The sequence below is a fragment of the Rhipicephalus microplus genome, chromosome 8, assembly GCF_043290135.1.
Source record: "Rhipicephalus microplus isolate Deutch F79 chromosome 8, USDA_Rmic, whole genome shotgun sequence".
NCBI classification, from domain to species: Eukaryota; Metazoa; Arthropoda; class Arachnida; order Ixodida; family Ixodidae; genus Rhipicephalus; species Rhipicephalus microplus.
In genome coordinates, this window is record NC_134707.1 from 114,154,085 (window position 1) to 114,298,263 (window position 144,179).

Below are 144,179 nucleotides of genomic sequence, written 5' to 3' on the forward strand. Positions count from 1 at the left end.
ATGAAAGATGACGCCCAAAGTTTTGACAGTCTCTGAAAGTTCGATATTGAAATTATTTAGCATCAGTTTTTGTGTGTACGTACATGTTATTCCTTTCGCACGGAAAAGAACGGCCTTGGTTTTAGAGCTGTTGATCTGTAACGAATTTTGGCAGGACCATTTCGAAAAATTGACTAACGTTTTATTAGCTGCTTTTATCAAATCGTCTATATTTGTTCCCGTAAAGAATAAGCTTGTATCATCTGCATAAATAATGTACGTTATTGAGTGATCCACATTTACAATATCATTGATATAAAGGTTAAATAGAAGAGGTCCTAATATGCTTCCCTGTGGTACACCGCGTTTGATTTTTTTGGGCATAGATGTTTGCCTATTTATAGACACACACTGGTACCGATCGCTAAGGTAGCTTCCTATTAAATCGAGCGCGATGCCTCTAATCCCGTAATAAAACAATTTTTCTAACAAGGTTTGGTGATCAATTCTGTCGAACGCCTTCGTAAAGTCTATGAATACGCCTAATGTTAGCTTTCTTGCTTCAATGTTGCCCAGTATCAACTCTTTTTGACGCAACAGCGCTGTCTCCGTCGATACGCCAGACCTGAACCCATATTGTGCTGTTGTAATCACAGAATGCGAGTCCAAAAATTTATACAATCTAGTGAAAATGATTTTTTCTAGAGCCTTTGAAAATATAGGTAATACCGATATTGGCCGGTAATTACTCATTTCATTTTTGTCACCACCTTTAAAAAGCACTGCAACTTTGGCATTTTTCATCCGCTTAGGGAACATACCTGTGCTTAAAACAATATTATAAATATGCGTCAGGCAGGGTGATAATAAATCAATAACAAAGATAACCGGTTCCATTTTTATGCCGTCAATGTCCTCACTTTTGCTTTTTTTAAGTTTCATGAAAACGTTGTTTACCTCAGTTTGCTCCGTAGGGTCAATAAATATTGAGGGGGCTATAGGTGTTGGCATGTAACTTAATGCATTTCCGTCGTAAGTACTTTCTGACAAAGAAGTAAAGTACCCATTGAATTTATTGGCTAATGCTGTTCCTTTAAATATATGATTATCAATTGTAATTTCGTCGACACCAGGCGTCCTATTACTTGAAGATATGATTGTGTTTAGTTTTTTTCACATTTGCTTGACATCTACGATACCGTTAAAAATAGTATGGTAATAGTCGCGTTTGGCTTGTCTTAAAGTTTTTGAAAGACTGTTTCTGTAGGCCCTAAACGCTTTCAATGCATTCAAATCGCGATTTTTCAAGAACACCTGGTACAGTCTGTTTTTCGTACGTATCATTTTCAATATACTTAACGTTACCCAAGGCTTACGTGCGCGTTTTGGCTTAGTTATTTCTTTGTACGGAAAGTGTTTTTTATATACCGAAGAAAAATTTCTATGAAATGGTCATATGCGGTATCAGCCGTAGAGCACGCAAAAACTGCGTTCCAGCTTGTTCTGGCGAGTTCATCTCGGAACTGCGACAGTGTAACCGCATTGATGTCTTGATATATTATATTTACAGTGAATTCTTTTGCCGTATTGTACGTATCAGTTACTAAATAGATAGGCAAGTGGTCGCTAAGTGTCCCATTAATGGTACCAGAGAATAGGTCATTAATTGCTAGGTTAGTAATAAAAAGGTCGATAAGAGTTTCACTAGTTGCAGTGATACGTGTGGGGGTGGTTATTACATTAAACAAAAAATGGGAATCGAGAATCGCAGATAATTCGCCCTGTTTAGGAGTTTTTGTCAGCATATCTATGTTTAGGTCACCTCCTAAAATTAAAGAGTATTGGTTTATGTTTACAAACGAAAAAATAGCCTCTAGAAACGTGAAAAATTCGCTCAAGTTACCATCAGGTGGCCTATACACGACAGCAAATACAAAATTGTTGCATTTTATACAAATTATCTCAATGTCCGTTGTGGACCAAGAAAAGTCATCGAGGAGGTCATAGGTAAATCCCAGTTTTGTGAACATGCATACGCCGCCTCCCCTTTTCAATTTCCTATTCAAAGAAACGGCACTGTAGCCGTCTAAATGTATGGTATCAAGATCAGAGTACCACGTCTCAGTCAGCATAATAACCGAAAAGGAAAACCCGAACTCGTTTATTAAAATGCAAAAGTCATCATATTTTTGGCGTAACGACTGCATGTTCATATGTAAAAATGTTAATGGTGATTTACACTTTTGAACAATATCCGACTTGAGTGTGGTTGGACTAATACAAGATAAAGTCATTGCTGATTATTATGGGTCAACATAGAAGTGCTGTCAGTTTGCAGACAAGTAGTGACATACTTCCAAGTGGGAAACAGACAACGAAAAATATCACTGTGCCTACAGATTTCATCAACAAGGGCAGAAAAACGGAGCCAAGTTGTTTCCCAGCTCATGTCGCAATACAGGCATAAACGCAAACAATCCAGAAAATAGCAAAAGCGGCAACTACAAACCAGTACTTCCAAAATTAAAGCACACAAGACAAAAAAAATAAAAAAGCAGGCAACAAATATCGGAAAGAGAACAAATGTGTGGCGAACAGCGCATGCGCATATGGCCTTTGCTCCGGGTAGACTATCGCAACATATACAACTATGTGTCTCCTTAACACATATGAACGGCATGATAAGATGCGCTATAGCACCACAAAGGGCTCCTTCAAAGCTTGGAACATTGGTCTTATTTTCCAGCTTTCATAATGGGTTAACCATTTTAGCAACGTCCCCACTGCATGAAATCTTTATTTTTGGAGCGTTGTCCATGCGCCGTGCGAAAATTTTGCCATTTTGCACCCAAACGTATTTCCAACCAGTTTCGCGTTTGCGTGCAGTAGCCTGACCTAGTAGACGTTTCAGCTCTGGGCATAGGTGCTCGTTAACAAAGAACGGCTCCTCCGAGTCAAAGCCTACGTCAGAGCACTTGAGCCGGGCAGTACGCGCATTCTCGAGGAAACAGTCCCTCTTCTGCCTCCGTGCGAACTGAACTACTACGTTCTTTTTTGTTAGATTGGAGGTTGGTACTCTGTGCACCGACTCAAAATCGGCTTCCTCAAGTGGTACACCTACTTTCTCACCAATTTTGATCACTGTATCTATAAGGTTTTCAGTGGCGTTGTACGGGATACTTTTGAGCTCCACATTTGCATTACGAGAATACTGCTCAAGGTGTAGCAACCTACTCTCATGATCTTTCACCTTTTGGGCAAGATCAGCGCACGTGGCCTCTAGCATAGCGTTGGTCGCCTTGAGCTTTACATTTTCAGCCTTTACTGCTTCACAATCAGTATTTAAGGAAGCTACAGAGGACTTAATTTCCCTCAGCTCATTGCGAAAGTCTCGCTCGAGTGCTTCCTTGAAGCCTTTAAATTCAGCCCGTAATTCACGCTTAAGTTCCTCGAAAAGTGCTCTTATCTCTTTCGCCATGTCTCAATGAATCAATACAGACAACAGAACACTTGTGGCAGCACCAGCAGCAGCAAAACGAAACAGGCGAAAATTTAAGAAACAAGCAGAAATTTGGGCACAAACCTGCGTGAAAGATGTGTAGCGTTTTAGTCCTCGAGCTTCGCTGCCGCCTCTGCTGCCATGTGAAGGACGGGGGCGTTGTTCAGTCAATTTGTAGTTTTCCGTCGGTTTTGACGAACCAATGCAAGTCGATGGTCCAGGCAGCGTCACAATCACACGAGGGCTGACGTGGAAGGGCCTTTCTTGAAGTAGATGTAGATAGCTGGGCTGATATCAGCGCATCCAAACCGCCGCACGATGCCGGAACGAAATATTCCACAGCCCTGCGTGAAAGATGTGTAGCGTTTTAGTCCTCGAGCTTCGCTGCCGCCTCTGCTGCCATGTGAAGGACGGGGGCGTTGTTCAGTCAATTTGTAGTTTTCCGTCGGGGTTGACGAACCAATGCAAGTCGATGGTCCAGGCAGCGTCACAATCACACGAGGGCTGACGTGGAAGGGCCTTTCTTGAAGTAGATGTAGATAGCTGGGCTGATATCAGCGCATCCAAACCGCCGCACGATGCCGGAACGAAATATTCCACAGCCCTGCGTGAAAGATGTGTAGCGTTTTAGTCCTCGAGCTTCGCTGCCGCCTCTGCTGCCATGTGAAGGACGGGGGCGTTGTTCAGTCAATTTGTAGTTTTCCGTCGGGGTTGACGAACCAATGCAAGTCGATGGTCCAGGCAGCGTCACAATCACACGAGGGCTGACGTGGAAGGGCCTTTCTTGAAGTATATGTAGATAGCTGGGCTGATATCAGCGCATCCAAACCGCTGCACGATGCCGGAACGAAATATTCCACAGCCCTGCGTGAAAGATGTGTAGCGTTTTAGTCCTCGAGCTTCGCTGCCGCCTCTGCTGCCATGTGTCCCTAAGGAGCTTCGCCCCTTAAAAAACTGATCTTTATCGTAGTGTGTTTCTCTGTGGGTGACAAGGTGATTATGACAGACAATTATGAGACTCACATTATGATTATGAGAGACGCCTTAGTGTGGTGCTCCGGAAATTTTACCACTTTGGGTCACTTAAAACAAAGTGCATAGGCCTTGAGCATTTTCACCTACATCGAAAATTCAACAAAAGTTCGATCCTGTGACCTGCACGTCAGCAATGGTGCATCATTACCACTAGACCACCGTGGCGGGTAGTAAAAAAAGACGGCTTCGTTAAAATCACTATGCGCTACTTTTCGTGCAGCTGTAAAGATGCAAGTTCCACTGATTGAGATATATTGCTGAAAATCACTTTCACGTTGTGGCAGAGTGATTCCGTTCTCTCCCGTTGCCTACTTCTTGCTTTTCGGTGATTAAGGCACTCGGCTAGTGATATTGCTAGTGATTAAGGCACTCGGATGCTTAGCCGCAGGTCGCGGTATCGCATCCCGGCTGCGACGGCTGTATTATCGATGGAGGGGAGAATGCTGTAGGCCTGTGTGCTCAGATTTGTGTGCATGTAAAGAACCCAAGGTGGTCCAAATTTCTGGAGCCCTCCAGTGTGGCATCTCTCATAATCGTATGGTGGTTTTGGGAGGTTAAATTCTTTATATAACTCAATCAATGTACTTTTCAATTGGCAAAAACTATCTTCCCGAGACATACAAAAAATTGTCATTTTCACACTGTAACGAATGATTTAAAGGGGAAAATTTGGGAAGTTTATATCAATGCACTGTGTTAAGTGGCACAAACGATGATGTACTGGTTGAAAATAAATCCGAACAGCTGCGGAATTGCAGCTGTGTGTTTTATCAATATGAATGGAAAAAATATACAGGTGCACATAAAACATGGAAAAAGAAGAAGAGGAGACCTCGGTGCACACTACAAATAGTCATCTTTCACCCATATTCCCAAGGTACCTTCAGTATGTGCTGATTCCCCATCAGATTGCATAATCAGAGCCTGGCTGATGTATATCTAGTTTTTTTGTGCAATCTGTGCTGCCTCAAGAACTGTGTTTGTGTTTACACGGTGCAGTTATAAAAGTTCTGCTCCAAATTGCTCAAAAAAAAGAATGCGTCTCCAAATTGTGGTTTTTCTTATAAACTGCTGGGAACCTGCTCCTAAGTGGCAGTGAGAAAATGAAGGTGAGCAACTGTGTGACCAATTTTCACGCCCTAAAGAAACTGAAAAGCATGTGTGTATTGTGATTTTAGCCTTTAAATATACTTTGCTGGTTCTCATTTAATTTAAGCAACATGAACTGGCATATCGCACTTTTAGATCATTAGGCTATCTTCAATTTTACATGCAGGCTGTTTAGGTGATATGTAAAAGTGACCGAGAACGTATATTCAATATATAGCTCATATACAGGCATTGGATAAGCAACCTAATCATTTGTTACTGATTATTTATCTGGAGTTGAGGTTGTGATATATCTTTCATAATAAATAATAATATTTATGGAACACATTGGTGACGCTCAGAGTTTTAGAAACTGTCTTGCATATTTTGCTATCTGCTCCTAAAACACCTCTAGCTGCTCCAGACTAGCACTTTTCCTGCTACAAAAACACTCGTGGCTGCACCAAAGTCGTACTTTTTCTGCTCTAAGGGCTGCTCTAAATCGTAATGTGAAAAGTTTCTTCCATCACTGCACTCGTCTTGTGTACAAAATTTGTGTCATATAAGCTCTGGCCAACATTTGAAACGACGGCAGTGTACAGGTACACGTGAATAATTTTTCTTCTGTAGAGTCGGTGAACCTCAGGGATATTATCGATGCACTGTCCCATCTTTTTCATGTGCACTTAAAACGAGAGCAGTAGGTGTTTCGGCCATGGAGTGGGTGACACTGGCATTCCAAGAAGGGCCTGTTGACCGTGGCGACGATTGATCAAGGTTCCTGGGAATTTGCTGCGACCTCTTGCGGTAGTCCTGGGTGGTACAACAGTGGTTCCTCCTCTGGAGGCCAGTTGGCCACATTTCCCGGGACAGCATGCCACCGCTTGGGCAAGGCGCAGAACACATGCACCCGCTGAAGCTGTGGTTCGGCCTGACCTTCTAGTCCAATTGCCTGCATGGTAAGTAAGTCACTGGTAACATCTTTAAAAGAACCTACAGACCCTGACTGTGACATGGTTGTCTACAGGAGCTTCGTGGTCACTAGCCCTTGGCATTAGCCGACCCACATCGAACTTTGAGGCCCCTATCAAGTAACGTGAGCATGTTCCAGCTGGCACGTCTGCTTTTCAAGCACGAAGGCTCAAGGCGTCTCTGGAGTGTATGTCACACGTTTGTAATTCCAAGCAGGCATTTCGTGCTCCTTTCTAGTTTTGCTAAGGATGCCATGTTCTTTTTGTTGACTAGTCGTCACTGCATAATAAACATGGATGCGCGAAACTACGCACTAATGATGGCACCCACAAAGATGATCTTCAACATCTTAAAGTGCATCTGAACCACTCCAAGTTTAAAGAAGCATTTTCTTTCTTACCTCACTACCCTTCCTACTGGCACTACCTTCTTCTAGCCACTGATTTCTTCATAAACACATGAACGTTGTGAGTGCCAAGTGTGGACCATATTAGGATATCAAGTTTTCTTTGCTTTATACTGTTAATCAGCTCCACTTTCTTAGTCGGAAATACACAAAACTAACTGAACTCAGTTTAAGAATGGTCAATCGACTGCATGGTAGAAATGGGGTCAGAGACAGCTGACTACTATTGTCTCGTATATGGATCAAACGAAAGTTTATTTCATTATGATGTCACATGAACCGATCTCTGGCTTCACGAATTCTGCCGGAGAGACTGGAAAAGCCAGAACAGAACTACACTCTTGCTCTTTGTATTTTGAGGTTGCTTGGGGTCAATTAAAGCAGGGAAAATGCTGATGCAGCCATAAACTTGGATGCATCTAGCTGGTGCTGTACAGTGGTGTGTGCAAGATATCTTCAGAGTAGTACACCAGGAACCGTGAACTATCTAAAATAGTGACTGAACTTCAGGAGAAGATGGAAGTTTGGCGACATGAAAAATTTGTAATTGTGAGGTGTGGCTGGAGGCGACAGTTCAACAAGTGGACCTTTAATCTTGCTGCAGCCTTGAAAAAGACAAGTCTGATTGTTGAAACGCTGGCTCCCAAAGTGTTCATGAATTTCTCATCTAAAGTACAGACTGTGTGTGAAACAAAATTCAGGATGAGAATTCTTTTATCTTTTTCATGCAGTTTCTAATTGCACTTATCCATTCTGGCTGGGGAATTGGACTGGAGAGGATCAAATTACCGCCTTTAAGGGACCCCTGACACCAAATTGAGAAGTTCAAAATGCTTCTGTTGTTTGATTATCCGGCAGGCGTGGGCACTTCTGGCCAACTGTAAGGGACGAATTTTTCAAGATGTTTTCATTTGGTTTCAAAGTAAACTGTAGGACCCATGCAAGTTTTCAGCCCCTCGTGACATTGGTACTGGTATTACGGAGACCTTTCACATTCCCGTGGACATTCCACGAGTGAAACGAGTATTGTCAACTTCGAAGAAGATTTGCAGACACACACAGTACTCTGACCGGCACTTGGCGAGTACCATTGTTCATAAACCTTCTCATTGTGTTGTCAAAGCATGGCACGTTGGTCAAAGCAAGCATGACCCTGAACTTCAACAGGAGGTGTTATAATCTCTGTTACTCTTTGTTGCCCTGGAGAAACGTTCTAGGTGCACCCACAACGCCGAGTTTTTATTTTTTTTCAATGAAAGGAAGCTTTTACTGTTGATGACTACATTAGTTGAGGTCCCTTTTCTAATGGTAATTTTCCAATACCAGTGTGAGGGCAATAAGAACACTTAAATTTTTGTAGTCTCCTAATGTGCTTAAAGTTGGTTGATGCATTTCTGTTCAGCGGGTTGTGATCAGTTGTTATTCAAATAGTTCTATCTGAGTAATAAAGAATTCGTAGTTGTAATCATGTAATTTAGGAAGTAATCTAATATTTTACAGTTGTAAAATTTACTTCGACATGAATTATACATGTGAATGTATTGAAAAGAACAAATAGACCTCTTTTACCACATGTAACCTGCCTTCATCTTGGTTTCATTGCATCTTAGGGCTGCTGTGCCATAAAACGACTTCTCGAGGGAAATCCGTACTGCTGCAAAGCCGCGTCTTTGCACTTAAGTTTTTCTTCTTTCTTTTTTTACTGTCTTAAGTTTGATAAGTACTACAAGAAATTTCTATACCTAATGTATTTTTCCCTGTACAGTTTTCATCGTGGTACTGTACAAGTTCTGCCGCCATTTAAATTCACTTCATAATTTTTTGACTTTGATTGCCATTGACTTTGAACCTATAGGGCCTTAATTGCACGAGCCTGCTTTCAAAACGGAGTATTAACAAAGATTTTAGTTTGTGGTAGTTGAAGGGGGGGTCAGAGTGCTTGGTTTCTTTGTGTGTGTGTGCGTGCATGCAGTACACAGCTGTAATAAGACCATCTAGTGAGGAGCGTGGCAATCGATGAAAAACCACCCTCTTTGTCAACAGGATCTGAAGCCACAAGTTTCGGAATATGTATCTTACCGATTGAAAGGCTGCTTTTTTGTCCTCTATAATTCATTTAAATTTTAATTCACTTCAACGTCAGATAACAAAAAATTAAAGAGGTCGAGGCTTTATTTGGTCTAATGGTCTGTTGGATTGTTTGTGTAGTGCCTGATGAAAAAGTTGGGGCTAAATTCCCCATCTTTTATTCTTTTTGTAATGGCACTTCCGACTTTCTTCTTCTGGCACGCCGCAGCTCAACTATTGTTTGCTAGAAAACATAATAGGAATAGCTGTATCAGTGACATCTTGACTTAAGCATTGCCACCAGTGCAACATTTTCCAGCAGGCAGTAAAATGAAGGGGCTGCATTTGATCACATTTCTTTATAATCTTTTTGTCCAAACAGTTGAATATGCCTTATGGTATGTGTTCAAGAAAATACGTTTGCGCTTATGTGTGAGCACAAATCTGAGCTGCCGCATTCGAATTGGAATCGTTACATGTGTGGACAAGAAAACCGTGTCATGTGCAACTTCGCATAAGTGTTTTGTGGTCTATTGTATAGAAGTTGTGTGGGGCTGAAATCTTTTGTTTTCTTAGTGTTCAGAAGCTGAGCACTTTGTCCACCTTCGCAAGAACACAAGCAGGTTCATATGTGAACGCAGGTTCCTTTAGGGTTATGCATTATTGCCATTTTTTCTTTTGCTTCGGGCATTGATTTTACAACATTGAAATATAGCATAAGTTCACTCTTTTTTTCTAGTCTGTCTCATAATGGTATCGACTATAAAAGCTCTTTGGAAACTTGTGTAATGTTTGTTCATTGAGAATTTTCTTACAGCGTCCCTGGAACATTTTTTGAGCGTGGTCAAGAAATGCTGCTGATGGTAGTCGAGGCTCTCTCGAATGTATGAGACATGTGACGTGACTAGGTAGGGAACTTACAAATGAACTTTAATGTCACCTGGGAATCACTCGCTCTTCTCTCGACAAATGAAGCCAGGTATTTAAAGGCACAGCTTCTCACCCCCAAACGTCACGGCCGTTGGCCTATTTGAACATCCTGGTCTGCGTAGATGTGATGGTCTTTAAAGTGTGCCACAATCTACCTACACCTAGACATGGTGTGGTTCAGGCAAGTTAATGACGTGCAGTGTTCGTTGAAGGAAATCAAAGAAAAAAAAAGGAGTGTGAGGCAGAGCACAGAGTGCAGGGCCACTCGACCTGCCACTGGAATGCGGCACGATCTCAGAGGGCAAATGAGAGGGTGATGAGTGGAGAAACCATGTGATTGGAACATTCAAAGCCCTGGTGTATTCTTTGAGGAGCAGTAGCAAAATAGGTGTGAAATCAGTCAGCCACTTGTTCTTCATATAGCATCAGTCCTCACTCCGACTTCCCTTTTCTATTTCTTCATGTGCTATGCTGTAAATGGCGTATTACCGTCTCACCCTTTTCCCTCCTAACGCTCACATAACTTCCTCACTCTCACTTCCACTTCCCATTTGTTGCTTTGCTATGCAGTCAATAGTTATGCTATGGATTACCCTCTCACCCCTTTTTATTCTAATCCTCACATTCCTTCCTGATCCTGACTTCCATTTGAAAGCAAAGCAAAGTTCAACTGTCCTATTTTTTTTTGCTGCACTGGGTTGGTTCACACATCCAGCAAGTAAAGACGAATAGTCGCAGCATATACGCCACCACAGCTGTGACTCCTGTAACTATGAGAGTGATAATCTGTGTAATATGAAAGCTCACATTAGGATTCACACAGGTGAGCGACCGTTTCGGTGTCACTTCTGTTCGCAGAGCTTTTCACAGAAATCCAATTGGGTATGTCACCTGTGTGTCCACAAAGGCGAGAGGCCACATAAGTGCCACCTCTGCCCTCAAAGCTTCTCAGTCAAATCCAATTTGGTACGTCACCTGCGCATCCACAAAGGCGAGCAACCACACAAGTGCCATCCGTGTTCCCGGAGCTTCTCTCGAAGGTCTGCATTCAGAGAGCATCTGCGAATGCACACAGATGATCGACCGCTAAAGTGCCTGTTATGTATTCAGACGTTGATGTCAAAAAGCAACCTCAACAAGCATTTGCGTAGGCACCATCAGAAGTGAATGTTTATGTGGAATTCCTGGTGACTCCTCTTCATGAAAAACCACCTTTAATGCGTTGTCATCTTAAAATTTTTAGATTCTATAAAACCTTATGAGTCATAATATGTTGAGATGTAGTATATTCTAGTATATGGCAGGCATATAATTGTGTTCCGAGTTATATCTCTGTGATTGTCTCTCGCAGCACACTTTTGCTAGGCCCATCTCATATATGTTTCCGAGATAAGAAGTGCATTTTTTCGATGCCGTAACGCATCGTGAGTTCGCAATGATACCTGCGACACTCGCCTTCCTGCTGCCTCTCCCGGGCGGTAAAACGGGTTTCCGCGCTCACACTAGCCCTGTGAGAAATTATGGCAGAGCAGAAGGGAGTTGTAGCGAGTGTCGCGTTTCCCCCTGCTGCTTTTGTGATGCTATATTTTTTAAAATGCTAAGAGATCGCACCTTTACCTCAAGTTGTGCATCCAAACTGCGACACGCTTGTGGCTGTTGTACTGCTGTCTTTGATTACGCTCTTCCTGTGTGAATGTAGTGACCTGAGCCACAGTGCATTGCTAAGGCTGTTCAAATCTTGAAGCTTAACGTGGCATGGTTTGTTTCTGAAAGTTTCTGTAAAAACATATTCAATGAAGAAACAGTTTCTTATCGCATTAGGTTCTCTTCAGTAATTTCTTTCGCATTTCAGTACTATATGAGGTCTGTTAGAAAAGTGTACGACCTTCATTTTTGTGAGCACCCTTTGGATTTGAAACAAGCATGCTTGCATGAGCTGACCTTGAACCTTCAAACGCATGCGTGAATTTTTTGCCGCCTGTAACGTCAGCGTCTGGGACACAGAATTTGAGTTAGGTAGTGCGCAGAGCTCTCATCGGCTTGTCATTGCAAAGAAAATGATGGAGTGACTGGAGCAGTGCTGTTTCAATAAATGTTGCCAGAAATTGGGCAACAGCCAAGTGAAAATCACTGGGAAGATCAAGACTGATTTTGGTGATGATGCTATGAGCCCTACACAATTTAGGGAGAGGTACAACGAGTTTAAAGACGACCGCACATTGGTGGAGAGCGAGCCACGATCCGGTAAGCCATCAACATGTTGAAATAACCAGGTCATTGCCGAAGTGAACGCTGCGGGTATGCGGCTCCATCATGTGATTATCCTGGAAATTGCGGAAGATATGGGTATCGGTACTTTCTCTGCACATTCTATCATGACCGAAGATTTGGCCATGAAGAGAGTTGCGGCAAAATTTGTGTTGAAACTGCTCTTGGTGGAGCAAAAGCAACTTTGTGTTGAAGCCTCACAGGACGTGCTCGATTTCACAAGCAGTGACCCTAATTTCATGAACGCCATTATTACTGATGACGAGTCTTGGGTGTACGGGTATGGCCTCGAAACCAAATCCCTGTCGTCACAATGGAAGTGTTACACATCACCGAGTCCAAAAAAGGCCCGCCAAGTATGCAGCGTCAAAGTAATACTGAGTGCTTTTTTTTAACTCCTGTGGTGTGGTACTTCATGTGTACGCACCACAAGTCACACTCACCAATGAGTACAACAGGGATGTGCTCCGTCGCCCACGTGATGCTGCAAGGCACAAGAGACTGGAGTTGTGGCGAACAGGAAACTGTTGCATCCTTAATGACAATGCTTCTGCACATTCCTCACACTTGGTTCAGACTTTTTTGGCAAAAGGTCAGACTCCTATAGTTCAGTAGGCTGCTTACTCTCCTGATATGGCCCCCTGCGACTTGTGTCTGTTTCTCAAACTCAAGAGGACATTGAAAGGAGTGCGATTTCAGACAACGGAGAACGTTATGGCTGCAAGTATAGCTGAGCTGAATTTCATTCCGAAAGCGGCCTTGAAAATGCTTTCAACAATGACAACACAGCTAGGACAAGTGTGTGTAGTCCGAATGGGACTACTTTGATGGGGATTAGGTTTTAAAACAATGCTCCACCTATGCCAGTCTTTTCCTTCCAGCAAAGGTCGGACAGATTTAGGAACGACCTCGTATACGTACCTCATGTTAATAAGGGAAAAACAAAGAATGCTTGTAATTCCCAATCCACGCCTATGATAGCATAAAAAATCGTAGTGGTTGAAAAAAATTGGGGGGGGGGGAGCTCATTTCCTTGGCATAGAGAGTAAAGTTGTCACGTTTTTCTTTTTTCTTTTGGGCAGCACTGAGGTCGGCTAGTCATCCAAGAACTGAAGATGGTGAAAAGTCCCGTCTCGGACACCGCTACCGCTGCGAGTCGTGCGACTATGAGGCTCGTGTCCCGGCCTTCTGAAAATGCACGTTAGGACTCACACGGGCGAGAGGCCGTTTCAGTGCCATCTGTGCCCCAACAGCTTTGCACAGAAGACCACTCTGACAAAGCACCTACGCACCCACACGGGCGAGCGTCCATACAAGTGCTTGACATGCCCGCGGAGATTCTTCACGAGTTTCGGTCTTTCACTCACTCGGGAGAATGACCGTAGAAGTGCGGTTTTTGCCCTGAGAGTTTCTCAGCGTTGTCAACTCTGGGAAATCATCAGCGCACCCATACAGGCGAGTGTCCGTATGAATGTCACGTGTGCTTCAAGACCTTCTCAAGCTGCTCCGCATTATTAAGTCACCGACGCACGCACAGTGGTGATAGGCCGTCTAAGTGTTAAATATGTTCCCAATCATTTATAAAAAAAATTGCTTCAATAAGCATTTGCTTTGGCATGTAAGGAAGGGAACATTTCAATGTTCTCTGTAAAGATGGGTTTCACTGGTGCTTTATTAGCATCCTGACACCAGCAACGTCATATGGAACAAACAGATCATCAGTATAAGAAATATGCAGGGGATGTTATTTATAGTAATCATAATGCAAACATCAAGCAAAAAGTGAACAATGAAAAGCCACTTGGCGCAAGCAGGGCCCGAACCTGCAACCCTCAACTAGGGCGTTTATTGTTCTACCAGTTGAGCTACGGCAGCGGTTATTCTTCCTTCCACTTGGGCTTGGCGGAGCATTTCAAACTTTCAGTGACGCTTTGTGGCAACGAGCAGAACTGGCTCGTAGCAGCATTCCCAGGTTTAAGTGCACAGGTATGCCCAATAGAGGAAATGGGAGGACAACCGCTATCATAGCTCAACTGGTAAAGCATGAAACGCCCGAGTTGAGAGTTGTAGGCTCGGTTACTGTTTGTGGCAAGTTGGTTTCTTAGCCAATTTTTTCTTTGCGTTTGCATTATGAATGGCATACAGCGAGCTCACCACAAATCTGCAATGAATTCGATATAACCCATAATTCTATATAAAACTTTTGAAAAATTCGGTGTGGACGTTGGTTTGGTGGCGCAGCCACTTGATTATGCGAGGAAGGTCTGTTATGGCAGCATGGGAACATATTTATTGTTTTGTTAAGCATTTTTTTTTCATTGTTTGATGTTAGTGTTTCAGTTTAAAATTTTCTATATTTTCTATGGTAGTTGGGCATACGAGTTGTATGTTGGTGAGGAGGCGTTTTTTTATGTAAACAGTGGTTGTGCACCGGAAGCCTCTACTGTACCGTGGCCCTAATTTTCGGATTGTTTTCCAGTATCCATAGCCAGCGTGCTTCTTGGCATGCTGTATGCAACTATGTCATCTGGCTACTTTTCTCTACGTTTCACTATGTTGTTTTTTGCCATTTTTGCTGAGAACAGCTCGGTTTTTAAGTGTGGAGCAGTTTAGGGGGTCGGGCTGTCGTATTTTGTCATCGTCGTTTGGCATAACACTCCTTATGTAGTACTTTAAGCACAGGCTCATTCCGAGGTGAAATGTTCTTTTGTACTTTGAGTGCTTTCATGATTATCGTTTATCATCATCAGGAAAAAAAAGCTAGTACGCTTCGCATACAGCAAGTAACACCACGTATAAAAATTGAATAAAAAAGAGAAAGTGCAAAATGAAAAAGAGAGAGAATAAATAAGAATAAATAAAATTAGAAATGAAGAGAAATAAATCCAGAAAGACGGAAGGAAGGCCGTCGAGCTTTGCATGATACACTGAATGTGTTAGCAATGTGGTCCACAGCGCACTACACGTTACACAGCACGCTACATGATACACGGAATTTGTTAGCAGTGTAGTCGACATTGTTGAGACAAATGGGCCAATGTTCTCCGAATCATGCAAAATAGTCACTGGTGGTCGGCATGAACATGAAAGTGCACTTAGCAGGCCACTGTTAACATTGTGGTTGTGCGTCGTACCTTAGATGAACCACATTTCTTAGAGAAAGCAGCTGCTCCGATAAGATGACAATTGGGGAATTCCTAGTAAAAAGAGCAGGCAGTTATGTTAAGCCGCGACTACAGTTAAGTGACAAAAGAAGTGATTGTCCTAAAAGATAGCTTGTAGCCATGTCAAGTTTAGACTGTGCACTCTCTTTTGCTTTCACTCAGATCAATTATGTAATGAACATGTGTTATATTGTTCTAGTATGATCTCGCTACTTAGGTCAATGCCCTTTTTGCAACATGTTTGATCACAAATTCATGATGACTTCACAGTTTTTTCATGTGGCTGTATTTTTAGAAAGATTAACCTTGTTTGACAGTATGTATGAATCAGCATGGTTTCTTTCGATAAACATCTGGAAATTGGCAATGAGTTATTAAATTTGTGCCTTTACTTTGAACCAGTACTTTTGTGCCATACCTATATTTCTAATAAATTGCACCAGTTATCTCAGCAAGAAGCTCTGTTGTACTATTGGGCTGTGCACTACGGTATGACATCGCTCAACTTCTTGTGCAGTGCTTTGTCGTCAAGCTTAAATTTACCTGTTTTTCTTAGAAGTTTTCCTCTTACATTATCACACCAGGACTTCTAGAGTGCAATTATTGTCCATATTTATAAAACAATCCAAATATATTTCGATAAAATGATACATTTTCATGCCCGTTTTTTTAAAAAACCTGCCGTTCTCCACATTATGCAAGTTTCGCTCACTGATAACTTCTATATTTGACTTTTTTTTAAAGACAGATTTAGTGTTCCCCAGCTAATAGTGGTCAAAATATATCAAAATATTTTGAAATATATCAAATGTTCTTATATACTTTGACTAGTATATCAAAATGTATCAAATGTCTCTTATCAAAATATGAGGTTGCAAGACGTGCTTTGCAAACCTTACCCTTAAAGACTGTATGGTTTCAAACATATATTTTCTTTATTTTGGTTCAACATTATCGATTTTAAGAGATACATTTCCTTCAATAGCAATGCTTTCTTTCTTTAATGTCTGGAATGAGTGGTGTTTACCCCATGGCTTGTGTGGAAGGACATAACAGCGCTGCATCTCGCAGACAGATTGTTTTTCAAGTTTTCTCATTGTTTTCGTTAATAGAACAGCTTCTTGTGCTTTTTTATGATTTAGAAAGTCGCAAGATTATTCGTTAGATATTTAGTACTGAATAATTGTGTAAAATAAATCTTCTTGGTGCTTACAACATCTTTGTAATATGTGATCCCAGCATTTATCATCAACCGCTGTGCATTGTCTACGAGAATACTGAAAGAATGTCGCCAGTGGAAGCAATATGCGCTGCATTCTTCCACAGCATGGATTCAGCACACAGGGTCTCAGATTTTATCATTACTGCAAAACACTGTATTCTAACGGTTTGCTCATAAGGTGTAAATACACGAAATGGGGTCTTCTGTTATGTATTGTCACGCCTTGCATTACAAATTATGGTTCACGGAGTACAGAGACAAGAGACTAGTTCACTCGTTATAAAGGCACGAATGGGTTACGCATTGTGCGTTAATGGAAGAAGCGTTCTTATGTTACGAAAAAGTGTTTGATCACAATATATTACCAAATTTTGTAGCAAAGGAGGGCCATATTTTTCGCAGTATATTAACCAACCCAATTTAAGACGCTAATCCCTCTTTTTCTTAGGCAAGTTCTGACACATGTCGTTCCACGGTGTCTCAGTCACAATATTCGCCTATCTCCACCAGTTTCAAAAGGCTTTCACATTGAGACTTCTCATCAGAAACGGGAACAACCACTTTTACACAATCCTTGCAATGTTGTACTTGTTCCCGACTCTCAGATCGCGGGATCTTGCACATTCTTCGCCCATCTTCTGAGGTCAGAAGCAAACATTCAGTCACCAGCGAAATTTCTGCTGGACACTGTCCCATTTTAACACAAATGTTTTATTCCGGGGCCCACCAAGACTTGTTTTTTCCTCTTGGAAGTCACGTCGAAAAAATTCACACCATCTGAAGACAAAGCAAAAAGTGCCATCATCTGGAGTCGAACCCATGACCTGTGTTTCCGTGATCTCTTAAAAAAGTACTTCTTTTATGTCTACCATAGTCCCCTCAGCATTTTTGCAGTAATGCATCCTGACTCTAGCAGCCGCGATTAGTTACTTCAACTCATTATTTCGAAGCGTCGATATTATTCGGCGTGCTTCTTAGTAGAGTATGTGCAATTTTTGTCAGTGCCACATTCCCAGGTGGCGATCTTATCTCAAGCGTCGGTGTCGCTCATAGCATTCATCCATACCAAAGAATAGCTCTGCCACGTATAGAGTAACGCGCCTGCTTCGTCTGGATCTACAAACTCTGCTTTGGTGGCTCTGTGTCCGCCGCTTACGAATACTCCGCAAAAAATCGTGGCTGGCTGTCAGACAGGACACAATGCGCATTGCATTTCCCTCTGGTTGAGCCATGCCATTCAGTAACTCCAACATGCCGGAAGTAGGCGACCATAGCCCAAGTTTGGCGTCCAATCAGTCGCATTCTTCTGGCTGCCACATCAGTTCATGGTTCCACACTCACCTCTGATCACAAGGGTGTGTTCAATCATTATTGAGGGATTTTAGTCGTCGGGATAGATGTGTATGACTAAGTCTTAACGTGTATTCATTCACATTAAGCATTGCTATAAAACACCATTAGGCTCTGCGAAAGTTCTCTCATATCAATGTACAGTACACATTAAAATACTTCTCTAAGTACACGTTTTACTTTCCTGTTTTACCGATTCTTATGATGGAGCGATTAAACATGTTTTTAAACTTTTTTAGTAGCCAACTCAATAATAACCTGCATTCGCAGACGGCATTGATGTCAAAACCACTGGGTTAGTTAAAGGGACACCGAAAGGAAACAATAACTCGATTTAGTTTTATCAAGTGTATTATGAAAACTTTTATGTTGTAACTTTCACAATCACAAGTTCTGAAAAGGAGATAATCAGGGTTCCATTTTTAGTTTCGTGCCCCAATCTGTGTGTTTGATGTCGAAAGTTTAAAAATGCAGCGATGCAAGTGCTGCTTCAATTGCTCTAAACTGCTTAAAAATAGAAATGCTGCTCCCTGCTGCTACAAATTCTAATGTTTGCTAGTAATTGCTTTAATTCTGTTCTGAAATGACATTGCAGAAACAAAGAACAATGAAGTGAAATCTTGTGGTCATTCAGCGAGCCTAAATGGAAACAAAATTGACTTGTATGCTGTCAATTAGTATACAGCTTGTGTGGTAGCTGTATACTAGAAAAATAAACAGTGCTATACATACTCGCGTTTTCTATATATATATATATATATATATATATATATATATATATATATATATATATATATATATATATATATATATATATATATATATATATATATATATATATATATATATATATACATGTGTGTGTGAGCGTGTGTGTCTGTGTCCTGTATAGTTGTGTATTTGTTACTTACAAGCAGACTACTTTGGGAAAATGCGCGCAAGACTTTTTAGTCGTACCAGCCACTGCTGTGAGTGATATGTGGCTGATTACATTTAGCACTTTCATCAGCTTTAACCTCGTTTATTTCACAAGGAGAAACATTTTAAGTGTTAATTCAATTAGCATATTTGGTTTTTGAAAACTTCAACAGGACTACAGTTTCAATCAATACGAATACACTTGGTGCTCGAAGATTATCCATTTGCCTAATTATGGTTTTTGCAATTTGCAGTAATTTTTGTATATGCGATATGTTTATAACAAATAACATCTATAAAAGGCTTAATTGATGCATTAAACTGTAGGAGTTGTTTAAAATATATTGCTGCCTGCTCTAGAATCTGCTTCATCAGTGAAAATGTAACATTCATCACTGAAAAATTTTTTTTCATAATTTTGCAACTTTGGCGCGATGAAGTTTTTTGAAAATTCATGTTAGGTCTAGAGATGTCAGACCGAAGTTTTGCAGACACGCAGCGCCATCTGTCGGCGCAGTTTTGGAGAGGTAAATAAAAAATACTCAATGAAATCTAAAATATTAACTTTTGGACCCGTGTCGATCTCTCGTGAAATCACTCGGCTTTTTTTGCTCAGGGCAGGGTTCGTCATACGCCACACTTTGCACTTATCGAGTGGGATAATTCAGCAGAACAATTGGTCTCAAAGAGACATGGTTGAAAGGCCTTAAAGGTTCAGCACGCAAGGTGAGTTTCTAAATAGAGACTAGCGCGGACGTGAATGCTGAGGAGGCTGGCGCCAAGTTTAGGCAATGTGAGGTCGAGGAATAAATGAGGGAAATGATGGTTGCTCAGGGTGAACTGCTGATGAGAATCGCCGAGTTGGAAACTGCGTTGGTGACAGAGCAAGAAAAAAAGGCAAAGACAGCTGCGCCGCGCGGCGCACGAGCCATTCCCACACAGAAACGGCTGCTGCGCTGCACGGAAGTGACGTGTGCATTTTCCGGTTAGGCGCTTTGTTTGAATAGTCGGGAGTGTCTAGCGGTACGTCGAGACATAACGATAAAAGCCGTTAAAATTACGTCCATACAAAAAAGTGAACAAAAATGTTATTTAGGTTTAGCGTGAGAACAATACAAAACCGGCTTGTTTGTCATCTCAAGCCGATTGGCAGCTGTGGCGTAGTTGGTTAAAGCAACACATGAACTGGTGAGGTCGGTGGTTGAAGTCCCATTGCAGTTATCGATACTTTTCTTTTTTTTGTTGACGCATGTTTTGTTTTAACATTTGCGCCTCCTCATTAGCCCGACTTGCTGCTGGTGGTAGTGGTCCCGTCCACAATTCCTTTAATACTGGATCTTCGATGACTTTTGCAGGATTGACTATATTTATTATGATAAAGTGTTTTCTGAATTAGTGCTCTTAATCGGCGAGGTGTAAAAACACAAAAAAATTGAATGCAGCTGGCTGCATTGGTTTCTTGGGCACAGGAATGTGGATTTCCACGGTTTATCAAAGTTTTGATGACAGAAAGGTGCACTGCAACGTAGTCTCGGGCAACTTTTTTTATGTCGCTCAGTGTACCATCACCTAACGAGGTAACCGGCAGGCCGCTTTCTTTAAAAATACTGACGTGTCACCGCAATGTTCTAGGCGATCAGCACTTGATAAACTATTCCCAAGGGCAAGTGCCGACGGCGTTAGCCCATCTAACTACAGAACAGCTTGTCTGCCTTGCTCAATAACACGCGCGGCCTGTGACAGCACGGGAGCATTCACGTAGCAACGGAGGAGAACGGCCGTACGTGTTCGCACTTGACAAAACAGACAGCAATGCAGTAGCTCTGGCCTTCGGAGATCACAGGCTTCGTAAGAACATTACAATAAAGTTGTTTCCATTCATTGTATGAACACTTCGCCGACGCACTGGGGTTTCATGCATGTGCGTCCGGTCAGTCACACGTGAACCCTGCGAAAGCATTTATTTCATCGTCGACCTTGTCCTTCGTGACAAGCAAAACTCGGCAGCAAGAACACTTTCTCCTTTGACAACACCACGCTTGGCATTGCAATCTAGAAAATGCAGTATGTCCAACGACTGTAATCCGCACATCATACTGAGAAACTTTATGGCGCACACACTCAGATGAAGCTGCGGCGCGGTGGATGGCCCCGCTAGCTCCAACCACCAGGTTCAACTAAGCATCCAGCAATCACATGAAGCAGCGACGACACTCCAGTCCTCCTTGGGAGTGGCCTAGGCCATGGCCACGATTTCATCGGAGTTTTCACCATCAACACATCGCAGGCGGCTACCATCTCGCTGTGTTTACCTTTCGCAGCCGCAGTGCCCATGGCGCCCCCTGTATTCAAAATACTTGTAATATGTATTTAAATAACAAACCTAAGCTAATTGACTCGCTAAACACATGTTTAGTAAAAATTTTGTAGGTTTAACGCGTTACGCACGAATAACTTACACGTTTAACTAGCTTTAGGTAATATTTTTTTAAGTGACGTCACTTCCGTGCGGCGCAGGAGCCTTTCCCGTGTGGGGATGGCTGCTGCGCCGCGCGGCGCACGAGATGCTGCCAAAAAAAAAAAACCAAGGCTGCGGAAAAAAGGCTTAGGTCAGCCGAGGAGATATAAGTGAAGTTGAACAAAGGAGTGGCCGATGTAGAGAATGGTAGGGAACCGTCACCCAGAACGGCGGGGAAGAATAGGAAAACATGTCCGAAAAAAACAGGTTCAACTGGTTCAATGGTCACAAGACCCAGCTTCAATGAAGTAGTGTTGGGGGAGGGCGGACAAAGCAGCCGGCATCACAGGTGCAAGTAACCCCCAGTTGCAGGACGCTCCAGCTGAAAAATCAATAATTCTTTTTTAATTAACGATCGCAATAGTATGAACGCTGACTCTTGAGCAACACTGGTGGGTGCTGCAGATGGGGTCACCGTTTGGGGTATCGGCTGGCTTTTTTTGAGTACCCGGTACCGTGAAGGGTAGACAAACAGACAAATGTACAGACAGATAGACCAAAATTTTTGCGTCGAAGGTCTCCAAGAAAGACTATCGTCTTTAAAAAAGACAGTATTGCGATGGAGGTTTGGGCTTGATCTTCAGCAATTCACTCACCAGTTGAATAGTAAATATGTCAATTACGAGCAAGTGAAGTGGAAGTCAAGAGCCTACGTTTGCAGGCTATCTAAATTTTTATTCACACAGGGCTTGCCTGGCTGCTCCCCCCTCCCCCTTCTTTTCCATTTACAGTGAAAACTGTTATGAGATTTGAACACGGTTCACTTGCGCGCTGTAGTTGCGCGCCACTGCCGCTGTCGGTGTCTTGCACGAGATAAGAAAAAACGTCGGTAAATAAAAAACACCAATGACACTGCAATTCGAACCCGGGCTCACTGCGCGTCAGCTTAGCATTCTACTACTGAGCCACGCCGGTGCTTGGGACTCCTTTGCAAGCTGGTCTCAGGCAGACTTGATCAAGTGAAGTCGAGATCCTTGACGATGTGGTGCATACCACGCTGGGGGATTGACCAAGAATCGAATAGTTTTCTTGAATTTCTTCCTAATGACAGGTTAAGCTTAACTTATTTACGAGAAATAAAAGAAAGATGCAGCAAGACGAATTTGGTGGTTGCCTTGTAAAAAAATCTGTAGTGTAATGCAATAGAGCAGGGTATTTGATTTAATGCGAATTTGGAAAAGTCAAAATCTACCGAAGAATGATTTCATCACTTAAACCTCTTTGAACTTTTGATGAACTCCTGCAATGCGTCAGTAACCTTCCCGTCGCTGAGGCCAAAAGAAAAAGCCCTGAAAGAAAGAACATTTTGAGCATATAAATCTATTCCGAGAAGGTGGCAAACGGTACCTAAATGCTTCATGTCGGTAAAGACATCGCGTTGATGATGACGATGATGATGATGATCCTTGTTACTCTGGCGCACACTCAGAAAGGGGGGAACGGCCAACAACCGGGCGGCAGGGTCTTTAAGTAAATGATTTATCGTTTTACAAACAGAAAGTAATTTTGGACTGCAAAAAAAAATCGCGTTGAGTTGTAGCGCAGTCACCCTCATCTTCATTTCTTAGTCGCAGCGCTGCACCTTTCGCTGCTTGTGCTCCGAGCTCGAGGCGCGCGCTAGAACTGAATAAAGTGCCAACCACTGGCACGCGTACGCTCGCGTCTACGCGTCAAAAGCGTCAAATGCGCCTCTCGGCGTCGACGTCGGAGGGGCATACGCGAGCAGGCGCGAGGGATCAAGCCGGGCTTGATATTTCGCCTCGCGTGCGCTACGTCACCACGCGTACAGTGGCGCCAACCAACCAGAGGCCGCGCGCCAACCAACCAGAGGCCGCGATGACTCCGAATCCGGTGCCTAATGGCCGCCGCTTCGAACGCACAGCCGAGTGCTGAAAGCAAGCATGAAAACTACTCCAAACGTTCCTGAATGACCGCTTCGTAATCTAGAACGACAACGAAACGACGAACGACTGCGAGTGCTACCAGCGTGACGCGGTTTCGTGCCGAGTTCGAGCGACGCCGACAAATCCAGCGAATGCCGGCCGGCTATACTAGCGCCGGTCCCGTGTGCGATCGTCGGCCGAGCGAAAGGAGCATGTCGGTGTTCTTGTGCTTTGATCTGTGACTTTCTGTGCTAAAAACGAGTGTTAAACAGACTTCGGAGGTTCCAAGGTTTGAGCGTGAGCCCTCGCCTACCGCGGAGGCAATTCAGATTGGTGTCATCTGCATCCAGCGCAGGCCTCTACGATCTAGTTCGTATGAACCAGCACATGCGAGGCACATCGGCTGAAAAAACTCTACGGTAGTTTCCGTTGCAACATAGACACCATATACGACGCCCGAAATATCGCGTAGTTCATACGGAGGAGTTTTTATCTGCACTGTGTTTTTCAACATCGGTATTCATCATCGCTGAAAGCGAACCTCGCACTAGCCAACACATTTCCGTGATGTGAAAACGTACGTACTTATATAAGGGGATTCGCGAATTGTATGACGCGGAAACATTCGTTGGCTTCGGTGCTAATCGTTTTCGTGTGTTGCCAAGCTAATAACAAGCGTGCGCTGGTTGGTAGCAGTGAGATGTGACTTCGTGTCGGGTACCAGCGACGCTGACACATTGAGCTGTCAGCGGTCTCATTTCCATTCACGTACAAGACAGAAACTCGAGCGTGCCTTGCTGTGGTGATCGAAAAAGAAAGTTGCATGATTAAGTGCTGCTGGTATTGCCTGCTATTTCACTTCTCGCTTCTTCTGCTTCTGTGCCACGCTCAGTAGCACATACGTTGTTTGGAGGCATTCTAACACACACATTCTTAATTTATAGTTCATTCTGATACTCATAGCTATAGGCATACAATGGCGCCTCTCCGTCGTTTTACAGTTTACTATAACATAACGCGCGTTCTGTTTACAGCTGGACAGATAACTGAAAACCTTGTGAGAAGCACCTGATTTGAAATCAGCTGCACGATGACACGATTCTGGGAAGAGAAGATCACCCCATGTATGCACAGAATGAATGAAGGTGCACTAGTATGGTACTGCACTTTGTATAGAAGAAATCCAAAAAGTACCTCATGTGACTTATGAGACCTTTCAGAGCTGTGCATGTATCTATCTGTGCCTCCAGACTGTAATGAGCTGAATATATTCGATGGTTCCGAATATTGAATATTTGTATGTGTTTCCAAGGAGTCCTTCATTTCTGTTCGGTTTTTCAGTCTATGCATTAACTTGGAATATATATACGCATTCACTTAAGCATATTCTGTTTAGTTCTGTTGGAAAACTTGCCAAAACTTCAGTACGGTGCTCTGGTGCAATTCTTTGATCAGTATTTGTCCCATCAAAAATTTTTGGCATGCTTTATTGCATTATAGGGTATTTCGACAATTGATGACATGAAAGCCACAGTGCTTGGCTGTAATCTCAAAACCAATGTCTGTCTCATCAAGAAGTGTCAGATGCATTTTGTAGATGTTAAAGGATATTTAAACTAACAGCAAAGTGCTGAAGTCTTCATCACAGCACAGATCCGCAATCACCGCCCAGCTTAGAAGTCATTTGTAGAGCTCTCTAACACATTCAAATAAAGTTATCAAACACTGGATTGATCTTCTTGGTTTGATTCCTAATACCAGTGCGTCTGACTTTTTCGAGGCACTTGTATTAAAATAATGTCCTATTTCTCTCATTTATTACAGGAGTGCACTCAAGGGTAGTGATATTTGTTTACCTTGGCACACTTATTGTGATATTACTGTTTAAATCCTTTCATTTTGTATATATGTACGCCACTTTTGCAGTAGCCTCACAGTGAGCAGCCATATTTGAAAATAAATAATTATACCATCCGAAAGTGTTCCACACTGTGCTCGGTTCTAATCTGGTCACTAATATCTGTTGCATCATGATGTGTCGGGTGTGTTTTATTGCATTGGAGAACATTTTGGCTGCCTTCCATGAAGGTTTCAGTTCTAATATTTGACCGATATCTGTGACTTCATGAACAGTTGGGTGTCGTCTGTCAATTTAGAGAAAACTTTGACTGAAGACAACGTCCAGAAGTCTTGCATTAAGGTTTCAGTTCTAATATTATGACTGATATCTGTGATTTCATGAACAGTTGGGTGTCGTCTGTGGTTTTAGAGAATACCTTGACTGAAGACAACGTGCAGAAGTCTTGCATTAAGGTTTCAGTTCTACTATTATGACCGATATCTGTGACTTCATGAACAGTTGGGTGTCGTCTGTCGTTTTAGAGAATACTTTGACTGAAGACAACGTGCAGAAGTCTTTCATTAAGGTTTCAGTTCTACTATTATGACCGATATCTGTGACTTCATGAACAGTTGGGTGTCGTCTGTCGTTTTAGAGAATACACTCTAAGCCGAAAAAGACTAAAGTAGGGTATGCCATTGGTCCTTTAGGGGTCTAAATGCGCTGCCACAGATTTTGAACCAATTTTGGACTAACTGCGGGAGTAACTGCAAGGGCTCAACTGTTACCCCAAGCACTTACTCCACTTGGTTTAAATGTTGGCCCCAGTAGAATGATCCAGCGGGACTAACAGTTGAACCGTCTGGACCAATGGCAAAAAAAAAATGGCGACACTGCGTTTGTGCAGTATATTTTATGTTTATTCCAATTTAATCAGCACTGAAGATCATAGTATGTTATTCATGCAATACACACACACACACACACACACACATACATACGCACTATTATTTCAAAGTAAAACACCGCAAACACTGCCCGCGCTGTAATACAAAGAACAGCCTCTCGGGTATATATAGCACGGTATTTTGACCTCCCATCTAGTGCCAGTGGGCGACTTTTACTCGGCTTAAAAAAACAATAAACATTGATACCGTAACGCGAAAATTTACATCGGCTAATTCGTAGCACCGATGCGCACCGATCTTTTAATATGGATCCATCTAATATTCAACATGCTTCCAGCCCGAGACTACGAATTATCAGCTGGTATTCGATCATGTCGGCCGAACCAGCGTTCGCAGTGCTGGCGCACGAGTCCGCAAACGCAAACATAGCAGTGGCGCTTGTGCGGGAAAGCCGGCGAAGCAGCCGCAGGCGCCCGCCCCGCCGATGCCATACCGTGTCGGCTTGCCGACGGCGTCGCTAGGCTTACGACGAGTACGGCTAAACGACCGCCGGCGATCGCAACATGCGGCTCGCGTGAAATTTTCGTCGTCGTTATTTTATAGTCACAAATGAACAATAGGTAAGTGCCCCATGTTCGCTGTGTCTTTTGGAGTGATGTAGATATCTGTATACTTACAGCGACGAGACCGTTCGCAGGCACGGTTTTTTCATCGTGCTGGTAAGGCACAACCTGTGTACCGCTGGCCGCACGATTAGTCGTATCCGCGATCGCCTACACGTTGGATTTTTGATAACGATTGTCGCATGGATAAAAAGACATAAGATTGCCTGAGCTACTATTTTTGTGAACTTGTACGCGACGTTTCCTTCGCTTGTGCCGGCAATGCACTCACACCGGCAGCCCGCTTGATACCGATGACGTACGAAGCCTACTTTTCCTATATATCGCTTTGAACTTGTGGTCACCGTGTGGGTACACGACCGCTGATTAACAGCTTACCTTTATTAGCATTGTCAGTGTTCACCGTAGTTCGAACTTATTCGGCACATTAAAGCGAGTTCTCGGCATTGCCCGTGTTTGCGGAGACTTTCACTTGGCTTCGGCTCGCCCGTGCCGGCATGGTGGAAACGCGAGGGCACTTGCTGTGTGCCTGACAGCGTGTTGTACTACTTTCCTCTAATAACATCTTCTATTCGTTTCATAGTGCTTCACTTTCACAGTGGCGTATAGCCTATTTAACTTGTTTTCATGATCGCCGACCACGCCGAGCATTGCAGTGCAGCATCGACAGGAGGCGATCACGGCGCAGTTGCCCTCCCCGTTGGTCCCTTCATTGCCGGGCGTTTGCGCAAGACACGTATTGTCACACATTTAGTCCCTGTTGGACGAACCGTTCGTCCATTGGTTTAACGACTGCAGTTAGTCAAACTTTGCCGAATTTCGGCTTAGAGTGTAGTTTGACTAAAGACAACGTCCAGAAGGCTTGCATTAAGGTTTCAATTCTAATATTATGACCAATATATGTGACTTCATGAACAGTTGGGTGTCATCTGTCGTTTTAGAGAATACTTTGACTAAAGACAACGTCCAGAAGGCTTGCATTAAGGTTTCAGTTCTAATATTATGACCGATATATGTGACTTCAAGAACAGTTGGGTGTCGTTTTAGAGAATACTTTGTCTAAAGACAACGTCCAGAAGTCTTCCATACAGGGTTCAGTTCCAATATTATGACCACTATCTGTGACTTCATGAACAGTTGGGTGTCGTCTGTCGTTTAAGAGAATACTTTGACTAAAGACAACGTCCAGAAATCGTGCATTAAGGTTTCAGTACTAGTATTATGGCCGATATCTGCGACTTCATGAACAGTTAGGTGTTGTCTGTCGTTTTAGAGAATACTTTGACTAAAGACAACGCCCAGAAGTCTTCTATACAGGGTTCAGTTCCAATATTATGACCACTATCTGTGACTTCATGAACAGTTGGGTGTCGTCTGTTGTTTTATAGAATACTTTGACTAAAGACAACGTCCAGCAGTCTTCCATACAGGGTTCAGTTCCAATATTATGACGATATCTGTGACTTCATGAATAGTTGGGTGTCGTTTGTCGTGTTAGAGAATACTTTGACTAAAGACAAAGTCCAGAAGTCTTGCATTAAGGTTTCAGTTCTAATATTATGACCGATATCTGTGACTTCATGAACAGTTAGGTGTCGTCTGTCGTTTTAGAGAATACTTTGACTAAAGACAACGTCCAGAAGTCTTCCATACAGGGTTCAGTTCCAATATTATGACCGCTATCTGTGACTTCATGAACAGTTGGGTGTCGTCTGTTGTTTTATAGAATACTTTGACTAAAGACAACGTCCAGCAGTCTTCCATACAGGGTTCAGTTCCATTATTATGACGATATCTGTGACTTCATGAATAGTTGGGTGTCGTTTGTCGTGTTAGAGAATACTTTGACTAAAGACAACGTCCAGAAGTCTTGCATTAAGGTTTCAGTTCTAATATTATGACCGATATCTGTGACTTCATGAACAGTTGGGTGTCATCTGTCGTTTTAGAGAATACATTGACTAAAGACAACGCCCAGAAGTCTTCCATACAGGGGTCAGTTGCAATATTATGACCGATATCTGTCACATCATGAAGTGTCAGGCACAGTTAGTTGCATTAGAGCACATTTCGACTATGGAAAATGCGCGAAGGCATTCTACGCAGTATTTGGTTCCTATCTTATGGCCAATATCAGTTGTATCAATAAGAACCAGGTGTGCTTTGTTGCATTAGAGGATATTTCGAACACACACATCAGCCGAAAGCCTGCTACTCTGGCCTCAATTGTAGTCTTATGACCGACTTAAATCTGTCAGATCATGAAGTTGTAGGCGTGATTATTAAGTTGACTGATATAAAATATGTTGCGTAAATATAATGAAGCTACCAGCATATGCAAGATATTGTTAGTAACTTTGGTAGTGCAGGTATAGAAACCCGGTGGTTTGTAAACGTGATCAGGAGGGCAGCCACGCCTCATTCACCGCAGAGAGGAAGGGGGGGGGAGAGCTCAATGTCAACTCCATATATTAACATAATAGGTAGGGGGTGCTAAGTTAGCCCTAGGGAGGGGCACTGGGACAAACTTTTGCCCCCCCCCTTTCTTAAGGAGAACCCTGCACACGCCTATGACAGTATGCTAGACGCGAATGTTCATTCGCGGGAGCGGCGCAGACACCGATGTTGGTTTCTGGTGCATACCGCTGTAGTTACTTTGGGCACTGAAATGTCAATTACTTCTAAAATAGTCTGAACTGTGGTGGTTGAAGCTCTATCAAGTTGTTAACGTGTTCTCATATCCTCTAAAACATACATTCCCGCTCCAGTTGAGAACGTGCCGTTCTGTGCTGAACTTGGACAGTTCTAAGCCAAAAGATCAAGCAACATTGTGCATCGGCCTTGTACGCGTGGGCGTCAACGCGGTCGACGCGTGCCAGTAGTTGCGCGCCCTTTTGCTCCACAGGCGCGACTAGACGCTGTTGACGCGTAGGCGCGTGCATACGCGTGCCAGTGGTTGGCACTTAAGTCCTCGCGCCTGGCGATCGCAGGCAGCCGCCGCGTCTCTTGCTTTGGCTCTGTATAATAAAGATTCGTCACGTCTCTTTGCCTCTCGCTGCAGAGTAAGTGTTTTAGAACAGCAAAGGAACAACCAGGTGTCACATGATGCGTATTGCTCAACGAATGGGTTGTCTAATGCTCCAATCTTTTACAAAAGCTTGATCTTCACCTTTTGACTGAGGCGCATACCCACCGTGGGGGACTGTGGGGATTACAAAATCTGGCATATTTCTTCATCGTAGCCAGCTACAACGTGATCCTCTCTGTCTAATATGCTTCTGGGCCAATCACCTAGAGTTAATGTGAGCCATGTATTTAGGCCATAATCATCATCTCTGGCCACCGCTTGCTGAGGCGAAAGACGACGAAAAGGACCACATTTTCGAGGCGCTCGCGTCCCACGCGTAAATTGGAAGTCTTGATAACAAAATGACGTTGCCGTGTACCACCTCTTAATTTCTACTTAAACAGGTTTGGTCTGGTGCCATCCCCTCTGTGCTCAAGCTGTAACGAACCTGAACATATCGACCATTTTCTTATCGCATGTCTCAGTTTCAGTTTCAGTTTATTATTCATTTCAAAATAGTAGTACAGTAATATTAATATACAGACGAGGGTCCCAAAGTTAAAAACTGTAACGGGACCCTCGATGCATTATAACAATCAATAAATCAGATCAAGTTAACAAGCAACGAGTGAATGGAAATCAATTATACAATATAGAGTGATAAGTAATTATTATAGGCTAAGTGACACATCAGGCAACAAAAAGCAAGGCAAATAAGGAAAGAAAAAAGAAAGAACGAAAAAAAAAAACATCTCGTTCAGTGGCGGACACTGTCAATCGAAATGCAATGATCTAAATGGCATAACCAAAAACGCAAAGCCCCCAAAAAGCCCATATACAGGCAGCTAATAATTTAACAGAAAACTTTTAAGCGACTTTTTGAATGATGACAATGTGGGCATCGTTTTAACAGAAAGAGGCATGTTATTCCAAAAAGTAATGGCTGCAAAGGCAGTGGTCATTTTTTCATAATTTGTGCGCGACGCGGGTAGCAAAAAGTTAAGGTTCATTGCAAATCTGGTTACATTGTTGTTTTGTAAGAAAACTGAATCAATGAACTCAAACGGTAGCAGTGCATTGCGCAATTGAAACAGAAGAACGGCTATGCTATAAAAAAATAACTTACGAACAGGTAGGATTTTGTTGTCTTGGAGTAGATGGCCTGCACTGGAGTATCGTGAGCTATTAGTGATAATGCGGATCGCCTGATTTTGTATGTTCTGAATGTGTGATAGATGACAGTCATACGTGTTTCCCCAAGCAGCGATACCATACATGATATGGGAATGAATGAAGGCGAAATACAGAGACATAAGTACGTATATATGAAAAACTTCACGAGCTTTTATTATAGCCCGAATTCCGAATGCAGTTTTCTTTCTGAGGTGATCAGTGTGGACATTAAATTTTAAATGGCAGTCAAGATGTAAACCAAGAAAAATTACAGTATCACAGGTGGGTATAGAGTGAGGACCTAGGGTTAAGGGTTGATGAAAAGGCAATGGCCTTTGAGTGGACCTAAATATCCTAAACTTGGTTTTGGCTGGGTTAATAATAAGTTGGTTCTCGTAGCACCATTTAGTAATATCTAGAAGTGTGTTATTCAAGTGTAAAGTAAGAGCAGTTAGAGAGTCCTCAGCTGCAGTTATAGTCGTGTCGTCTGCATATAACACGCAGTGAGTTGATTTAATTGCATCGACAAGATCATTATTATAAATAATAAATAATAAAGGGCCCAAAATAGACTCCTGGGGCACGCCTTGAGTCACTGTTTCAAAAATCAAAGAAAAAACCGCTTCGAAATTTTATTCAAAAAACTAGGATTATCACTTAATACTCCCAACATTTTGTCTTTTGGGGCCACTTAATTGGGACACAGTGACAGGAACATCTGCGGGGCTCTCTGCGAATTCATATATAACACGAAAAGATTACCTTGCTGAGTCAGCGATCAGCTCTCGAATTTTAATAGCCACACTACCACTTATTATTTAGCTGATACGCTGCAATGAATCAACTTTCAGGAGAATTTCATATCACGATTTCACCTCAGATATTCAACAAATTCTATTATTTCTCCCCCCCTTTTTTTTCTTCATTTTTTTTACATTGCGCCAAATTAATTTTACAGTCAAAACACAGTAATCATATTCCCCTAGTCTAGAAAATCTAAAGGAATTGACTTGCATTAATTACCGGCTTCTTGGCCAATCCCCCTTAGTGGGTGAGAGCCACAAAAGAAAGGAACAAGCAAGCAAACAGTCACTTTTTCGCTCAGTGCTCGCGAGTTGGTCGCTGTCGTTCCATTCCCTGGCACATCTGCTTTTTGCGGCCCTGAACCCGTCAACTTGTGGAAGCCAGCTAGCTCCCTTCTAGCGACGACTGATCACACTTATCTGGGTGAGTGCTTATCTGTATACCGCTCACTGCTTTGGATTTTCGCCCTAGCTGCAGCTCTTAATGAACGCCTCACTAACTTACTGAGGAGCAGCGCATAAATTAGGCCTAGAGAGTGTTCTAATTCGCTATGCGGTCAATCGAAGGTGTAGAAGAACGAAAGCATTGCGATGGAAGTTTGGGCTTCATCTCCAGCGCTTCTATAATCAGTGCAATAGTAAAATGTCAATTACGAGCGAGTGAAGTCGCAGTCACAAGACTACGTTCTAAGACTCCCTATGAAAAAGTTATTTACACAGAGGTTGTGTAGCTGCTTGCCCCCCCCCCCCCCCCTCTTCCAACTTTTCTTTTTCTTTTACAGAGAAAGCTGTTATAAGATCAGAACATGGTTCATGTGCGAGCCGTAGTTGTGCGACGCCACCACCAGTGTGATGCACGTGATAAACTCGGTAAACAAAAAGTTGGCAGATCTCACGTACTGTGGAAATCGATGATATGCGAAGCACGAATGGGGAAGGTTAATATGGCACGTTAAATTCAGCACAACGTTACGAGGCGGACGAATAAATTATGCCGTACATGAATTCCATGTCGTGATGATCGTGTTTGCATGTGTCATTTACATTCGTCCTCTATTCACGTCACGTGATACTAAATTCAGTATCACGTGACGTGATATGCGGAGCTAGCAAAATGGCCGTGAGCAGGCAATGAGCGTGGCATGTAGTCATGTTTTAAATCACATGCATATTATGATTATCTTGTTTGGACGTGTCATTTACCTTCTTCGTCTATTCACGCCACCTGATTCCAAATTTAGTATATGTGGATCTTGCGAAAAGGTTGCGATCGCGCTATGAGCGTAGCATGTAGTTATGTTTTACATGACTTGCATATAAAGATTATCAAGTTTCAACGGGTCATTTACCTTCGTCGTCTATTACGTCATATAATACCAAATTTTGTATATGTGGAGCTAGCGAAACATGCGTGAGTACGCTATGAGTGTAAGATGTCATTTTTTATGTGACACGCATATCATGATTATCATGTTTGCACTTGTCATTTAACTTCGCCATATATGCACGTCCCGTAATACCAAATTTGGCATATGTGAAGCTAGCGAAACAACCGCGAGTGCACTATGAGCGGGGCGTGTATTCCTGGCTAGTCATAACATGAAAATCCTGACATGCATATTATGAGTTTTGCGTTAGGGTCTGTCACTTATGTTCGTCATGCAGTCCTGTCATACGATACCAGTTTTGCAAAATGTCATGTGAACGAAACTACTGCAAAAGCAGCTAGACCATGAAATGTAAAACATCACATTTATGACATGTCATAATTTTCATGTTTTGAATAGACAAATATGTACCTTATCTATCTATCTATCTATCTATCTATCAATCTATCTATCTATCTATCTATCTATCTATCTTATCTATCTATCTATTTACGAGTTTTAGCGCTCCTGGCCGTTCCGATAGTGGTATCGATAACAGAATCGGTGTGGCCCAACATGACAATATGACGAGCATAAGTGATTAGTCATAACATGAAAATTTTTCCAATTTTCGAAACGGCAAAAGAACAACGAGGTGTCACATAATGCGAATTGCTCAACGAGTGGGTCGTCAAATGCTGCAACCATTTTAAAAAGTTTGATCTTGTTCGCTCATTAACTGTGGCACATACCCACTTTGTGGGATTGTTGGGATTACAAAATTACGCATAATTCTTCATCGTAGTCAGCCACAGCGTGCTCTCTTCAATCTAATTGTTTCTTGGCCAATACCCAGAGGGGGTGTGAGCCAAGTATTTAGGCCATAATCATCATCCTCATCTCTGGCCACCGCTTGCTGACGTGAAAGACGACGACAACGACCACATTTTCGAAGCGCTCGCGCTCGCGAGGAACAATCACTTCTTCGCTTCTTGCCGCCCGAAGCCCGTGAACCTGTGGAAGCTAGCTCCATTTCAGAGACGACTGATCGCACACGACTGGGTGAGTGCTTATCTGCATACCGCTCCCTGCTTTGGATTTTTGACCTAGCTGGACCTTTTAATGAACACCCCACTAACTTACTGAGAAGCAGCGCATGTATTATGCTTAAGAGCATTCTATTTCGGGATGCATGTGATCAATCAAAGGTGTAGAAAAACGAAAGCATCGCGTTTGGGCTTCATCTCGATCACTTCAATAATTAGTGGAATAGTAAAATGTCAATTACGAGCTTGTGAAGATGCAGTCACAAGACTACGTTGTCGGACTTGGTTGGCTGGTAACAACTTTATTGGTAGTTCGGTGGAGCTTTCGTCAACCGGGGTCTCCCGCGTGGGGACGTCAAGACGTGACCTGACCGCCGCCTCGTGGGCCTGCTGGACGGCCCAGAGTTGGTCGCTGAGGCTGGGGCTGCACAGGGCAGCGGTCCACCGCGGCGGAAGGGCTCCGGATTTCCCACCTTGCGGATTTTGGGCCCAATTCTAGAGCATGTGATTGAATGTGACAACCTCAATATGGCCTACCTTGCATATATTCGCCGGGTATATGTCGGGGTATAGTTTGTTAAACAGTGAGGTGTTAGGATAGGTATGTGTCTGTAGCTGTCATAAGCCTAGTTCACACTGAAACATCCGCTTTCTACAGCGACCGAAATTCCTCCGCCGCCGCAACGCAACGTCGTTCGCACTGGACGCGCCCCGTGCCGCCGAATATGCCATCTACCACGGGGCGAACGCGGGATGGATGCGCTGTTACCCGGTGGTTGTCGCGGTTCGCAAACGCCACTACGCTATCCGGTGGTGTGTACTTCGATGATTCTCGTACGCAGGAAGCAAGAAAAGACAGTATTGCTTACTATGCTGGCAAGTGGCGGCCTTGTAATGCACGGTGAGCAGAAAAAACCACCTACGCCTGCGGCGTTGGTAGGTTCGTTTTGCTCTGCAAGACCGCAACAAGCTCGGTCGCGCCAACAGCAAGCTCGGTCACCTCTTCCACGAAATACGGACCCGAAGTAGGCACAGAGTAGGTTAAACTCCCGTTGGTTACAACATTCAGTTACGTTCACTGCGACACAAGAAGTGAGTAGGGCTTGGCCGCCATTTTTCAAAATTCCTTGGCTAGCGCTCCTATTGGTCCGCGGTGACCGATTCGGTGGCAGACGCCGCAAAAATCGGTCCGAGAGCGATCGGCGCGGAGAGGGCTCTTTCGGCGGATCTCGCCGCCGCCGAACCGGATTCGGAGCACTTTCGGTGGCCGGAATGTTCAGTGTGAACGTGGCCATAGGGCCGCTGCCTGCATCATGTTCAGCTTTTCGCTGGGTGGAGGAACGGTTCGGCAGGCCAGCTAGGTAGAAGGCCTTGATAATTTCGTAATATGTCGTCAAACCGTCTTCGGTGTTTCCCCATGGAGGACGATCACCGGCGCGGTTCACGAGTTCACGCGCTTTAACGTGTGCCCTTTTGTTCAGGTTGCGGCGTGTCTCCGATACCTCTTCCACGTGAGCCGGAAACCACAGAAGTCTGGTTCGAAGCTCTACCTCCTGATGGAATTTTCTATTGGGCAGGACTTTGGCCACTTCTTGCGAAATACATCTTTTGGTGAAGTGTTTGACCACTTGTCTCAAGTCGCAGTGGACAGCATGTCAGATTCGTGACTCCCTATCTAAATTTTTATTTACAGAGAGCTTGTATTGCTTTTACACAGAGCTTGTCTGGAGTTTTAGATGTATGAGTGTGCAAACGCCTTGGATAAGAAGCTTGAAACCTGTCAAGCTGCTCGGGTTTTGTGGAGGTTAAAGTTCTTTTCTCGCAATGACTGAGGATTTCGTGGTACGCGGTCATGATTCCATTGCAACCTTGTATGGCTTACGAGTCACGGACGTATTCTGTATTTTAGCCCCGCGGGTTCCTCACCAACGTCCAAGCGTTGCACAGCGGCAGTGTTTTCGTCCGCGTTCTGGCAAGTTAGCTGTCCCTCGACGCGTGCTTATTATGTTTGGACAGGAGGTTGGATCTTCGTCCATTGCCAAGACTTGGTCGTAACTGCGCTGTAGTCCAAGTCTTCCGTTCTGGCGTCGAGCATGTGCGCAGCCTCGATGGAGACGTCTCTCTCGGCGAAGCTACGGACTGCCGTCTTGGTGACGCTGGCGACTATCGTGTGCTGGGTTCCGCCTTAAACTATTGCCAGTGTTATAGCTATGTATTTCGCCGCTTCACTCGATCGTACACCCCGTGCCTATAGGATTCGCTATTTCGTGTCGGTCACCGCCGTGGTGAACGCGAGCGCCGATTGTCAATGTTGTCGTTGCCGTCGCTCCCGCTGGTTATGCTACTTTTCTCGGTCAGGCCGAGGGTATCTGGCAGTGCCAACAGAGAAGACATCTTCCTCCTGCTTTGCATCTACGCTTTTGTGCCTAAAATGACTGAAGTGGCCGCTATTTCGCAAAGCAGCTGAGTGCCTCTGCTTGAGCATAGAGAGTGGATCACTACGTGACAGATTGCCTTTGTGCTTACAGTGAGCCTTGACAAGAAATACCGTTGCAGGTTGGCCCAAAATGCCTCGGACATCGCCCAATGTCGGTGAACTGCCGGCCGGTATGCCGCCCACGCGTAGGCCACCTTTGCTGCCTACGCCCAGGTTGCCGAAAACTCCGCAACGCGAGCAACCGGCGAACAGCAAGGAGCTATCGGTGAGGATTCTGTACCTGGATTCCGGTCAGGGTCCGTCGTCGGCGCTCCAGCTGCGACGGCTGCTGGGCTTCTCCGTAGTGGTGGACCACGTGGCTCCAGCAGATCGGTGCGAGGTTGCTGTGTACGAGAGCCCGGTTTCCGAGGTGTATGTCAACTTACAGCCTGAACAGCTGCCAAAGGACGCATTCATGCAGATCGTCGTCAAATAGTGAGCGCAGATCGAATGCATATGGCAAATTTAGGATTACCTTCTTATTTCCCATTTATGCTAATGTTTTTCGTCGCAATGTTTATGGTATAGTTCTGCATATGGTGTCATGTGTAGTCGGCGCTCAGGCTTGCTAGAATAGTTCTTGAAGGAAAGTCAGGACTTTTCTATGAATAATGCGAAATGGTTAGAACGTTTGCGGAACGAATATCCAAGTCTTTAATATCTAATACCAAAAAAAAATCAGGATGTCGAACGGATTAAAACATGTATGCATTCGGGTTTCGTTGGACGCGTTCTATTTCGCTGTGGTTACATTCAAGCTTGCAAGCCCATTTCGCAAGCGTGTTCCTTTTAGGAGTACTCATACTGACAACTGGGCAATGAGTACGTATCATTGCAGGCGTTTCGGAAGGGAAATTTTAGTCAAGTTAGAGGAGAACTTCATACACTTGCTCAAGCGCAAGGTTCACTTGGAAAACAAGCAAAAAGACACAGTAGTGTGCAAACGTACAACGCTTGTATGTGCGTGTTTTACACAGTGACGCACTCGCCGAAATCAAGTGTGATAAGCGTTCAACTACAAGCCATTTCGTCAAACTCTTGAATACAACAGCACAAGAAATATTGAAAAAGTGACACTGGGCTTCAGTGAAAAATCTTTTCGAGACGATTTGCATGAAAATGTGAACACGTCACATGTGATTGCAAACAGCGTTTTACACGTTCCCCCACAAGCAGAACGCAAGCGCGTACCCCATTCCGTCTCGATTTTGGAACGGGTTCCCGTTACAAGTTTCTGCAAAGCGGAAAGGAACGCGTCACAGTTACATCTCGAAATTGCGCCACCACAAGTTCCCGTCGCTTACTCAATCGCCCGCACGAAGCGTGAATGGGTCCACTCGGCGAAATTCTCGTCTCTTCTTCGTACCGTTCGAGGTCTTTCTGGCGCAGCGTATAGTGGTGTAGGCTTCCATGTGAGGCTGGTATTGTTCACGACACTCCTCGGAATAAAGTTTTCGTCACGCGCTGCTTCGATCACGCTTTTGCCCCGCCGCGGTGGTCTGGTGCCTAAGGTACTCGGCTGCTGACCCGCAGGTCGCGGGATCAAAGCCCGGGTGCGGCGGCTTCATTTCCGATGGAGGGAGAACTGTTGTAGGCCCGTGTGCTCAGATTTAGGTGCACGTTAAAAAACCCCAGGTGGTCGAAATTTCCGGAGCCCTCCACTACGGCGTCTCTCATAATAATATGGTGGGTTTGGGACGTTAAATCCCACATATCATCGATCACGCTTGCAAACACGACTGCTTATGCACTCCCTGGCCGCCTCTGACAAAAAAAGGCTGCCTACCCATAGTGCATAGCGCCACTGCCGTTCATGCAAGCTCCCTATGCTCACAGCAAAAAAAAATTACGGCATATTCACGGGGTGAATGATGATAAATGGGCGAAGCTCCGGAGGGATTCATCGGTAAACTGTGAATCTTCCGTGTAATTCGCCCAGTCGATCAACATGTAAAGACGTGAGAAACGCTGTGTGTGTATATAGACAAATCAACTTTTATTTGTTCTTAGACGATGGATGGCTTGCTATGTCCCTTGCCTCGCGCGCTCGCACGTCGGGATTTTGTCTGCGAGCGCGCGCTGCTGCCGCCTTGCGCTCTTTCCGCTGTGCAGCCTTATCCATCCGGCGACTCCCAGCGCGTGCCAACAGCGAACGGATTTTATTACAACGCTCCCCCTAGCGTACGTCGCCGCACTAAATCGAACGATTGCCTTCAACCAATGACACGTGCCATATGTGACATCATTCCTATTTTATAAGATCTCGCGTCTTTCATCAACTACAAGTACCGCTTTCTAGTTTATAACATCTTGCATCTTCTCATCATCAGCTACAAGTACCACCATCTAGTAAACACTACAAGAACTAAACGAGAGGTGGCTACATACTGGAGACGGTACCGCCATCTAGCGAACACTGCAAGAACTAAACTAGAGCTGGCTACATACAGGGGACGGTACCGCCATCTAGTGAACACTGCAAAAACTAAACTAGAGGTGGCTACATACAGGCTACAGGGGACGCACAGCCCACGCCCTAAGGAGCTTCGCCCCTAAAAAAAAGCCACCCGCGTCTTCTTACGGAGGGAACTCGATTAAGTACATCGCCTAGTGGGGGTGGGTGTATATCACGTGAATGGTGCGTAATCGGGTATGGTTTGGGAATGCCTAATGGTTATTTCAGATGTATTACCACGCGCTTTGCGGCGAAGTGGCAACACAGAGGAATGCAGTGTGCGTATCGAGGGCGAACTTCACAAATTATTTTTAAACCAAAAGATGATTTGATTAAGCTCATCTTCATTACTTAGCGATGAAGTTGTCTGCTAAAAGCCACATTATGAGGACCGAATAAGTACGAAAAATTCAGTCAAATAGGAGAAATCGCGTATTTATTTGTTATTTCACTTTCTTTTTTTTGCACGAAGATTTTGTTTCAACCCTCAGAACAATCTGCTACGAAAATGCACTTTCCTGAAAACCACACTAATGTATGAGATTACTTAAGGAAAATATTTTTGCTGTTTATGTAAATGCAGAGCTAAAAGGTAAGCAGAATAATTTCGGAATGGCTAAGTAGCGCAACTATACAAAACCTCTGCACTACCTCAAGCGTCGTTTTGAAGCCGAATGCACAAAAATATATTTTATATACACTTTCCATTACGCAAATTTAGCAAGTGCGAGTGTACAATGAGGTGGCACCATGGCCTTGAAAAACTTTTCGGGCAAAAATGTTTTGCCAGAAAACACACTCTATGTGGCATAATAAAACGGTATAAAGTTTGTCAACAAACCTGCGATGAGCGAGTGCCATGCTTAGGACACTTGGCATGAAATGACCCATATTTGATATGTTATTATTATTATTATTATTATTATTATTATTATTGATGGACTTATGACTGAATTAAATTCTCCTTCCTAACATGTCCAGGCATTTGAAGTGCAGCGTTTGAAGTATTTACATAAAGTTACCTGCCGGTGATTTAAAGCAGTGGAACAAAATATATTGCGCAAGAAATGTGCCCGATGTCGACCTCTCTCTTCGCCCCAGCGTGAGGTTCACAATGTTACGGGGTCGGTAACTTCTGTACAAAATGCATATACAGAGGAAAAACCACAGGCAAGAATCACAATGGCTGATTGGCACACTCGCGCGCCTCTCAGCTGATTGTGTCCTTCCTCTTCCTTTACTTCATCTCCGTAACAGGACGCCCGGACGCTGAAGCACCGTCTCAGCGTGAGTCCGGAGAAGTGCGACAGAAGTAGGGTTTCATGCGCGAAACATGGACAATGCCAGCAATTGACTAACTTGGTGACGTATTGGAGTTCAATAGTTCTATCTCGTAGTTGACGTCGCAAACTTGACGTAAGACTAAATAGGGTCCTGCGTATCGAGACAAATGTTTTCGGAGAGACCTTAACGGTGACACGGTGACCAGAGGAGCACGCGGTCACCTGGGCGCTTCTCAGCTGATTGTGTCCGTCCTCTTCCTTTACTTCACTTCCGTAACAATATTGAGACTTGCAGTTGACCAGCATCAGATTCATTGCGCCATAAACGGGATGTTTTGCATTACATGTGGTCGCACATATGTCGTTCTGCTGGTGTTGACATAATGTCCTAGAGTTTCTGGAGCGTCGAAAGGGAATGCTGATGCCTTGAAAGCTTCCCGCACACTCGTGCAGCAACTGCAGAGACGCTCCTATGCTTGTTGTGTCAAATATACGTGTACATGAATGCTAAAGACAGTTACTTGGGTGAAAGAAAAGGACTGCCAAGCCTATATACAATGGTGTATTAACCATGTTTTCATTCAACCAGTGCTGAAACCTCGTAGTTAGTAGCTATCAGACTATTTACTTAAACTACAAATTTCCATGCAGTATTAAACGGTTGACTTCTAATGAAAGAAATGCATTGCCTAGTGAACGCATGCGAGTGATGCAGGTTGTTACCCGCAGGTGTGATTGGGAATTAGTTCAGCATGTCCTCCGCAGTGGCGTGGATCGCAGCTGTCGTCCTCCCGAGTGGTGGCTCGCATCAGAAGAGCTAGAAGAAAGATGCAGTCCGTACGATGCCCTGGTTGCCATGGAGCATAAAGACGTACCCGTGGAATCTTTCGCGCTGGGCTGCCTCTTGGGCTATAATACTTTTGTAGCTCATTTCGACAGTGCACGAACAGTTCTCCCGGGTGCCAAGACCTCTTTATCCAAGAAATTTAAAGTTGTACCACCCGTATTAACTAAGTCCAGCAAGGGGAAGAAACTTCAGCCATTCCCGAGGTCCGGGTGCGGGTTCTCTGATGGAGATCCACCCACTCCTTGCTGCAGAATGTCACGTGAAGCAGGGAGGTCAAAGAGAGAGTCGGCACTTGAGGAGAAATCGCCTGCAAACGTGACTTCCGAAGAATTGAGTTCTTCCGCACCTCCTGCGCAGCCAACAAAAAGGGAATCCACCGAGGGGTTGCCGGTCACCGAGCCCACAGTTCGCGGATCTCAAGCGCAACAACCCATGGCGTCAGCTACACCCGACTCTTGGCCAACCCAAGCAGACACGACCGCACTGCGTTTTGAACCCTCGTCTCTTCTTCGGGAAGTTCCATCATCGCAAGCTTCCACGTCTCCACCGCAGCCTAGCAATGGGACGGGCCAGCGGAGGCCATCCGCTTGGCAGAACTGGCGGACTCCGGTGGTGGTTCTCGTCCGAGAGACACCACCTGAGCCGTTTAGACCGGGCCCTCAGCCTGCCGTTATTCAGCTTCCGATGCCGAAGAAAGAGCCCAAGGATGAATGGACTGAACTGTTGACGCCCAGAGAGACGGCCAAGGATAGCGGCGGCAGAACTTCGAGTGCAACGTCAGACCCAACCGCGCTTTCTCCTGGCTCCCAGCAGTCGCCTTCTAGCAGCGGATCGGAGCCGCCGTCCGATGCCTCACTGCCTCAAAACACTTCGGGTACTGATTTATCTCCGCCACACAAGTCGTCGACGTCTGCTCGTCCCAGTGAAGGTTTCAAGGTAAACGCAACTTACGCGAATGACGCACTCATTAGGGAGGCGAGTACGTCGCCTTGCTCTTGGAATCTGTATGTCGAGCAGTGTCCCCTGTCTAAAGCTATCGCTTTCACACTAATATTACTCATAATACCCCACGCAATGAGTAGCAGCAAAATCCATCAATATAACCTCCTCTGGTGGATATAACCTCCTTAACCGAGTACTAATAACTGATAATCAACGACAGTCGACTATTAAAGGGACGGTGAACTGCCCACAACATTACATGAGTTGACTCCACTGATGATTAGATTGTACTTCGCATTGACTCGAAGCAACGCTGTTTTTTTTTTCCTTGAGGTGGATTTCTATTTTTATTTCTTCATTCAAAGTCATGAAAATGATCTGTGGCACCTCTTGCGGCAAACCATGAACGACTCGATGTACGAGACCTCGTGACCTCTGTACGCTTTCAACGACCTTTTTTGTTAGTATTGAAATAATGTTGCTTTTATTAAATTAAAAGATGCTGACCGCAGACTGCTGACCAGCAGGTCGCGGGATCGAATCCCGGCAGCGGTTGGCTGCATTTCCGATGGAGGTTGAAATGTTATTGGCCCATGTGCTCAGATTTAGGCGCACGTTAAAGAACCACACGAGGTCAAAATTTCCGGATCACTCCACTACGGCGTATCTGACAATAAAAATAAGAATGTACATAAAATGTACATATAGGCCTGCGTTATTATATGCATAAAAGTGACGCTGTCTTCGCGTGACGTAATAATCTCATGCTCGTCAGCGCGTCTCGAGCAAAATTTAAGCGTGCTCATGCAAGTGTGCACGCACTTTCTCGGTTGCATAGGTTTTGGAGCGACGTAGTCTTCCTACGTACACTTCGTCTCAGAAATGCGTGCACTGCTACTCAGCTCGGCCGTTCATGTGCGTAGTGGGCTTTCCTGACTTGGCTTGGCTCGTGTATCGAACGAGCAATGAAGCCTGGACAGACCATTTATGAGAACGCAGAGGCATCTTCGGGCGCCGGTGCACACAGAGCTAATTCAGGGAAGGTGCATAATGCCACATCATCTCATTTTAAAACCTTGTTATTAAAAATATATGTAAGGTTAAAATACAAGAAGTTAAGCATAGTTATAGGATCTCCGATGAAAGCATAATGACGATCGCGTCTACAAATCGCGAGAAAGGCTGGCGACAACGCTATCAATTCTTGGCGTTGCTGGAGGGACGGTGCATGTGTGTTTAGGGCCTTTCAGGCAGAAAAATACTCCTTTTAAAATGACTACGTGCTTTTGCTATTAACTAGCTCAACTTCAAACACTACAAATAGTGAGCTTTTTGTCGTACCTTAAAAAAATGGGTCGAAAAAAATCTTTCTTTTATGAACACCCGACTTCTTTCATGGACCAGTCTGTCATGTAGGAAGTCATTACGCATTGTCGCCAATATATGTGCTCTCAATGTTCATGTGCTTACATTGCAGGTCACCCAAATGAAAGTTCACTTCGAGCACTGTATTAGTGCTCTGAACCTGTACTTTGTGGACAAGCAGGGCTCCATCTACACTCTGTACCGACTGGAGGTACGATACTCTCGTCACTGGCGATACTCTCGTCAAAGGACGATACGAAACCGTATCGTCCTTTGCAAGAAGTCGTCGACGGCTACCACGGCATATCTGCACCTTTCACACACGCCGCTGCTCTACAAATTGTGCGCTGGCAAGAACGCCCCAAGCCACTGTCACCGCGAGGGCGACTACATACCCAAGGTCAGTGTTAGGGATGAAGTGCACTTTTCTGGGGAGTACATTCGACAACGAAAGTATGCAAACTACTCGAGCGCGTGGCCAATAGCCTCTTCGTGACATTTGGCTACGTAAGCGGCGCGACCGACAGCAGCGCTACGCTGGAGACGTATTTATCATTTGGTCCCCGACTATTTTCCCTCAGGGAAAATAGTCGCATAACTTACCAGTCGCCATTCTCACAACATGACATGTACCCAACGGCACACTGTTCAAAGCCCTCCGCTTCAATTCAGCTGTCACCCCGCCGCGGTGTTCTAGTGGCTAAGGTACTCGGCTGCTGACCCGCAGGTCGCGGGATCGAATCGCGGTGGCTGCATTTACGATGGAGGCGGAAACGTTGAAGGCCCGTGTGCCCAGATTTGCGATGCTCGTTAAAGAACGCCAGGTGGTCGAAATTTTCGGAGCCCTCCACTTTGGCGTCTCTCATGATCATATGGTTGTTTTGAGACGTTACACCAACACGTCAATCGATTCAGCTGTCAAGAAGCATGGTCAAATCACATGGTTCGCGAAACTCAAAACAAAAAGTGTCGGAAATGTATTGCCGGAGGCATCAACGCCCACCATCGATTGAAGCATGACTATAGGTGAGGAGGGGCCACGTAAACAAAATTGAAAACTAATTGATTTTGGAATTGTGGTAGTTTTATATTTGTGAAAGTTAACTATAAATTAATTTTACAGCTTATATGATACCTGTATAATTGATTGCATCAATTGTTGGCCGAGTGTCATACCAAAGGGGGCATATCCGGGCAATATGCAATCAGATTGGTGCATTGCCGGGTCAGTGAGGCATCGCCCAGTTTTGCATGGTGGTTTCGTGCGTGCCTTCCATAGATTATTTGCCCATGTGCCGTGAACTGGCGTGACACGTTTGTACTGAAGTAGCGGATAGAATGTGTAGATAGCCGCTCGTGTGACTGTAGACTGCCATAGCGGGCGCGCGGCAGGCATGCCTGTACCTTTGGTGACTGTGAATGCGACAAGCTAAGCAACGAGACGGTGTAATTTACGGTTGCCAAGAAGATATTCTCAAGGTTGCTGTCTTGATGCAGTGGTTTTCAACGATTGGCCAACGTGAATTTTGGACCTTAATGCCATTGTGGTCGTGATCAGTTGTGTCCTAATTTCAATTGCAAAGTTTTCGGTGTATATTGCAAGTACACCATTTTGATAAAAAAAATCTTCCCCAATACTGATCCACCGCTAGGGGGCCGTATAGACCAGACGCGTCTCGCATGGGCTCCTGCTTTTCGTGCTTTTTAACCCGAAACAAGGCCAGTGACGAACCCAAGAGTTTCACAGCCTCAGCCGCCAAGACACGAGGAATCGGTGGACACCTGCTTCTTTTGGGTGAGTGCATTCTGTCTCAAGATATAAGACTTAATTCCCGACAAGCGCGCGTCCAGTTTATTAAGCCTAACGCCAAGTTCGTTCCTGGGCAAAGCCGCGCGGCGCGTGCACAACGCCCTCAGGCGTTCCTGACGGCACGGCACGAGCGCTCGCGCTCACCGTTGCGAAAAGCTTAGAATGAGCAAAGACGCAGCCGCAGCAAGCGAAATGCAAAGAAACCAGCAAGACGAAGAAAATACAATGCAAACTGACCAAGTGGACGCAAACAAAACAACAGAAAATTTGTGGACCTATCATGCTGGCAGTGGCAGAACAATTGCAATTGAAAGCGCTTGGATCACGAGAAATAAGAAGGACAAGAAGGCTGTCGCCAATCCAAGGTCACCGGCCAACCAACCCACAGAGCAGCCACCTATCAATGAGCAGACGCTAAAGTCATCACCAACGCAGCAACAACGCAGGCCCAAGATGCCACCTCTGCCGCTCGATGACTTCAAGATCGTCTACCGCCCGCAAGCAGGTCTTGACCTCGCCAAATGGAACACCGTCGCTGTCACGCATGCCATCGGCAGACTGAGTGGACTATCACAGCAAGACTTTAACGACAAGGTACGCGTACAAGTCCAGAGAATGGAAAACCTAATCATCGCAAGCACCGCCGCCAAAGAAGACGCCAAGAAGCTGGTAAGCATCCAAAAAATACAGCTTGGAGCAAATTTTTACACTGTGAACGGCAACATCAGAACACCGGACGATGTCTCCAGAGGCGTCATCAGTGGCTTGATACCCGGTACGAGCACCGCAGAACTCATGGCTGAAATTCGCGCACCGGCAAGATACACAGTTCTTCATGCCCGAATGCTAGGTCAATGGACCGCGGCAGTCGTCTTCTTTGAAGGACCGCACGTTCCCTACTACATAATTTTCCAGAGCGTAGACTTCCGCTGCAGACCATATCGTAAGTCAGTGCAGTATTTCCGGGCTTGTGGCAATACGGGTCACCTCCAGGACGTCTGTCCGAAACCTATCCCGGATTTCTGCTATAAATGTGGCGAGGCCGGACAAACGCAGGGACATGAATGCGCACCCATCTGCAAGATCTGCGGAGAAGGACACGAAACAGCAAGTGAAGAATGCAAAAGGAGACTAAAGCCAAGTCCACCACCCTTCAACGTAAGACAACAGCGCCTCAACAGGCTTCAAGAAATAGACAACAACTAGAACGCCAGCGGAGAAGAGTTCCCTGAGGTTAGCATATCGGCCGCTACCTCTAACAGTAACAATGAGGGCCGCGTCTCCACGCGCAGCAGTTCCAAGTCAAAATTTCGTTCGAGTTCGCGCTCCCACTCTCGCAAGCGTTCCGTCTCTGCGCGCAGTAGATCCAAATCAATACTGCGTTCCAGTTCGCGCTCCCGTTCTCGCACGCGCTCGCATTCCGTTAAACGTGCGAGCTACGCTGCCATGGCAAGTGGATCTAATGACCGCAGCAGCTTAACCTCCTCGAAGTCGGACACCTCATCCATACAGGGTCTCGAAGATAGACTGAAAAACCAGCAAGAAAAGCTCCAGAATCAGCACAGCCAACTGCAAAGCCAACAAAGTCTCATAAATAAACTGCTTCAGAGTCAAAAACGACAACAAGAGCTCATTGACAAACTACTTGAAAAGTGCACGCATCAGCAAGGACATTTGGACAATGCAGAACAACAGTATCAAGAACAAGCAAACTCAAGCACAGAGCCGGCAACGACTCTGACCAAGGTAGGCGTCCAAGCTCTAGTGAACGCAAGGTGCACAATATTCGAAGAATCTTTCATGAATAACATGCACGCCACGATGGAAAAGATTGTCCAGTCTGCAATAGAAAAAACAGCCTCAATGTTTGAACACAAGATCACTACGCTTAATGCCAAAATTGATGGGATTGCTGTGCAAGTCAACAATTTCATCGCACACGTGAAGAAAACTTACGTAACCATGGCACAGGTCGACAGCTTGAACAACCCACGCCAAATGACTCGGAAGAAGGCACGAGCGAACAGTCACAGTGCCTCTCGCTCAGTCTCGCCGAGTCGCGATCGCAGGTGTGACATCGAATCGATTGAAGATGGCAGTCCCTAACCATAAGTATAAGAACCAGCATTCAACTTTACGCACATGGCAATGGAACTGTCGGTCTTACCGCCCTCGACACGCAAGCCTACAAGAATTCATCAAGCTTAACCAACCAGACATCATTGCACTTCAGGAAACCAACACGCAGCACGTACGACTGCAAGGCTACACGACCTGCGCACAAACCCATCGAATTGCCATACTTGTCAAGAAAGCACTTTCAACGCAAAAACACGAAATCGAGGACACTCAAATAGAGCATACCCTAATAGAGATTCTGCCGGAACGAAAGACGCAGCAAAGTCTTTTCATAACCAATATATACAGCTCCCCACGAGACCAACTACCAGACTTCGATCACTTAATACGAGAAATCAGGAAGCGCACAAATGGCCACCAGATCATAATAATGGGAGACTTTAACGCCTCTCACACGGCATGGGGCTATCATATCACCACGAGGAAGGGTTCTAGAGTGCACGATACTGCTCAACATCACAGACTAACCCTGTGGAACGACCCTCTTCAGAAGACGAGAATCGGGAACAGCGTCTCCAGGGATACAAATCCAGATCTTACATTTACGGCGAACGTCACCAGGGCAGAGTGGAGTGTGCTACCGGAAACTTTAGGTAGTGATCAACACATCATCCAACTCTTCGTAGCGCACACTCGTAAACAGACCAAGACTGGAATAGTGCGGTTAACGGAATGGCAATCCTTTAGGAATGACCTCGACGTTGAAACCACCATAATCGACATTGAAGACTGGTTTAAGAATGTGCTCAAAATAGCCGAACGCTACACTAAGGACATACAGCTTGACGTCGATACACCCGCCGTCGACGCGCATCTCCTCCTCCTTTGGGAGGCTAGAAGAGGACTTCTAAAACGGTGGAAGCGACAAAAACTAAACAGAAAGTTACGGAAACGCATTTCTCTCCTCACCGAGCAAGCTCAAGATTATGCGAACCGATTGGCCAGGCAGAACTGGCATGCTTTCTGTGACAAGCTGCAGGGGACTCTGAGCACCAAGAAAACATGGCATCTGCTACGCACACTTCTAGCCACGCAACCCTCCAAAGCAGCACAGAAGCAGCACCTTCAGAGGCTTATTCGAAACTATGCCGGTACAGAAGAACACCTCCTAGAAGAATTACAAAAGAAGCTCTGTGGCGATGCACCCACTAGGGCTTCAATTCACACCAAAGAATACGCTGGCGCACCGAACACTGAACTCGACCAGCCCTTCAGCCTGGCTGAGCTGGACACAGCCCTAACGATGTTGACAAGAAATACCAGCCCCGGAATAGACAGGATTGTCAACAAGCACTTACGCAACCTACCGCACCAGGCCACCACGGCTCTTCTCCGTTATTACAACGACTGCTGGGATAAAGGAGAGCTACCTGCGGTATGAAAGCACTCGGAAATCACCATGATCCCAAGCCTAACAAACCACTCGGCATCGAGAACCTACGCCCGATTTCTCTCACCTCGTGCGTGGGAAAGCTGTTCGAACACATGGTGCACGACCGCTTAACCCAGTACCTGGAAGATAGTGGACACCTACCGGACACCATGTTTGGCCTCAGGCAGCATCTTTCGACGCACGACGTGCTCTTACTACTCAAAGAAGACCTCCTTGATCACCTCACCCATCGAAGTAAGTACTCCATACTCGGAGTTGACGTCGAGGCGGCCTTCGATAACGTCAGCCACGACGCGATCCTCAACAACCTCGAAGGCGTTGGCTGCGGCATTAGAACCTACACGCATGTCAGAAACTTCCTGACAGACCGTACAGCAACTGTGGGCATATGCAACACCCGCAGCAAAAGCTTCCAACTACCGAAAAAAGGAACGCCGCAGGGTTCGGTCATCTCGCCGCTACTTTTCAATGTGGCTATGATCAATCTGCCAAAAATTCTCGACAAATACCTGATTTACGGCACGCGATCTACGCTGATGACATCACGCTCTGGACCAGGGCTTCGAACACTGGGAGACAAGAGACGTGCCTACAAACCGCCGTAGATGCCATCGAACGGTATCTCAGAGACTGCGGTCTCTACTGTGCCCCCGAGAAATCCGAGCACCTCGTCCTCAAAGCGAGAACAAGAGGCAGACCCCCTCTATAAGACGAGCCCGACCCTAGCGTAACGCTGAAAGGGACCTTAATTCCAAAAGTCGAGACCCTGCGAGTGCTTGGAGTTCACATCTACAAGGTTGGATCGGGAACTGCCACCATACCGAGACTCCAACGAACACTATCACAACTCACGCACCTTGTCAAAGAATCGCGAATCAACGAGACGGACTCAAAGAGCACGACACTCTACGTATAATGCAAGCTCTGTTCACCAGCCGCATTACGTACGGCACGCCGTACCTAAAGTTGAAAACCGCTGAAATTGAAAAACTTAATATCATGATAAGAAAGGCCACTAAAGTTGCCCTGGGACTTCCGCCAATGGCCTCTACCACACGTCTCCTAAAGATGGGCGTCCACAACACGTGGCAAGAGCTCACTGAAGCGCATAGGAATAGTCAGCTGGAGAGGCTCAAGCTGACGCCTACGGGGAGGTCGGTGCTCCGGTACCTCAACTACAGCGACACGTTCATCGCCGATGCAGACCGGAAAAAACGCATCCCGCTGTACATTAGAGAGTCGCTGTCCATCGCACCTATTCCACACAACATGCATCCTACTTTCCACAAAAGTAGACGCGAGGCTAGAGCTAAAGCTATTCGACGAAAGTTCAAGCAAGACCCGGACGCCCGCTACACTGACGCAGCCAAGTATCCGCATAGAAACGCGTACGCTGTCAGCGTCGTCGATTCTCAAGGCCGAGAATTAGCGTCAGCCACGGTCAACGCAGTCAATTCAGACGCTGCAGAAGAATCGGCAATCGCCCTAGCAACCACAACATGCACAGACGCCGCGGTGATTTCCACCGACTCACAAGCCGCCTGCAGGAATTTTGCTAAGGGCCGTATCTCAGCCAATGCCATCAATATTTTGAAACGGCGAAGCACTCCACTCCCATACACTTGTGTATTATGAGTGCCAGGACACGAGGGTCTGCAGGAAAATGAAGCGGCCCACGCCGCTGCCCGCGAGCACGTCAGCCGGGCTGCCCCCTGCCCACAGTACATTCGATCCGTCGTTGAAGAGACGGAAGTTGTTCAAAACACCTACTCGTCGTTACTCCAGCATTACAGGCTGGAACGACGAGTATACCCTCCACCACACTCAAAACTTACAAAAGAGGAAAGCGTAATACTGAGACGCCTGCAAAGCAGCACATACACACATGGGGCCCTAATGCACCGTCTCTACGCAACGAGATATAGCTTTATGTGTCCGCTTTGCAACGTACCGGACACCCTGGTGCACTTGCTTCTTGCATGCCAGTGTATTACCAGACGTAATCTGCAACAACACACGACTGATAACGAAGCAGCACGGACGAACGAAGACCTAACCGAAACGTGGGAGGCGAAGCTCGCCCTCGAGGACCTGGAAGAGCAACAACAACTCGTCGCCAGGGCCAAGAGGGCAGTAGAAGCCAGAGGGTTCCTGGACTAAGGAGCCCTCCCACCTCAGGGTGACATCGGGCATTGCTCGGAACACTGTTTCGAAATAAACGTTTACTTCTCTCTCTCTCTCTCTCTCTCTCTCTCTCTCCCCAATACTTTATGTTCTTCTTTTTCTCTCGCGCACGCAATTCGTGAATCATAGGCGCAATGAAGTCGCGTAATTATAACGGCAGGTAAGATGTCAACAATTAAAATAACTTTCGATTTCGTGCCTAGTAGGGCAAATGCACGACATTGCTAGCCCTTCCTGTTTTGACGTCATATTTTATTTTTTGTTAGCTGTTGGTGATCCCCTCTATACGTAGATGGCGACGGGGGCAACCACCTGATAACGACTGGATAGATGGGCTTCTATGGAAGCTACGCCACCACTTTACACATACCTTGGTAGCAGTGCGACGGTCATGCCGCAGCTATGGGCTTCGCGTGAGAACAATGAACTGATAATGTTATGCGCGGCAGAACGAAGCAGACACATCAGTGAACAAAATAAAGACCTTTTTCAGCCGTTGCCCCGCGGTCATTCGTAGATGGCGCAGACAGACAGTTTCGCATAGAGTTGGAGCATATACAGTATTTGGCGTGTGCTTGCGTGGTCCGGGAAGTTTGTGTTCGATTGTACATATAAGTTACATAAAGCGTTCGCTTTGATGCGCTTTCATGTCTCTTTTGATAAAACGTCTTCCTAAAGTGAAATACGGATGCCACGATATTGCAATGAGATTTACAATGTGTGTAGAATGGTGTGAATGTTGCGTGATTGCTTGCAATAAGCGCGTTGATCCCGGCCGTGAGAACACATGAAATGCCGCATTTCTATATCATGTACTTCTAGCAGTGCTGTTTGTACTATATATATATATATATATATATATATATATATATATATATAGGCAGGCATGGTGGTTGAGTGGCCGTAGCGTTGCATATAGTCTAGTAGATCCTCCGTGAGCGGTCACAACGTGGTTTATTTCGACGTTTCGGCCTAGAGTCTGGCCTTCCTGATGAAGGCCAGACTCTAGGCCGAAACGTCGAAATAAACCACGTTGTGACCGCTCACGGAGGATCTACTAGACTATATATATATATATATATATTGTCGCGAGCAAAAACAAGACTTGCAGCCAGCAGTTAACGTTCTCTTCTTCTTCGTAGCCCAAAACAGGTATGAGCCACAGGGGCTCGTTCATCAATGGTGGCATTATCCCCTCTCCCAAGAAGCATCGTCTCGATGCTGTACATGAAGGAAAAAAAATGAGATGAAAATTACCATGCAAGCAAAACGAATGGCGTAAGACGGAATAACATAGTTGGTTGTGGAGTTAAGAGTTAAATGAGAAATAAGAAAAATAGGAAAGAATGTAAGGGAGAGACGAATAACGTCAGTCACTCACTGGCGATTCACAGCGCGAAAAGTATGGTTTCAGCCGTGAAACGTGAACGACTTCAGTTTGCGGGGTCAAACGGGAACGTCTCGAAGTGCCTTCTGGGAGAACCTCGTATGTGACGTCGCTGAGACGTCGTACGACCTTGTAAGGGCCAAAGTAGCGGCGAAGAAGCTTTTCTGAACGACCACGTTGTCGGATAGGGGTCCGCACCCAGACTTCATCACAGGGCTTGAAAATAACTTTACGGTGACGAAGATTGTAGCGGCGTGCGTCTGCGGTTTGGTGAAGTTGAATACGGTGACGAGCAATTTGACGGGCCTCTTCTGCACACTGCGCGAATTTGGCGGCATCGGTGCGGTATATTCCTAAGTTGTCGGGCAGGAGCATGGCGTCGAGCATCGTCGTGACCTCGCGACCGTTGACTAAGCGAAAAGGTGTGAAACCGGTACTTTCTTGAACAGCAGTATTATACGCAAAAGTTACGTAGGGAAGTATGGCGTCCCAGTTCTTGTGATTGAGGTCCACATACGTTGACAGCATGTCTGCAATTGTCTTATTGAGTCGTTAAGTCAGCCCGTTTGCTTGCGGGTGGTACGCCGTTGTTTCACGATGTTCCGTGCCACTTAATCGCAAGACTTCCTGCAGCATCTCTGCGATGAAAGCTGTCCCACGATCACTTATGATGACAGCTGGAGCACCGTGACGTAAGACGATGCTGTTCACGAAAAGTTGGGCGACATCTGCTGTGGTTGCTTTTGGAAGCGCCTTCGTTTCACAGTAGCGTGTTAAATAGTCGGTAGCGACCACAATCCACCGGTTTCCATACGAAGACGTGGGGAATGACCCCAGCAAGTCCATTCCAATCTGATGAAAGGGCGCGTTTGGTGGGCCTATTGGTTGCAGTAGTCCCGCTGGTCGTAAAGGTGGAACCTTACGTCGCTGACAGTCGCGACATGTGCGCACGTAATGCTTCACAGTCTTTGCGAGACGTGGCCAGTAGTAGGAGCGTTGAATCCGTTGCAGCGTGCGCGTATAGCCGAGGTGTCCGGACGATGGCTCATCATGACACGCACGTAAAATGTCACCACGAAGCGTAGTTGGCGCAACAAGCAGATACATAGCTTGAGTAGGATGAAAGTTCTTTTTGTAAAGCACTCCATCGCGGAAACAAAAGGATAGCCAGCGTGCAAAGCTTCGAGGAGGCTGGGAATTGCGTCCTTCCAGGTAGTCAATGAGCGGAATGAGCTCCGAGTCGTGACGCTGTTGCTCAGCCAAGCGGGTTGTTGATACGGCAGAAAGAAAAGTGTCGTCGTCTTCAAGGTCAGTGTTGGCATTTTCGACCGGTGCACGTGAGAGACAGTCGGCGTCGGTGTGTTTCCGCCCAGATTTGTGGACGATGGTGACATCAAAATCTTGTAGCCGAAGGCTCCATCGTGCTAAACGACCTGAGGGATCTTTGAGATTGGCGAGCCCACAAAGGGAATGGTGGCCGCTAACTACCCTGAATGGGCGGCCAAACAAGTATGGGCGGAACTTTGTTATGGCCCAGACAACAGCGAGGCATTCCTTCTCGGTTGCAGAATAGTTTTTCTTCGCTGGGGATAACGTTCTGCTCGCATCAGCGATCACGCGCTCTACGCCATTGTGCCACTGAGCTAATACCGCTCCTAGTCCAACGTTGCTGGCGTCAGTGTGTAATTCCGTGTCAGCGCTTTCGTCAAAATGACCCAGTACAGGCGGAGCTTGGAGGATGTTTCGGAGGGTGTCGAACGCATGACACTGATCGGGACCCCAAACAAACGAGACACCGTCTTTTGTAAGCTTGTTGAGGGGTTCAGCAATCTTCGAAAAGTTTTTGACAAAGCGCCTGTAATACGCACAAAGCCCTAAAAATCGGCGTAGGTCGCGCTTACTTGTGGGCACGGGAAAGGCGGCAACAGCACGGGTTTTCTCCGGATCTGGGCGAGGCCGGCATGGCTCACACTGTGACCAAGGAACTTCAGTTCTTCATATCCAAAATGACATTTCTCTGGTTTGAGAGAAAGCCCCGCTGTTCTGATTGCCTGAAGTACTGCATGAAGACGTTGGACGTGTTGTTCAAACGTGTCTGCAAAGACCACGACGTCATCAAGGTAAACAAGACATGATTGCCATTTGAGCCCTGTGAGAACCGTATCCATCAAGACCACGACCTCATCAAGGTAAACAAGACATGATTGCCATTTGAGCCCTGTGAGAACCGTATCCATCATGCGTTGGATATGCTGGCACCGAGCATAGACCGAAAAGCAACACTTTAAACTCGTACAGGCCGTCGGGAGTAATAAACGCCGTATTTTCGTGGTCGCGCTCATCCACTGCGATTTCCCAGTAGCCGCTACGTAAATCCATGAAAGAAAAATATTTAGCGTTGCGTATACGGTCCAACGAGTCATCTATCCGGGGTAAAGGATAAACGTACTTTTTGGTGACCTTGTTCAGTTTACGGTAATCAACGCAAAAACGCAACGTACCATCCTTCTTCTTTACTAGCACAACTGGGGAAGCCCAGGGACTGGTCGATGGCTGAATGACGTCGTCCTGAAGCATCTGCTGGACTTGGTCACGTATAGCGTCTTGCTCTTTTTGTGACACCCTATAGGCGTGTTGTCGGACGGGTCTCTCGGTGGGTTCCGTGATGATACGGTGCTGAGCAAGTGGTGTCTGTTTAACCTTTGGCGTAGTGGCAAAGCAGCCTTGAAATCAGCCGACTAAACGCAAAAGGCTTTCTCGTTGAGACGAAGGTAGTCTCTCGTTTACGTCGAGAGTGCGCGCGAACGCCTCGTCAGGGTAGCCATTCGATGAAAATAAAGCTAACGTGGGCGAACCATCGGCATCGGCAAGTTCTTCACAATATGCAATGGCAGTGTGTCTCGTTAGGTGGCGATATTCGTCGCTGAAGTTCGTGACCAGCAGGTGAACATGCCGATTGCTACGCTGAATGATTCCTCGGGCAACACAGATTTGTCGTGAAAAAGGAGAGACAAATTGGCCTCTGCAATTACCGCGTCAGACATGTCCTGTCACAATTCTACTTCGACAAAGAGGCTGCTTCGAGGTGGGAGAGTCAGAGAATCGTCGGTAACACGAAGTGCTCTTTTCCGGAATTGTGTACTGTCAGTTGCAGCGCAAAAAGGATCCTCGAACGACACAAGTAATTCACGGAGGTCGATGACGGTGTCGTATTCACGAAGAAAGTCAATTCCTAGAATGACTGGCCGAGAGCACACGCGCAATACGAGGAAAGAGCCTGCAAATGTCGACGTACGTATACGAATGCGTGCCGTGCACATACCGGTAGGCATCACCAGATGGCCCTCTGCCGTGCGCAACTGGGGTTTTTGCCATGGTGTGGTAACCTTCCTCAGTTCAGATGCCAGTACGGCACTCATTACGGGATAGTCGGCGCCGGTGTCGACGAGGGCGTTGACACCATGATTGTCGACGAAGACGGCGATTTCGGCAGAAACGATCTTTCTGCTGTCAGAGAACACTGCAAAACCGGAATGGTCCTCGTCTGGTCGTTGCGTCGAATGAGGGTCTTTTACAGTTCGCCGGGCCGCGACTTCACCCCCAGAAGTCGCCGTTCTTAGTTTCCCCTGCGGGGACTTGGTGACCGGCTCCTGAAAGGAGCGGAAGACGATGAGGGCAAACTGGGTGACGTAGGCCGACGAGGCGACGGTGATCTCGACTGGTGGTGCTGAACAGACGAAGGTGTTCGCCGGCCCGTGAGATAGGCTTCGATTTTGCGGGGGCGCTCACCGTAGCGCGGGCATCGAGCATTAGGATGGAAGCCGCGGAGACCTAGTTGCCGGTATTGACAGTTCCTGTATACGTGACCCACTTCGACGCAGTGATAGCAGAGCGGACGGTTATCCGAGGTGCGCCACGTGCTTGCCTTGCTACCATTTTGTCTTGAGGTAGACTGCAGATAGGTGGGTGTGCTCGAAAACCTTGAGCCGTGAGGCGGGCTCGAAGCAGTGGAGTGGAATGACTGCATAGCCTGGTACCTGGGCCGCATAGCAGGAGCTAAAGCCGGTGGCGCAGGAGATCGCAATGCCACTGCGTATGTCAGGACTGGCGCCTCGGGAATCGGTGGTGTGATTGGGGGTCAGGGGTGTGACGGCCTGCCGGACTTCTTGTCTGATTACATCCGCGATGGCAGACACAGGTTGATGGGATCCCACCGCCTGAAGTTGTCGCAGTTCGTCCCGAACAATACTTCGAATGAAGTCTGCGAGGGCCTGTTCCTCGCTGTCAGAGCCGATAGAGCATGCGGTGGCCGGGATCTGGCGTTCGTATTGTGATGACCGCTGCTGCAGCGTACGTTCCATAGTGGTCGCCTCACTGATGAACTGGGCGACTGTCGTTGGTGGATTGCGCGCGAGCCCAGCGAAAAGCTGTTCTTTTACTCCACGCATCAAATGCCTCACCCTCTTTTACTCGGGCATAGCAGGGTCCGCGTGCTTGAAGAGCCAAAGCATGTCCTCGACAAACATGGATACTCGTTCGTTCGGCCGCTGGTTTCTGCAGGATATATGGCTTGTTCATCCCTCTCCTTCCTCTCGGTGCTCCGAAAAGCGTCACGGAGCAGACGGCTACACTCTTGCCAGGTTGCAAAGAAGCCCTCGTGTTTCTCGTACCACGTCTTCGCAGAATCCTCCAAGTAAAAGTAAACTCGGCGCAGCTTGCGAACATCGTGCTATTCGTTGATACTGGCAACCCGATCAGAGCGGTCGAGCCAGTCATCAACATCCTCAAAGATGTCTCCATGAAACGGCTTTGGTGTCTGTGGCGCAAGAAAAATATGGGCGAGAAGAGAACCATGGGCATCACTGGTTTGGACTGCCTGGCTTGTCATCGGAGTTGCCATCTTTCTGGGTGTCGATGTCAAGGGACCGAATTCAGGGGGTAACCCACGCAGGCGGCGGCTGCTTGTTGCTCTGGGAGATGTAGCTGTCTCCACGATGGCCGACACAGCCGAAGTACACGTACCAAGCGTCTCCACCAGTAAAGTCGCGAGCAAAAACAAGACCTGCAGCCAGGAGTTCACCCGAACCAGAGCAACGAAAATGTTCTCTTCTTCTTCGTAGCCCAAAACGGATATGAGCAACAGTGGCTCGCTCATCAATGGTGGTGGCAATATATATATATATATATATATATATATATATATATATATATATATGTATATATATATATATATATATATATATATACATATATATATATATATATATATATATATATAAATATATATATATATATATATATATATATATTATTAAGCTGTTAACGTTTCATTGCAATCTTGGTTTTAGCTACGCAAGTTGGTTGATGCGCATACGGCATGGATTACATGTTGTGAGGCTAATACTGGTCATGCTGACTAAATAACCGGCCAAAACCAGGAAAGCACAGTAATAATATTTGACGTATGGTAAGCTGGAACCGCTAAGCGCACTATGCTAACGCCTTTGACTGTGTTAGATGACGGGTAGTGACCACTGCTGGGGTCTTAGTCTGCCGTCATAAAGCGACATATACAAATAAATCAATCAACTTTTATTTATCACTGGTAGTAAACGGGGTAACGAAAAAAAACCGAAACAGGGTGGCTTCAGAAGTATACAGCCCTGTAAAAGCAGCGAAATGAGCCCCAGTTCAAGGTGTATGATTGTACCTGAAATAAACATTATCATACCTGAATGTACTTTGAAATATAGCGAAAAGTAAGATAGACGTGAAAGTACATGCTTTTTGTCCATCATAGTACACTGTACCATACACTGATGGGGCTGATAAAAACATTCAAATTGCTGGACGCTCTGTGTGTACAGCTGTTGATTCCTAATGCATTGTGCTTGCCTATTTTTTCCCCTTTTAATTGAAAGATAATAAGGCAGCTTCGGCGTAGCGCTGCCGAGTCTGTCGGTATAGTGCCCAGCCATTTTTGTTTCTCTTTGGTTTCTCTCGTGCTTTCCTCCTCTCTCGTTTGTCATTTTCAGTTTTTTTCTCATTTCTATATATTCCTTCCTCTCTCTTTATCTATTTCTTTGTTTCTTGGTATTTCTATTTTGTTCATTTTTTCTCTTTTTTTGCCCCTCTATTTCGTGTTTGCTGTCTCTTCTATTGTTATCCCTGGCCTTGCCTGCGTTACGCCAAGTGCATTTTTCTTCAAGCGCGCTTAGTGACAAAAAGGAGCGCTATGCCAAGAGGCGGCAGCATACTGCAACACAAGACAGCATGTGACAGCTGGGCCCTCCAAAATCACTTGTGATATTTAAGTGCACTAGAAATGTGGCGTCTCCATGCAGGAGTTTATTCGCAATGCTTCTGGTTGTTGATTCTTGATGGGCGCATCCCGTATCCCATTTTTTCGGACTAGTTATCATTCAAAGCTTGGTTTGCACTGCACTGTCTGCGCCTTGCGTTGTTGTCTCGTCCTCCGAACTATACTTCACAAGTCTCCTGCTTGATATCAATGTCCTTCTTGCACAGTTTGACCTGTCCGACACCACGCCGTGGGACCGGGCTGTCGAATTTGGCGAAGGCCCGTTCAAGTGCGGCTCCAACGTGCTGGGGAAGAGCCGCGTCCTACGGCTGGCTTTCGAAGGACCTCGCCACTGGGAGCATTTGTGCAACCTGATACAGCGCACCTGCAGCAGCGCGCCGGTCTTCTACGCGGCCGTACAGGAGCTGCACGCTCTCGACTTGAAGGCGGTGCCCAGGCCCAGCGTGCCAGACTACGGGATCACCTACGCTCTGCTCAGCGTCTGGTCAGAAAGATTCCAGGTGTGCATCAGAGTGATCATGGACCTAACGTGAGTGCACCCTGTCGACGCTACTGTAGTGCAGTAGATGAATCTACCAATGCAGCGCCATGGTGTCATCTAAGACAAGCGGTCCAAGTGCTCATTATTGTATTCGTCCCAACGCTGCCCTACATAACTCACTACGAAACCCCAACCAAACCATGCAGCCCATCTTTCCGCTATTCTGCGGTGCAAAGCTAATCTTCATTTTCGTGCATAAACGTATCGTAGTTGTATGTCTATGGCCCGCAGTTTGTCGTGATGATTGAAATTCGTACGAATCACGTTTTTTTTGTGAGCATATAAAGGGCGATCAGTTTATTGCGTGTACACTACGTCAATGCCTAGGGACGAAGCGTGCCGTTTTATTGAACGGCATTCAACTAATTGATTGATATGTGGGGTTTAACGTCCCAAAACCACTATATGATTATGAGAGACGCCGTAGTGGAGGGCTCCGAAAATTTCGACCACCTGGGGTTCTTTAACGTGCACCCAAATCTGAGCACACGGGCCTACAACATTTCCGCCTCCATCGGAAATGCAGCCGCCGCAGCCGGGATTTGAACCCGCGCCCTGCGGGTCAGCAGCCGAGTACCTTAGCCACTAGACCACCGCGGCGGGGCGGCATTCAACTATATAAAACAACCTGCACAACCTGTGCGAAATCGCAACTTTATTATTAAGATTGGTGCGAGTACGCTGGTTCGCGCGCACGCATTTCTTTCAATGCTGCGAATGTCAGCCCCGTTCTCCTCGAACCAATTACCGCGGAAGTAATCCTTCCTTCTCCTCAGGTTGCAGACGAGCTCGCGCTGGATCCCGACGGTGCCCGAGAAGTCCAGCGCATGTTGACACAACGGGCCCAGGATTGTCCCCGTGCGTTGGAAGAAGCGCTTTTTGAGCTATACTTCTCCATTAGCCGGGGAAAGGTAAGCGGCTACGTTTTGCTCATTAGAAGCAGTCACAGTGAGGTAATAAATTGTATAACTTGGCGATGCTCAAGGCTTTCTCACGGTAGAAGCTGCAAAAAAAAACGCAAAAAAACAGGCCCAAATGGAAATCCTGCTAGACACTGCATGCACTGCATTCCGTCGATTTCACTTTCAACCAATTATTTGCTCTGTTATTTTGCGCTTGTATACTTCGTTAATAAAACCTGCATGTTTACAAGGCGTTATATACAAAGGCTTCGAGGCTGGACATAGCTGGTGTTACTACAGGTTTAGCCGTGGTTTCAGGAATCTGTGATGCTACCAAAACACAAAAAAGCCCTCGCCTTACACAAGCTATAATTACATAATGTAGGTAAATGAGCCGGCTATTTCGAGTAGAAAGTTCGTTCTCCTTAACACTGCTGTTCACACACTGTCCTGTTCAGTGAATGTAAACTCGGACACTTCAAAGTGTAATTTCAAACGCTGCGCCAGCCAAAAAAAAAGCCACCTATTGTAAACGTGGTTTTTTGTGCATTTGGAAAAGCAAGACGCCTACACATGATTCTAAATTTTCGGTAATGTACCGTCGATCAGCTGTACTATCAGCTGACTTAGCATTGCGAGGATAGTTACAGCACAAGTAGGATACACAGCGTCGTACTGGTGATCCTTAACATAAGTCTTCTCGATATTTTTGACGAAATATGTACCTGCAAAAAGAATGCCTTGCGTGGTGAAATGTCTCGTGTGACCTCAATCTCAAGCGTGTTCAGTAGACGCCGTCAACGCAGACGTCTTTTGGCTAAAACGCTTACGGTATTGAATTACCCGCCGTTGTGATCTAGTGGTCATCGTACTTGACTGCTGACGCAAAGGTTCCGGTACAACATTTCAGTGGAAGAGGTGTGCTCCAGGCCTGTGCTCCTGAATTTAAGACAGCGATTTGGGTGCATGTCACAGGGGTCCTGCGAAAGTTCTCGAAGCTTGAAGTAGCCATGAAACGGACTGAATAAGTGAGCTTATTGTCTGACGAATTCAGTGGAGTTTGAATATTGGTGGCACGTCTGAATGACATTTCCTCTTCTCTAGTCCCGACGAAAGCACTGGAAGCTAAGCAGGGAGGGACGGCACGGGGAAAGAAAAACGCCACACGTACCTCGCGACCCTTTTGAGCCCCTTTGCTTTTTTTTTCGAGTGCATGGCTTTTTAGTGCAATCATGTGTGCATTCGTGAACAAGGCGTGGCCTCCCGCGGCGCGAGCCGTAACGACCGTGCGCGCCATGTTGAAATCAGCTAATGGCTGACACAATGACTGACGTGTGATGTTGAGCTTGTCCCGTCATTTCTCGAGAGAAGAGAAAGCAATTTTTAGCCGACTTTGAGATTTTATTGTGAATTTCAGGCCACATGCTGGGCTATATTTGGCTCGCCTGACTCGGTTGTTCCGTGCTGAGCGGTTGTCATGCGCGATCGCTGACGCCAGCGTAGCTATCGCTGATTCTTTTTCATTCCTCCTTATCCCATTCCCTTGCGAGGCATACTGCTGAGGTGCCACACTTAGCTGCAGACAGTTGTGGGGGTCGATTTTTTATTTCCTCCTGTAATAAAACCACTCCACCCCGGCGTGTTTTCAGAAGCCTCGACTTACGATCGGCCCCGCCGCGGTTGTCTATAGTGAATAACGTACTCGGCTGCTGACCCGCAGGTCGCGGCATCGAATCCCGGCTGTGGCGGCTGCATTTTCGATGAAGGCGAAATTTCTGAAGGCCCGCGTGCTCAGATTTGGGTGCACGTTAAAGAACGCCAGGTGGTCGAAATTTCCGGAGCCCTCCACCATGGCGTCTCTCATAATCACACGGTGGTTATGGGACGTTAAACCCCACATATCATATCGACTTCCGACCGGCAGCGTTTTCCAAGCACGCTCAAAAAGAGTTTCGGGGCCCTTCCAAAGAACCGCAGGTGGTCGAAATTTCTGGAGTCTTCCGCTATACCGTTTGCTACTCCAACAAATATTCTTATATGAAAGTATTGTAAATCCGAGAACCTTCAGTGGAAATTTATATTTTCTGACATTTTTTTAATTTTTTAGGGCTTACAAGTGGATAAAATAAGCAACCATTATTCTGTGAGGATGGGATAGTCTGTAAAGAAGGCTAAAAAACGGAAGGCTCTTGTGCTTTTTTCCTTCCGTTTTCAAGAAAGCGAACCGTTCACCACCTCGCGCAGGTGTTCGAGTTCAGAAGCGCACTGGATAACCGTACACCCGCTACCTGGCTCACCGGCGGTGCCAGGACGGCTTCACTGACTCAGTGATTGCCCAGGAGTTCCCCGACAACATGGTGAAAGTGCGCAAGGTGATTCTGACGCCCAGCCGACGCGTGTACTTGCCTCCGCAGCTGGTCTGCAAGAGCCGGCTGCTGCAGCACTTCGACACCGAGTTCGCGCTGCGTGTTGTGGTGCGTGACGACGACTGCAAGCTCGTGTCTTTCTCGCTCGGGGCGTGCAAGGACGACTTTGTCAACGCGGTACGTGTCCTAGAAGTAATGCACACACCACGCTCCGCCTTTCCTCCGAACCCGTGAGACGTCAAGCGGTGGAATTTCGTTCATAATTCGTCGTTTGCCCAAAGCGTTGCCTCGTGATGGGCGTTATCAATCGAATGTTCCATTTATCATTCACTGCAGCACATCAATAATTGATAATAGCTAAGTCACCTGAATGGCTTTAACTTCGCTATCCAAATTTTAAGTGTAGAAAGTTCACAACCATTCGGGACTCGCGAAAAAGCACTTTTGACTACAGCGAAACGTGAAGTGATTGTCCTCGAATTTAGCACGTCGAAAACGTATTAGACATGAGCACTTAAATACCCGTGTTGAAGGTGTTGTAAGGCCCTTGATAAAATAAACAATGTTCAAATATTTTTCGTGCCCATAAAACGCAATTTCGTGGCTTATAAGAAATAGTACCAAGAGCAATACTCTTCTGGTTGCCCGTGGGTTATCTCCAGGTCATCAAGCCGCCCCTAACGCACGGCTTGAAGATCGGTGGGCGGCACTTCGTGTTCCTGGGATGCTCGACCAGTCAGCTGCGAAGCCACGGTGTCTGGTTCTACGCCCGAGACATGGAGGGCCGCACTGCCGACTCGATACGCATGGGTGTCGGTGATCTGTCGGCCATCCACAGCGTTCCTTAGTTCATGGCGCGGCTTGGGCAGGTAGGCAGAGGCGTTGCGCCCACGGGACGAAGTACTCATGACACTTCAAAACCCGCAGGCTTTCTCCCAGTCACTGGGGTATCTTACTGTGCCAAGCCAGTTCACGAGCATTGAGCCGGACATCAAGAAAACAATAACGACCCGCAGGTCCGGAGAGACCCTGCAGCGAGAGTACGTGTTCAGCGATGGCACCGGGCGCATCTCGCACGTCCTGCTGCGCAAGGTACTGCGCTGGTCAGGTGTCCTATAGAGAACCGTCCGTTGTACTGTACCGGATGTATGTGAAGGTGCATGGTAAAAAGTGTCTGAAATCCTTCAATGTTTTAGCACGTAAACGCCTGTACCGGTGCGCACTGTGAAAGGCTGGTCACCAGATTCGACAATGCGTGTGTGTCACCTGGTCACGTATAGGAATAATTCGGGACGCACACTAAATGTGCACACAGAACATATGGCTGTCTCCAGACTCTTACTGCATGGGCAGGTAGCGCCACAACTCTCATAGATTGCGTCAGATGTGGTGCTACGAATTGGCCATCAGGATATTATTTGGTGTGTAAATAACACCGTAGGTGGGGCTTGTTAACGTGAATGTGACGCTCATTAATCTGCGGGGTTCTACGTCTCAACACTATAATATGATTATGAGAGATGCTGTACGATAGGGTTTCGGAAATTTTGATCATCTGCTTTTCTCTAACGTACACAGACATGGAACTGCACACGGGCCTCTGTCATTTCACTTTCATTGAAATGTAACCATCGCGGCCGGGGTAGAAACCGCGACTTTTGGGTCAGCAGCTGAGCACCCTTGCCCCTGACTCGAACGTGACGTTTCAATATTTAGTATGTTTCTACTGAGACTTTAAAGCTTTAAAGGGACACTGAAGAAAAACAAATGACTTGTTCTGCATTGACAAACTGTACTTTGATGTTCTACAATCATAAGTTCATTATTAGCGGTAAAAATAACGTGGCAGTTTTATTCGTGAACTTCGCGCCAAAATCTCTAAGTGTGACGCCAGAAGTCCCTAAATGTATTTTTAGTATTGCCGTGGCATTGGCTCGATAAAATCCTCTGAAACTTCAAATGCGAAGTATATGGTGCCAGCGAATCCCAATGTATTCCATCCATTGAAGGTTACGACCGAATATAGACATCTTCATCATTTCTTACCTCACACAGCGGGTGTTCGTGGCGGGAATCTTCAGGTGACGTCGCCACATACATATTTTAGCGATTTGTTTGCCTTCTAAGTGCCAAGGGGCGGTAAGAATTGCGTTTTCGGGAGTGTGAATGTGTACTTTACTAATGGACGAAAAATCATTTTGCTCTTTATTGTTTTTTAAAGAGAAGTCGCTTCTGAAAATTAGCCCGGTTTCATACAAAGACTTCAGACAGTTCAGTCGCTTGGCATAATTACATGCTAACCGGAGAGAAATTTTACCAATATGCTACAGCTACATGCACATGCTATATTGAACATACACATATTCGATTAAGACGTGTAATACGACGCTCGCCTGTGTCATCTCAGCTTTTTTCTTCCCCAGTGAAATTTCCCACAGATCGCGCTCACCTTCCGGAAAAAATAATGATCCCCCTCTTCCTATTCCTTAATAGAAGCTAAATATTATACTTAAGTTGAACAAAAAGAAGTAAATCATTGTTCGGGCATGTCGGTATTACACGCGTGCTTTGAGCTTTTTTTAAGCATTTTTCAAGTAGCGCTCGGCATAAATACCGATGGAACGTGCAAGAGGCGTGCCAATTACATTCGAGTTTATTTGCAGTTTTCACAAAACATGGAACATGCATTGTCATTGTGCCGGAGCAAAAGGCGTGCTAATACACAAAAGAACTAGGCTCATGGCACCACCAGTACAACAGGTGACAGCGGACAACTGCAAGAAATGAAAACACATAACACATGTTGGCGTAATCACACGTGTAAACAATAACTGACAACTCTAATAATAATGGTACCAGTTCAGTACATCATTACATCAATACACCGAATGAGCACGAACACAAAACAATCTACATGTAGATAGTTTTGTAGATACTCTTCCATATTTGCAGACATATTTTTTGACAATACAATAAAAAAGAATAAGTGATCCTGTAAATTAGTGAATACCTGTGAAGTACCATCTGCACAGCAGGTCGCCATAGAATCACGTGCTTCCACTCGACTCGCAGGTACACCGTGCTCTTAAACTTGAGGAAGGCGAGGAACCCTGCGCCGTGCAAATTCGTTACGGTGGTTGCAAGGGCATGCTGCTTCTGGATCCGACGCTGGCCGGACGAAGGATCGTCTTTCGTCAGAGCATGTGCAAGTTCTCCTCGGAGCACGAAGATCTCTACGTGCTCAAGACCAGCAAGCCACGTGAGTTGCCCGGGCGCTCGCTTTAATGGCCGAGAAGTTCGGTCGAGGGCCCTCAGCCAGTTGCGAACAGAAAGTCGTTAGAAGACTGCTTATTAATCGGAACGCTGTGGCCCAGTCGATGCGTGCACTTTTATCGTATACTTCCATCAGTCTAAGGTTATTCGTTTCTAGTGTTCGGCTCGGCAGTATAACCAGTGGAGCTCTGCGTATCTGTTTAACTGCGATCAATAGGTGTTCGAAATCTATTCTAAAGAAAACACCTTGTAGCAGAAGCACTCCACTTGTACACCGTATGAACGCACCTAATTCGACGGTTTGCATTGAACTTTTGAAACGATCATACTCGTTTGCCGCTATTTCTTTCAGTTTGCATGTCATGGTTTTTAAAGGAGGCTTTGCCATGGTTACCCAACTGTTTGCGGTGAGAAGCAGAAGCTGCTTGTACACTGGGCCTGTAAATGTGTCAAAGTTTATTGTGAGAATATGTTCAGTGCAAAATGAAGCCTAGATGTCCCGACTGTAAACTTGACCCGCCGCCGGCGACCGCCATATTGACATGGTGTGTCTGACATCCAGTGCTGCGCAGAACGGAGCAGCCATCTTGAAAATTCAGCTGCTATGAATCATTCATTGTGAATGCCGAGCAGAAGAAAGCAGAAAAAACCTAATGTGCAGCTGACCACTGAAGAAAACTGTTCGCCGGTATGTAGATGGTGGCAAAGCAAGCAGCGCGCGAGTGTGCGAGTGGACAGGCTGCTTAGGTCATTGCAACAACATTAAATTAATGAGATAAGCGCTGGACCAAATGGGCTGTTGTTTTGCGAGCCTGTTGGTGAGCCTCTATATAGTAGACAATAGGATAAAAGAATGGGTTTCATGGCCTGTTTACGTGTGCATAAAAGGGTTAATAAAACGCTAACCTCGCTGTCTTCGAGTAATCCTTCAATGAATCCTACGAAACAACTGCATGTATGTGTTGAAAACGGTCGCCTTCTCCACGCAGATTTTTTTCAGCCTGCTGGCTTTACTAGTTAATAAACATTGAACCAACTAATGACGCGTAGACTACGCTGACGTCAATGCCAATATATGTCGTGTCTAAGATTTCTTAGGTAAAGAAGTTGCATTCATTTTCATGTAGGCTACGTTGCGATCCACAAGTGCTGCAAGTTACGCGAGTATCCTCTAACAAAACGATACGCATATAGTATATAGCGATGCTAGCGTGCTGGAATGACTCGCAACGTAAATTAAAGTGGTAGGTCTTTGCGTCACAGATACCGAGGTCGCTACGTACTCTCGCAGGTGTACTGTACCTGAACAGGCCCATGATCACCATCCTTGAACAGAGCGGCATCAGGGCGAAGGTGTTCCTCACGCTACAAAACCACATCCTCGACTCCTTCATCGGCAGTATGCTCGACCCGCACGAAGCCGCTCAGGTAGACATCTTTGCTCTTTTTCTTGCATATGAAGTGGCACACACACACGCACACGTATATATACACACACACACGCACGCGCACACGCACGCACGTACACACGCACGCGCACGCACCGACCCGCACGTACACAGACGCACACACACGCACACGCGCACAGACGCGCACAGACGCGCACACGCACACAGACACTGCCGTTAGACCATGCCTACCTATACTTACTAATGGCTGAAACCGACGATGGACACGATTACGAACTGTGATACGTTCTCAATACTGTCCTTCTGCATTGTGCACGCCATTTAAACTGCAGTCTGCTGTTTGCACTTTGTGTATGGGTATACCCAGACTGCGTGCGCGTAATGTTGAGCAAGCAGATGTGCTCAGTAGTAATTACGGTCAGTCTCTTAGCATGAACTCTGAATGAGCAAGTCAGGACTATCTGCGCAAACATATTTCACAAAGCATTCTTATTAACCTTTCGTCGCTTCATGACATTTTACGACACTTTTCCCAATAAATTATGTAGCAGAAACATGGTTACAATCGTTAGAAATTGTCTTCTATAGCATAGTCACCATTTATTATGTCTGATGCATTGAAACCTGCGCAGGTCCTATGCACGTATTCTGCAATGCGACTTCCATACAAGGAACTTGCTGGTGTTGGCGTCGACCTCACCGTGGAGCCATTCTTTCGAGCGTTAGTCCGTGCTGTCAACAGTAAGGCCCTGAGTAAGTATAGTGTTCTCAGCCATATAATATGTACAGTGTTGTCTGCAATATGTCGCAGATTCTGCTCTTACCCAATGCAAGTTTTTTTTCACAAACCTTTCTTTCTTCACATTTGCATCACAATTAACTTTGAATAATATCCCCTAAGCTTTCTTATGCATTACTGTCTGTCAGTTCTCATTAATATTGACTAGAATAAGTTGTTCGCTTCCGGGCGTGTGTCTTGTCACGAAATCTGCTGAACGAGCTGTCTTACCGTTCCCTCCTTCTTTTACGGCCACTTGCCACTAGTCTCCCTCGTGTATTCGAGTGTGATTGTTGTTGGTGACATTACGGTGCACGCTTTGTTCTACGTCTGGTTTTGTTCTACGTCCAAGTGTCCGTGGAGCCTGTGACGCGCTATCCTTTTCGCAGAGGAACTGAAGACCAAGGCTCGCATCTTGGTTCCGCCTGCCTTCGGTCGCACCATGTTCGGCGTGCTGGACGAAACGGGCACACTCGAGTACGGCCAGGTGTTTGTACAGTACTCGAACGATATGCTGCGATACAAGATCAATGATCCTGCGACGATCTTGGAAGGTATAGTGTGACCCTTTAATTTGAGTACTTTAAGTTTTCCAGTGGGTCAGAAGAGATTGGTTTGTCTTCTGCACTTTCTCTGGGAGCGTCTTACACCGTATTCTTTCATATCTGCACATGCTTGTAGTCGAGAGGGCCACGGGAGGAGGTGTCTCGCATTCCCGGGCAAATAATTGAGGCGAATGGTTGCTTTATGGATTGTAAAAGTCATCTTCCTCTTTTATTTCTTTTTCTCCAAAGCATGAACGCACGTACCTCGCCAGATCACCGTAAATCATGACATACAGAAGCCTTCTTTGATCATGCCGTAATACGAGTGCGCATTCGCAGTAGCTTCTTAGAGGAGAACATGCGTTTGTATTTGCGTTTGTTGAACGTATGTATGCAGACCGCTCAAGTGTCGAGTGGTACAAGAAATTATGACTTATCTGTCTGGTGTAAATGCTGAATATTCCTTAATGTAAGTGACATTAAAATGTTTATTGCATGGTTCCTTATCACAGACTACAATATAATAAATATGCACGGCGTAGTTGACTGCCCCTAATAACTTCGAATACCTAGGGTTTTTCAACATACGCTGACATTGCGTAGCACTCAGACCTCAGGCATAAAACCTCTATAGGACTCTATAGGTTTTTATAGAGATGCCGGAATGGACACCGATTTGCTGAAGTTCAGCAGCTTGGTACCGTTACAGCTTTCACACCAGGGCGGATGTATTGAAAATGTTTTAGTGCGTTAGAAACCAAGACATGATGGGTTGCATAATTACTTTTTGTTGGAATTCGGCATGCGTTTCTATGTTTGTTTTTGTACGTTTCATGAGATTTTTTTTGCGTAAATATAGGCTGCCCGCGCTGGCCATGCATTACGATTTAGCCAGCAAGTTTGATGCCAGTATCGCGGAGCCGCAGCTTTAGCTCTTCAACAGCTTCCACCCTATAATAGTTAAAAACATAAGAAACAAAAAGTGCATGCACATTGCCTTAAATTACCGTTTGGCTCAGTGCCTTGAGTCTTCCAACTCGATGAGCTTTGCGTTGCCTCTCAAAAACACTATACTTTCCCAATGCAGAGACGGCATAAAACATAATTTTTTCGCACCACAAAAAGCAACGATTCCTTTGATAAGAATTGTTCTAAAGACGTGCACAAAATGTGTGAATTATGTTGAATTCACACTAAGGTTAGGGAAAATAGGTAAAAAAAGGGGGGGGTGACTGTGATAAGGTAGGTCTTCAACGGAGTTTATCGCACAGGAGCGGTGTTTTTGTGTTTGTGTGCAGTGAATATATGCCAACGGACGCTCTAAAAAGTAATATGCATTTCGCCATTCTATAGCTTTTAGTAGTGCACGTTCATCAAGAAAAATATTGTGGTTCTTTCTGGCACAGCTTGATAGCAGTGATTTGAATTATGTGTGTGGTTTAACGTCTCAAAACAACCATATGATTATTAGAGACGCCATAGTGGAGGGCTCCGGAAATTTTGACCACTTGGGGTTCTTTAACGTGCACCCAAATCTGAGCAAACGGCCCAAAACACTTCAGCCTCCATCGGAAGTGCAGCCGCCGCAGCCGGGATTTGATCCCGCGACCTGCGGGTCAGCAGCCAAGTGCCTTAGCCACTAGAACACCGCGGCGAGGCTTGATAGAAGAAGTGCTTCAACAGGGCTGACGTACTTTTCTGAAACGAAAAACCTCATGAACAAGGTGGCATTTTTCATCATTATTTTGCTGAAGCGCCATATAAATGCTTCAAAGTTCATTAGTCCAGCTAGCTCAGCAACCTTCTTTGACGATGAAGTTGGGGTTATCAGTAATGCATATTTTTTTTCACGCGAAAATTTACAAAAAGGTCACAGGTTCGGTTCCTGTCCACGGCAAGTCATTTTTCACACATTTCTTTCTTCACATTTGCATTAGAATTTGACTCCCCCTATACTTTCCGTGGCATTGTCTGTTAGACCTCATTAGTATTGTGTGAAACACGGAAAAACAAGCCCTCAACTGTACACTTCTTACTACATTCACGAGGGTCTCGTACTGGCAGACTGGGTGCCTTCAGATTGTATACGAGGAACTATTGGTCAGCTACCAGCTCGTAATAAGTTCACGCGCTACGTGACGCCAAACAGGCTCATAAAGTGTGTGCCTCATTTGCCGCTATGCATCCAGGTGGCGCTGACTCACTCTGACTCACTCTGACGCAGCAGTGATGAAAAATAGGGCACTGTGGAAATACAATAGGTATGATGTTGTGAGAGGAATATGGAAAGGGGTCATGGTTTCTGGGCTGACGTTCGGCAATGCGGTCATGTGCATGAGATCAGAAGTTCAAGCAAGATTGGAAATTAAGCAACGTGGAATAGGCAGGCTTGCTTTAGGAGCTTACGGGAATACACCAAATCAGGGAGTACAAGGTGATATGGGATGGACATCATTTGAGGGCAGGGAAGCTAGCAGCAAGATAAAATTTGAGAAGCTATTGAGAGAAATGGGGGAGGAGCGTTGGGCTAGGAAGGTTTTCAGCTACTTCTACATGAAGAATGTCGATACAAAATGGAGGAAGCGAACCAGAAAATTGACTGCTAAATACTTAGAAAACAGCAGGTGGCCAAACCAAAAAAAAACTATCGGTTAAGAAGAAAGTGAAGGAAACGGAGACTGACATATGGAGAATGGGCATGATTAAGAAGTCCGCACTAGATATCTATCGAACCTTTAAGCAGGAAATTGCCAAGGAAAGGATCTATGATAATACTCGGGGTAGTTCTCTACTGCTTGAGGCCAGGACGAGAGTACTGCGAACCAAGACATATCGGGCCAAATGCGAAGGGAAAGACACAGTATGCAGTGCGTGTGGAGAGGAAGAAGAAACTGCCGAACACTTGATAATGTTCTGTAAAGGGCTTCACCCTATAGTTCAGGATGATGGCGCTGAGTTTTTCAAAGCACTGGGGTTTAGGGACCGGGAGGGCAAAATAGACTTTATGCGGGTAGACGTAACTAGAAGGAGGTTATCTGATTGGTGGCTAAAGTCAAAGCACGAGTGAAAATTAAACCCTTCACTGCAAAGTACGAATCCTCAAACTCAATTTTAGAGAAAGAAATATAGTTTTTGGTTCATTAAGTATTACGGCTTGGTGGCGCTAGCCACCGCCCGATCTAAAGGGTAAAGCCATATCCATCCATCCATCCATCCTTCTATCCATCCATCCATCCATCCATCTATCCATCCATCCATCCATCCATCCATCCATCCATCCATCCATCCATCCATCCCATCCATCCATCCATCCATCCATCCATCCATCCATCCATCCATCCATCCATCCATCCATCCATCCATCCATCCATCCATCCATCAATCCATCCATCCATCCGTTTAATTCTCTCTCTCTCTCACGCACGCACACGCACATACACACACACAAACACACACACACACACACACTATATATATATATATATATATATATATATATGTGTGTGTGTGTGTGTGTGTATTTGGATACATAACAACCGCTAAACACGGCTGCATGAAAGAGGAGGACGAAGTGAGTTTTCATTTGATGCTGGTCTGGCGTCATCTTGCTCGTCCAGTTCTGTGCGCTGTAAATAGATCATTAAACAAGGTACTCGTAACATTATTGGTGGAGGTGGACGATCCCCGTACCTCGATGGAGATGCGCAGCGGTCGCACCATCGGCGAACTTTCGACTGCTTCGACTGCTGGTACTTCCTCTACGCCACCCTCATCAGTCCAAGCCACCACCTACGTCTCACTTCCGCACCTCCAGGATCCCGGCACTTTCTCCGGTGATGGTACGATCAATGCTGACACTTGGCTGAAGCGGTACGAGCGCGTCAGTGCTACTCGCCGCTGGGATCCCACGCTCATGCTCGCCAACGTGATTTTCTACCTGGACGGCACTCCCCGAACATGGTTTGAAAGCCACGAAGCCGACATAACGAGCTGGGATCTCTTCAAAGAAAAGATACGTGACCTGTTTGGCGATTCATCTGGTCGTCAGCTCGCTGCGAAGAAAACTCTTGCCACACGGGCCCAGTCTTCTACCGAATCTTACGTCTCCTACATTCTTGACGTCTTGGCCCTTTGTTCCAAGGCCGACCAGTGCATGTCGGAAGACGAAAAGAATAACCACGTCTTGAAAGGCATTGCTGACGATGCTTTCAACCTGCTGGTTTTTAACAACGTCTCGAGCATCGACACAATCCATAAAGAATGCCGGCGTCTCGAACAAGCTAAAGCCCGCTGCGTAGCCCAAAGCATCGTGCGCCTTCCGAACACAGCAACCACTTCTTCGCGTGACGACTCCTTCCACCAGGCCCCTCGATGTGACAACCTTACACACATCATTCGTCGAGAGGTCGAGGCAGCACAACCGGTAGCCACGCCATTACCGACGTCTGCACCTTCCCCGACCACGATATCTTTAATACAAGCGGTCGTTCGTCAAGAGCTATCGAATGTCGGCCTACATCCTGTTCCTACCGTATACTCTGCTGAGCCTTCTTATCGTACCCCTTCTTCGCCTCGCATACAACGCAATCCGTCCGAATGGCGTGCTCTTGATGACAGGCCCATATGTTTTAACTGTCGACGCGTTGGTCATATCGCTCGTCACTGCCGTAGTCGCTGGGCTCCACCGTGCCATTATGCACCTCAGTATCACGCCACTTCTGCACGCCAGTCGTCCCCATCACTTTCTCCATCAACGCCGACCACATTTTCCGCTCCTACAGCACCTCTGAGCAGACCTCGCTACGACCGTTCACCGTCCCCTGCTCGTCGTCAGTCCCGGTCGCCCCCACAACGCCGTGCTGCCTCCCCGACCTATTCGCAGCATCTCCGACCGGAAAACTAGGCCGTGCAGCTTCTGGAGGTGGAGCTGCGTTAACGACCTTCGTAAGAAATCCTCGATTAACGTCAACAACGAACCGAAACCTTTTGGGCGTTACTGTCTACAATGTTCGTGTCAGTGCATTGATAGATACTGGCGCGCATGTGTCCATTATGAGTGCTAACCTTCGCCGCCGACTTAGAAAAGTTGTCACGCCCGCCCTCAACCGAGCTGTACGAGTCGCCGATGGAGAAACTGCTGCAATTCTTGGCATGTGCTCTGCGCGAGTGTCTATTGGGGAGAAAAGCATTGTCGTTCTTTTCGCTGTTATCGAACATTGCCCTCATGAACTCATTCTCGGTATGGATTTTCTAACCGCGCACTCTGTCCTCATAAGCTGTTCAGCTGGCTCTCTCCATCTCGAGTTAGCCCTCTTTTCCGACCCGACCAGCCCACCACAAACCAGCCTCTGCTGCATTGATTTCACGCTCCTCCTTTTTAACTCTGTCACACATGTCGACTTATCCTCCACGCCGCCAGTACCCGATGGTGATTACATGGTGGCCCCGATTCCTGCCGTGATGCTTACGCATGGGGTTGCTGTGCCTCATATGATTCTGACGATTAAGAGAAACCGCACCTTCCTTCCACTGGTCAACTTTTCACTTGCCACCCAAGTTCTGCCACAGGGTATCTCCCTGGCCTAAATTACCGCTCTCCAAGATGACCATGTCGAGCCCTTCAGGGTTGAGATTGCAGCAGCTCATTCAGTGGTTCCACTCCATCACGTTCTTGGGGCGCCGACATCGAGCGAATGGTGTAATCGGACATCTCGTCTGAGCAAGCTACAGCACTTTGCCATGTTCTTGATGGCTATCGTAGCATTTTCGACTTTGCCAGCAACTCTTTAGGCCAAACGACCATTGTCACCCAACGCATAAATACTGGCCATGCAACTCCCATTCACCGACGCCCCTACCGTGTGTCGGCGTCGGAGCGTGCAATATAACAACATGAAGTCGGCAAAATGCTTGCGAAAAACATTATCGAGCCTTCATGCAGCCACTGGGCTTCTCCAGTCGTCCTTGTAAAAAAGAAAGATGGAACACGGCGCTTTTGTGTCGATTACCGTCGCCTTAACAAAATTACCAAAAAAAGACGTTTATCCTTTACCTCGCATTGACGACGCCCTCGACTGCCTGTACGGTGCCACTTATTTTTCAACTATTGACCTTCGGTCAGGGTACTGGCAGATAGCCGTCTACGAGATGGACCACGAGAAAACCGCATTCATCACTCCTGATGGTCTTTATCGGTTTAAGGTGATGCCCTTTGGTTTCTGCAATGCACCAGCCACATTTGAAAGAATGATGCATTGCTACAAGGGTTGAAATGGTCCACCTGCTTGTGTTACCTTGACAATGTTATTGTCTTTTTGCCCACATTCGACTCGCATCTTGATCGTTTGTCAGCTATTCTGGACGTTTTTCGTCGAAGCGGACTCCAGCTTAACGCCTCCAAGTGCCGCTTCGCTCGTCGTCAAATTTCCGTGCTCGGTCTCCTTGTCGATGCCCAAGGCGTGCGTCCAGACCCACAGAAAATTCGCGCAGTCACGAACTTTCCTGTTCCGAGGACCACAAAGGATGCCCGCAGTTTTGTGGGGTTGTGCTCATATTTCAGACGCTTTGTTAAGGACTTTGCGACCATTGCACGCTTCTCACAGACCTCTTGAAGAAAGACGCCTCGTTTACCTGGGGCCATGATCAAGCGTCATCGTTTTCGCAACTTACGACACTGCTTACAACGCCACCAATCTTGGCTCACTTTGATCCATTAGCCCCAACCGAGGTTCACACGGACGCCAGTGGACACGGCATAGGAGCTGTGCTATTGCAGCAACAACAGGGACACGACCGTGTTATAGCCTACACAAGTCGACTGCTATCTCCAGCCGAGCGCAACTATTCCATCACGGAGCGCGAGTGCCTCGCCCTTGTATGGGCAGTCGCCAAGTTTCGTCCATACCTGTACGGGCGCTCATTCCGTGTTGTCACGGATCATCACGCACTCTGCTGGCTAGCCTCCCTGAAGGACCCCACGGGACGTCTCGCTCGTTGGGCTCTACGCCTTCAAGAGTGCACGTTCTCTGTAATGTACAAAACAGGGCGCTTACATCAGGATGCGGATTGTTTATCCTGCTACCCTGTTGACGAAGCAACCGATACTGACGCTATCACGGACGTTTTTTGCGTGTCGCAGCTGTTGAACATTGGCGAAGAGCAACGTCGGGATGCTTCTTTACGAGCCATCATTGACAAACTGGACTCAACGCCTCGCGACCCGTCTCTACGAATGTTTTTGGTGAAAGACGGGATCTTATATCGCCGTAATCTTGATTCCTTCGGATCAGACTTACTTCCTGTCATCCCAGTGCACCTGCGTTCCACTGTCCTGCATCAACTTCATGACGCTCCCATGACGGGCCATTTGGGTGTTTCTCGCACATATGACCGGGTACAACGTCGGTTTTTTTGGCCTGAACTTGCCCGCTCTGTTCGACGCTATGTCGCCGCTTGTGAGCCCTGTCAGCGTCGCAAAATGCTGTACTCGTAACAATATTAACAGTTTAGACCGGTAAACTTACGGCAACTGCCAAGCTGTCTCTTCTCTTCCCAATTACGTTTGGCCTATTGGAAAAACCTCTTTATGGAGTAGCTTTTACAAAGGCGTACTCCTTTCGCATAAGAATGGCGGATAGCTCCCGATGTTAATCATGCGACACTGACGAGACAATAAACATCTACTGTGTTCATGTAAACGTTTTGCGAGCGAATGAAACTTGCTACGCGAAACGTTGAAGACACTAGACAGTAGACCTTTTTCCGAAGAGAAGATCGTTGGTTCATGGCTCTATGCGTCGCAGGCCAGCAAAGCGACGTGGGCATTGCTGAGTTTTCTAAAGACGACTGGACTACGGGACCACTTATAAGCGTGCAATAAACAAGGTCACATCTGCACACACGTTGCCCTTCACTTCTCTTTTTCTTCTCCTTTAATCCCCTCACCCCCTCCCCCAGTGCAGGGTAGCAAACGGGACGTGCGTCTGGTTGACCTTTCTTCCTTTCATTTCTACCCTTCCTCTTCCTCCTCCCATCCTCTCTCTCATTATATATATATATATATATATATATATATATATATATATATATATATATATATATATATATATATATATATATAAAAAGCTTATATGCAAAAGAAAAACATCTGTTTGTGCACAAGGTTATAAGTATGAAAGCAGATGCGCTTCTGTTTCATGAATATTTCTTCATTTTCGTGATGTTAAGGTAAATCTGTTATTGACGTTGCATAAGGTCAACGCTGATTTTGTTATTCGTGCGTTCGTTGACGATGTGATCGCGGCTCAAAGCTTCCACGTCTTGAGCCAAAAGGCCATTTGCATTCATTCCTTATTACGTACCGTCCCCACAAACTCAGCCAAGTGGAGGTTACGATGATTGTTTTGCCGAAAGATTGGCTGGCAACGCACAATGAAATGCGGAGTAGGCAGTAAGTTTGATGCCGGTATCGGGGGAAGCAGCTGAAGCTTTTCAACAGCTTCCACCTTTCGACAGCGCGCAGACATTGGTTGAAGTGAGTACGATGAGACTGAGTGCTGCAGCTGCGATAGATACGGTCATATCATCTTTGCTGTTCTAAAGGCACGGGCGTTGCTTAGATTTGAAACGACATTGCTGAGCGCCATATCAGTTGGCTCGCTCATGCCTCAATTGTACCCCAAGTAAGGTCGAAAATAGAACACGTTTCCCACAACCTCGGAAGCCATGGTCACCGATCTCACGAGTGCGGCACGATTGTGGATACAGACCACGCCTTTCCGAAGGTCCGTGGCCATTTCAGCTGTCCACGAACGTCGTTTTCACTCGTTTGCGTCGTACATTTGTGGTCCTTTGTGTACGTCTTAATTAAGCGAGTGAAGTTTACAGATACCCTCTCAATATGATATTGAATAAAATAGATGTTCTTGGAACCAAAGAAACATCCTCTCACTATGATATTGAATATCGAAAATGTTTTAGGACCATAGAAGCATTCGCTGTTCCAAATTAGCAGGGAACGAAATAACTAGCCTTACAAGACAAATAAAAACATTGTCGAAAAATTGCATTTCGTACACCCCCCCCCCCCCTGGAAAGACACGTTACTAACGGGTCTCTGGCTGTCATGCGGCAGCTCAGTGCCTAACTTCGTGCACAGACACGAGTAAGTGCGTTGTGCTTTCCACTAGCTGGTCTTGCTGGTCGAATGGACGCATAAGGGACACTCGCGTAGTATTGTGGCTGTTGTGATGAAGCGCTAGGCATAATGCGACGCGAAAGAAGGCGAGACATGCCAACTAGCCCTCCTTATCACTCTTTTGGAGCAGTTGGTACCGTGTCAACAATGCTGTCGTGCATTTAAGCTGCCCTGCGGAGGCAACTAGGTCTGAAATACTAATGCGCCGTGAATGAAAATGCATACATGTTTTAAACTGCATTGTTACGACACGGCGAGAGCAGGAAGCGCAGACCCATCTCGCGTTCGCGCCGCTAATGCAAATATCTGTGGCGCAGTAACCATCCTGATTCTGTTCGCGTAGACGGAGAAGCCCGTCGTTCGATTCCGCGACGGGTAATATGTGGTGCTTTACGAGCCAAAGCCACGAAATGTTCGAGGCTCGCCGTGGTGGAGGCTTCCCGAAATTTGAACGATCTGTTATTTTTTTCACTGATATCCCACAGTACACGCGTTTTTCGCACGCATCACCTGCCGAAATGTTATCGCCCCGGACAGGATCCAATCTCCAATTGCCTTAGTGGCAGCAACCGAGCCCAGCAACCACTTTACCAACGGAATGAAATAGGGTTCAATGATCGAATACTCATTCCACGTTCTTTCCAAAGTCATTCTTTGCCATCTTTTGGAACGCTATATTGCTATCACAATGGTCACCGGCGATATGCTTGCAGGTGACGTCATTGTGACGAAGAACTCGTGTATGCATCCCGGTGAGATCCGCAAGCTGACCGCTGTGAACGTGCCCCAGCTCCACCACGTGCGTGACTGCATTGTCTTTCCGGCCAAGGGAGACAGACCGCATCCAGATGAGATGGCGGGTAAGCACGCCTTGCCTTTGCGTGTTCACGCTTCTTTGCATCGCGCTTGCATCCAGGTATTGTCGAGTACAACAAACAACCAGCTCGAGCCAGCTTACTGTGTGGTAGTGTTTTGTAAAGGCGGGGTCACCAGCCATCTGGCTCACAAGCTCAGCCTGGAGACACAATATGCGCATTCATGGGTCCTTTGAGGAGGAAATGCCGCCGACTGCTAAAGCTGTATCGAACTGTAGTGGTGGCAGCTGTCGAAACGCAAGCTGCACGTGGCAATACTTATTTACTAAGTGAAAGCCTTGCTTCTCTCGAATTACCGCTGTGAGTCTGCGCTCCCACATAATCGTCATACGTACACAGGGCGTTACGTATAGACTTTTGAGGATGTTAAGCTGCGTTTTCTTAATGCGAATGTCCGAAGGCGAGCGTAATGTGGTTGTAGATTTAGCCTCGTGCACGAACGTGATAGTCAAATGGCTGAGGAAGTCGGGATGATGAATACTCGTTAGGATATTGGCTTCAGGTTTACAGGTACTCGCAACGAGTGCGGGTTTGCTAACGCATTGTAGTCACCAAAAATATCGATTTTCTCCGCTTGTGAATGAGGCTTGGTGACGCATCCGTTAGAAAGCCCTCTCTACCTACGAGTACGAATAAATACCCGTTCCTGCGCATGGTGTGTTGAATGCCTTGCTGTGAGCCGCGTTTGCATACTGAGTAGCTGTCTCTTCGAAGCATGTCCATCTCGGATTCAATGGCGATACTGTTACTTCGTCAAAAACATGATTCTTTATTTTTCACTTGACCATCGTGCGCAAAGGAGGTATATCAGTCGGCAGGGGAAGGAAACGAACTGTTGTAGATAGCGCCTGTGTGTGTACGCCTATTCCTATGGTCCGTGTCTTTTGTGCGTTCAACCCGTCCAAGTATGACCAAACCACAAGCCCGAATCCCTACACTGGTCTGTGTTAAGCCCGATGCTAGAAGGAATGACATTACGTTCTCGCTACGTCTGTCGAAAAAAATTGCCCGCAGCTTCCCTCGGGGGAACACTGAGGAGGATGCGGAGCATATAATTGATTAACGGGGTGTTAAAGTGCGACTTACTTGGGTCGATGGCTAAATTGGTTAACGTGGTTGTGAAATGGGGTGTTAAATTGCGACTTACTTGGGTCGATGGCTAAATTGGTTAACGTGGTTGTAGGAGGGGGTGTTAAATGAGTGAACACGTACACACGTATGCGAAAGGGCGGCGCTGGTCGAAGGGACGTCGATCATTGTGTTTGTGGATTCGTTGGAATTCATTTCACCGCGACCTTGGACGTCGACGCGCCGTACAAACCAACCGACGAGCGGCAACTGAGCGAGCGAGCGCCGACCTTGAGTATATATACAGCACGACGGCGCATGCACTGTCAGCTGTTGAATGTTCTCGAAGCGCGACGCCATATGCGCGTCCACTGGAGAATCAGGAGAATTGTAGATGTCGAACGCGGTGTGTAGAGGAGGAAGGGTGCACAGATGGTGGAGGAGTGAAGCGCGCGCGGTGTGTAGAGGAGGAAGGGATGCACAGATGGTGGAAGAGTGGGCGACGGCGCGATGGCGCATGCGCGCGCGTCAGCTGTCGAATGTTCGAGAAGCGGTGCGGACCGCGCGGACGGCGCACTACAAGGCGCGAGTATAAGATGCTTCCGCATCTAAAAGAAAAGTCGATATTTAACGTAGTGAGCCCGGGTAGGTACACAGCATTTGAGATACTTTACGCGGGTGAGACGGTATGCAAATATGATTTTATTACCTGATGGGTGAACGAAGATACAGCCGGGGTGTGTCTTCCTGGATGCTATGTTCTGAAATGGTCCAAAAGAGTGATAATACTGATTCTCCGAAATGGCGTACACGTAGTTGTGACGCCTAAAAAAGCCTCACTAACCAGTGGGTTTGAATTTGTCCGTATTGTAGCACATAGTCAATGAACACAGAACGTACATTCGTAAGGTTATAATACCCTTCCAATACATGGGTATCAGCTCTGAAGGTTTCACCAGTTTCAACTGAATGGCACAATAAAGAAGCATTTTTCTTAGAAACCTTTAAAAAGTTAACTCCTTTATCCGGGCAAAAATGGCATCCTCGTGATCATTGCTGTGCAAAAGTATTTGTAAAACGTTTTAGTACCTATCAGTAACGCAACACATCATGTCGGTGAACATTCACAGGAAATTAGGCAGCCACTGCCAATAATATGATCGCCATGAAAGGCAATGTTGTCCGTTAGCTGCTTCTGTATACGAGACATTAATTACATGGGCAGATTACCTCACGTGGTTTCATTTTAACAGGAAAGTGTTTTATACCGGGGTCTACTGTGCCTGCACCCGCGTACATACGTCAGGGAAGTGACGTTAAAAAATATACCAAGAGACTGCAAATAAAAAAAACAGTAGGCAAGCAACTCCCACACGGAATCGAACTAGCAACTTCTCGTTCCTCAGAGCGTGGCGCGAACCACACGCGGAAAGCCTACATTGCCTGCAATGCAAGCCATTAATGTACACCATATACTGTTTGGCTATAGTGTCTAAAGTCTACTGGCACGATAGTTTCAAAGTCCTCAGAATTTTCAAAATTAAGTGCGTTTTCAATATCAGTGGTGGGATGACTTGACGGCCTCGCGTTGGGCGCACTCTGTTGTCGCATTCACGAAGCGCCGTCTCTCCAACGCGCGCGCTTATCAGACTCGTAATTAAGGAGAGGACAAAAATCACTTCGCACGCTGCCACGGCCGCGTTTACAAAAGGAGCGCGCTGCTGACCAATGACGCAGAAAGAATTGTGGCACTTATTGGCGCCTGCTTTGTGTGTGCTCGTGTCGTGCGTCCTTCTGTTTGTACAGCGTGGCTTAAGTGTCGAGATGTTACAGAAGTTAGTCCGCGCTCTTCCTGTGTGTGCTAATTTCGTGCGCACTTTCTGCTCGAGGTGTGTGCTGCAAGTTTCGAGTTGCTTGCCGTTCTTAATGGGAATATATATATATATATATATATATATATATATATATATATATATATATATATATATATAGACCCGTGTCTACATGTGGACAAAAACGATGATGGGGGGATTCAGCAGACACCAGGTAGTGGGCCTCTGGCTTGACGCGAGAACGAAGATCTTGTGGTTCAGTTGTTGAGAACACGCTGCTTTCGCTGCCTCAAGGCGTACTTGTGCTTTGTTCGCGTTGTACTGCGACACTGGTGGAGGTGCTCGCCCGCGACCCCGCCTGATGCTCCACACTCCCACGGGGAGCCGTTCATCCAGCCCAGACGCACTTGTCGACACTCCCGTGCATCGCTTCAGTCGTCGCTTGCGAGGCCTCCTTCCAGAGTTCACTCTCTCACAGGAACACTTTACAAAGCACCGCTCAGATCTACCAATGGCCACCGCCAATCAACAACAGTTACTACGAGACAGTAGTTTGCCAACCCCATCTCAGGTAACCTTTTTTTCACCGCTGTTGCCTGATCGCTTTGGTGGTGGAGCCCATGAAGACGTCGAAGAATGGCTTGATCACTATGAACGTGTCGCTAACACCAACCAGTAGTCCCTTGAACAAAGGCTTTCCCGCGCCTATTTGTATCTCGACGACAGCGCCAGAACTTGGTACGAGAACAGAGAAGGCAGTTTGTCATCATGGAGTGACTTTAAAAGAGGGATGATTGACACATTTGCCGATGTCGACCGGCGCGAACGTGCGCAGCATTTACTCGAGCTACGGGTTCAGAAACCCAATGAAACGGTCGCAATGTCCGCTGAGGACATGGGCCGTCTCTTCCGTAAAGCTGACCAGCACATGACCGACGACAAAAAGTTGCGCTACCTCATGCGCGGCGTTAAAGAGCAATTGTTCGCCGGACTTTTGCGGAACCCGCCAAGCACCGTGACAGACTTCATCAAAGAAGCCACGGCTATCGAATGGGCGCTTCACATACGATGCCGACAATACGATCGCTTGTCCAGCAGCGCCCACATGCAAGTCGCCGCTACGGCATCTGACAATCAAAGCTCGTTGCGCGATTTGATAAGAGAGATTGTTCGCGAAGAGTTGCTGAAGTTGCGGAATCTGGTCACGGAACCACCCACGGCGTCTGTCGCTGAAGTCGTCCGCGAAGAAATACGCCAAGCGTTTTCAACAGCTGATCCTACTGACAATAAGTGACCTATGAGCTATGCAGCCGCGCTTCGCCGCCCGCCGCCCGTTGCGCCGTCATACCGCCAGCCATCGGCAGCCGTTCCTTGGTCGCCACAAGAACAGACACCGCGACGACCTGCCGTCGTACCGCCGTACGAAATGCCGCCGTACCAAGAGCCGTCTCCCAACGAGACACGGCATTTGCCACAATACGAGCCGTTGCGGCGTCCACAGCTTCGTAAAACAGACGCCTGGCACATTGTAGATAGGCGTCCGCTTTGTTTTACCTGCGGAGGTGTAGGCCTCATTTCCCGCCATTGCTGGCACCGTGTAGATATGTTTCGACCTCTTCGGCAATGGTCTGACGATCGACGCGCCAACGACGGCTACGCACCACGCCGGGACACTAATTCTCAAGGACCCCCCTCGTCTCAGTCCCATTTTGACAACCGCCGTGCCAATAATGACGACAGTGTGCCTGATTACCAGCCAGGTTTGGGACGTCGACCACGCTATCCGTCTCCGGCATATTCGCCTTCGTCGCACCACCGAACGACAGCCGACGTCAGTGGAAGGAGGTCACCAAGTCCACGCCGGGGAAACTGAAGGCGGCGACCTCCGGGGGTGAGGTTGCAGGCCGTCAAGGCGACGAAAAAAAGCCCCCGTTACTTGTACCACAGGACACCGTAAAGCCGAGAAGTTGTAACACCGACGGAACTGTGACCACAGATCTTACCGTTTCGGTAGACGGACAGCAAGTAGCAGCCTTAGTTGACACCGGCGCCGACTTTTCTATCATAAGTGAAAACCTTGCCGTACGCCTCAAAAAAGTGAAGACTACGTGGACGGGGCCTCACCTGAGGACAGCAGGCGGCCAGCTGTTGATGCCTGTCGGAAGGTGTACAGCAAGACTCGACATCGGTGGCTCTTCTTTCGTGGCGACGTTCGTCATCCTCACCTCGTGTTGCAAGGACTTGATCATAGGGATGGACTTCTTAAGAGAATATGGTGCCGTCATCAACATCCCGGACCGTTCAATTACATTCCGCAACAGCCCTAGTTTAGTTGACTGTTCAGAGGCAATACGCAACACTTTACGTATAATTGATGATGATGTGGTCGTCCCGCCCTGGTCATGCACTCTTGTTTCAGTAGAAGGCGACGAAGCGTTTGATGGCGAAGGCATTGCTGACCGAATTGGCTCACTGCTATTTAGTCATGGCATTTTGGTCGCACGAGGTATCGTCCGTCTCACTGGTGGACGCACGAATTTACTTCTGACGAACTTTAGTGCTGAGCGCCGGCACTTTCCGAAGGGCACAGCTATCGCTTCGTACGACAATATTGTAGAAATGCGAGGCAGTTTATGTTTGTCGGTATTGGACGAAGAGCCTAATCAAGAACCAGAACCCATTCTCGATGTTGGCACCACTCTGTCAAAGGACTAGCGACAGAGACTTCTTCAGCTGCTAGCCGAATTCCGCAACTGCTTTTCAACGACATCACGAGTTGGTCGAACACCTTTGACAAAGTACCGAATAATCACCGAGGACACGGTGAGACCTATCCACCAGAACCCTTATCGTGTAGCTTCAAAGGAACGCGAAGCCATACAACAACAAGTCGCGAAAATGCTTGCAGATGACGTCATTCAACCGTCACAGAGCCCCTGGGCATCGCCTGTAGTGCTAATAAAGAAAAAGGACGGCACCCTGCGTTTTTGCGTGGACTACAGGAAGCTGAATCGGGTGACCAAGAAAGATGTGTACCCGCTCCCACGTATTGATGACTCCCTTGACAGACTTCAGCACGCTCGCTACTTTTCTTCCATGGACTTGAGGAGTGGATACTGGCAGATCGAGGTAGACTCAAGAGACCGAGAGAAAACCGCTTTTGTGACCCCAGATGGTTTATACGAATTTAAAGTCTTGCCTTTCGGTTTGTGCTCCACGCCCGCAAGTTTTCAGAGGCTTATGGACACGGTACTTTCGGGATTGAAGTGGAAGACGTGCCTAGTCTATCTGGACGACGTTATGGTGTTTTCGACCACTTTTGACGAGCATCTCAAAAGGCTTGAAGTTGTTTTACGTGCCATACGGTTCGCGGGCCTAACATTGAAACCAGAAAAGTGCCATTTCTGTTTTCACGAACTTCAGTTTCTCGGTCACGTCATCAGCAACGCAGGCGTCCGGCCCGATCCTGGAACAATTGCCGCCGTCGCACAGTTCCCAGTACCCTCCAATAAGAAGGCTGTCAGACGCTTCCTAGGCCTTTGTGCCTATTATCGCCGGTTTATCGCAGACTTCACCCGCATCGCGTCGCCACTAACTCGTCTCACAAGAGATGATGTTGCCTTTGAGTGGAAAGAAGAACAGGAGGCTGCCTTTAACGACCTGCGTCAACGTCTCCAAACGCCCCCTGTGCTCGCCCACTTCGACAAAGAAGCCCCGACGATGCTTCACACAGACGCTAGCGATGTAGGTCTTGGGGCTGTGCTTGTGCAACGGCAAGAGGACACCGAAGGAGTGATCGCCTACGCAAGCCGAACGCTAACACGCGCAGAGGCTAACTACTCAACAACAGAGAAAGAATGCCTCGCCGTAGTATGGGCAGTAATGAAATTTCGCCCGTACTTGTATGGCCGGCACTTCAAAGTTATTAGTGACCATCACTCCCTTTGCTGGTTAACTAATCTAAAAGATCCCACCGGCCGATTAGCACGTTGGAGCCTAAAACTGCAAGAATTTGACATGACGGTCGTGCACAAGTCAGGCAAGCGACATATGGACGCTGACTGTCTGTCCCGTTCACCCATTGAGTTGGCAACCCTACCCGAGGAAGAGGAAATGGCATTTCTCGGTGTCCTCGACACGACCACCATTGCGCAGCAACAACGTGACGACACTGAGTTCCTTGGCTTAATTAACTACTTGGAAGGCAGATCTCAGAAGGCGCCAAGAGTTTTCGCAAGAGTATTGTCATCGTTTTGTTTACGGGGCGGAGTACTTTACAAAAGAAACTTTTCGTCGACAGGATCCGCCTATCTGCTCGTCATACCAGCAGCCCTTTGTACCGAAATACTCAAAGCATGCCACAACGAGGTGACCTCTGGCCATTTGGGTTACACGAGAACGTTGGCCAGAGTACAGCAAAGGTATTACTGGCCGAGACTAACCACAGCCGTGAAGCACCACGTTCGTACCTGTCTCGACTGCCAGCGACGCAAGTCACCACCGACTAAACCAGCTGGCCTCCTGCAACCCGTGCAGGTCCCAATAGCTCCATTCTACCAGATAGGCATGGACATTTTGGGCCCACTTCCTATTTCCACTGCAGGAAACCGCTGGGTTATCATCGCGACGGATTATCTTACCCGTTATGCCGAGACAAAAGCTATCCAGAGAGGTACAGCAGCGGAGGTGGCAAGATTTTTCATCGAAAATATTGTACTGGGGCATGGTGCACCAACCGTCGTGATCACAGACAGAGGAACCGCATTTACGGCAGCTCTTTTGGATCACGTCCTGATGCTGAGTGGAACAACGCATCGTAAGACCACTGCCTACCACCCACAAACAAACGGGCTGATGGAGCGTCTGAACAAAACCATTGAAGACATGCTTTCGATGTACGTAGACATTGAACACAAAAATTGGGATGAAATCTTGCCATACATAACGTTTGCGTACAACACGGCCAAGCAAGAAACGACCCGCATGACCCCGTTCAGCCTCGTTCATGGACGAGAAGTACGAACTATGTTAGATGCGATGCTGCTGCACGAAAGTGACATCGACCCAGACGCCAACACGTTTACGCAACGCGCGGAAGAAGCTAGACAACTGGCACGTTTACGGATCCGCCAGCAGCAAGAGTACAATGCAGGCCGCTACAATGCTCACCGCAGAGCAGTTGTCTATCAAACTGGCGACAAAGTATGGATTTGGACACCCGTACGGAAACGAGGACTATCAGAAAAGCTCTTAAAAGATACTTTGGGCCATACCGAGTGCTGCGACAACTGAGTGACGTCACTTACGAAGTTGTTCCCGACGATTCGTGTAGTACCAAGCGTCGCCAGCACCATCCTGAACTCGTTCACGTAGTGCGCATGAAGCCTTACGTCAGCGAGTGAATGCGTGAGACTTATATTTTAACAAAAACTGCATTATTGACTTCGCATCGGGTCGATGCTCTTTGAGAGGGAGGCAAATGACCCGTGTCTACATGTGGACAAAAACGATGATGGGGGGATTTAGCGGACACCAGGTAGTGGGCCTCTGGCTTGACGCGAGAACGAAGAAGATCTTGTGGTTCAGCTGTTAAGAACACGCTGCTTTCGCTGCCTCAAGGCGTACTTGTGCTTTGTTCGCGTTGTACTGCGACAATATATATAAGGGTATTTGCATTCTTTTTTTCCAACGGTCTCGAAGCATCGTGCACCTTTAATCTGAACATTTATCGTACGTTCAAAAGGACCTACAGTAGCTTCAAGTCGCACGCGTTCGAGCGACGTGCAGTGCTCAACTCGGCTGTCTATAAAGACGGAGCGTCGCACGCGGAACAGCACGAGCGACATCTGCAGTCACAACTACGCCACATCTAAGCATGCACGACGCCAATGATGTGCCTGCCCTGCAATTTCTACCCTTCTTTTTGTCCGCGACCGCGATGGCTGCTTTGGCTGTTGAATCATTGTCAACATTTCAAAATCGAAATAAAACAAAAAAAGAAATATTCTCGCTTCGTGATATCATATCGCAGCGACAACGGTTTTACTTCGTTTTTCTTTCTTCTTTTTGTTCGCGAAATCGCTCAGAGTGCTTTCAATGGCCAAAGCGGTTGTTGCATCCGCGGCGATAAACAGCGATCAGTATTTTGAGGCAGGTACATCACTGGCGCCGCGCATGCTCAGATGTGGCGTATTTGCGACTGCAAATGTCATCCCTGCTGTTTCGTGCACGACGCTGCGTCGTTGTAGACAGCCGAGTTGAGCACTGTGCCTCGCGATATATAAGAAGCTGAAAAGCGCCAGCAGAAGGCGTTTATTGTCGTTGCGTCGCTGCCGATGAGCCGTTCCATCCGAGCTGAGTGCTTGAATAAGCTTTGTGCGGGCCATACTGCACTAGTTACCTGGAAAGTCACTTTGAAAGGAGATGGTTCGTGTGTAGCTCGTAAGTAAACTTGACTGCAGTGCTTCTTTGAGCTCCCTACGTTTTACTGCTTCATTTAATGAAGGAAGACTGCATGTTACCATATCATGCCAGTCATTCAGCGTAGTTTACTTGAGAACTTGCTTGACACAAAGTGGTCAATGCACTTATTTCCTGCTCTCCTGCAAAACCCTGTGCAAAGTTGAATGTATCGGGCTTGGCTAAGTTGCCTAATATACGTAGAAATAATACCGCTTGTAAAGCTTACCAGTGAGGCACCAAATCTTTTTTTTCAGTTTTGAACAAAGCACCTCTCTATTGACTGATGCAGGCTCTGACCTCGATGGCGACGAGTACTCTGTGCTGTGGTATGCTGATCTCATCTTCAGAAAACACTGCAGCCCGATGCACTACTACAGCGATCCACCCCGTGAGCAGAAAACACCAATTCTGGTGAGTGGCTTTCTTTTGATTTAATGGTCACGTCGACATTTCTTTCAGTTACACGAGATGCAATAAATCGTTCACTCTGGTCTAACAGGAACCAACAAAAGATTAGCAGTGGATGTGTCCATACGTCCGTGAAGGTGATAGCTTTACAGCTCATCGTATGTCCCCTGCTAACACGCTGCAGGAGACATACAGAACACGATATTGAGCTTTATATGCTCTGCATCTTGTATGGAGGACAGAAAGTAATCTAAAGACAAGTACCTTTTTGTTTGCATTCCTGGGACCTTGTATGGAAGGTTGCACGAGTTAAGCACTTTTCCTGCTTCTAAATCACTCTTGTAGAGTGACGAGAAAGTGGCTTTTTATCTCGATTTCACTACTCATTTTTACAGGCACTGTTTTCTTCTCGTCGCTAACTTTATCGTAAAACACGTGTAAATTACGCATTAAGTCTATAGAGATTTCTCGCTTGTCAGCTAAACACCTTTATCTCCGCTTGTGCAGTAAACACACAAAAAAGAAAATCAGATTATAGTGCGCGATATACATGTGAGACAAAGCTGACTGGGTGGGTGACCGCAACGCAAAGCCAGGTAGGAGACAATTCACTACTGGCGCCCTCGCCCAATCGAGGCTTCATTTCTTATTCACCTAACTTGAATATTCTATGACATCATGAATTGTGCTGAAATAAAAAAAAGAATTGTCGGCATATACCGTTCCAAAATCATCATATGATCATGAGAGACGCCGTAGTCGAGGGCTCTGGAAGTTTTGAGCACCCGCGGTTCTTTTTAACCTGGGCCTAAATTTAAGCACAGGGGTCCCAAAAGATTTTCGCCCCGCCGCGGTGGTCTAGTGGCTAAGGTACTCGGCTGCTGACCCACAGGTCGCGGGTTCGATTCCCGGCTGCGGCGGCTGCATTTCCGATGGAGGCGGAAATGTTGTAGGCCCGTGTGCTCAGATTTGGGCGCACGTTAAAGAACCCCAGGTGGTCAAAATTTCCGGAGCCCTCCACTACGGCGTCTCTCATAATCATATGGTGGTTTTGAGACGTTAAACCCCACAAATCAATCAATCAAAAGATTTTCGCCTCCATCGAAAATGCGGCCGTCATGGCCGGGATTCCGTTCCTGCTATCGGCGGATCAGTGCTAAAAAAAGGGAGGGGGAAGGAAACGCGAGAACATGTTACACACTCGTTTTTCGTATCGTCATAAGTAGTCGGGAACGATTTCACTGCGGAAAGTTGTGACACTCGTTACCCAAACATTTGTACAAATTGATGCGTGAACTGTGATTTGTCTGGAGCATGGTCGATGAAAAAAAAGATTAATTTTCCTACAGGTGCAGGACATGATTGACTTCTTCTGCCAGTACATCAAGGGGGACAAGATCGGCCTCATAGCGAATGCGCACCTCGTGTGGGCGGACTTGCTGGACACCGGCATCAATTCGCGCCGCTGCCGCGATCTGGCGCGCAAGTGCTCGGTCAACCTAGACTTCGTGAAGTGCGGCGACTTGAAAGGGCTGCAAAACTCAGAGACAACGCACCAGTATGGAACGTTGTCTGCTCCATACTGAGCCTGAAGTCTAACCAGTCCTCTTGGTGAAACTAGGTACAGCCAGTGTTTACAGGTTTGGGCCGAGCCCGAGGTTCGCCTACTGAGCTTAAGCTTTTGAGCACACGTCATTGCTTGCATAGGTATATAGAGAAAACAGCGATTTTTTACTGCATAGACCAGAGAAGAAAAAGCATTCACTTTCTTTTCAGTGAAGTAAATAAACTCATTGTTTAGTAATTGAAAGAACCAGTGTAAATGGTTCAGAAATTTTTTTTCGAGAATTTGCATTCTTTTACAAAAAGAAAACCACTTTTGATAGGATGGTTTAGTGAAGACCTATTTCACTTATGTCATTTTTGTTTATTGAAGCACATAAGCGTTTATTCTGGCCATTCAATATAAAAATAAGAAAATGTGTTGTGGGCGTTGTGCGGTATGGGGCGTTTTACTATTCAAGGTATGAATGCCGTCGTACTAATTTTATAGGGTCACGCCAATGTGTGAGTATTGCACAGTCAAACAAATGAAATGTGAATATAAAATAACCCATGGCTGACCTATGGCTGACCGTAGCCGTGACGGTCAGCTATGTGATTGCGAAATATCTTAAGTTGCTCAAATTGGGCTTGCGATCCGAAATTATGCTAACATATATACCGGTGCTTTAGGGAAAAAAATTGGCAGATTCTCCGTACTGTGGGAATCTGTAATATGCGAAGCACGAATGAGGACGGTTGATATGTCAATTTCAAATGAGCACAAAGTTACAAGGCCGACGTAAATTATGTCTTGAATAACTTCCATGTCAGGATTGTCATGTTTAGATATGTCATTTTCTTTCGTCGTCTATTCACGTCACGTGAGCACAGATTTAGTATCGCGTGAGGTTATATGTGCAGCTAGCGAAACGGCCGTGAACATGCTGTGAGCGTAGAATCTAGTCATGTTTTACATCACACATACGTGATAATTATCATGTTTGGACATGTAATTTACCTTCGTCGTAGATTCACGTCATGTGGTACCAAATTTGGTATATGTGGGGCTAGTGAAATGGCCGCAAGTGTACTATGAGATTAGCATGTAGTCATGTTTTGCATGACACGCATATCAAGGTTACTATGTTTAAATGTGTCATTTACCTTCGTAGTCTATTCACCTTATACAAACTTGGTATATGTGGAACTAGCGAAACGTCTGCGAGTGCACCATGAGCATGGCGTGTAGTCATGACAAGTCATAACATGAAAATCATGACACGCATATCATGATTTTCACGTTAGGTCTGTAACTTATGTTCGCCATGCAGCCACGCAATACAGTACCACTTTTGCAAAATGTCATAGAAGCAGCAAGACCATGAAATGTAAATTATGACATTCATGACATACATGTCATGACATTCATGTTATGACTAGTCAGTTATTGTGTTCATCCAGCCATATTATGCCATGTCATTCTTGGTATTGATACCATTATCGAAACGGCCAGGAGAGCTAAAAGTTGTAGGTGGCTAGATAGATAGATAGATAGATGGATAGATGGATAGATGGATAGATATGCTCGCCGAAGTTCTCTGACAAATGCTTCGCATTCAAAAAAACGAAGCATGCATATTAGGTCATTACTGTTGACATTTCAAGTGTTCATGCGTTCACGTATGGTGGGAAGCCCATGCTATTGGGAAGGGATGAAAAATATCCTTTAATAGAAATTGTTGCTCCATAGAAAATTTCGACAAGTGTCTGCAGTAATTATACTAGTGGGAACGCTGCTGAATTGAGTGACATTATTTATTCTTGGAGGATCTCTTCAATCCTCCACTTTCTCTGTACTTTTCTTGTTTAGTAGCACGGGCTATTCGGCGACACCTGGAGATAATAAAAACACACTGTGCAGGTCACGTACGAGCTGCAGGCGTCAGAGGGAGGCATTCAGAGCTTTCCGTGGGTCGTGCCTGATGTGATAATGCGCATTCTAGTGGATGCTAGCCAGTCAGCATGCGACGCCGTGGCCCCTTCTCGCAACTGCTTCACGCAACGACTGGGCGCCCTTCTGCTTGATAGGACGCTGGCCGGCGGCGATGGACCGAGTTCAGCGGACCCGAAAGACGAGGCTCGACTCCTCAACAACCTGCTGAAGATGATGTACGACTGGATAGACTGCAATCTGGAGTTCCTCTTCGTGAAAGAGCCCCAGGAGGTCGTCATCTACAGGAACATCATGCGGGAGGCCTGCGTCAAGGTATGGAACCACAAACCAGAATAGAATCGTGACACACATGCATGCATCTACCACATGGGTCGAACGCATGGTCCGTCGTACCACTAGAATCTCAAGAGCTCCCAAATTAGTAAGTGCACACATGTCTTGAGATGAGCCGTGATAAGGCGCAACAAAACAATCATCTGGAGTTGGCCGTGGTGCCACTAGAGCAGTGATAGATATGGCAACTTCTATTTGGGCTACTGTGTTTCAATAAATTGTTATCACATGGAGGTGACTGTATAAGTGCAGAGTCAAGTTAAACAAAGTCCTTATGCGTGACTACTATCCATATAGCTTATTGAATTGTCAACCAGCGCATAAATCTATGCGTGGCAAACTTAGCGCCAGCTCAGTGATCGAAGCAAAAGCCATTCAGTAGCGTTAGACTGCGATTTCACGTCAGCTGGAGAGATATGCCTAGCGCAAGAATGCACAGAAGTGCATGCTCTGAGCAGCGTGTACTGCCAATACAGTGGTCCTGCAACATTTTCCCAAGTTGGATTGGGGGGTTGGATCGAGTTTTTCTCCTATGTGAGCAATGAGACGTTCCTTGTGTCGAGGTGTTGCAATTACCACTTCCTGACGCAGACATGGACGTTCGGCTTCCCGGTCCTTTCTCTGCTCCACGGTGGTGGCGGGGGCGCTGCAACTAGCGCCGACGTGGACGTTGTTCTCGGCGTTTCGCGCACTGTTACACAAAAAGAGAATGACGGAAGCGCAGCGAACGTGCTCTTTCACAGCCTCGCATCTTCGAAATTCACATGCCGGCGTTGCCGTTTACGTTCAGCTTTGCAAACAGCCAAAGAGCCGAGAGAGGAACAGGAGAGGAGAAACGAAGGGTAGGTGGTGCTCACGCTACGTCCTCCACCATGTTTCCTCTCACCTCCTCGCGCTCACCAGATGAAAGGGGGAGGGTTGGCGCAAACGCAGTGTGGGTGCGCCTGCGCTATCGCCCCGGAAAAGAGAGAAGTTTTCGCATATAAAAATCCTCCGCACCCCAACAGTGGTGTATGACACTGAGGAAAACTAACCTACAAGGATTTCAAGTATTCGTGCTAGTCAGTCCTGGTAGTGTGATTCGGGTATAATACCCTTGCACCTGATTGTATATCGATGCTTCTGAAGACTGTGCCATGCTCGTCCTTTTGTAGTATGGTCACCAAGTCTTTCTAGGCATCAAAATCCACATTGAAGGCACTTCCACAAACATTTTATACAGACTTTCCAGGGAAACATTTCACTTGGGTTTATCTACTTGGCTACATCTACCTTGTGCGCCTTTAACTTCCGCCTTAGCCGGGCTTCGTCGTTGTCGAAGAGCTACATTTATGGGATATACAAATGATAAGCTACTGTGTCTTCACTGCCTTTCCTTTCCTTCCTTTCGTCTATTTCATTACGCCTGCTTCATTTACTGTATTTGATTCCTCCGTTCATATGTAAGCAGTGAATTGAAGACTGCTTAAAATTAATTTCGTCGTCTTCAGTGTGTATGCTCATCTTTTTTGTCTGATGAACGGCCTTATGAATGTATAACGGCTTCCCGCTGTTAGATCGGTGTAGTCTCTTTGCTCCCAAGCACCTGAGTTGTTGATGCTCTCTTGTAACAAATTTTAGGGGTACGATGACGTTAGCTCTGAAGGCGTCAAAGAGGTATCTCAAAAGTCAAAATTCTTTGTTGATCATTCGTTTCGTGTGCTTTATTGCGAAAACGTCAGTTTGATTACTTTCACTATGTTTCTTCATTTTAGCTGCAGTAGGCTCGTCTAGTTTCTGTGCAACAAGATCACTGTTGAATACACTATGGCCTAATTGCCTTGACATAGGCGAAGATAGTATTTCCACTAGTACTTCCTTTTAATACACTGTCGTTTTCAGTGCAAAGTAGCCTGCCATGCGTTAAATGTGTATGTGGTGTTACTTCGCGCTGTGACCTTAGCGGAAGTTATCCGATTGTCATAAATATAGACTTCTTCTATATCTGCTTCTACGCGATTAAATTCCACCGTGTCTCTATTTCTATATCAATTTGTTTCGGAAGCTAAAACGGGTCATTCGACAATCACGAGATATTAGATATGGCTAGCGTGATGGCCTCGCGTACTGGACTCCGCTTTTCAAAACGGGTCTTCAATGATTCAGTTCAGTGTTTGAAACATGTAAATCACTGGCCAGCCACGTCACGAGGTTCAGTCGGGGTCAACCTGGTATCCGCCTCGAAAGTTTCGAACGACTCGTCCATTGTCGGGCTCTCATTCTTAACGATCAGAGTATGGGGGACAGTTCCGCCTCACACAAAACTTCAGATGCGATCGAGAATTCGTAGAGTCTGCTGCATCACACCTCTTTCACGGCAACAAAATGTCGAATAAAGGACGAGCCGTGACCACCTATTAATTCTAGCACCGATAAAAATTTGATAATAATGATGTTGGCCACTCCTTGTCACTTCCAATGAACCGAGCTCACTAGAAAAGCGCGTCAATACATAACATATCTTGAACAGGCTGTTAGAACAGGTCGTAGAACGAAATGGCCAAAGGAAAGATACGGAAGTAAGCAAGGCCCGCAAGTTTTGCCAACTACCAGGCTGCTTTCCGAGTTAAAATGAAACCCTTCCCCGAGACTGCCGTCGCACACTTGAAACTCCCCAAGACGTGCCACATGGACATCACGCGCGCGTAGTTCGGTGACCTGCAGACATCCCTGCTAAAAGTGACCTCTCATCGTTACCTGGTTTTGTCAAGCGTGACCGAATATGCAGAAATCCAAGGAATGTGTTTTGTCTTTGTTAGCTTCATTACAACCGATCGCAATCGCATATAAACGCATCACGTCCGCCCTCTTGGAATATGACCTACAAATGTGGATACACATGCGTGCCTTGCGACACGACGACGCAATTCAACGCATCCATTTCTACGCCCACTCCTTTCAAGACGACCAAAGAGAGGCTAACCGATCATCTAGATAGCAGCCCCGACTACAAAATAGTAGACGATACACGCCTAGTGACTACAAAAAGTTTTCTAGTCACGCGCTTAAGAACCACCTACAGGTTCCCACAACTTTGCGGCCTCGTCCGAGTATGCGTCTGATATGTTAGGGTAAAAGGATGCTTCACTGCCGAAAGGCTGGGCACCGCTACGATGTATGCGCTCAACCTATATGCCGCCCGTGTTGCGAATAGGACTACGAGCCGACGCCACAAAGAACACGACCAATATTTCAAGCGCTCTGTGTCGTCTGTCAAATAGGACACATGATGATCAGACGACGAACAGCTCAAAATGAGCATCGCTTTGCAAATAAAAAAATGCGGTCACCCACAAATGCCAGGCAAAATACACACAAACAACAGTTCTACGCAGGCACTAGCAAAGCAGCCAGGCTGGAATAACGATGGCCTACTTTACTTGGATGAGCACCACTACTCCACTCTCAGAATATCAAAAAACAACAATATGAACAGCCGGTAAAGGTCACGATACCACCTGCACCACGCAACTTCCCACCCAAGGCACTGTGCGTTAGGCATTCTTGTGTCGCAAACTGCATTCGCACTGCGCTACCACCATGCATCCAGGGAAAAATTCCGATCATCAAGTCGCACTTAGCATGCCAACTGATCGAAAACTTCAGTGAGCCCCACCAGAGTGCCACTGACGCTCACCGTCACCAGTTCCATCATCTCCCCCCTTGTCACACCGTGCGAGTCAACGCGAGATCCGCACGTAAAAAACCTTACCCAAACAACCTATGCGTGAACGTACCACATGGCGATGCAACAAGCTCACGTTAGAATGCCGCTACAAAACAAACTGTCAAAGCCAGCCAGAACTTGCACCAACAAACTGCACTGGTACAACGCACGACAGCAGCCAAACGTAAATGTATGACTTCAGCGGGAACACTGCAAACCGAAAAGGACACGACGGCGAGAACCATTCAGACGGTCAACGCATCTTTGGCTGAAGCCCTTGGTACGTTAGGCGATGCCACAGTCGTAGACATCGCGTGTCCCTAACGGAAGCCTTGGCAATCGCATATTCACACACAAAGAACATTGAGACACCACTCCCAACCTTGCAAATCACCACAAACAACGCAGCCGATTTAGACATAACTCCAACTGCCACATACGCTAGATTTACAGTAATCAAAAGTCATGGCTATTGCAACAGCCGATGTACGCAAGCGAGCGTCCTCTCACCTTTCAGCCCCGCACAGCACACCTATGACGTCATCATGCAACACTCGCACTGATGCGTCGTGGCCAGCAGTCACTTGACTATGTTGCAGTGGAACGGCAGGGACCATTCATCTGCGGCTACTCGTACCGAAAGGGCAATTACCGAATAACTTATGGAATGCAGACGTCAGCGCACAACAAGAAGTAGTGGCTAAGTCGCGCCTCCGTGACAACGTTATTGAACAGTTCACCGGCAGGATAAATCAGCCGCAAGTACGGGCACGCTCGCCGACATGGGCCGCATGGCAAAGCAGCATGATTTTTAGAAATACCGTACATTGCACACATGGTCGAGAAGATTCTTCCGCGAAAGTTCTCCCTTGAGTCACTTTTGTCCTCGGCGTATACTGCATGCCCTGGGCCAGAGCTGAAGACTTCCGGCTGTTTTTCTGCAAAAGCACCTCACTATCTCAAGGTGCACGACTTCTCATATCGGGAGATTTTAACGCCAGAAACCCTGACTAGAGATACCCGCAAGCAAACAAAAGAGGCAAGAAACTATGACAACCAAGCCAGAAATTTCTCCTCGCACTACTAAACGACCCACAATAGCAGCTGACCAGCATAACACCATATGTTATGCTGGTCAGCTCCATATAGCGACACCCGTTCGTCCCTTGTAGCCGTTGTAGTAGCGTGTAACAAGTATTACATTTTGACCTCCAAGGTGGTGCCAGTGAGAGATTTCTTCTGTGCGTTGTTGAACAATAAAAGATAGTGCTCAATGTACATGCCAATGGCTGCTGAGGGGGAATGAGAGACAGGTGCGTTCGGCTTTCAGTTAAGACACATGCTGCGATCCCCATTAGCAGCCATTGGCATGTACATTGAGCACTATCTGACACGAAAAGGTTGCTACATTATACTCTCTGGGCGTAACCTCCTTGGTTTTAGAAAGGTTTGGCGAGCGTTGGGCCGCAGTGCCATGAATACAGTGAAGTAGCATATACCATCAACTCGATGTGGTTAAAGCTGGGAAGTAGACCCGATGCGCAAGCCGTAAGAAAGTGTGCGTGTGCCACCTCTTGTTTAGACCTTGGAATGTCCGCTGGATGGCGGTGCTTCTACATGAGAAGTGGCGGTGTTTCTACATGGCGAGCTTGGTTCGGACTGTCACGGTGGATGGACGTGTTTTTTTAGCGCTCCTGATCGACTGCGTAGATAAGTGGTTTTGCATGTCTTGAGCTTGTATTTTAATTATAAAATAGCAGTTAAAATCTTTGTAGCACTTATTTTATTGTACAGGTTTTTCGGGGGTCGGTCACAAAAGTATTTATTAGTTTGTGCGTGTGTGTGCGTTTGATTTTTAGTTTTTTGTTGTTTTCTTTTTTGCCACCCAGTGGGGGAGGTGCACGTACATTGAACACGCAAATATTTGTAGTAGAGCTTAGACTTTCTCTTTTTCGTAGGGCAGGGCTCGAGTTTGGTAATTATCGAGTGAGAAAAGACAGGGAAAATTGTTGTCAGAAAGACATGGTTACAAAGACTGTAAAGTGTTCAGGATGCGGGGTAGATTTGAAAGGGGACCCATATGTAGGAGCGGATAGAGAAGAGGCTGACGCGAAGTGTAGGCAATGCGAGGTCGAAAGAAAAATGGAGAAAATGATGGTTGCCCAGATTGAATTGCTGACGACAATCACCGAGCTTGAGACTGCGTTGCCGACAGAGCAAGAGAAAACGAGGGCAATGGGAGGAAGACTGAAGTCCGCCGACAAAGCACTAGCGATGCTGAACAAAGAAGCGGCCTACGGAGAGAACAGCAGAGAACCGGCAACCAGAACGGTGGAGAAAGAAGAGCAAGCAAGCTTGGAAAAAACGGGTTCAGCCGGTTCAATTGTCACAAGGCCCAGCTTCAGCGAAGTAGTGGTGGGGCTGGGAGGGGACAAAGCAGCCGTCGTCACAGGTGCAAGTATCCCCCAGGTGCAGGACACTCCAGCTGAAAAGTCACAGCATGTAATAATCGCCGGGGACTTGAATTTAAATCGATGCACAGAAGCCATCAAAGAGAGGGTGAGAGGTGACAAGAGGGTTGCAGTAAGGGCGTTCCCAGGACGCAAGCTGGAAGCAGTCATGAAGCAAGCGAGCGCAAAACTTAAAACTACAGCTGATAGACAAAACCTCGTGATAATTCCAGGTTGTTTAAACGATTTCTCAAATGAAGACACAACAGGACTAGCAACCACACTGTCGAAAGGCGTCGATGACATGCGCGCCACTTCTCCTCAGGTACAGGTAGTGATACGCACGATACCGGAGGTACCGGTGCGTGATAGCAATCTGCAAAGAGCGGTTGTCAACGCAAACCAAGAGATCTGGCGGATGAGTCGAGAGAAAGACTTTAGGTGGGGAAAATAAACAAAGAGGTGCATAGGTGGGGTGGTTTTCAACGAGACAAAATTCACTTCGATGGGCGGCTAGGTCATGAGGTGGGTTGGCGACTTGGAGGACGCGCGGTAGCTTTTTTGGGGGGCAAGCGAGCCCTTCGGGGTGCAAGATAGCTAGTAACGAGGAAAACAACCAGGGAGACTCTTCGACAGGTGTTATGGACAGATACGATTCCAAAGTGGCACCAATGTCTAAGATAGGTAGAGTCCGGGGCATAAATAGACGTAGCCATGAGCGCCGAGCCAATTCAGACGGGGTATATTAACATGCAGGGTGGTAGTAACCGGCTGAAGTGGGAAGAGATGGAAGAACTGCTAAAGGAGGAGAGGCCGACGGTATACGGTTTTGTACAAACACATCTCAGGAACATGGAACAACCTTCGAACAATCCGGACTACGCGTGGGAATATTGTAATAGAACAGAAGGCAGCAGAAAGGGGGGTGGTATTGGGGCATTCATTCATAAAAGTACACACTGGCAAAGGATCAAGCAGGAGTGCAAGGAACAATTATGGCTAAAAGGGAAAGTGGCAGGGCAAATTACACTCCTTGGTTTCGTGTACTTGTGGACGGGAACAAAGGCCAGAGAGGAAAACCAGGCAATGGCAGAGTGTATATCAAAGGACATTCAGGAGTTAGGAGGAGAGTGCGAGGTAATTACACTAGGAGATATGAATGCGTACATAGAAGATATGGATTAATATACCGACCCCACAGGCAAAATGATCATGATTATGTGTGAAAGGCTTGATTTGATCATTTGCAACAGTACCGAGAAGTGTGAAGGGCAAATAACATGAGAGGTAGGAAGGCTGCAGTCGACGATAGATTATGCACTGATGTCACATAGGATGTATGATAAGATCAGGGGAATGCACATAGATGAAGGTGGCTGCAGATGTCTGGGTAGTGATCCCAAATGTATCAAGCTAAGTTTTAAAAGAGCAGTGAAAGTGGGAAGAAGACAAGATGAGCAACTACTTGAAAATTTTTATTCAGAAAGGCAAATTGAAATAGCTACTAAACGAATTGAGAAAGTAATCTCTGAGGATAATAAAACAGTGTGGACATACACGTGACGAGTCCCCCCGGAAAAGAAGACACGAACCCAAAAGTTGGTGGAATGAGGAAGTTAAGAGAGCCATAGCAAAACGTCGGGAAGTCTCTAGGGAACACAGACATGCTAAGCAGCGGGGTGAACCGACAGATGATGTTGAAAAAAAAAAGGGAAATCTTTCTAGGCTGTAGAAGAGATGCATCCCTTCTGATCAATGAAAATATTAGAAGAAAGGGAGCGCAGTGGCTGGCAGAAGTACATAAAAAGATAGAAAGGCAGCTGCAAAATTTCGGAACCATATAAACTCCCAAGAAATGAGACCGGCCAAGATGAGAAGTTTAGATCTACAGCTCAAGGTGCTAGGCTAGAAGGGGACGAAGCTATATAATATATAAGAACAAGGGTGACAAAAAAATTTCAACAGGGAAGTGTTTTATGCACCACAATAGACAAGGATGAATCAAGTTGCGCAATGGCTCCAATTTCACAACGAGAATGGAAAAGGACTGAGAAAAAGGTTCCTAGTAGTAATTCAACAGGCCCAGATGGCATTCCAATGATGCTGATAAAGACATTAGGCCCGAAGTCTAAGCAGGCTTTGATAGAGGCAGTGAGCAAAATATTAATCGTTAGTGAAGTTCCCGATGTATGGAAGCTTAGCAGGATGAGCATGATCTATAAAAAAAGGCGGACAAAGCTGATATAAACAACTACCGTCCTATAACAGTGACATCAGTGGTCGACAGGCTGGCGATGCAGATTTTAAAGGAAGGACTGCAGGTATGGATAGAGGATGAGGGGGTGCAGGGGGAACTGCAGAATGGGTTTCGGAAACACAGTAGGTTGGAAGACAATCTGTTCTCACTGACGCAGTGCATCGAAAGAGCAGAATAGGAACACAGGTCCCTGTGGCTAGCATTTTTGAATATCAAGGGAGCGTACGATTGCATGGTTCAAGAGGAATTGTGGGGAATACTGGACACACTACGTGTGAAAAAATGTAGTAACTAAACTTTTAAAGGATATCTACAAAGGTAACAAGGTAGTTATAAAGTGGAAAAAACAGGTATCCAAGCCTGCGGAGGTAAAACGGGGGCTTAGGCAGGGGTGTACCCTGTCACCCTTAATATTCATGATGTACCTACAAGCATTAGAGGCCAAATTAGAGGAAAGTGGACTGGGCTTCAACCTCTCCTTCGTCAAACAAGGAAATTACATTGAACAGGAACTACCAGCATTGATGTATGCAGATGATATAGTGCTAATGGCCGATAACAAGGAAAATTCGCAGAGATTGGTTGACATCTGCGGTAATGAGGGAGATAGGTTAGATTTCAGATTCAGTAAGGAAAAATCAGCAGTCATGATTTTTAATGACAATGAAGGTAGTGAGCTTAGAATACAGGAGGTCACGCTAGAGATAACCGATAAATACAAATATCTGGGCGTATGGATAAGCAATGGGGCCAAGTATCTGAGGGAACCCGAAATATACGTGACGACTAAAGGTAACAGGAATGCAGCAGTCATGATAAATAGGGCACTGTGAAATTACAATAGGTATGATGTTGTGAGAGGAATATGGAAAGGGGTCATGGTTCCTGGGCTGACGTTCGGCAATGCGGTCTTGTGCATGAGATCAGAAGTTCAAGCAAGATTAGAAATTAAGCAACGTGGATTAGGTAGGCTTGCGTTAGGAGCTCACGGGAATACACCGAATCCGGGAGTGCAAGGTGATATGGGATGGACATCATTTGAGGGCAGGGAAGCTAGCAGCAAGATAAAATTTGAGCAACGATTGAGAGAAATGGGGGAGGAGCATAGGGCTAGGAAGGTATTCAGCTACTTGTACATGAAGAATGTTGATACAAAATGGAGGAAGCGAACCAGGAAATTGACTGGTAAATACTTAGAAAAGAGCAGGTTGGACTGGTAAATACGAAGGGGTAGACACGGTATGCAGTGCGTGTGGAGAGGAAGAAGAAACTGCCGAACACTGGATACTGTTCTGTAAAGGGATTCACCCTATAGTTCAGGATGATGGCGCCGAGTTTTTCAAAGCACCGGGGTTTAGCGACAGCGAGGGCAAAATAGACTTTAAGCGGGTAGAATTACTAAAAGGAGGTTATCTGATTGGTGGCTAAAGTAAAGGCACGAGTGAAAATAAACCCTTCACTGCAAAGTACGAATTCTCAGCCTCACTATTTAACGGAAAAAAATACCCAGTTTTTGGTTCACTAGGTACAACGGCTTGGTGGTGCTATCCCCAGCCCGATCTAAAGGGTACAGCCATATCTATCTATCCATCCATGCATCCATCGAATATATGATAAAAAGATGCGAGATGATGGTACTTGGAGTGTTGAATAGATGGACGAACAGACACACAGACAGATGCATGGATGAATGCAGGGGCAGATGCATGGACGAATGCAGGGACGGACGCAGAGACGGACACGCACGAACAGACACGCACGCACGGATGAGCGGATGGACGCATGGACGTTTACACAGACGGACGCACGCATGGATGGAAGCAGGAACGAATGGACGGAAGAACGCTCCGCCCCACTCTCCATCGTTCACTCCGTGGATATGCTGCCATTTTTTTGCACTGAAAGAAACTCGCTAGCAGACGCTCCCTGCGTCGGCGTTGCGAAGTGATAAAGCATAAAAACGGCGTAGAAATTTAGGGAGAGGGTAATGGACATGTATGCGTAGCCAAGGTTGTCACGGTGCACAGTATTGCTTCAACATTAGAGAGCTTGACCCTAAGCGGCTTCGCATCCAAATATTGTGCACTTCATGCAATCTCTCTCTTACTAGGCAATCCGGGTAACGAAGCCGTCCAGACAAGCTCGAACACTCAGACGCTGAACGTTGGAAGTTGTGCGCCTAAGCTTAAGGACTTGCATTCCTCCCCTTTCGTAACATCGCGCACCACTGAAAGCTAGAATGGTAAACCAAAGCAACCCCGCACCCGAAACTTCACAAAGCACTCCAAACTGAAACACTGGTCCCCATACCCGTACAAATATCGAACCATCTACCCAGCCCTCTGCACATCTACCTGAACCCGTTGGTAGGCACAGACCTCCACCCTGTACATCATAATCAAAGAATGCATTTGTGGCCCTAGCCCACCAGATATCCCAGAACATTCACCGTCCAGTGAAGCCTCCAAGAGAACCTTTACAGCCATAAGTGGACGCTCAGCTGCTCGTCTGCTGATCGAATAGTCGCAGCCAGTGCCGTTAGTGGTCACTTCTATAGAGCGCTATTCAATCAGTGTGCGTTGCACTGAATGGTTTATTTGGCGGATACCTGAATTCTGCCGATGTACTCGTTTTGGTAAATTATAAAAGGCATTGATTGATGATTGATTGATATGTGGGGTTTAACGTCCCAAAACCACCATATGATTATGAAAGACGCAATTATGATGTGACAATTATAAAAGGCATTAGCCGAGTGTATAGTGAAGAAAGCGTCTTCTAGCACGCAATTTTCTCGAGATCGACATATATGGGGCTGGCTACCCGAAACCTTGTTTTGCAATGTTGCTTATCGTATGCCTAGCACTTGCCAAAAAAGCATTGATTTTTTACATATAATATAGAAGTAGATGCTTGCCACAGCGCGTCACCAGCTCTTTTCTTGCTGACAAAGTGACAATGCTGCATACATAAGATGTATACCGCGCATTGATATGGGCTCATGAAGTATGTAGGCTCGAGTAGAATTCCAAAAATGATCGCGTGCGCCGAATGGTGCAGGTGTCCCGTTCACTCTCTCGAGACATGCAGCCGCACAAGCTGGTCAATCTGTGCCTGCGTTTTGCCTGCGCTTGGTGCCTGAAGATTTTCGAGGGGGGCAGCGACGGAGAGGTGATCTCGAAGGAGTGCAGACGTCGCTACAGGCTCGGTCATCTGGCGCTCGGTCATCACGCTTAATCAGGCTCGGTCATCACGCTACAGGCTCGGTCATCACGCTTAACCGCCTCTCCATGTCTGGGAACCTCGCCTACCTGCGCCAGGTTCCTGAAGGAACCGTTTCCACCCAGATAGTGAGGTATGCCTATTCTGAGCCAATACGGCTTGATTATGATAGATCGTGTCATTAACAAGTATCACGGTCAGGCAGATTGAATTTAACCTGAGCCGTATTACCGTAGTTGGTGAAGCACGCATGATGAAAGGTTCTCGTCTGCTCCGCGAGTTGCATCTTGGTTATAATGAACGCAACGCGTGAATGCATTCGGCTTGACGAACTTAGCTTTGGCGCAAATCTTGAGCGTCATGGAAATCTCTTGATTGATCACCGTGGGCCTAACCCAGTCAGGAAAGCTTTCTCTGTTTCATGTGCGAAACTTTCAGGTTAAAACTAATTTAGACTTTGGCCTTTGAAAGTTTACAGGGGCGATGTGCTCATTGACAGCACCGCATGTGCATGTCCTCATCTTCATATTTAAGCTGTTTCACAGAGTTTGCTGCTGACCAAATAACATATCAGTGCAGAAATAGAGGATTGCCTTGAAAAGAGGTCGCGAGCACGGATGTGCTTATCGATTATAAATGCGAAGCTGTAGAACCAGGGACAGTTCAAGGAGGGCAACAATTTTGATGCTCTTCCCGGGCAACGCGTCGCAGGATTTACATCGAACAAGGGGATGAAGAGTTCTTCACCATTATTCGTCGCTACGAGGACATCTTCACGGTCATCCTGACGGAGTGGTCGGGCGTGGACACCATCCAGTGCCAGCTAAAAATGGACCGCATGGACGAATGGTTCCTCCAGCTCATGGTCACCAGAAGCCGGTGGCCCCTGGAGCGCCTCAAGGACATCGTCGTCTACCCGTCATTCCGAGAGGTGCTCACACTCGTCTTCAAGCGGCAGATATCTCAGTTCTAAAGCAACTTCTAAACGCCGCCATAATTTTGCTCGTAAATTGTTTTCGTACAGGTGGCCTATCTGACACGTATTAACTTTACGGTTTTATTTTAATAAAATATTTTGAACAAAATATCCGCGCCGAGCCCATGCTCGCTTAAGTGCGCTTTCGGCCGGAACTTGGTGACATCTCTCATATGAGGTGGAATTCGAATAAATTTGGCTAACTACCATTGACTCAATTTTGGAGTTATTTCAAGACGTTGGCACCCACCTGTTTCTGGTGTCCTCTCAACTAAGGTACTGGAGCTGCTGGAAATGTCCCACCACAAAGTGTCGACAGCTTTCAACTTGTAAGACTTTTTCAACTTTTTGACTTTTTTCAACTTGTCTGACTTGTCACTTAGCTTGTCATGCAGTCATGTTAAGCCGTACTAATTTTGGTACAGATCGCATCATCAAGACGGCCAGGAGAGCTAAATGTCTTGGACGGCTAGGTAGATAGAGAGAACGATACGGTCGAAGTGTGCCAAGAAATGCGTCGCATTGAAAAGGAGCTCGGAAGCCACGGATCAGTGATACGCACATTCGGAAAGCCTAATCACTCCAGTTATTCGTCGACGGTTGGCTTTAGTAGCATCATCTGGCCACATATCACTCACACACAACACCATGAAAGGACACAGTTGAATGCTGCGTCCACTCGCACCACCTGGTGTGCTTTCGAACGCACCCAACATATCTTTGTGGGACCTGCCTGTTTTATGACATCAACGCTACGATGCTTTCTTGCTCGGCCATGGCGTTTCTCGCAGTGCCGACCACAGGAACAGTCGTGACGACCCTGTGCCCTTTCATAATAATGACTCGAACTTCTATCAGACACCCTAGGAATTGTCATTCATGTACATTTCATCTATCCCTCTCTTTATTTCATACACACGTTTCACATCGCACAATGTGCTTTGGGGTGGGGGGTGGAGAGGTGATGTAGCGTCGCACAAGACTTTTCCAGCTGCCGCTCAAACGAAGAAGAGCGCCACGAGTCTCGTGATGCGCGAGCCTCGAGGTAGTCAGATTACAACGAGTCCTCACGCCTGGTGGCTAGGACGTAGGCAGCTGTCACTGCTCTGCTTTGGTTCTGGAAAATAAAGTGACGAGATCCCACACGTCTCTCCAGGCCTCCCGCTACAGGGTTATTACACGCCATGCCGGTGCGGCGATCAGAGGAATTCATACAATGTCTGTGGCACAAGCCCGTTTGTGGTGATGATAATACTTTGCTCACCTTTATGGCTTGACTAGGGGGTTTCGCTGTTAAGACACACATTTGGAGAATACAGAGGTCTACTAATTTAGACACGTGTTTAAAGTTTCAGGACAACGAGGGCAGTAACGCTTACAGTTAGAAATAGGATGGTCGCTACAAATTCATGAAATGGTAAAATAGGATCATAATAGGAATGCCGAACGCAAGCTACGTAACTTCTCGGTGATATGTAGGCCTAGCTAAAATTAATGCTCGAATGTGCGAATAGAGTCGTTGCTGGTTGCTACACCCTCAACTGCGACCTCAAATGTCACGCTTTTGCGCAATGCGTGTCACATTACCCGACATGCCGAACACACACTGCTTCAGCGCAATGCAATGTTCAGCAGTTAACACCAAGTGCCGCGCGGCGTCACAGAAACCCGCCCGAACCCCCTTACTGGCACCGGCGGTACCTGTGATCTCGATAACCGATTGCCCCCCTTGAAAATGTCCTCCAAGCGTTAACCCACAGTTACTTGTCACCATCTCCCTTTGCAATCGCCAATCATTCCGTCTTGTTGGCAAAATCACTGGTGAGAAAAAAAAAGAATGGCACGGCAAGGTATAATATTTCTTACCGAAAGCAACAGCACAACCTAAAAAAAGTGCAAGGTGCACCAAAACATAGCGAAGTTGCATATGAGAGGGCAAAACGGAAATGGCTTTCTGTTGGGAAAAAGAGTATTTTGTCGTAACACAATACACCGCTTCAAAACAGCGTCATTAAAACAAAGGCACTACTAGCGAGTTAAAATGACCAATCACAATGGGCGGAACCATGAGATGCAAGGCTCCTAATTGGCGCGAGCCCTCGATAAACACAAGCCTACTTTATATGTAGTTTTGCGTGTGTTAATATCATCATCAAGACGCCTAAAGGACAACAGGAAGAAGACGTTAGAGTGCAGGCGTCTACTTAGAGGGGCGCCGTCAAAGCACAAGCAACTACGTAGGTTTATTCCTTCTCGTACGACATTCCCTCAATCTCGGGCGCGTTCCCGCAAGATGATGAGGAAGTGGCTCCAAGCTTGAACCTTCACCCACTGCCACCGCAGATAGCGCTGCCGATTTCGGCAGACGTGATCACCCAGTGTAATTGCTTGCGCACGTTGGCTAAAGTCACCCAGACCTGTATAGAGAATAGCGCTTTACAAGTTGCTTCATAAACTTAGCCACAGATTAGAGGGCTAGGCAAATATATATTTAAATTTTATCTTGATATGATTCAAGATAATCTGTATACGGATGAAAGATACTCCAGAAGTCATCGTGTCCAATAATATACGATGATGTTCTGTACTGGATTTTTTCTCTTTTTCGGGACATTTTCGGCTGTCATTTTGAGCCAAAGTGAAAAAGGAAATCAATCTTCATGATCTATCACGCAATTTCTGGAAAGTGTATATTCACCTTTGATAGCTGATGATAACGGTCACAGTGCGCCTTCGTCTGCTGTAACTGGTTCTGCCGCGTATATCACGGAAACGTAGCCATTTAAACTTGTTTCTGATTTTTACGTGGAGGGATTAAGAAAGACTTGCTCTTGTTGTGCTTTAGTGTAGGTGCTAGTCGTGACTTCAAGTCGCCGGTACGTCAGACGCGCATGTAAATATAGTATGTGTGTAGAGGGGTCGACCATTACTACTCTGGTGCAGGGAAATATGCTGTGAAATTTCTCATCGTATGGAGGGAAAATTGTCCGAAACAGCAAAGTTTCAGTATTTTTGAATGGGAATTTTTGGCGTAGAACGGAACATCACTGATAATATACTAACCAAATGTATCATTAGAATGTATCATCAGACCCTTCGCTAGAATTATTTTTGTCTTTCAATGGAAAGTTCCAGAGCTCTGACCCATAAACAATGTATCGACAATCATAAAAGCGCTGCTAACAATCCGTCAGACTATTACACCTTTTAATCGAGTAAGAAACCCCAGGTGGTCGACATTATGATGCCCCGCACTAAGGCGTCTCTCGTAACTCTATCGTAGTTTTCGGAGGTTAGAACCCAACAACTAACTGACTGACAACAGTCACGTCTGGGGAATGACACCAAAGCTACAGCTTTTTCATAACTGGAGTGCTAAGTATGGTCTTCACTTTTAACAACGCTTAAGGCTATACAACGCGTTCTGCACGTAATAATTATATAATTAGGAATATGTCGCCGGCGTTTCATTTATGTACAGTGTCAACTGAGTACAGCTTCAACCCAGCGTTGTATTCTCATCTGAAGAAAAAAAATAACGGTTATTTACAAACAGTCAAGTATAGGCTTTACACAAGCAGAAAACCAAAACGAGAGTGCCTAAAGAAAACGTGCCGGGTACCTTTGTACAGCATTTAGTATAACAGAAAAGTGATACATTCCTTCGCTGAGGCAGATGAGCATTCATTCTGAATTTTTTCGCCCCAAGGCGAAGAAATGAATGCTACGGGAACAAAATCGATTGTCATGAGAAGACTGGCATAAAGTTGCAGCACGCACCTCAAGCAGAAAACACACACGAAATGAGCATACGCAGGACGAGGCACGGGCTAGCTGTCACAGCTCGACATTTGAATAGCGCTGCTCAAAGAGAAAAGGAGACGCACGAAGGGAACGAACAAGAACACAAGACGAACACAAATAGCTGTCACAATTGTTACTTCGTGTGTGAGCCACGCGCTCCTTTCGGGATCGTGGCCGCGGCAGTGAGCGAAGTGACGCTCGGAAGCACGGACGGACTGACGAACGTTTCGCCCCACTCGTCATCATTCACTCCGTGGATATGCTGTGACGCCGCTTTTATTCATTTGCAACGCAATTTTTATTCCTCAAAAACTGGCTACTACGACGAACGGAACGAGTGGCGTGAGGAGCTTCGTCACTAAAACAAGAATGCAAATTATTTTTTAAAACAATTTAATTAATATTGAAATAAATATGAGTCGATAAAAACAGTGCTTATACCATATCGAAAGACTGAAATTGTCAGTTGGCCAAACAGTTGAGTGGACTTCACAATACGCTTTAACAACAATCCATAAGCGACGTAATTGATGCTCTACGATGTGCCTCCTGGTTTCTTACCTTCAAATACAAGTTTTACAAATAAAGAGGGAAGTTTTTATGAAATATGCCACTCACTTGAGATATATCTGTGAAGACCGTTCCGTGAAGAAGTTTGCAGGGGCAAATCAAGTCTCCCTTCTCCCCCTAAGTCATGCGTCTTATCAATAAACGTTGAGTCGGCGGATGAGCACTAATAAAATGAGGTATATGTGAACAGACTTGAGCAGAAACTTTAGCCGATATAAGCCTGATAGTAATGCTGATAGGTGACCATGTGACCATAGGTCGGCAATTGAAGGCGGAGCTCACTTAGAATACCCCCCAATATTTATTAGAGCACTCTCTTTCGTTTTCACTTAATCAGTTCATCGATTCAATCAATTTTATTCAGCTTCTTAGGATACAATATGACATGGTTTGTGAAGTATTACATTTGGAGGTCCCATAGTTAACTGACGGGGGAGATTTCCTAATACTTATATGATTTCCTAATATGTATCTTAAGTGTCGTGGGCAACATGAAAAAATGTACGTATAAAATTTACAAAAAAGCTGAAGGAGCTAAATAAAAAAATCAAAGCAAGAAATGAACAAAAACAGAAGGCAACAAAAAGCTGGCATGATGTAATACTTTATGACTGTCGTATAAGCTAAAAAAACACAAGGTATATTGGAAATCTACATGACACATGTAGATCAAAACAAAGTCAGCACATAAGGATTTACCACATTAGCAGCCTACAAAGAAATGAATATCAAGCGATAATAAAAAATGGGGCTACGAAACAAAAGCAAGAATAATTCATGAAACTCCATCAGACGTGCTCAAAATTTCCAATATTTTCCTCGACCGTATTAAATTGAACTCGGGACTCCCTGAAATCGTCTTCAACTGAACTCACTCGGACTCCCATTCACAAAAGTTTTAAGAAAGAGAAACTGGATCATAACCCGATTGTGGCACGACACCGCATGGTAACACGTAAGAATTTCTCACAAATAAAAGCATTTTAGTTGGCGCGAAATTTGTCCCGGTCCGGGGATCAAACCCTGGAAGAACACTTATCAGGAGCAGTTGTTCTAGCAGTTGAGCTAGCCCGGATGCCAGAAATTAGTAGCACGAGGGTGAATTCCTGAAGAGCTCGAAGCACAGGACACAAGTATTGCGAATGAGTTGTGCGGAGACCCGCAAACTGGCGAAAACGTCAAGAAAAGGAAAATAAGCAACCACCCGCCTGCGGCACGTCACCGCCAGGAAATACGTAAGGATTTCTCAGAAAGAAAAGCCTCTTAGTAGCTAAAAAAATTTGTCCTGGAGCGTCGTAACAACGTGTCAGAGATGAGGGAGGGGGAGGGGAGTTTATATGCACACTGTAGATCTTGAAGTGTTATGAACGCGTGTGATCCTGTTTGCGATCATTGTTCAGTTGTGAGTAGAAGCAGTAATGATTCAACGCGCGAGATCATTGAGGCGTAGTTGATTGATAGGACACATGCTTCTCCAAACCGCGAATTCTCCTTTTGAGGAAAGAGCAATGCTGCCTCATAAGTGAAGTTTTCTGCCGGCAGTGTATACGTCATGTGTGACGGGTTAAGCGGTATATGTGTTTGCTTCTTTCAAAGTAAAGCTACTGTAAGTGATACCTTGTGTGCGTCTAGCCTCTTCTCAGCCTTCGTCATCGGCTCTTTCACCCTGTGTCAAGTATGAAAAATCAATATCCTGTGGCGCATACCCGCATACCACGGCCACAGGTTTGTATGTGACGCATGCCTGGAGTTTTGAAAGAGCGTGGCAAACTATTCCGCGTAATTTCCAAGGTGTTTGTGTCACGACCAGTCAGGTGTATTATGATTGATATGTGGGGTTGAACGTCCCAAAACCAGCGCGTGATTATGAGAGACGCCGTAATCAAGAACTCCAGAAGCTTGAACCACCTGGGGAGTCAGAAATCTTTTACAAACCGTCTAACTCTTCCATTCAACACCGTATAAAGTAGGCGATCACGAGAAAACCAAGACGTAGGTGGCTACTTACACAGACAGACAGACAGACAGGCAGACAGACAGACCGAGAGACGAACGGACAGACAAGAGAGACGGACGGACAGACAGACAGACAGACAGACAGACAGACAGACAGACAGACAGACAGACAGACAGACAGACAGACAGACAGACAGACAGACAGACAGACCGAGAGACGGACAGGCAGACAGAGAGACAGATGGACAGATGGAGAGATGGACAGACGGACGGACAGACAGACAGACCAAGAGATGGACAGACAGACGGACGGACAGACAGACCGACCGAGAGACCGACGGACGGACGAACGAACGGACAGACAGGCAGACAGACAGGCGGACGGACGGACGGACTGGCGAACGGGCGGACGGACGGACGGGCGGACGGACGGATGGACGGGTGAACGGACGGCCGGATATAAACGCGCAGTGCTTTGAGTTCAACAAGAAATTATTCGCATTTATAACGTGAATCTCAAGCTACCTGAAACCATCCTTTTTTTAGATCGCTGCCACTGAAAATAAAACGTCACTCTTACGCGTTGCTTGGACAGCTGAGAAAGGTGTTTGGGTTAACTTTTCGCTCATTCGAATACATGAGGCAATGGCCTATATAAATACACACCACGAGACAAAGACAGTTACGTAGTTTGTTCTTGCCATGCATAAATTGTGGTACATGGCGCAATGGTCACTCTTCCTCAACCGAAATAAATGGTCAAAGGAATCGAACAGCAGATGGTACATTAGGTTTTTGAAAGGATTATCGTAGCTATCCTTCAAGAATTTCACCAGTACCCGCATATTCGTCACCCGGGTGTAACTTGTACCCAGCAGTGCAGAACCGAGTCGCCTGCATGGCGCGGCCTGGTCGTAGTCCACGTCGTAGGCGGCAAGCCCGAAGTCTAAATTCAGGTAAAACTGCTTCGGTTCACACGCCTGAAAAAAGAAAATAACGTATTCACACTTAGGGGCACTAGCGATTCGCTTTGACAAGGCATAAGCATGATGTTATCTAAGAATGTTGGGCTAAGTCGATTTTCAATACTCGAGTTGATGGACTTCGTTTGCGTTAAAAAAAATTGTAGGCTTCTCATAACGGCTTTCCACCGTCGGCGCATATGTACTTTAAAGCACTTATTCGGTTGTTAGTGTTTGATGCACCGCCGAAGTGTTTGGCAGAGCCAGCGTAGAAAGATGCACGTGCCACAGCGGTCACGCCTGTTTACTCAAGAACCATTTCTCCTTTCAATAAACTGACCAAATTCAGTTCGAATAATTATCCTGACAGTTCGTCGACGTTTGTCTCTAAGGGCGCCTAAAGACCATATGAAAATACGAAGAATGAATACGTTTTTCTCTCCAGGAGACACTCAGCGGAATTCGAGGCTGACGGTTGTCCCGCTCGCGATGACCTCACCGCGATGACCGCTTGCCGATCGGGGCCCCGTTCGCGAAGTTCTCTAACCATCTCCCAATCTTTTACTTTCTTCTCAATCTTTGCTACTTTACCCATCTCTTTTAATTCCACTCATCCCATTCCCTTATGAACCACTGCATAAGTGTAGCACTTTGATGCAGACAGTTGCAGGGCTCACTCTTTTTAGGAGCGACGCTCGGCTTAACCTAACCTTGTCCTGCGTTAGGCGTAACCCACACTATCCGACAGAGTGACAGCAGACGGATGGATGGATAGACAGACGCGCGGACTGTCAGGTGGACGAACGGATGCATGGACGAACGCACAGGCAGGCAAACATACGACACTTCGCACCAGTCATCATCATTCACAACTTGGATATGCTGTGATTTTTTTCTTTTCCTCTTTTACTATCCCTCCCCATATTCTCTTCCAGCGTCTCCCGTCCTTGCGGTCAGACACGAAACTCCAGCTGTTCATTAAATGCGAAGCATTTCTTAGCGAACTTCGGCGACTTTGAGCGCATCTATCTAGCCACTTACGTTTGGATGCTCTCGTGGTCACCATGCACATTAACTTGGCGTGAACCAAAATTAGCATAGGAGGGTGAGCTGGTCAAGACATGAATAATGTCACAATTCCGTCGCGTACGTCGTCAAACAGTTCCCGCCAGACAGTGGTACATACCCACGGGCGGGTATGTAGCGCTAGTATGCGAGTATGTGCCACAGCTTATTAACAGTATCTAGCCAGGAACGACTAGAACACACATGGTCAACTTTAACGCGTGAGCGTTAAGCGGTACCCGACATCGGTAGCGTCGACCCAACGAAGGCATAGAATAAATGTCAGTGTTAAGAAAAATCTGACATAGGCAGCGTCGACCCCCCCGATGAATGCAAATAATAAATTTCAGGGTCCCAGAAAGAATCTAACTCAAGCAATCTGTGTGGCAGTCGAGCATTTTACCACAGAGCTATGCCAGTTCTCCGAACTACCTTTCAAGTAAACGCTTATGTTCGTGAAACGTCAATAGTGGTTGCATTGCCGCCGACCCAATTTTACAAACATTTCATCTATACTTCTTTGATACAGCTGTCACGTTGTGTTAACGTCAATGGTGGTTAGGTACCATGCGCTGAAGTTGATTTATGTAGCAGTGTCGAGAATCTTCACGAGCATCAGAGAGTGATCAAACTTTATTTAACCAGCGGATTGAGGCGTGAGCCTAAGCCGCACTTGCGCCGGTGGAGAGACCCTGTCTCTCAGCCACCTCTCGTGCTCGATGGATAGCCCATATTTGATCTGTCCGATCTGAGCAGATGAGCGCGGCTTTCCACCGTGCCCCAAGCTGTTCTGGGGAGACTGCATTGGCGTCCTGTATCTGTGTGCATTCCCATAACATAGGGTCTAGAGTGGCGCGTCTCATGCTACATAGTTTACACGAGTCATCTGGGTATAGTTCGGGGTAGATGCGATTTAGGTGCTTCGGGTTGGGAAATGTTCTAGTTTGAAGTCGCCTCCAGTCAACCTCCTGAGATCTGTCTAATGTGGAGCTAGGTGGTGGAAATCTGCGCCTCGACTTTTGGTAGAATTGGATAATGTCGCAGAACCTAAACATTATGTCTCTCTCCCACCACTCATCTCCTCCCAGTACCTCATGTGAAGCTCCATTGAGAGTGCGGTAGGTGAAACCTCGCGCTACGCAGTGAGCCTCCTCGTTGAGGTTGGGAATGAGGGACGCACACGGGGTGTGGGCTGGGAACCATATAATATACCTTTCTTCGAATTTCTCGGATGATATAAGATTTGCATTGCGGAGGAGTATGTTGGCTGCCTCGGGAGATATTCTTCCTCGTGCATAGTTATGGATTGCCGAATGCGAGTCGCTGATGACATACCTACACTTTGGGGAAATTATGGCCAGTGCAATAGCCACCTCTTCCGCGATTTCTGAATAATCCGAGCGTATGGAGCACGCGTTTACGCATTTGCGGTCGGTGTTTATTACTGCCGCAACGTAGGATTTGTGACTAAGTACTCCGCTGCGCCTACGAACAACGCCTCCTTGTCTCTGCCGTACGCCTTAAGTAGAGTTCTATCGTGGTTTTTTCTTCTGCCCTGATTAAGTTCGGGGTGCATGTTTTTGGGAAGATTGGGGACCTGAATCTTCTCCCTGATCACCTTTAGAACCGACACTTTACTTCCTTGTTGCCTATGGTAATTTATCCCCAACTTGTCAAGGATACACCGTCCTGTGCGCGTGCTGGCTAGTCTCTCCAACTGGCCAATCTGTTGCGCTTTTATCAGCTCCTACAAAGTGTTATGTAAGCCCAGTTAAAACAGTTGTTCGTTGCTGGTGCTATCTGGAAGGCCCAAAGCTTGTTTGTACGCCTTTCGTATGAGTGCGTTGATTTTGAGTTTTTCGGTTGTATACTAGTTTAGATATGCTGCTACGTATATAATGTGACTTATGGCGAATGAATAAATAAGCCTGATGACGTTAGCCTCTTTTATGCCTTGATGTTAGTTTGTGACTCTCTTGATTAGCCGTATTGCGTTGGTGACTTTGGTTACTAACCTCTTGACGGTTTCACCGTTTGTACCCTTAGACTCGATGAGGAGTCCAAGGACTCTGATTTGTTGCACTAAAGAAATAGTCCTGCCGTTTTTGGTGTGAATTTGGATCTCTTCGTAAGCACGGTCCCGGTTGTATCCATTGGGTGGTCTGCCTCTAGGCGTCGGGCGATAGAGGAGGAGTTCGGATTTATCTGGCGAGCACTCGAGGCCAGTACCTTCAAGATACTCCTCAATAGTGGTGACGGCCTCCTGTATTCTCTGCTCTATCACTCCGTCACTACCTTCACACGCCCAGATGGTGATATCATCTGCATATATAGAATGATGTATTCCGTATATTGAGTTCAGCCAAGCCGGGAGTCCTATCATTATGAGATTAAACAGCATTAGCGATATGACCGAACCCGGTGGGGTTCCAGCACTGCTCATAAGCCTTTCCTCAGATCTGAGTTCTCCCATTACGATGGATGCCGTTCTGTCTGTTAGGAAGTCCTTGACATAGTTATAGGCTCTTGATCCTAAGCTTACTTGGCAGATCTGATGTAAGATAGCCGTATTCAATGCTTTGTCGAAGGCTTTTTTCAGGTCTAATCCTAAGATCGCCTGGGTAGCTCTTGTTTTGTTGTCTAGAATCTGCTGCTTAATTTGCAGCATGGCGTCTTGCGTGAAGAGCCGTGTGCGGAACCCCAACATGAAATCTGGGTAGATTTCGTTCTCCTCAAGATAAGTGTTGATTTTGTGTAGAAAAGCGTGTTCTAACAGCTTCTCAGCAGAAGACGTTAGTGATATGGGGCGTAAATTCGATAGATGGGGGGGTTTCCCGGGCATGGGGATGAGGATTACTTTAGCATTTTTCCACTGTTTTGGTATAGTGCCCTCGGTCCAGCACTCGGTAATATATTGCGTGATGTTCTCTATGGCTTGGTCGTCAAGGTTCGTGGTGTTCTGTTAGTGATCCCGTCTGGTCCCGGTGCAGATTTGGTGTTTAGCTTCTGTAGCCAGCCCTGATTTTAGCCACAGTAAACTCCTCATCTAAGAGCTCGTTCGGGCCTCCGGAATATGGTCCGTGCTCTATTACAGGCATGGCGGGAATGTACGTGTTGCTAGCCTCAGCGATAAAGTTCTCCTCACTGCCGTTGTACCGGTGTACCAGTTTACGCAAGGTTTGCTTGTGTGCCGATTTGGTGTTATCTGGGTCTAGCAGGTGTTTGAGCATGCGCCATGTCTGACCAGCATTCATTTGGCCATCGAGACTATTACAAACTTGGTCCCATTGCTGTTTGCTTAGCTGCTTACAGTGTTCTTCGATCTGTTTGTTCAGCTTGGCTATGCGCTTGCGCAAGGGCCTGTTGTGCTTTTGTCCCCGCCATCTATTCGGCAGTGATTGCTTGGCCTCCCGCATGTGTGCGAGACGGCTATCAATCTCCTCTAGCGGTGGACTTGAAGTGATACTTCTAGTTGCCTCGCTGACGTCGTTATTGACATCTTTGATCCAATCTTCTATATTGCTGATAGGGTCTTGTTTTTTCGCGTTTCTGACTTTCCGAAACTTATCCCAGTCAGTCCATCTAATCTGTCTTTGAATTTTCGATGCAGCCATGGTTTCTATTCTGATTCCTAATATTCGATGATCACTCCCCAGACCATCGAATGTGTTTTTCTACTTAGCGGTCCACACGTTTTGAACTAACGTTAAGTCTGGAGTGGTGTCTCTTGCAAGCCCAGTTCCCATACGCGTAGGCGAGTCGGGGTCAGTGATGAGAGTTAAGCCTCTTTCTTGAATATCCTGCCATACCGTTTTCCCTTACGCTCTTGTGTACCCGTATCCCCAAGCACAGTGTGGAGCGTTAAAGTCTCCACCTATGAAGAGTGGATTGAATCCCGCTATATCTACGGCCTTCTTAAAGAGAAGAAGGAAGCGTTGTCGTATGCGTGTGGGATTGCTGTACAAGTTCAGAATAAGTATGCTCGGAGATTTTCTTCTTGTAGGGACAAGTTGTACGAGAATATGCTCAATTTTGGTGATGCGGGTGTCGTGGCAGATTGCTACGAGTCCCTTCCTTACTAGAGTGGTTAGTGTTCTAATATCTCCTGTTGAGGGGCCGATCGCCTGATATCCCGGTAGCTTAGCTAAACCATGGGTTTCCTGCAAAATTAGAACATCCGGTTCGGTCCTGTCTCCAAGGAGTTGTTGCAGGACTGCTCTCTTCCCCTCATAGCTCTTGCAATTCCACTGCCAAATAATTAAGTCCCTTTTTCTGGGCTTCCCTATTTTGAGTTGGCTATCGAAGAGGAGGAGGGTGAAAGGAGGCAGGCCTCATGAAATTAGTTGATATAGCCACGGATGTGGTGCCCTGAGATAAGTGTGAATTGGCTTCAGTGCTCATCGAAAGGTTGGTAGCTGGAAGTACCGGAGGTGTCCTAGGGTTGAGATTGCCTACGTTAGCTTCGAGTTTATCTAGTGTATTCACGATCATGGATATTGCAAGCGAGAGGCTATTGGTTGCCTCTGCCTGTTCCTTAACTGCTTTCTGTATTTCGGACAATGTTTGATTAATGTTCGAGGTTTGCGCCGTAGTTTTGTCATTAGACACCTGAGCTTTTCTTTTAAGAAGTGGCGGGGTACTGTCCTCGTCCATTCGGTTATCTAGCATTTCTTCGAGGCGCTCTTGGGCCGTGGAACGCATTTGACTAGAAGTCCTATTTGTGCAGTTTTTAAGACTTTGAATTTCCCGAGTAAGTTGTGATATCAATTCTCTAAGCTCAGCGTTTTCTTTTTTCAGCTCCGCTATATCACTGACATGCGCAGTCTCTCCCGATGGCTCAGGGCGCGTCCCTTTAGCCACGTCTCACTAGCTCACCGTGAATGCCGGGTTCCCTTGATGACCGTTGTCACCCTTTGGCTTAGACCGGGATCTGGAACGGGATGTAGTGCGCCTTCTCGGTCCCGAAGAGTGGGCGGTGTGGCCGCGGGGCGTTGCGCAGGACCAGGACCTTGATCTGGACCCAGGCGTTGGCCTCGTCCGGAATTTGGACCTCCCGCGTTCGGTTGGCTTGGTGGTAGGGGGGTAGTTCTCCTCGATCGTCTCTTGAAGTTGTCGGAACCACTGGCGTTGTTTTTTGATGTAGGGTGTCTTGAACTTGGCCTTGCATAGTTGGTCAGCCGTGGGATGATCCTTGCCGCACAGCTGACATCGTGGCTGACAATGGTGGTCCTCACTCGGATCAGGCGTTCCACAACCCGCACATAGCTTGTCGTTTGGCCTCCAACACACGTCACTCCTGTGCCCAAGTCTGTTGCATTGTTTGCAAAAGTCAACTTGTTTCCTGTATAGTGAACAGTGTGTGACCACTCCTCTGTACATAACGTGCGTCGGGACTCTGCTGCCGTGAAAAAGGACTATCAATGTCGTGGTGTTGCCAAGACGTTTGGCTGCGATCACTGTAGAGTTTCGGGCTGTAATAATAGCTGCGGTGATGTCCCGTGGGGTTTCGTTCAAAGGAACTCCTTTGATTACACCTTTGGCAGTGCGTTCCGGGGCCGTCTCGTATGCTACCACCTCATACAACTTGTCGTTGGCTTTAACGTGCTTGATGCCTTGGTACTTGTCCGCATGGTCTTGGTTTGGCGTGCTAACGACCAAGATGTTCTGAAAATTATTCGGACAAATCGTGTCCGTCTCTTTCTTCATAAGGGATCTCGGCCGCTTCATACACAGCTTTGTCTAGCTCCGCTGAGCTTAGATAGCTGTAGTCCTCCTCTTGGCCTTATAGCTATCTTGAAGTCGCCTGTAGGCAGTCTTGGCATTTTGCTGGCTCTGGTTATCCGGGATATCAGATTTGCACCGCGCGACCTAGGCGTTCGGGTAGGACTAGGGCTACCACGGCGTTCCTGGCTACCTCTCTTCACTCGTTTTTTGTTTCGAACTTCTGCCCACCCGTTCCGTGTGTCCTTTTCCTGTCGGGTGACGTCTTCGTCTTCCCGTTGGGTGGCGTCTTCATTCTGCTGCGATACCTCCATTATTGATGACTGCGGCCTGTATGGCGCGAACGCCGAGGCCTGGCTATCGTGAGGCGGCCCCAGTTGACGCGGAGCGCTGGTCGTAGGAATAGTAGACGCTGCTTGGTGGGGGCTGGTTTTCGGTCGTAAAATCTCGAAAAATGATCACCCACCTTAGAATATGGTCTCTTCAGATTCTCGGTGACGAGAAGAATCAGATGGTATATAAATCCTAGTGGTGCCTGGCTGTATTCGCTGCGAAATCATTCTATGAGAACGGAGCCGACGTGAAGAGCGTCCATTCCCTCGGTAACCGCAGCACCTCCCCCGAGCATCAGCGCTTCATACATGTGAGCTTCTAGTGTTTCTAATACGCATGGTTCATTGGCATTGTTGCGCAAGTACAAACTACTGGTCATATAACTCTTCAACATATGTCTGTGCGTACAACATTTGTACAAATATTTAGCGTCATTTCATGACATGTACCTCAATAAAAAAATTTATCATGGTCACCTTCCCTCCAAATGTTTATCATAACGTCGATTCCCAGGTGCGTGGGATATGCCGAATTTTTTTATATCCCACGGCTACCATAAGCAATAAACTGATTGCACTCCATTTTCTGTATCTGCAAGTGCGCAGGTAGAGAGAGTGACGTGCAGACGAAAAGCGTAGAATTATGATTGGATGAACGCTTAATGCAGACATTCCACGTGTTTAATGAATAAATAAAATGCAAGGAGAAAATGGCTTGTAGGTAGGGTACCAAAGGCGAGAAGGAAACTACAGTGTCACTTTTAAAGTCAGTGTGGTTCATGGGCCCTTCCAGTAAACGAGTGCCCTGAAAAAAAAACAATTGTAACCCCTCCCCCCCGAAAAAAAAGCTCACAATTTTGAGCAGAACCATTAACATCCTCGGTTCCTGGTCACCCAATTGGTTACCGTTGTTTTAAAGGCTACATATCATTACAACTGTACATTCGCGTGCCCAAATTTGGCTTGGCCCAATAAGGATGAGTTGCTTTTACAAAGCCCTGAGATGTGACACCATGTGTCTAGTCATATTCGCAAAACGAGCGAACCAAAATGACAGTGCGCTGAATGAGCGTTCGGGTGCGTATACTGCACAAGAGCGCGGTTGCGTCCTCGTGACAGGTGAAAGCATTTTAGGGGCGAAGCTCCTTATGGCGTGGCTTGTGCGTCCCTCGTAGTACGTAACCACCAGTGGCACATACTCGAAATAGGTATAACATTTGACCTCCAAGGTGGTGCCGGCGAGAGATTTCTTCTGTGCGTTGTTTAACAATAAAAATAGTGCTCAACGTACATGCCAATGGCTGCTAATGGGGAATGAGAGACAGGAGCATTCGGCTTTTAGTAAACGCGCACGCTGCGATGCCCATTAACAGCCATTGGCATGTACATTGAGAACTATCGGACAAGAAGGGGTTGCTACATTATACTCGCTGAGTGTAACCTCCTTAGTTTTAGAAAGGTTTAGCGAGCGTTGAGCCGCAGGGCCGCGAATACAATGAACTAGTATATACCATGAATGAATTCGAGGTGGTTAAAGGGAGGAAAAAGATACGAAGCGCAAGCCGTGAGAAATTAAAAGCTGAATCTTCCTGTCTCTCATTTCACATAAGCAGCCACTGGCATGTACATTGAGCACTATCTGACAGGAAAAGGTTTCTACGTTATACTAGCTGGGCGTAACCTCCTTGGTTTTAGAAAGGTTCAGCGAGCATTGGGCCGCAGTGCCATGAATACAGTGAACTAGTATATACCATGAACTTGATGTGGTTGAAGGTGGGAAGAAGACCCAAAGCGCAAGCCGTAAGAAAGTGTGCGTGTGCCACCTTTCGTTTAGTCCTTGGAATGTCCACTGAATAGCGGTGCTTCTATAAGGGTAATATATGATAAAAGGATGTGGGATGGTGGTTCTTGGAGTGTTGAATAGACGGACGAACGGACACACAGACAGATGCGGGAATGGACGCATGAACGGACGCAGGGGCGGATGCATGAACGAACGCAGAGACGGGCGCACGAACAGACGCATGGACGGTCACACAGACGGACGCATGGACGGACGAATGCTTCACCCTACTCTCCATCATTCCCTCCGTGGATATGCTGCCATTTTTTTGTTAGTTGTAGCACGAACGCCAACGCCTACAGTACATTTCCTTTAACTGGGAACGCCCTGTAGATCAAATCGAGGGTTATTTCAGTCTGATATTTTTGTTGCACTCAATCTTGAAGATTTTGAAAGAACGGGAGTACGCAAACGGGTACCGTCACATTTTGAGATAACCGTTCAATTTTTCGGAATAATAATTTTTCTGTGCTTGTTTTTAGGTCAAATAGTACAGTTTTGCAAATGCCAATTTTGTTGGTCCATTCTTTTGACTTATGAGGTTAATATTGCATAATTTTTTAATATATCTTCAAATACTTGAAAAGCCGGAAGTAATTGTTTCCACAGTAGTACTTGGAAAGTGAACAAAGTTGTGGCTCGTCTCTCGTGCGAATACATTGCCAAATGTAAAAAAAGTGCATCATCATGTAATGGTAACACAAAAATAAACTATATTAGCCGAGTTCCTATACCTAATGTTCTTGCCCTTGTTTATAAGATAAATCTATTACAAGTACTGTTTCTTATGATAATTCTTGAAACCCTTTTTAACTATGGTATGCTTATATAAATGCGCATATCACGACGACTATAGATCCATTTCACCCTTCCCGTCAAATTATCCTGATGAGATTGACATTATCACTAAAACAATAATTAAATAAAAACACTCTAAATTAATATTAAACACTTAACTCGCTCTAGAAACATAAGCATAGTGTCCTTGTGGGGCCATCAAAGTGTATGTGCACGGCGCACGCTTTTGTCCTGCCAAGGGTATAGAGGTGGTATATTATTCGTTGATTAGTGTGCGTCATTTGCTTGGTGAATGCACTCTATAATACAGTAAAACACAGAATGGTTCTTCAGTGAAAAGCGCTCATGCTATGCTTGGAAATTCTCATATTTGTGGTACTTGGTGTCCTTCGAACGCTTCATTAAAAATGGTATTCCATAAAAATAACAGAAATACGCATAACAAGGTGGACTCTTGTCTACATTTTAAGCAGTGAATATTTTTGGCGTAGGCGCATCAGCCGGGAGGCAAGGTAGACACGAGCCCCCCATCCCCTCGCTCCCTGAGAAAAGTTAAGACTGAGCCCCCCTTCTGCCCCTTTAGACAGTGGTCACTCTTGGTTGCACGCTGGGGAAACCAACAAGTAAAGGGAACAGCCGCGATGGCGTCTCCTATTCCGTACACGGCACCGACATTGATTTCAACAATTGCACTCTTTCCTAATTGGCTGAGAAACTGCGGCACTAAATATCTCAAGGGGTTTTCCAATACAACCATTTTATTTACAGTGGTAAATTTTTGGAAATAAAAATAGCAAGGAGCAATTGAAGATAAACGCGTGACTGTGCTCACCATGTGGCTATCATTTTCTTAGGCAGGTAGGTCATCGTCCTCAACTCGTCCACGTTGTAAATCACTTCAGGTAGGGCAATAAGCTCGTCTGGCAGCCAAGCGTATTTACCACACAACTATAACACAAATCAAAGATGAATGCAATGAAATCCCGAACGAATTTACTATCGAGAATACTGCTTGCAAAACACACACAAAAAAAACTGAGATTTGCATGTTTACCACATGCAATGGTAATGAACAGGACAGAGAGTACGGATTGGCCTCACGCTTCATGTCTGTAAGTGTTGCGTAAAGCTCTTTCTGTAACTGTGCCTCATTCCTTCCTCTTAAAATTGGCCAGCTAAAAATTAAAGTGCTGTTCATTGGCAGAAGGGATACATTAACTAGACTAGTGTACTACCTGCGTGAGCGCCATTCGTGGTCAATATGAGGCTTGAACAGATGGACACCTGGTGATGTCGTAGCTTCAGGGCGTTACACTGGAGAAAATCTTTCACTACTGTCTATCTTCTAAGAAAAGAAAAAAAGAGTACACGTGTGACCCTTTTCGGAGAGCCATGTCTAGCCAAGTGTATCACTTTCTATAGAGAGACACGACAAATCGCTTTGCAGATCACGCCACCCTCTTCGGAAAATCGTGGGACCCACGGGACAGTTAACGTGCGTCGGTAAATAGTGTGACGTACGTCGCAAGTCATGACTATAAGGATCGCACTAATGCCGTTTTCTTCTGCACAGGAGCTGCCAAGCATAACGTCTCGGCAAGCGTAAGATTAACATGCCTTACTCATAATTGGCTGAGCTTTGTTCTCAAGGCGAACGTCAGAGGTCCTATTTCACCACTGTTACCGTTTCAGGCTCCTCAATTCGAATCAGCCCATGGCATTTGCAACGAGTCGTTTTTCTATTCGAAGCTAAAGTGAAAAAAAAAACATCACAATAGATAAAGACCCTAATGCCTTCGAAGCCGCAAGCGCGAACAATAGACTGATCCGTGTATAGCTCAACACTCGCAGATGCCCAGTTTCCTGTATTAAACGTTGCAAAAAAGCTTCTTGGGTCATTTGGCTGAGATTAGGAGACCGTTTATCGCAACGTGGTGAGCTTTCATCATTAAGTAGGTCACCATAGGAGCTCTGTAAATGCACTGTGGTCTAGATAATTCCGTCCCATCACAACAGCATAATCGCAACGAGACTTAAAAAAACGGTGTGATGTGCAGCACATCCTAAGAGATTGCGTTTCGCAGACGGTACCAAAATTGTAGTCGGTACACACTGCGCACGACCTCATTAATTTAAAACCTTACTTGTCCGGGTCATGGAGTCACAAAATACTATGAGGAATGCTCTAAGTTCCGTTTAAAGGAGAGGGGAGAGGGGAAATTACAGATAGGGTTAATGTAAATAGACAACAACGTTCTTTGAATACACGATCTTCATAAACATTCTGTTGAAGAACCTTGCCATCAAGTTTAATAAGGAGCACACTACTCCGCTTGAGTCTCACGCTCTTCGTTAGCATCGAGACATGTGGTGCTCCGCCCAGAATACCAGAAAACTACAAATGGATGACGAAGTATTCTTCGTAAAAATCGAGCAACCTAAGGATGAAGAGGACCATGATCACAAAATTCAAGCTGCGAGTGCAACTTGAAAATTCAGGAGTCATTTTCGTATTGAGAAAACGGGGGCATCTAAGCTTTCTGTGTCCGTCCGTGCCTGACCTAATACTCTCCACTGCCATAAAAATTTATTGATTTCTCTCGGTCGCATAGCACAATCATGCCCGAAAAACCTGTTCCTCCCTCCATTACGGGAACTGGGCCTTCAATGACGTGCCTACCAGCTCGAAACTTCTGGTGCTATAGAGTCAACGGCGGTGGTCGAGCTTTCATGTCCTGGCAAAACTGAAACGCGGCCATGTGAAATGACATGTCACCTCGACAAGATATTAGATTGCCATATCAGAAATGGCTAATCACCGACAAACCTACGGTTGAGACAGCATCAGTTATTGGAATGCGGCGGATACAGATACGTGTATCACTAGTGCACCATGAATCATCGCAGATTTGCGCTTTCAGTAGTGTCGAGTGTTTTGCGTACGATGCCTTCCCATATATATTTGCACAATAACAAAGCTCGGTTTGAAAACGTGCCATGCGCCCAGCCATGGTGGTCTAGTGGCTAAGGTACTCGGCTGCTGACCTGCAGGTCGCGGGATGGGATCCCGGCTGCAGCGGCTGCATTTTCGGTGAAGGCGGCAATGCTGTAGGCCCGTGTGCTCAGATTTTGGTGCACATTGAAGAACCCCAGGTGGTCAAAATTTCCGGAGCCCCCCTCTACGGCGTCTCTCATAATCATATTGTCGCACGACATCCACAACGAGAGAGAATCAGGTCCACCTCTGGACACTATGCCGCCACGTTGGCCTCTCTTCGAAGCTCCTATCTCGCTACTCGGGGCTTTACAAAGTTTCACGCCGGCTTACTGAGGTCACATATGAGATCACTCCGTTGAACAGTCAGTCGTCATTGTCCGCACCCGCCACTGACGTCGTCCAGGTGTCCCGTCTGAAACCATTCGTCTCCTCATGATACTACTCTCCTTTAGGCACAGAGACTGCGCTACCGGTGGCGGGGGGTTATATGTTACGCGACATTGGCAACGAGAGGGAATTATGTACACGACAAAGACGATAAATGCGTTCGCGCTCGTATTGTTGTTGCTGTTGTACCTCCATCTTGACTGCAGCTGCCTTTGACTCTCCCTGTATATTTTTAAATATATTTATTTTATTCATTCTCTCACCCCCTTGACAATAAGGTGGTTTTGGGGCGTTAAACTCCACATATCAATCAAAACTTGTCATGCAATTTCTCTAAAGTTACGCAACTGAATATATATTTTCAGTTTATAGGGCTGTTCCTCGCACACGAGAATGTGAAGTCGCGTAAAGGTGCTGATACAACATCACGGCAGAGCATCACCTACGTTAGAATCATTGGCTTCTAGTTTGATCCAAAGCCCGTGAAATATACCACCTTGTCACAGATGTCATTCGATAGATCTGAAAAAGATAACTCAATGAAATGCTAGTGGGCTCATCTCTTTAGGGTCTTCGTATAGAGCCGTCTTCAAATTTAAGCACGGCTCGAAGAGCAGATACTCACTTGAATATGCTGTGTAAGGACGGGCATTCTTTGGGGCATAGTACACTCCTTTCAAACTGAAGGAGATCGCAAAAGGGATGTAGAAACCCATCTTGTCCATTGTATGCAGTACAGCCATGCTTTCGTTCTGGAAACAGAACAGCCACGAAGGATGGGGGTGAGATTGGTTGTGGAATAAGGATATTTAAACACTACATGAAAAATTGTAGAGGGGCAAAAACGCGTTTGCAGTGTGAACAAACGGAAATGACAATTTAAGAAAGGCTAGTGTGGTCTATGGCTTCAACCAAGCTTCTTGATAAAAGGAAAATTCGTAAAAGGACTATACGAGCCATCTGGTGACGTGCCCTTAACCCCCCCCCCCTCCTCAATAAATAGCTGTGCTACTACGCATTTAACCCAGGTGTGATGGTTAAAGAACGTTCGTCACTATGTTTGTTGATAGCGGACGAGAAAGGATTAACATGAACTTTCTATTTCATGGCATGGGTGGAACGGCTGATGGCGCACGGATACGCTACCGTGTTCAGCGCCGTTGAGTCGGACTTCGCGGCCAACCCAGCAGTCAGGGTCGCAACTCCGGAGGTCCAGGATCAGGCCATGGCTCACGAGGACCACACCCGGTAGGCCTCGCCCACGAACCTGCTCCCGGCCACTGCACCCAGGCAGGAGCCGTTCGGCAGGTCTCGGTCTTGGACCTTGAACAGACACACCGGAGCTCGACCTGGCCGACACGTAAGGGTCTCACGTCCGGCTCAGGAACGCTGCCAGGAACTCGTCCTCTCGAGCGGCGCACCACTTTCTCTGCCTTCGTGGCCTCAACCCTCGAGCTCTCTTTTCCGCACGTTCCTTCTTCTTGTCCAGGGCACCGCCAGGTACCCTCGGGTGCACCCTGCAGCTCATGAGCTCGTGGCCCACGTCCGAGTCTGGCGCATCACTCGGCACCGCCCGGCGATCCTAGATTCAGCCAGCAACTTCCCTGGAACCTGAATCCTCGGCCACCCTGGACCTCGCCCGCTTACGTGCTCCTCTGTGCGCACTCCCGCGTCTCGCCCGGCAGAACGTCTCGCTCGTCCCTTGCCGATGTGCGACGCTCTGGTGACACCGGCGCTTGATGGCATGGGTGCGGCCACGGAGCAGTCAACCCGCATCGGAGACGCGATGCTCCATGTGGGGCATGGCCAGCCCGTCCAGCGAAGAGCGTGCGCCGAGACGCGATGCTCGACGCAACCGTGAGCATTAGCCAGGCCACGTTCATCGCTGTGTCGATCGGCTGAACGTGGAGACGCCTCGCCGAGATCCGCGATGCCCTCGGCAAGGAAGAGAACAGCAGACCAGACCGCACCCCGAGATGCAGTACTCGTGCCGGCAATGCCGCCCCAGCTGGTGGTTGGATGGCAGCAGCGTGGACGGCCGCGTTCCCTGGCCGGAACCTGGCTCGCCTGCGTCCGACGCTTCGGCCCGCTGTCTCCCGTCTGCCGCTGCTCCGGCTCGTCCCCAGCCACAAAGCCTACTGCCACGTGATGGTCGCCCGTGGCCCAATCGTGGCACGCCACCTCTATGGGCCACCACAGGTCATCAGCTGATTCGCTGACACTCATGCGCACATTACACGCGCCTTGCCTCGCACTTCCGTCGTTGTCGTTTTCTTCACTAATCACACCTGGTGATTTATGATCGTGGCGTCGATATTTAATGCATGTGCCATATTTCCCGGGTGACAGTGAATTAGCTCTTGCAACACACAAGGACCCAGAGATTAGTGCACCGCCAACGTCGAACGGAACGGCAGCGTCCACGGCAAACAGCGAGAGACTCTAGATAATGATTATACCACGATAAAATGCAAGATTTATCCGAGCTCCAAGACATTTGATTTTGCCGACCTCTACATCCCTCGAAATTCCTTCGCAGGCGTACTAACTATATTTAGGAGAGTGGTGTGTCCTGCGACTTCCTTAAAAATATGTGTTTTAACAAGAAAGGAATAAGTGCGTGATATATATGGCACAAAAGAATTAAGTGATTTTTTCCAGTTCACGAAGAACATACTACATAATACCCGATAGTTGCAGACACCTGTTTCCTCATAAAATATGCCATTTCCTCAGGACTGTTTCAACAGTTGTTATGTCTGTACAATTGTCTATATTACCTATTCGATTCCCTTGTAATTGCATTATTCGTAATAAAAACACCTAAATAGGTTCAGTGCAGCCCTCACTGTTTACGTTACATGTATTAAAACTGTTCATTTGTTTTGCACGAAGCTTTCAAAGAAACCACGGTGAAAATAACTTCGAACACCTTCATCAAACATCGCTATACACAAAGTAAGAAACCTCGCTTTATTTACTAACTTATAGACCTAAAGAGCCTGTGAATCACACTTTACTCAACCAGTATGTGTTGTGCTACAGAGAATTGAACTATATTAAAACTTCGTTTCACCGGCCTAAAAATAAGTAATGCACACATGATGAGCAGGTAGGCCAACGATTTCTCTTCGTTTCAAGTACGCGAGTCGTTCCGTGCAAGGGTGGCCATTCAGCGTACGTTAACCCTCTCTGATGCGTTAGCGTCCTCTATCCCGCTTTTGGTAAAATTTAGGGTGTAGCAGATATGGCCGTAAAAAGGTGAAATATGATAGAAGACACAACACACAACTCATGCACTGTTAAAAAATGTAAACAAAAGAAGGCTGTATTTAATTAAGAAAACTAGGTTACAATATTACTCGCGCAACCGCTCAATACACATCGCACAACGCACAACCGCTCAAGTCGCTCGCAATTCGCAGACTTTTCTACGCTCGCCGTTCTCGCTGCGTCTCTGGCTCTTCCCGCGCTTTCTCGCTCTCCTCTCTCGACCACAGATCCGAGTACACATACGCACACACACGTACACAAATTGTTCCATGAAGTCAGGGGGGGAAGTCGGTCCCTTCGCCATTCGGGGAAGCTCTGTCGAGCGTCCCACAGGCCACGGATGCGCAAAGCGGCATGTTTCCCTCTTCTTGCACCCGAACTCGCAAGGTGCAATAAAGCGGGCCGCCGCCTTTGTGCTGACCCGGCGCCTGCAGCACTAGGAGGCTCGCCGATCACTGCTGCCCGTAAACAAGGAGGACGGCCCCCTCGATTGACCAACGGACACTCGCACGACACAACACACGCAAAAAGAATGAAAGAAAACAAAACTTAGAAGATTTGAAGCAGTCACGTACACTCGGTCGTCCTGACAGTCATTAACGTTCTCGTTAATGCAAAAAAATTATAAACAAACCCACACGCCAATACACAAACAGAATCGTTTCCTTCGTCGAAGAAGACAAAAGAAAAAAATCAACTGTTTAAGTTCGCACAGTTCACTCGGTAAATCTCGGCACGCACTGAAGTTCTCAACAAGACGCCAACGCAACTATGGCGCACTCGCATAGGGATGGGTCTTGGCGCAGCTACGGGCCGAACGTCTCAGTTGTTGCACCTCACATTCGGGAGCGTCCGACTCCTCCGAAGAAAGAAAACAGAACTTAGAAGATTTGAAGCAGTCACGTACACTTGGTCGTCCTGACAGTCATTAACGTTCTCGTTAATGCAAAAAATTATAAACAAACCCACACGCCAATACACAAACAGAATTGTTTCCTTCGTCGAAGAAGACAAAAGAAAAAAATCAACTGTTTAAGTTCGCACAGTTCACTCGGTAAATCTCATCACGCACTGAAGTTCTCAACAAGACGCCAACGGAACTTTGGCGCACTCGCATAGGAATGGGTCTTGGCGCAGCTACGGGCCGAACGTCTCAGTCACTGCACCTCACATTCGGGAGCGTCCGACTCCTCCGAAGACTCCCCGTCGTCATCAAAGTGTGAATGCGGATTGGTCGTTGTCCAGCACTTCAACTGCGACACGTGCGCAGTGGTCGCGAAGCGGCTCGCCCTTGTTTCGTCAAGGTCGGCAACTCGATACGTGTCAGCTGGCAACACTGCCGTGATTACAAGAGGGCCCCTATATTTTGGCTGCGCTTTGGCAGGCTTTCCCGTCTGTTCTGGAGCCCTCGCCATGAAGACCACATCACCGACACCATACATTTTACCCGGGAAGGGGCGCTTGTCGTAAGCAACCTTCATCTTCTTCTGCTCGCTCATGAGGCGCTGCCGTACGCGTTCGCGCAGCCCGCCGAGCTCCTCGCACTCCGACGCTTTAGATTCAACCAAGCGCATCAGTGCCACGCTGTGAAATTCCGGTTGATATCCGTGTAACATCACGAAGGGAGCCTTCTCGGTCGTCTTGTTTACAGCGTTGTTCAAGCTACACTCTGCCTCACTGAGCTTTTCGTCCTAATCTCGCTGCTCTGTATCAACCATCGACGTAGTAATGTCTGGTAGAAATGTACAGTTAACTCGCTCGACCAGGCCGTTAGCTTGAGGATGTCGAATGGAGTTGAACACATGGCGTATCCCTCTGATACTGCAAAAATCTTCAAACGCTCGTGATGTGAAACAGCTGCCCTTGTCAGTAATGATCCGTTCAGGTCTCTCTATTATGAATTCCTGTAGCGCTGCGAGCACAAGCTTCGTCGACGTGTCGCGCCTCGGGAACACCCTCACGAACTTCGTCAAGTTGCCCACAATCACTAAAAGGTACTGGTTGCGTCGCTTGCCTGGCACAAAAGGTGCTAGATGGTCCATGTGAACCACTTCAAATGGCCCCTTCCCAGGGGGGATAGGGTTCAAAAGTCCTTCACGCTTCCCGGAAGGAAGCTTGTTGCTTATACACTGGAAGCACTGCGATATATGCTTACGAACGTAGTTACGCATGCGTGGAAACCAAAAGTTCTCTTGTATCTTTGCTACTGTGCGGTCTAGTGCAAAATGCACCATCAAGTTGTGGGACTGCGCAACTAATGCCTTCCTCATGCTCTTTGGCAGTACGAAATTTTGCCTCGCTGCTCACCTTGCCCTGTCTTCCGCAGAAGCCGTCCGTCCATAATCGAGTAACCTCAAGTTATTCGTCTTTCATCCTTGTTTCGGCATCCTTGTGGCTTTTCCAGCATCGTTATGATCTCTCTTAGCTCCACGTCTCCCCTCTGCAGGACCAAGACCTGATCGGCAATAGTGAAAGTGACACACACTTCAAAACGGTCCGCAAGGAGTGTACTGAACGTGCCAATTGGGTCCTCGACGGCCCCTCTGCTTAGCGAATCCACATGAAGCATTCGTGCTCCTGGACGATGCTTGATTGTAAATGTGAACTCCTGGATTAAGTCGTACCAACGCGCGATTTGCGGTTTAAGCGTTCGCTGTGCGTTGAGGTACACAAGCGCCTGACAGTCGGTCACAATTGTAAATGATATTCTAAGTAACAACGGCCTAAGTCGGTCCACAGCCCACACAATTGCCGTTAGTTCCAATTTGGATGAGTGGTGGTTGCCTTCAGCGTCGGTCGCCTTTTTACTCACGCAGTAAACGAGATGCCACTCGCCGCCTTTTCTCTGCAGGAGCATGGCTGCCAAACCCTTGGTGCTGGCGTCAGTATGCAGCTCCGTTTCCGCATTCGGATCGTACAACTGTAGCACCGATTCGCACGTCAGCTTGGCCTTCAAAGCCGCAAAACTCCCATTTTGCTCAGCACTCCACTGAATCACCGTGTTCTTCCTGGTTAGTCTAGAAAGGGGCTCGGCAACCAAGGCGTACCGCAGTATGAAGCCTCGAAAAAAACTTGTTAGGCCTAAGAATTTCCTGATGTCGTGAACACTTTTTGGCATTAGAAATTCGGCTATTGCTCGCACCTTCGTGTCGCCCGGCTGCATGGTTCCACTTTTGAGTCGCAATCCAGGGAAGTCCACGGATTCCACCGCGAAAGCACACTTGCTGAGCCGGAGTGCCAGATTATTTCTTCAGAATGCCTCAAGTACCCAGCGCAGACGCGTTAAGAGCTCATCCCAATCTTTGGCTGGTATCAACACGTCGTCAAGGTAGAACATAGCAACCTTACCTCTCAGTGGTCCCAACACACGATTTATGAGACGCTGGAACACGGACGGGGCATTTGTAAGTCCGTACATCATGCGCTCGAATCGCCCTGTCTCATCAAGAGTTATAAATGCAGTTCTTCTTTTGGCCTCTTTGGTTAAAGAGACTTGGAGGTATCCATGTGGCAGGTCAAGGACGACGTATAGTTTGGCCCCGGCAAGACCCTCGAGCTTGTCATTGATAGCTGGCAAAGGATACTTTTCCTTTATCGTCTGAGCATTCAGCCGACGATTGTCAACAACCACGCGCTGCTCTCCATTTTTTCTTTTCGACGAGAATGACGGGGCTGGCATACTCGGAATGTGCCTCAGTTACGATTCCCTCTTTTCCACTCTCCGATGATGTCACGTATAGCCTCTCGCTTTGCCGGAGACGCCGGAGCCAGTGGACGCGCGTCGCATGCGCTCCACTTAACGTGTCTTCTCGTTGAGCGGATTACTCCGATATCGTCGCCGGCACTGTGTCGGATCATCAAGTTTTAACTGTCCGGGGAACCGTACACCCTTCCCGAGGCTGTAGAGCATCTCCATTTTTCTCTATTCCCTTCAGAAGAACCCATGTGAGCGCTGGGCTGCTGGGCCTAAGCGTCGACCCAGCTCGCCTGTGCGAGTACGGGTGACTTGGCCTAACGGCGCTACCCCTTCCACAACAATATGGACGCTAGCACTACGCCAACTGCTGACGTGACTACTACCGGATGCGTTCAACCTGCATTCAGCCCCAACGACACCCATGTTAACATGGACTCTCTCGACCTCGACGAGCTCACTTCGGCAAGCGAAGATGAAGTTGCGGTGCACCGTCTTACATCGTCTGTATCACTGGGACCGGTGAGCGACACCGACACCAACTGGAAACTGGCGATTTCCCGTCGCCAGCGTCAACGCTAGAAAAACTTCGACAAAGCCCGAGCGGGATTGATGAAGCCGACCAGTCCTGCAAGCACTCCACCCAGCCACGTCAACGCCGGGGCTGCTGCGGCTGCTAGCGCTCCTGCTGCGCAGGCTGACGCGGCCGGCGTCGCACCGGCGCGAACACCACCACCCGCAACGAAGCCGCGCCAGCTATGACGAAAGCCGCTGCCACTTCCACGCACGAAAATAAAGATCATAATGCGCCCGAAAAAGGGCCTGGCCATTCGGAACTTCACTACGCATCAAATTTCCCGAGCGTAGCAGTTGCGGGCGGCGGCAGCGGCAGCAGCAGCCCGTGAACAGTCCCAGCACGCCTCCAGCAAACATACTGAGAAGCCTAGTCCCACTCCATCAGCCGGTGCCGACAATAAGGTAAGCTAATCAGCAAATGTAGATCCTCCTATCGCTCCTCTCAATACCCTGTCCACCGCATACGAACACCTTCTCGCGGAAAACATAAAACTCAAACAAGAGCTGACCGTCATCAGGGCACGTCAAGCCAAGGACAGTTCTGAACTTCACGTACTAATGGCGCGTCTTGGATTGCTGCTCGACTCCCCGAAAAAAAACCCAAACCTCCCCTGAGAGACAGAAAATTCCTAAAACGGCGCTATCGATTCCTGCTGCGTCGGGAACCACAGTCACACGCGAAGAGTTACGCGAAATGCTCTCAACGCTCGCGCAGCAGTTATCGCAACAATTCAGTGCCGTATTCACACAGTTCGGAGAACGCCTCGACTCTCTCGAGACACACTTTGAGGTGCAAATTGCTGAAACAGGCGAAAATATACGCACGAAGAGGGCCACTTGTAGCTCGCACACCACAACAGATCAAGGTTACTATAGACTAGGATTGGAACCACATGCATCCGAAATCCTCGCTACCCCCGCATCGACACCCAGCGTCCTCACCCTCACTCCAACATCGGCGTCGCAAGCCGAGATTCCGATACCCACGCTTTTCCACTCAACGATTTACCCATGGGCAGCACAGCCCCACTCGTTGGCGAACATTCGGAAGTCTGGCAATGGAACTGCCGCGGCTTCCGCAGAAAGTGGGGCCTCCTCCAACAGTACATTAACACACACCTTGCTCGGCCAGATGTCATAGCGCTTCAGCAGCCTGGAACGCCACCTATATTTTCAGGTTATGAGTCCTATAATAGTCAAACAGAAGGCAAAGCGGCCATCCTGATTGACAAAGCGCTAACCGCAGTTGGTTTAGACAATATCCTGGACAACAACATAGAACATGTGATTGTGGAGCTAGTTTTCAGGAAAAAAAAAGAAAGGAGAAAAGCGAAGTGTCATCATTGTCAACGTATATAGCGCCCCAAAGCAAAAAGCCACTGATTTTCATGCCCTCGTCCAAGGTGTCTGCAGATTGGCCCAGGAAAAAGAACTCTTACTGCTCGGCGACTTCAACGCTCTCGACAAACGCTGGGGTTACAATCGTTCGGATGTCAAAGGAAAACAGCTTGCGGCTGCCACTGAAAAATTTCTGCTTGAACTGCTTACGGATCCCGTGTTCCCTGTTCCCGACCCGGATCGGCAACAGTGTGTGCAGGGACACTTGCCCCTATCTCACCTTCGCCTGTGGGCCGTGCAAACTATAACTGGGACAACCTGCAGGAATCCTTGGGCAGCGACCACTTCATTCTCCGCACAAAAGTTACAGAGAGCGCAGTGCATCGGTCTATTGGAGAAGCACGCATCACAAACTGGGATGCCTTTCGTCGTGAGAGCGAACATTCACTTGACAGCCTCACAAGCCTAACCGACTGGTGCACCCAACTTAAAAAAATTCGAGAGCGTTGGACCACCACCATTAACAGAACACCTGGACTGTCGGAAGTGGACGGCCACCTGCTACATCTGTGGGAAGCCCGAAGGAGTCTCATCCGCAGATGGAGGACGCAAAAACATAACCGACGCCTCAAGCTAAGGATCGCCGCACTCACCACTCAGGCAGAGCAGTACGCTACAGAACTGGCGCGACTAAATTGGGCCCAGTTTAGCGACTCTCTTCGATGCTAATTGGGCACGGCCCGCACGTGGCAAATTTTGCGCGCTTTGATGGACCCCACTCGAACGAAAAATGAGACGAATAAGTCAGTCATGCGCCTCATACACGCCTTTGAGGGTACAGACGATGAGCTGCTGGATCAAGTCCGGCGAAAATGCTTTTGTGATTTCTACCCACCCGCATCTCAGGCTGCGTAACGTGGACGTGCCTATGACACACTCTCAACCAACCAATAACCGTGGACGAAGTTTACGCGGCCATTCGCAGCAGCAACCGCAACAAAGCTGCTGGGGCAGACGGAATCACGTACTCCCTTATCAGGAACCTCAACGACAGCGCCGTACAAGAAATCACGGTGTTTTTTAATGATCATTGGCAACGTGGAACGCTTCGTCCTAAATGAACGCACGCGGAGGTCCTAATGATACTGCAGCCGGGCAAAAAACTTCAGATCGAAAACCTCTGACCAATATTCCTCACTTCCTGCCTTGGTAAACTCATCGAGCGCGTCATCACTAGTCGCGTGCAAGATTATCTCGAGGACAATGACCTTTTCCCGCACTCAATGTACGGGTTCCGGGCACCTCTTTCAACGCAGGATGTACTGCTACAATTAAACGAAGTCATTGATAACGGCCCCCAGCAAGGAGAAAACATTATATTGACATTAGACATAAAGGGCGCATTTGATAACGTTAGCCACCAGGCCATACTTGAGGGCCTCAAGGCTCTTCATTGTGGGCAGCGCGTCTACAGTTATGTTCAGGCCTTCTTGTCGGATTGCACTGCCACTGTCGGTCTCGGCTCCATGCAATCACATGTTATCAGGGTTCCAAACAATGGCACCGCGCAAGCCTCAGAGATTTCCCCGCTACTCTTTAATGTAGCTATGGTTGGCCTGGCACATGAACTCCACTGCATCTATGGCATCCATCACGCAATGTATGCAGACGATATCACCGTCTGGGCCACGCGCGGGACCCTTGGAGAAAAAGTATAACCTGCAGCAGGCGGCCACTGCGTCGAACAATACGTGCAGACACGAGGCCTGGCCTGCGCAACAGAAAAATCTGAGCTTCTATGAATTTGTTGGCGCAAGCTCCCACCATCGGCGCAGAACAACCAAGGCTCCCGCCTCCAGGTCGTCCTTGCTGGCAAACCAATCCCAGAGAAATCCGCCATTCGAATATTAGGCGTGTGGGTACAGTCGAACCGTCATGTGAATCACACACTTTCCCTTCTCCGCACCACTACACTTCAAGTGGCCCAAATAATATCTCGGGTAGCCACTCGTCGCCATGGCATGCGCGAGGATGACACCCTAAGGCTCATACGTAGCCTCGTGGTCAGTAGGGTGACATACAGTTTGCCCTACCAACGCCTCACCAAAATCGAACAGGGCCAAGTACACGCAATGCTCCGCAAGGCCTACAAAGCGGCACTCAAGCTATCACCGCGCACTCCCTCTAGCAAGCTCCTCGCATTGGGTTTACACAACACCTTTGAAGAACTTTGTGAAGCGCAACTCGCCACACAACTGCAGCGGCTCACGCAAACACCTACAGGCCGTGACCTGCTCCTACGCTTTGGCTACATCAGCCAGTTTCCCGACGCAGCTCTTCGCAAGCCCATTCCGGACCAACTTCGTGCCATTTATAAGGTCGCTCCCATCCCTCGCAATATGGATCCCCAACTACATCAGGGCCGGCGGGAAGCCAGAGTGGAAGCCCTCGAGTGAACTTATGCACACAAGAACACTACGTACTACGTTGACGCCGCCAACTACGACCATGCAAACAATAAGGCTGTAGCCACAGTCGTGGACCACACACTCACAGATCGTACCAGCGCTTCCGTGCGGTGCCACAACATCACCGAGGCTGAAGAAATTGCCATGGCGCTCGCTCTCGCCGTCGGCTACAGACAACGAAGGTCGCTGACAGTTCTCACGGACTCTCAAGGAGCTTGCCGCAACTACCTACAGAAGCGCATCAGCCAACCCGTTCTCATCGTCATCCTGAGCGCTACAGACACTGGCAAGCATTCCATTACACATTCACTCAGAATTTGGCATCGGATTATATGGACTCCGGGCCACAAGGGACTGGAGGGGAATCAGGCAGCGGATAGGGTAGCTCGAGGCTATGCGAGCCGAGCACCTTTCAACTCCGCCCCTGAGGAACTCGTTCCGGATCCTTGCGACTATTCGGCCATCCTATACCATTACAGAGGACTTAGGAAAGCTTATTTGCTACCACACCGAACACAAAATAAACAGCAATCTATCAGCTGGAGGCAAATTCAAATCGGCACGTTTCCAAATTTGCACATCCTGAGCAAAATGCAGCTCTCGGCATACTCTCCTCTCTGCCCATGGTGTTCAGCTAAAGCCACTCTGTACCACGTCACGTGGGAGTGTCGGGCCATTACAGCCTTACAACCAGTACAAAATCCAACAGTGGTGCGATGGGAGGAGCTGCTGGCCAGCGAGAACCTGAAGGATCAGTTGAGTCTGATCAACCGGGCCCGCAGAGCGCCTGCTGCGAGCGAAGCCCTAAACTAAGGCCCTCCCCCCCCCCCCCCCCAACCACAAGCCAAGCATCTCCGACTACTCGGAGCTTCGCCGCAGAAAATTTTCCGTAAATAAATAAATAAATACATTTTCACCACCATCTCGCTTTGGCGCATTCGTGCGGTAGGGCCGAACAGCCACGGGTGCGCTACCAGGTATCTGCTCTATGTCCATCGAAATGGCAGAAGTGCAGCCAAGTTCGCAAAAATTGGCGGCAAAACAATCCTGGTACTCATTTAGGAGGCACGCGAGCTCACGACGCTGCTCCTCCGTAACGGAGGGGCCCACTTTAATACCCTCGCACCCAATCGGCCGTCACGCCTCCGTAACCAGAATTTGCTCTGGCTTCGCCGCGCCGCACTCCTCTCTGCACCATTTTATTTCCATCATCTCGCAACCCGGGATGTCCACCTCTGTCGCGTGGCCAAGTCTTTGTCCTTTACGTAGAACAACGTCATCATTTCCACTCGTAAACAACGGCACAGTAACCTCTCCGTCCTCCATGTCAACAAGAATTTCGCACCCACAGTTGTTTAAAAGCACTGCGCCAGTGACGTTAGACTGCGATGACAGTTTCACCCAATTTATAACGTTTGCCTGCAGTGGGGTCTCTTCAGCAGTTTTCATATGCAATTTCACACATGAAACGAAAGGTTCGAGATGCGAGAATGGGCACTCGTCTCTATGCCAGAATTGCAAGCTGCCACACAGCCTAGCGTATGTCACATATGGCAGCTCGGTAAACGTGCGACCGTCAAGCATGTCGACCGACTGGGCCTCGTTGGGCACAAGTATCGGTATGTTCTTGCCAATGACGCCATTTTTCAGCAAGTCGGCCCGGCACCTGCCAATGGCACGAGCAGCTGGAACGCCCTAGCTGCCGAAACAAATAAAAAAACTTTCATTTTCACCATTTCATACAAAGGTAAAAAAGGGAGAACTGGAGAAAAAGCCGATAGTTCTTCGGCTTGACAAAGCTCCGGTCCCCCAGGCAGACAGTGGTGAAGTTTGTTTCAAAACAATAGAAGAAAGCATGTTACAAAGCATAAAGCATTAAAGCAATAGTAACATTTCAACTGAATATAAAATAAACATTGCGATGAAGGAAGAGAACTGTACAAATTAAAACAACTATACAGCAACTACGAAGCACAACCGAGAAACACTTTTTTATAACCTAAAAATTACTATAACAGCAGCATGCTATCAACAGCCGGTGAGATTTTTTTTTCTAATCCTATGTTGATGGGCCGTTACAGGAACAGGTCCAACATTTTAGTTTTGTTTAGCGGTAACACATCAATACTTTGTTTGTTGAAATGGTTAAGTAGGGAAGGTAGTGTATGACAAAGACGCTCTTGTTCATAATTTGTACGAGAAAAAGGAATTTGCCATGGGGCCTGACGGCGAAATGAATATGTACTTTTGTTTTCTTGTAGGTCAGCGAGGGTTAAAAATAAATCTAGCTTTCGTAGCATAGCACTCTTGTAGCATTGTAGAGTTTTCGATTTCCATATATCACCAGCTTTTATTATTTTAATTTGCCGAAAAAGCTCTTCCGTATGTTCGGAGAAATAAACATTCGCAATAGCTCGAACTGCCTTCATTTGAAGTGTTTCTATCATATGAATATTTTGTGCGGTGGTGTTTCCCCGTATGAGTGAGCAATAAGTGAGGCGTGAGTGAAAGAGAGCATGATAAATGAGGCGCTTAATTTTATAGGGCAATGTATTTCGATAGCGATTTAAAATAGCAATAACTTTTCGCACTTTCGCACATACATTGTCAACATGAGCATTCCAGGACATATGCTCGGTGAATATAACTCCGAGTGTTTTCATAGAGGACGTAATGGTAATCTTATATGGACCCAGAACAATGTTATCGGGTAATGTAGTAGAACTTCCTTGAGCACAAAAAATGACACATTTTGTTTTGGCTTCATTAAAAATCAAGCAGTTTGCCTTTGACCAGCGTTGAATTTTGTTACAGACAGTGCTAGCTATGGGAATTATTTCTTCTAAGTCTTCTCCTGTAAAGAAAATTGAGCAGTCATTTGCATAAGCGACAACCTTAAACATATAACTAATTTCTACGACGTCATTATTGTAATAAAGAAAAAATATTGGGCCAAGGATGCTACCTTGAGGCACACCCGCTGTTAGAGGTTTCGTTTGTGACCTATTTTTAATAATTTTAACAAATTGATGTCGACTTTTTAAATAAGATCGCATAAGTTCAAGTATTATTCCTCGGAAGCAATATCTTTCTAGTTTCGTAAGCAACAGTTGGTGGTTGACACTATCAAATGCTTTGCTAAAGTCTAAGTATAACCCTAACGTTAGAAGCTTTTTTTCAATGTTCTTAAGAATAAGATCCTTTTGTATATTTAATGCCCTTTCCATAGACCGTCTTTTCCGAAAACCGTGCTGACACTCGGTTAGCAAGTTATGTTTCTGCAAAAATTATCAATACGGACGTTGATAATTTTTTCGAGGCCCTTCAATAATATTGGAAGCATAGAATTTGGTCTGTAACTGCCAATATTGTTTTATCACCCCCTTTATATAAAACAATTACTCGGGCTACTTGCATATTGCGAGGGAAAACTGCAGTCGACAAGAATGCGTTAAAAATGTGCGTTGTAACAGGAGCGAGAAGGTCTATGGCGCACTTAATTGGTCTGATTTCTAAATCATCCATATCCCTACTGCGGCTATTTTTCAGACATGAAAATGTTGCAATCACCTCAGAAGTGTTAGTAGGCTTTAGAAATATAGACTCCCTTAACGAGGTTTGATGCAGTGTGGGCTGATTGCCGTGATCTACGCATCCCACTTTCACAAAGAAATCATTGAATAGGTCCGCAAGTTCTATGCCGCCTATAGAAATATCATCGATATTCAGTGTATCTATTCTTGTAGTGGCTGGCCTGCGATTTAGTGTATCGTTTATTTTTTCCCATGCCTTGTTATTTCGGGGCATACAATCATTAATAAATATACGCGTGTAATAGTCATTTTTTGCCTTTTCTTTTTCTTTGTTCAATTTATTTCTAAGTTGTTTATATACTTTCCTCTTTGACAAGTCCTTTGACTCGACAAAACACTGGTAAAGTTTATTTTTTGTTGATTTGTCTTATGAATTCTTTCGAGATCCAGGGCTTGCGCGATGGCTTTTGATTTCGGTAGCGCTGAATTGGAAATGCTTTAAAGTAAAGAATTTTCAGTTTGTTCATAAACTTGTCATATGAATCATTGGCATCCCTAATTGAAAATATGCCAGTCCAGTCTGTTTCGCGCACAGCTGCTCGGAATTTGTCAAGTGACTGAGCCGATATCTTGCGGTACTTTGCATTACTAGTAAACGTGCTTTTAGTTGACGTCTTTCGTTCGAAGAAAAGATACATGGGCATGTGATCACTGATGTCATGGCATATGATTCCAGATTTTCAATTATCGATAGTCGAGTTTATCATGAAAGTGTCTAGTAACAATGACGTCGTAGCGGTTACACGTGTTGGTGCTTTGATTGCACTGTAGAAGTCACTGCACTCCAGGATTGACAAAAACTGTGTAGTAGCTGCTGTACTGGTCATCATGTCGATATTAAAGTCCCCACCAAGTGAAAATAGGTAGCCATTTTCATTTACAAATAACAGCAGAATGTCTAAAAACTAAAAGAAGGCAGAGGGGCTGGCATTAGGGGGTAGATATAAGACCGCAAATACTGTCTTTTCTTTTTTAAGTGTGAATACACTATATAAGCGACCCCAAACCATCCACCGCCGTCGGCGGCATCCGCAGTCTTCTCTCTATCTTTAAAGGAAAGAGGACTTTGTGGGCCACAGCGCGACGCTCTACCGAATAAGCCACGGACGCGACGCTGATATCGGTGTCAGTAACGCGCCTTATACCCCCTCCCTTTTCGCTCGCTCCTCCGCTCTCTTCGCTCGCTGCAGCTGCGCGCGCACCCCTCTCTCTCACGCGCCCGCCTTCTCTCTCAGTCTCCCGTCGAGAGCGGGTCGTGAGGGGGAGTAATGTTGAAATCCGTTGGCATTCGCCAGATAGTTAACGTAAACTCCCCCGTGTGATCAAATTGCGATTCCCAGGAACCATTACACCATAAAGGCACCATAGTCTCACTAATAAATATATTAGTGCGAATTAATAAATACCCCTCATAGCATCACCCCGTGTATTCGCACTTAACCATGTTCACCCTCGGTGAAATGCTTGGGAGTTTTTTAATGCATAGAACTTCATAATCTTCGGTAGCGACGCTATAATCTCGAAGAATATCATGAACATTTAAAGAAGTTAAAATCGCAACGCCGCCACCTCTGCCCTCCTTGCGATTTACATTGAAATGTTCGTATCCTTGAAGTCCATAGTACTCTGAGTCATCATTATACCAGGTTTTCTTAAACATCAAAAATTCAAAATTGAGGTTACATGATTTGATTAGCACAATGACCTCATCAGTTTTCTTCAGCGACCTTGCATTTAGATGCATAATTTTTAGCAGTTTGTCTTTGTTAGTAATGTTGTGCTTCGTAAGGATGTCGCCTGGACTTACATAGCCTGAAGGCTCCATCTCTATTCGGGGCATGAATATATTGTAGTGTCTGTGAATTAATTGTTCTTTATCTTGTTCAAATCGCTTTCACGCACTATGCGGACAACAGGTGAAGTCTCCGTGTGGCGTGCATGAACAGTGCCATTTTTCGTCCACACAAATTTCCAGCTGTGTTCCCGTTTGCGCGATATTGCCATTCCGAGCATTTTCTTCACTTCAGGGCAAAGGTGTTCATTTACGAACACAGGAGATTCAGCAGGTAGGCCAAGGGAGGCATTTGTTAGCCTTTTCATGCGCGACTTCTGAAGCACGATGGCGTTTGTCCCTCCGCTGAAGTTGAACAATTATATTGGTTTGACCAACCTGCTTTGTTCGAACCGTGTGGCAAACGTCAATGTCCTCAGGGGTTATAGTCTCGCCAACTACCTCTCCAATTTTTTTGGAGTACTTCAACAAGGTTCTTATTCGATTTTTCGGTTATTCCTTTAATTTGCAAATTTCGAATTCGCGAGTACTGCTCAGACTGCAAGAGACCTGATTGGAGTCCGTAAGTCTGTTTTCCAAAGAAGAAACTTTGTGCTGTAGCAAACTGTGTTCTTTCTTGAGCGCATTATTTTCCTTTAATGTTGCCACTAGTTTTTTATTGGTGTCATCTAGAGTCTTGCTGAAGAATTCCACGCTCTTCTTCATTTCATCAATTTCAGTGCGCAGATTTCTTTCTTCTGATCGGAAGCCTCGTTCTAGCGCTTCTTTCATTCGCTTCCACTCATTTCTGATTTCATCTTTGAAATCATGGATCAGTCTCGAAACTTCCTTGTTCATGTTAGTTACTACCGACAACACGAAGAAAACCACATAAAAAATCACATATACTAAACACCGGGCAGCAGTGGCAGCTATTCAATACTAGAACCAATTCTATTCTCCAAGAAGAGCACCACTAACCTGCAAAACGCAGAAGAAATTGTTCACCTTGTACCTAGAACGCCGCCATTGCTGCCTAATGCAATCCTCGGTGAAGGGGCAGTCTTTATATATGCAGATGGCCACATGGTCCCGGAGATCGCACGGTCCCGGAATCAGTCGCCTCCTGGTGTTCTGCAGATTGTGCTTGCTTCTGTGGGGCAGTCGATAATAATGGCACGCGTGTGATGATTCGCAGTGGTTTGAGTTGCTCCCAGCTGCAAAACGCAGAAGAAATTGTACAGCTTGTGCCTAGAACGCCGCCACTGCTGCCCAAACCATACAGAGCGGTAGCATCTTCCAGCATTTCCGCTCCGCACCGCACCGCCGCTGATTCGCGCAGTAAGCAACCGGAACTGCCTGTGTCTATCTTGCCAATCAAAGTCTCATTGCCATTCCATTTAACGTGCTTCAAAAGCACGCCAGGATCAGTTTTCTCTTCAGAGACAGCGTTGGTCTCATTTCTGGGGCCTTTTGCTTGGCAGTGTTTTTGGGTATGCCCAGTCTTCCCACATTTTAGACATTTTTCTATTCGTCTTTCCTTTGGGCAATCCCGCGAAATATGTCCGAATTTAAAACAATTGTAACATTGTCGCTCACCGTTCTGATTTGTGACATGTGGCCGCTGGTCACGCCTGTCGTACCCGGATGCACCCTGCAGCGGCGCCTTGGGTGCAGGTGGCATACGAGGTGCATCGCTCGTCGCTCTTCGCTCAGCTGCTGTCCCGAAGCATTCTCGTGGCTCACCGTCAATCTTCTCAAATTCCTGAATGTCATGCAGCAGTTCATCCGCGTCTTCGTGCGACCTTCCAAGAAGCATCGTGCATAACTCCCGCGATCGGAGACCAGTCAGCACCTGCTCCCTCGTATCACAGAAATCCAAGTGCGCCTCTTAGCAAAGGCGCACCTTCTCGTGGAAGTACGCAGCCGTGTTCTCGTTTCGCTGCTGCATGCGTTCTTGAATACGCCTCCATCGCCCCACCGCCTGAGTCTGGCTGTCGAAAGTCCACCCGAACATCCGCTCGAAATCGCCCCACGATGAAATTTCGGCAGCTCTCGTATTGTACCAATCTTTTGCGGCACCGACCAGGTGACACTTGGCAGTTTCGGGCAGGAATGGCCTTGGCCACTAGTGAAGCGTAGCCGTCTGCCGCAAACTTTCCATCCATTCCCGGGCCGCTGTGGCGCAACCATCACCGGGAA

At 46.7% G+C, this 144,179-nt stretch overlaps 1 protein-coding gene and 1 pseudogene across 1 annotated transcript; both read left to right on the plus strand.

Annotated features, from left to right (window-relative positions):
• The first annotated feature begins 36,694 nt into the window (after positions 1-36,694).
• LOC142768357 (uncharacterized) lies at positions 36,695-90,096 on the plus strand (annotated as a pseudogene).
• Positions 90,097-90,500: 404 nt separating this feature from the next.
• LOC142768358 (uncharacterized) lies at positions 90,501-105,041 on the plus strand. Its single transcript, XM_075870327.1, has 4 exons — positions 90,501-90,533; positions 92,019-92,196; positions 103,691-103,985; positions 104,564-105,041. The coding sequence occupies exons 1-4, from the start codon at positions 90,501-90,503 to the stop codon at positions 104,823-104,825; spliced, it is 768 nt and encodes a 255-aa protein (XP_075726442.1). The 3' UTR covers positions 104,826-105,041.
• Positions 105,042-144,179: the final 39,138 nt, after the last annotated feature.

What these genes read in the sequence shown, in the direction of transcription:
- LOC142768358 (XM_075870327.1), top strand. Translation starts at nt 90,501, where the DNA reads ATGGCTGACCTATGGCTGACCGTAGCCGTGACG. An exon ending in TGCGGGAGGCCTGCGTCAAG is followed by an intron (nt 92,197 to 103,690) that starts GTATGGAACCAC and finishes CGAATGGTGCAG; the next exon opens with GTGTCCCGTTCACTCTCTCG. An exon ending in GTTTCCACCCAGATAGTGAG is followed by an intron (nt 103,986 to 104,563) that starts GTATGCCTATTC and finishes AACGCGTCGCAG; the next exon opens with GATTTACATCGAACAAGGGG.